This window comes from Sinohyriopsis cumingii, chromosome 12 (assembly GCF_028554795.1).
Source record: "Sinohyriopsis cumingii isolate HCF-2022 chromosome 12, ASM2855479v2, whole genome shotgun sequence".
In the NCBI taxonomy this organism is placed as follows: domain Eukaryota; kingdom Metazoa; phylum Mollusca; class Bivalvia; order Unionida; family Unionidae; genus Sinohyriopsis; species Sinohyriopsis cumingii.
The window spans coordinates 126988809-127132987 of NC_142972.1; the positions used below are offsets into that span (position 1 = coordinate 126988809).

Here is a 144179-nt window from a genome sequence, read left to right on the forward strand (position 1 = left end):
TCAGTATAAGGTGGTATACTCTATAACTCTCATGTACAGTATTATTGGAAAAGTGCTGTATGTATCATGTGTTTAATTACAAAGTGGTCTCACTATAATGTAGCATCCATGGACAGCATTATAATGAGGGATTACTGTAAAATCTACTTCATTATGATGCAATGTCAATATAAGATGGTATATTTTATCACTCTAATTGACAGAATTATAATAAGTACTGTAATCCACATATAGTGGAAAAGACTATTTTATATTCATAAGACTGTGATCAAACAAGTTAGGGTACAAAAAAAACTGTATGTATAACATAACAATATACAATAGTAATTGTGAGAAATTTAACAAAATAAGTTTTCCTATATAACAGAGACACTGTACAAGTACTTTCTAACAACCAAAATGAAATTTTTCACTATGATACAAGTTTATATTTCCCATGCCTTGCTTTAATGCTTGCAAATGTGTTGAGTACATACTTATTCAGTTTATTTATCCTCATCATTTAAAGATGTACACTGGTCCCTCACTATAAAGTCTATGTGTATACCACTACCCCCATTATAACTAAACATAATGGAAGTATGGTCCTAGATCCCATTAAATGGGTCCAATTAAGTTTTATCATTGGTATCAAGTTTACTTTAATTTAACAATTAGTTCATTAGAACCAATTATGATGTAATTTTACATCATATAATATTCTATTTTTGTGTTTAATGCACTATCAGGACAAATCACTGTTGGAAAACCCCTTTGTAAAAGTTCCATTACTTTTCACACTAATAACTCATACCATATAGAGGGTGCACTGTAATGGTGCATGAAAGTGGAGCTGATGCAAGCTATAAATGTGTTCTTTTAATCTGGATGCTTTGGCAAATATGGTGCAATGGAAGCAAGCTTATTTTAATTTGCAATAGCAAAGTCCTACATCAAACTGCAGACCATAAATGGGTCACGTTATGACAAACAATGAAACAAAATAAAAACTTGAAACTAGTCTTCTTCAGTTTAAGATTCAAACAAAATATTATTTCAACCCATCTCCTTTAAATGTCATTGAGTAGACCCAAAACTACTAATAAAGTCAAACTTAAAAGATAATCTGGGGTCATGACTCACTTCAAAATTTGATAGAAAAAGCAAAATGTTTATTTGAGCAAGGTATTTTTAGTAGTAAACCTCATAAAAGCTCTGACTTTAGCCAGAGAAGCACTTAAAAAAGTTTATGAGTGAAAATAAAACTCACAACATATGCAAATGGTAAATCGTACAGGGGCCATAACTCATGTAATAAATTTAAAGAAAAAGGTCTAATACAACCTGAACAGGTTCTTAGTATTGACTCACCTCAAGTCCCAAGTTATTTAGGACAGCAAAGTTTTAATTTACAGATGTGACAGGATGTAGATGTGAGGACTGATAGATATAGGTTACCAATCAGCCAACAAATGTGGCATGGGGATGGAGGTACAAAAAAACTTGCATTGCATTGATTGAAGTTTATAATCAAACAAACTTCCAATAATTCCAAATGTGACATAGGATGAAAGAGCACTTATTTAAGACATATGTCTTATTCTACTTTAATTTACAATAACCCTCAAAGTTATCAATTATCAAACATCTACTCATAGCTAATTAACAGTGAAAATAGAAAACCATAGAATTTACTAATAAACAGTATAAAAATCTGATAATTTTAAAATACTGATGCACTGTAACAAGTATACTTATAGTAAGAATCAATTATCAAAGGTATTTTTTGCCTGGTTTAAATGTTCTATGCCTTAAACACCTCTCTACCAAATATGAATATTAAATTTTATTTGTCTTGAGTGACTGCACTGGTAAGCAACAACACTTAAAGACAAGTTTATTAATCAAGTAAATGCACCACAACTTACTTAGAAAAGATGTAGATAAACATTACCTCCATTAATAAGTTTTATCAGATTAATTGAACTAAAGACACCTCAATAAATAACATGAAATGGGTGAATGGATTTTTTTAAATTTTTGATGACTGTTTACCTCATTTACATGTTCAAGGAATATCTGCCTCATATACTGTATTTTATAACCCATTCAAGTTACCTGACATGTGCATTCCATCTACAGTACAATCCTTATCATCCAGTAAGAATCAATGCCAAAATTTCAGTGAAATCCAAACTGACAATGACTCAGTGTAAAATTAACCAAGTGTTACACTTAGTGTGATCCAGAATGTCCATCAATCAACAACAATGCAGTATGTGTACAATTAAGAAGTGAAGCAATTAGTTTCAATGCTATGTATATTTACAGTAAAATCCAGATTAGCCATCCAACAGGATTCAGAATATTGCATATGTACAGTAAAATCCAGATTATCCATCCAACTGAATTCAGTATACTGCATATGTACAGTAAAATCCAGATTATCCATCCAACAGAATTCAGTATACTGTATATGTACAGTAAAATCCAGATTAGCCATCCAACTGAATTCAGTATGCTGTATATGTACAGTAAAATCCAGATTAGCCATCCAACAGAATTCAGTATACTGTATATGTACAGTAAAATCCAGATTAGCCATCCAACAGAATTCAGTATACTGTATATGTACAGAAAAATCCAGATTAGCCATCCAAGAGAATTCAGTATACTGCATATGTACAGTAAAATCCAGATTATCCATCCAACAGGATTCAGTATACTGCATAAGTACAGTAAAATCCAGATTAGCCATCCAAAAGAATTCAGTATACTGTATATGTACAGTAAAATCCAGATTAGCCATCCAACAGAATTCAGTATACTGTATATGTACAGTAAAATCCAGATTAGCCATCCAACAGAATTCAGTATACTGTATATGTACATGAAAATCTAGTTTATTAATTTTTCAAGTATCAATCCAGTGTATATGTACAGTGAAATAACAGATTATGTATTTTACAAAATGAATGGAGTGTATATTTACAGAAAAATAGAAATTGTTTATCTGTCCATTAAAATATAGGCAAAATTAAAAGCTAGATCCAGTTTATCAATCAACAAGAATCAATGCAGCATACATTTACAGTAGGATCCAGTTTATCAATTCACAAGAATCAATGCAGCACACATTTACAGTAGGATCCAGTTTATCAATTAACAAGAATCAATGCAGCATACCTTTACAGTAGGATCCAGTTTATCAATTAACAAGAATCAATGCAGCATATATGTACAGTAGGATCCAGTTTATCCATCGGTGTCAGTACAGTAATTTTAGTAAAATCAATCAGTATCAGCCCTGTGTATATACAGTAAGATTTTTAGATGATCCATCCATCAGTATTAATGCACTGTACAATTTTACAGTAAAATTCAATTTTTCCATTATGATAATTCCACAGTATGTTTTTTGTTGTTTTGTAATTTCATGGTGTTTGTTTTTGTAATCTTTTTGTTATATATTTTTATGTGTTATATATTACTGCAAAGCAGCTTCTAAAGATTAGGTATTGTACACATTATTATTATTACTATATGTACAGTGAGATCCATCAACCAATAGCAATACCATGCATATTGAAAATAAAATACCAGTTATGAACATACTGTACTTGCAAACATAATTCAATATTTACATAATGATTGTCCATACAAATTCTATATCTCATCACAGAAAATTATTGTGGTTGCAATATATAGCTATCAATGGTAATAATAACTGCAGTTATTTACAAATAAGACTACACAACTAGAAATATATGTACAAGGTAATCCAGTCAATATAGCAAATGAATGTCAGGTGTATATTTACATGAAATGTCACTGTTACAGTTCATATGAAACAGATGATGAAAATAAGTATGTAGGCATTCAATTACAATGAAATCTAAACTTAAGAGTGGTGACAATAACAGTTTTTTCAAAAAGATTTTTTTAATTAAGAAAAACAAAAGGACAATAAACAATATTGGTAAAGAAGTCTATATTTGGCTTTAAAATACTCAACTACTGATGAAATTGCAGTATGATAGAGGACTGCTTTATAACGTATCAACTCAATAGTTGGTTCTCACATGATCTATACAACCATGCTAGTAAATGTCTTTGTTTCTCTCCTCTTAAATATTTGTAGTCAGCTGACAGTTTTCCCACAAAAGTTATGGTGAACGTGATCCTGCTTTAATTACATCTAAGAATAAAAAGTGAATAATATTGATAAATATAAATGCAACATACAAAAGAAATAATGACATCTACATACACTTACTATACAGGACAAGAAACTTAAACCTCTATGTCACTCTCCAACATGAGGTGTTACAAAGCTGCAGCCTCACTCATTTTGTAACCCTGCCAAAAGATAGGCCCACATGTGCCTCTTGTAGCGATCAGAACTAAGTGTACAGTTTTGCAGCTTTTCTTCTATTGGACTGCATTTCTTTGGATTTATTGCGGCTTGGGAACGACTGAAGTAGTGAAATTGTATGTTGCTCATTCCGTCTATGCTCCTGAAAACGAGAGGACAGACATAGTGTAATTTTACATGAGAGGTTATTTCAACTGAAATTCATCAAACCAGTCAAACAATATCTATATTTTTTAATCTTTGGAGCAAACAATTGGAATTGTTCAGTAAATTTCATAAGTATGATTTGGAAAGAAAGAGCAAGATTATATTTAGTTTCCAGGATGCAATGAATAATATAAAGATTTTAACAATACATGAAAGAATATTTCTTAGAAAGGCCAAATTGATGTATAAAGTATCCAGAAAAGACATTCCTGTCTATCTAAGCAATATCTTTCACCAAAGAGATGCTGATGGTACTCCAAATTTAAGGTCCATAACAAGAAAAAATGACATTATACCAAGGCCAAAGAAGGAATTGTTTAAAAAAAGTTTTCAATATACTGGTCCACTGGTATGGAACAACATTCCCAGTGACATAAGGCAGGCTCCTCGCATTTCTTCTTTTCATAATCAATGTCTCAAAAGGATGAAATCTTTAGACAATTGAACAGTTCTAGTAAGATAAACATCACCAGCTTTTCCGTACCTTTTGCATCATTTTCACAGTTGAATTTTTACATGCAGGATAATATTTTATATTTTATATATGTTTATGTGTTCACAGATGCCTGTGCATATGTTCCAGGCTTGGTACTTTGATTTTTTAAATCACTTAATTATTTAGTGTCTAGCAAGATTCTTCACATCATGTTGTATATAACTGTATATATTGTACATAACAGATAGAAGGCCTCAAGGTAGATTAGTTCTGTAACTAATTAAGTTACCTCTCTAAATAAAGTCTTTATTATTTTTATTATTATCACACGATGAAGAAAAATTTTAACTGATTCAAAATAACCATAAATAGAATGGAATAAAATGACTTTGAACTGCATCTGGATGCCTAGGATATCATACATTTGCATAATGTCACTGTATTATCTGCAACATTCAAGATTTAATTGAAAAAAAATATGACTTAATTACCATGGACAACACAGTAGTAATGTGAGTACCATGAAAATCAAGCTGCATACCAGTTTGGATAAAATCCAATAATAATCAAAGAAGTTACTTTGTGGAAATGAAAGTGTGTGCATTGGACAGTCAGGGGCAATGACTCTACTAAACGATGATGAAATGCAATCATTAATAAGGGAGTATGGATATGAAAGTGTGTGGATTGGACAGTCAGGGGCAATGACTCTACTAAACAATGATGACGAATGCTGGTAAGGAACTCAACCAAGATTTCATCAGTATCAAGCTGCATTCTAGACTTGGTTGAAATCTGAAAATAATTAAGTGATTCAATTATGGGTCCAAAATTGAGGGGCTATAACTCTGACAAATAATGATGCAGAATGCTGACAGTTGTTGTTGTTGTTGTTGTTGGGTTTAACGCCATTTTTCAGCACACGACAGGCTATATATGGCGGCCAGTATTAATGGCGGAGGAAGAACCCAGGAAAACCCCGGAAAGAACCACCGACCCATGAGAAGCTAATGGCAAGCTTTCTCACATACCCACATTGGCTGAATCTGAGACTCGAACCGGCGCAGACAGAGGTGAGATGGCAGTGATCCGTAACAGAGAGCACTTTAGACCACTCGACCACTCAGGGCCCCGAATGCTGACAGTGATAGTGTGGAAATGAATGTGGAATGAATGGAAGGTTGGCTGGAAGGATGGGAAGAAAGACCAATTTAATCTCCACTTGCATTTTTTTAAAACAAAAAGCTCAGATACAAATTATAAAAGCCTTTAGGATGATAAAGGTTTATTTAAATTTCAGAATGACTGAATGCACAGTGATATGCACCCATGTGGTGTCATAAGCTTTCTCTAAGTAAAAAAGGATGGCTATTATTTGTTCTTTCCAAATAAAAGCTTCTCTAATAAATTTTTGAATTTTTACCAGATGATCAAATGAAAGTTTTAAAATTTAAAGGAAGCTTTTTTTCTTCAGTTTTTGATACATTGGAATTATTAGTAACATTTCTCTGGTGAAGAATGTTTGAAGAAATTTTTCAGCCAATATATTTCAAATTTCTCGTAGGGTAGTGACCAATTTAACAGATTTCACTAGGTGACTGAAACAGGTGTTTTTATTTTTGACATTTTTTTTAGGACTGTGGTCCATACAAATTCAACAGAAGAACAAGAGTTCAACCTGGAGAAATAAGAGCTCAATATTTTCTTCTTGTTCTAATTAGTATGGTGAGTTTTAGCCTGATGGCATAAAAAACTCCAGGTACTTTTTCTCATTCCCTTATGGCATATTTGAAAGCAAAATCAAACTATTGATTGTTGACACATTTAGAAACTCCAAGATGTTGTTAGTGTATTCCCTGTAATTACCTTGGTAAATAAGAGTATCAGGAATACATATTTTCAAAATGATCAAATTTGTTTCACAGAGGGACCGAAGCATTTCCCTGCATGCCTTATTCAGTTTCCATTTCTGGTCTAGACCTTGAGATTTGGGAGTATTATTTTACAAATATACTGGAAAGTAATCACTGCCACACATGGTGCCATAAGAGAATTTTTAGTAAAAGAGATCAACTGTAGATGGTCAGCTCAGAGGGCTATTCTGTGGCAGGATGGAATGAGGTATACAGTTATCAGTACAAAGGCAATACTGTATTCTAAAACAAGACTTCTACTTTCATTCCTCACTCATTCATACTTTGCAGAACAAAGTGTATGGAGACTACTAAAGTCACCGCTGAAATATAATGATAAATATCAGATTAACTGACAGAAGTGCTTGGGGGTAAGATTTCATTAGGAAAGTATGCAAGCTTTATGTAGACACAAATGGTTATAGCCTGTCATATTGAAATTCAGCTGTGAGGAGTTTTATTTTATGACATTCCTCTAGTCACATATGCTATATCAGTATGTCTTGAAAAGTTATTGCAGCTTATATTATACATTTTTATATTAACTCTTATTTCTGTTAAAGAATCTTCTGATGGCAGAATTAAGCTATTGGGTCATGTTCTGTGTCAGACATAGAAGTGTTACAAGTACAGGAGGTTTCCCTGGTGCGGTATCAGGGGGTTCTCCAGTTTCCATGCTTTCTATACTTTTAAAATTTAGTGAAAACCTTGATAAAATCAGATGCTTTTGGAAGTGTGGCAGATTCCATTGTTTCCTCTTTTTTTTTCATGGTTCTGGCATGTATCATCAATGGATCAGCAGTTTTTTGCTAGTAGTGTAAAGTTCTTTTATTTGTTATGCTCTTACACTATGTAGTTTGAAGCTCTTTCTGTAATAGGATATAATGTCTTGGCATTTTATCTGTCTCATTTAGATTGATTTACTGTATTTTCTGCTTCAATCTTGGGTTGGGTGGTAGCTCACATGGTGCTGGGAGATGCCAAGAGTGTACAATTGGAATCATCCTTTGGTCAACAAATGTCTTTCTAGGAACAGAATTTATGGAAGGTTTCTTCTCTACTCTAGCTGCATTTGCATGGACTTGCCAACAACATTTAGTGGAGTACAGCATGGTATAATGAAACATGGAAGTGATATCTAAACTTGATTCATTCAAGTCGGGGAGGGTAATTATGAGTCAAAGATACAAGGATCTTCCATATGTGATAAGTTGTGTTTTTTTTTAAAGAGCTTTGATGTATGGAGTGCTGTGTCCAATCAAAGTTCTATGGCAATCATACTGCAGATTGTTCTGATTTTCTTTGAACTTGTGACAGTGATTATGCAGGTCTGATGTCTTCTTATTTCTAAACCTTAAGATTAAATATGTCCAAAAGATGAATCTAACAGGCCTATATGCTTTATTCAATGCCATCATATGGGAAAATACAATCTACCTCTAAAATGAAGAGGTCCCAACATACAAAAAGGGAGCTAATTCTAGTACATCATACATAAGGCTTTGACAAGAAAGTACCACTGCTGATGGTCTGCAGCCATGTGTGATAGTATTCCATATCAGTCCACATTCCTTCATCTCTTTCTCTATAGTCCTTCTCCAAGTCTCTTTGGGCTGAATCCTCTTTATCTTCCATCCGGGGTCAAGTTGAGGGCTGTCCTGAGTGGTGTATCCAGTGACTTTCAGTATACATGCACCAGCCACCTCCATTTTCTTTTCTTCACAACCAAGGCAAGAAATATTGATTCTGTCCTTTGCTGCAGATCTTCACTTCTTATATTGTTTGGCCAGAAGATGTAAAAAAATCTTCCTCAGACACTTAATTTGGAAAATTTTAAGCTTTGTGTTCATAGAACAAGTAAAATACCGTGTTTGTTTTTTTATTGAAGGTTTGAATTTTTTAAAATAAAATTCTTTTAATTTTCCAAAGCAGTGGATTTCAACTATGAAAATGGTAGGTAGGTGTGGTCGATGACTATTTAAGAAAGTGCCAAATCACCAATGAAATTTGTCTTTGGCCCCACAACCCCCTTTTCCCCCTGGACTGAATCTAGAATCTGAACCATTTCATCTACTCATCCTTGTAAAGATAATATCAAGTATGATTACCTTCTTCCAAGTAGTGTAGATGAATTTAGGTTGTAAGTACGAGTCTGTGTCAAGTTAGTGTAACATCCATCTATTCCAGCTCAAATTCAGAGTATTTAAAAATGCTATTCAAACTTATGAACTGATATCACATATATATACAGACTTTCAAACTTTATTATGTCAATATTTATTGGATATATTTTGATTGGTCATGTCCCTCCATCCACCAGTACATACATCTGTCCATCAATATATTATCCTTGTTATCTGAACTCTATCTATAGTGACTTAGGGAGGGAGATAACTTTTTATATAATACTTTGCAAGAATGAGTAGATGGAAACAAGGCTTTTCGATCCTGGATGCAACCTTGTTCATGACTATGGATAGCATTTCAATGATGATTGATATGTGTAATGTATATTGATTGCTATGGGTAATGTATATTGACTGCTATGTGTAATGTATATTGATTGCTATGGGTAATGTATATTGATTGCTATGTGTAATGTATATTGATTGCTATGGGTAATGTATATTGATTGATATGGGTAATGTATATTGATTGATATGGGTAATGTATATTGATTCTGAACAAAAAGACTTAGTTAACTTACTTCAACCTTCTCCTTACAAAGTTTATAGACTTGGTATACGTTCTGGACCTTCATACTGTCTGGAAAAAGTCTGCATAGTTCTACCTCAGAGCCATCCTTCCTCAGTACACCATCCTTCACCATTCCTGTAGGCCAAAATGAAGCATCGCCCAAGTAACTGATCATCAGCTGCGTCTCATCAGCATCATCGGAAGACAGACATCTGTGAACAAATAGCTTGACTGCCTTCAACATAACCTCTGCATTGTCTTTATTCTTTGACAAAATGTCACTAACTTTCTTTTCTGTATGTGGATTCAAGCTTACACGCAGTCGGCTGTCCAGAGAATCTATTACACTCTCTGCATTTAGCTCCTCTAAAAGTTCATGCAAAGCTACAATATGGCAAAGTTTGATGCTGTTTTCAGGACTTGGCAACAGGTCTTTGGGAAGAGGATGGTTCAGTATGTTCTTCCAGGAATCCACATAGTCAATAAGGGTGGTTTGAGGGTCTCCTGATGTTTTCTTCAGTAGTGACATAAGTATTCCTGTGTGTGTAAGTAACATAGGAACCTGTCTATTATCTTTCTCCCTCTTAGTTTTGACTGCCTCAACCAATGCTGATGGTAAGGGCTGTTGGTCTATTATTTTTTTAACTTGCTGAGCCATGTGCACATAGTTTCGGAAACGTTCATCTGTGTACACAATAGTTGGCAAATCATCTTCCATCAGCAGATATTTTTTATTTGTTAAGATGGCATTTACAAGAGCTGTCTCTATCTTTTCAAAGTCATGCAAAATCCTTTGTCCATAGCCATATCGCAAATCACAATGTGAAAACACAAGAAAACTATCTTTCCACTCAAAAGAGATAATGTCCCTGCTTGCTGCATCTGATAAGGGAACACACTGGATCTCAGCTTTGCAATCCCTTCTCAAGAAGTTTAGAGACAATGGTTTGGCATTTATGGCTATCTTCAGAGTCTCGTCAATGAATCTGTTCTGCAGGTCAACAAGAGTTGAGAGGACCCTGTATATAAGAGAGTGCTGATCATCCAAAAGGCATAATTTAAGTTGCATGTCATCATGCGCATGTTCTAATTCTGGAAAATCTGGGTCAAATTCTAGAAGAACACTCCTTTTTTCTATTATGTTGGCTATGGCAAGCTTATATTTCTCAAATCTATCTTTTATCAGTTCTCTTTTTGTATCATCTGATTCTCTGCAAATGAAATCTGAGACTCTCATCACAAATGAATCCTTTTTCTTCAAGTGATAGCTTGCTTGGATGACAGATATGAGGTGCCAATTTAAAATGGGCATGATATTTTTCATAAGCTCAACTGAGGGCAGATTCTTCAAAACAAGATAGAGAAATTGGAAATCATTCTCTTTTCTTTCAAGTTCAATTTCAGACAAAAGACTTTTTAGGGAAGGAACCTTGGTGATTCTCCACTCTGAAGGTGAACCTTGAATTCTGTCAGCTTCATTTACCTCTTCTGTGTCAATCACTTCCTGAATCAGATTTTCTAAGGCATCATTAGATAAACCATGCAAAATATTTTGTTTCCTTCTCACTTGCTGGAGAACTAAAAACCTTTGTTTCACCATATTGTCCAATCTGAAAGCAAATTTGTCTTCCCATTCCAATCTCTCTTTCACAGTTATCATCTTTCTTGTGTCTGTACACAACATATCTTTTGTCTCGTGGAGAACAGCATGCAGGAAAACAACAGCATTGTGCTGTTCCAATCCAAGATGGGAACTAACAGTCATCAAATGTTCCTTCAAGGTCTCTACTATTAATTCTTTTGTGTTTTTTGATTCATCACTTGATCTGAGTAATAATTTACTTACATCCTCAACTGAAGAGAACCCAATGGCAATTGATCCAGCAAGACATCCATACAGCAGGCACTGAAGTACATGGTAAGTGAGTCTTGAAAGCTGTCTTAAATCAGACTGCATGCATTTGTCTTGTTGACATCCTTTTCTTGGTATGCATTTAACAACTGTAGAAGTTCTCTGAAGATGTGCAGAAAAGGAAATATTTTTACTTTGAAAGTCTTCTTCCCTACAATATCTGTAATATATTCCTGAATCTCCACGAATATGGTGACAGTCTGGATGATCATGTGCCAGTTGTGTCAAGTACTCCTTAGTATCAGGTACTCCAGGAACATAAAGTTCAGTCAAAATTTGGGGGTTCATCAAACATGTTGAGTAGAAAGACGTAGGATTTCCATTTGCAGACCCAAAACCTGTAAGAATTACAAGCAGGTGACCTACGAATGCTGCTAAATCCTTCTGTTGACATGTGGACTCTTCATGAAGCTGCAAGATCTCTAATTTTGTTTCTTTTGTTCCACACAAAGCCTCAAGCACACAGAGCTGATTTGTGTCCATTTTCTCTTGTTTTGCATTATTGATTACCAAAACAGCATGTGTGTTGTCTGTGTCATTCAGTGCAGAAAGTGTTTTCTTCAGAAAAATGTCACATAAGACTGCACCTCCAAGACAAACCATATTTTCTGAGGATGACATTGCTTTCTTCACCAACTGGTTCATTAGTTCATTGCTGCTTGCTGACCAAAATGAAGTGAAGAATTTGGAAATGCTTGTTGGTACTTGCAGTGAGACAGGACTTGCTTCAACACAGGTATAATTAAATTCTGTTGTCCATTCTAACTCACTAATGCAAGGAAGCAGTTCAGAAAGTTTTTGACAGATTCTTTGTAATTCATATATCCATGTTTTTTTCCCCAAACATTTCAAGAAAAATACTTGCATTGGATGTGATTTAGTCATTGCAGCATTTACAGTTTGTGCAACCACTTGATAGTCTGCAGTTCCATAGCTCTTCTCTTTTAAATATAGACAAAAGTTTGCAAGAAAGCTTTTAATATAAGCTACTGCTGTAACATATCTCAGAGATAATAGATCATGTTGTATTATTTTGTTAGCCTGAAGAAAATAATGTAGGTCTTGTATATGGGCCTCTATTTCACTGTCCTCGAACAAGGCATTAAAAATGTCCTGTTCCAGGATATCAACAAGCATTGCAGAAAATGGTGAATCTGCTTGATTTTTGGCATGTATTGTTTTCAAACATGTATCAATAGACTGGAGAAAAGGTGAAATTTCAATGATTTTATCAAATTCTTCTTCACTGCCCAATACTTGCAGAGAAATGTTTTGATCAGAGCTGAGGTCTGTCATGATAGCATGATGAATAGGGTATTTTAAATGTACCAGTTCATGAGATTGCAGTAGGTCCTCTGCAACAAAATCCATCAACCAGTCCACTATGTCTGTATCTGGATTTGCTCCAATACAACGACTACAGTATGTTGCAATTAACTTCAGTCTAATCTCTTGGTGTCCAGAAAGTTCCAGTAGTTGTCTAATTATAACTCTGACTTCCAGAGCATCAAGAGCATAACCAGCTTGTAAAATCAATCCTAGGTTAACAAGTACGTCTGTCATTTGTTTCAGTGGAATGACGATATGAACAGCAACATCACAGCAAAGCCTAACAGCATACAATGTACCTGGATTTATGGAAACTTGATTAGCAAGACTTACCAAAATGTTAGCTCTTTGGTGCCAACTGCTGATATCTGAAAATATTTTTAATGTCTTCTCAGTTGGAAGCATCATGATGCAAAGTTTCTCAACCAGCCTCTCATAATGTCTTATTTCTATCTCATCCTGTGAACTATCAATCTCAGTTGCTGAAAAATAATTAATTATATCATATTTCTTGTGCACACCATGTAAATTAGCCATTTGGAACTCTTCCAAAGGAGAACCTTTATCTTCTGACAATGTGTCTGACTGACATTCAAGTTCCCAGAGATGTATACTATTGTTAGAGTCATAGGTTCCTTCATTCAATCCAAGGATTGATTTAGCATATGGATCATGAGCATGTGCACTTGTTGCTTCCTCTACATTATTTTCGATATCTTCAGTATTTACTTCAGTTTCTTTTTCATTAGTATTCTCTTTCATGTCATTCAACACTATGTTTTCTGGCAGTTCTGCATCTTGGAAAACTTCTGTATTTTTATCCATATTTTCAAGCTTGCCTTGGGTTTCCAGAATTTTGTTTGTCTCCTCCTCCTCCAGACTCCAGTTTGTTTTCTTACTGACAACAGAATGCTCCTCAGAAGTATTTTCATGCTCATGTAAATCCAGTTTTGTTTCTTTGGATTCCATTTTGGTACTGCCAAAAATGGTCTGCAAAAATGTTGTAATGTCAGTATACTCCTCCTTTATAATGTCTACACACAATTCAATAAGCTGCAGCTCTGCATGGAGGATACTTTCATGAATCCAAACTGTGGCATGCATATTAGCAACAAAATAAGTTGGGGAAAAGTTGGAGTCTGATCCCTTTTTTCCCATCAAGCACCATTTCAGTGCATTGATTCTTTCTTCATTTGGCACAGTCTTTACCATCTCATATGATGTTACATTGCTGAAATCATGTAAATAGTCCTCCTTCCATGTTCTGTAGTCCATCATTGCAATTTCTGGAACTGATTGAGCTATGACTTTCTCATGCTGCCGTACCAAGTCTTGCAACACAACTTCTGGCACATCTCTAGTATCTTCTATTCCTGCAGCTGATTTGACTGATTGAAGAGATTTCAGAAACTCTTGTTTGGTATGCTCAACTTTCATATAAACTGTTCTATAAAAAGGAACTCTAAGATTCAGCACAGGACAGGAACAAACATAGCACTCTGCCCCAGCTGGTGTTGGGGTGTTTGTGATGGAGAAAACTTCTGGGTTTGTAAAAAGCTTTTCCCAAACTTCAAGTACTTCTGTGCAAGCATCTTTAAGGAAAAATGTAGATAGAGTATCAATTTTCTCAAGCTCAATCAAAATTCTAGCCAGAGGACCCCTAATTACCTCTGTAATATAGTTATCCAGGGTACCATAAAATGTTGAGGATGACAAGAGTGCATGACTATCACATGCAACCTCTATTTGCCAGTTTTTATCATCTACTTCTGACAGTGCCTCAATCCAGCTAAATATAAACTTGTCTAAGATTATCAAAAATCCCTCGGCAGAACAAATTTGCTGCATGATTGACTGAATTCCCATAACATCTCTTCCTCTGGAGGTATACTGGATCCTTGTGAAAGCCCAGACTAATTGCTCTTTGATGTCATTTTTTAGAGGTCGTCTGTCCCTAATAATGTTAATCAAAGTGTAAGAAAGAACATTGGGCAGTGGCATTTTTGGTCTCTGTAAACTATCTACCATAACAAGCTTCCAGTTGGTGAGAAAGTTGATTTGAGGCAGTGATTTAATCCCAGAATCAGCTCTGTCCATATGCAGAATTATACATACATGCTTTGCTGATGCATTCACATCCTTTTGGTAGTCCTTTTGCAGCCTCTCAATTGTATTTCTTGCCAACAGTATTTGGGTTTCATCATCAAAGGGTCTGCACTGAAGTACAAACAGCAATTTCTTTGGGTCTGACCAAAACTGTTTAATTCGCAGAGTCATCTGTTTCTCTGATTTAAAAGCCCCCAATTTCTCAACCTGGCTTGGAATTTCTGTCAAAAGGGAAGCAATACTTGTGTGAATGTTACTGTTTGTAAATAACATAATCATCTTGCACTTTTCGTTATTCTGACAAGAGATCTCTGTCTGAAGAAAGCTTTGAAGTCCACTGTGAATTGGAAGTTTGAGATAATCATTCAAAATACGCTTCACCTCCCTTTCATTATCTATTCCATATTCCGACAAAGGCAATCTGATTGCAGCTTCTGGTTTCATTATCCAAATTAATTTTTCTAAACACTTAGTGTTCGTCTCCTCAAAAATGTCATATGACTCACTTACATTCATCTCAATGTAGCATTTATGTACTAGAGAAGGAATCATGTCTGGACCAAAAACTGGGAAAACATCATCTGGCTTGAAATGCTTTGCTGGTATGCAAATAATTTTGTCCACAAAATCAATCAAATCTTTAATCAAATCAACTTCATCCTGTGCCAGAACATCTGAAAATTTTAAGCTCTGCTTTTCAAAACGATTAAGAAATGGTGGATCTGCAAAGTTCAGATTGCTTTCTTCAACAAAAACTATGCATCTAAATTCATCATGGACTTGACACAAGGAATTACTGTGGGGCCCCAATGCTACCCTACAGTTTTTTGTTTGTCCAACCATTGTGTAGTTCTGATTAAGCATGTCATATAAGCTTCCATAAATATTTTCCAAATCTTTCAGAATGAGAACAAGACCTTGTTCCATGCAAATTATAATTTTGTTAAGTATTCTATAATAATATTCATCAGTTTGATCTTCTTCAAACTTGCTTCCATAGATTGTAAATTTCTCTCGACCAAGTCTGTCAAGTTCCTGTTCCACAATATCCAATGCAGCATCACCACTGGTAATCAGCATCAAGTGCCGGGCCATCTCATCCTTGATATTTTCAGTTATCAGATCAAGGACTGGTACGTCAGCATTTTGGAGAGTATGTAGATTTGCTTGGAATAATTCATGTAGGGTCGAGCGTTCGGAGGGTAAACCACCAAAATTTCTTTGCAGACCCTTCATTATAACAGTCATTTTTGTTTCTTCATTCTGATTACTACATGACACTTTGGACAATGTTCTTGCTATATACTTAACAAGAGAGTAATAGTCACGTAATCCATGAAAATTGGGGAATGTTTGTCTTTTAACATACTGTAGATAGGATTTTGCCACACAATGCAACTCTTTATCAAGTTCTACGGAGGTGAAGGTCTCTGATTTTGAAGGAATCACTTCACTGAAGGCATCATTTCTTCTCTTTTCAAGGGACTTGCTAATTGACTTCCCTGTTTCCATCAATTCTTTCTCATCCATTTCAGGTCTTGAAAGATATATTGCTCGATTCATTTTAGCAGCATCCAGTGCCCAATTTGAAATGCCAACTACAGCTACATCTGGAAACTGTCTTCCAACTGGTTCTAATAAGCTGTGAAGTACTTTTAGAGGATTGAACCTGGATCGTTCTGCGAGTCCTATTTCATCCAGAATGACAACCGATAGTACTTCATTCTTATTATCAGTTTGGTGCCTCTGTGCCTTCTCAAAGACTTTGATTATACCATCGGAAGTGGAGGATTCTGAACCTTGAAAGGACACACAGTAGAGCTGTGGTAAAGATCGGAAGAGATCATTCCTTGAATCTTTACCTCTGAGATTGCTTCTAATTACTTGCATTGAAAGAGATTTACTGCACCCAGGTTTGCCTACAACAAATATTGGAATCCTATTCAAGATGCAGACTAGTATGACAAAGACATTTTCCTGTAAAGCTGTGTTTTCAGCAGTTCCTGTTGGCTTTTCCATTTCACTTAGGATGCTTCTCTGCGTTTTGATGATAATATCTCCTATCATGTCCTCTTTATATTCAAACATATTTAGTGTAAAAATATCTGCTATGTGTTCTCTGTATCTTTTTCTGTCCGATGCATTAGAGAATCGACTGTGGTAGCAATGGGCTAGGGACAAAATCATACATTCAATCAGAAATTCTATCTTTGTATATAAAGCTTTTCCTTTCAGCTTGATCAGAAAGTCTGGAAACCATTTTGCCAACAATTTGCATCTATTCACATCTCGCAGACTGACACAAGATTCTGATTGTTCAATATCTCTAGTTACTTTCTGAGACATAATTATAAGGTCTGCAAATAAACTGTCCATTTCTGGACAACCATCAAAGACATCTTGAATCATGCGATGAATATACATTTCTTCATCTGCTTCATTAATACTTCCAAAGTCCCATACAAAATCCACCATTGCTTCAGGTAATGGAAAGACTCTGTAGACCAAGTGTGATAGTTCATCCATCTTCACCATTCCCTTAAGGCCTGATGTTAAAATTGTATCATGTCGCCTGCATTTATAGGGATTGCATGCAGCCATTACCACAAGGTTTGGAGCAAGGGAATGCCCAAAACATCTGTGATGACAAACAATATCACAAATAATTCCAAGGTGATTGCATGTGTTGATTTCATCCAGGAAAAGCCAAACAGGATTAGAGAGGCTAATCAATGCCTCCTTGTTTATATATGTTACTTTCTGCACAAGACAGTCTTCTTCAATCCCAGCATGTATTGAAATGATTTTTAAAGAAACCCCACAAATTCTAGACAGGTACTGAAGAAGTGATGTTTTCCCACAACCAGTCTCCCCCATAATAATCACAGGTATGTGAGCCTGTACTCTCAGCATTATGAGAACCATCTTCAGCAAGTTGTCTGGTGTTAGAGCATAATCCTTTGCCATGTCTTCCAGTTTTGTCTTTGAGAGTGGTGTTGGGTTAGTTCGTGCTACTCGCTGAAGAATATCTTGTAAATCAGATCCTGACATTGATTTAAAGTCCGGAAGTGTCTTTCTGACCTGCCTTTCAAACAGGTCTTTTATGTTTGGAGGTACTTTTGATTTGTCTCTATACATTGCAGACAGTGTCTGAATATCCTGACTGTGGAAGAGAAATATAAGGTGGTTGGTATCCTCCCATCTTACCATTCCTTGTACTCTTAACTCTGAAGATAGACTGATCTCTTTTTGATATTCTCCTCTAGGACTAAATGCAATCTCTGATGCTATATTTAAGGATGAAACTTGAAGCAATCTGCAAGAATTAATAGATCGCGTGGCAAATTCTCTGGATGATCCAAGAAGAGCAAGGACAAGCTTACTTTTGACTTCCATCCTATCTGAACCTACTGCTGCTTTGAGAGTATTGCTTCTAAAATAGACACTACATGATAACCTCTTCAACTGGTCTGCTAGAACATTTATAAAAGTCTTTGCTATGGTAAAAGACATATCTTCTGGTCCAGGGAAATACTGCTGTAGTAATGTTTTGCAAACATTCCTTTCTAGTGGTCTCACGGCCCTTATGCCTGTGAAATGCAAGTCTATTCTGTCAAGTGTTTCATCCCTTAAAGCTTTCAGATAGTGACATACTACCTGGACTGGACTATTTAAGTGAACACTTACAATGAAGTTATTATAATTCTGCCATGCCAAATTCTCTCTACAGAAGGAAACTGCTGTCTGCAGGCTATCTTTCAGCTGATTACTAACAGTGTTGGCAATCTCTATAAAAATATGTCTTGTTGGCAAATGTACAAATGAACTACCAGCTGAAGAAAATCCTAAGATGACAATTTCAAACAAAAAGGCGTCCAGCTCCATTGGGTTGTCAACAATCCCAATATCAATATGAAGGGCATCTTTGGACTTAATCCTTAGTTTAGAAAGACGCTTCACAAGGTCTGCTTTGTGTACAGGTCCACTTGTGTGAAGTGTTAGCACATTCTTCCCCAAACAATGTGCCCTTTGTCTGATTGTTTCAGTTTTTCCAAGTCCTGGAACATCCGATGTAATACAGAGAACATTAGGCCAAGTCTGTTGTAAGATATCTTCAAATGCTCTATCTGACAAAGGATGCACTCTGCTAACAAAATCACTGAACTCATTTACAAAGGGGTGATTGTCTGTGCCTCTGCAAATAATGGCAAGTAAGTACGGACAGTCCATAGGAAAGTGTCTAAGAGTCTCAACAAGAAGAAACTGTAAATCATTTGGAAGTAGCTCTACATTTGCAATACAGAATAGAGCTTCATTTATTCCAACTTCATGTGTTTGGGTACACCGCTGCAGTAGCAGTTCTAATTCTATCCATGTCGTGTTTTGGTTGCAAAATACAACCTGATACGATTCTGGTAACTTCTTGGTTGTGTTATTATACAGAGCCATTACAGTCCTTACCACCAAACTACTATTTATTTCTAATGCAACAAGCTTAAGCTGTCCTGGCATGACACAGTCTTCAATTCTTATGGATTGCTCAACATTCTTTGGTATCATTCTGCAAACAGGCTGCAAGTTTTGAACAGCATATTCCAGAGTCAGGCCCATGTTTTGAAGGATAGTAGAATCAGCCCCATCAGTGTCTAGAGAACAATAGTACTTCCTGATATCCTGTAATTCAATTTCTGGATGGATAAATCTGAGCATAGTAAGGACTTTATCGTGTCCCTTTTCATTCTTCAAGAAAGTGTAGAAAGCATGAATTTGACTTCCATAAAAAAAGTTCATGTAGTAATAAATTTTGCGACACTGTTGAAGATCTTCACACCAAGTAAAATATTTCTGTTCTAAATCTTCCTTCAAAGCTGCCAGATCTTTTATATTTTTCTTTTCCATAAATTTCTCAAACCTGAGGTGACCTGAATGATGCAAATTTGTCAAAAGCTGACTTATTTCTGAAGCAACATTGACATTTCTTACAAATATTTCAAAACTCTGTTTTCTCTTTTTCTTTTCTTCATCTGACATCCTCTTGTTTTCTGTGTTCATAAGCATCAATGCTCGACTTCTTAGGTCTAACATGTTATCCTGTGTAAGATTTATTTTCTTCTTATTCTGTGCATATTGAACAGTGAGAAAGCAAACTTCCTGTTCAATTTTAAACATGAATATTCCTTTTTTATTGACACTGTAAATTTTTTTTCTCGCAATTTCACCCCTGTTAGCTATATTTCTATACAGTGATTTCAAATTGTGCAGATTGTCCTGGCATTCTGTTACTTTTGAAACAAAAGCATTTGTGTTGACAGCTGCTGACTGTTCCGAGACTTTCCTGAAAAATAATTCTATGTTTGATCCAAAGTCTTCATTCAGAAATGGCTTGAGAAATCTCTTTACATCGATGAGACCTGATACAGTGGCTTCATTGACAGACTGTTCTGATAGCTCCTCTACGGATTCAATTAGGTCTATTAGATCAACATCTGCCACTGTTTTAAGAAATCTGATAAGAGGTGGTGCTTTTGCTAGTGCTTGAAGTATCCTCACACATTCTTCATTGACCAGTGAAGCAATCTTCATGAGAGTTTGTAACATGTTGTCAACTTCAGTCCATGTAACAGCACCAAAATCATGTTCTCTCAGGCCTTCAAATCGGTCAATTGCTTCTGAAAGTTCACTGTTTTGGATAATCAGCTCAAATGCTGGTAAAACATTATTCATTGCTTTGACTTGTTGCAGATATTTACTTCTGTTTTGAAATCTTTCCAAAGATTCCCCTGTACGAATCTGAATATCAAGGATGGTTTCTGCAAGCTTCGTTTCTTCAGTTATATCAGAATTCTTGAACATATTTACAATATGCTCTAATGGCGTATCAGTATCATTGCAGGTACGCATCCAGTTTTCTTTGTACTTGTAGCTACCTTCTTCATACAGAGTCCTCAAATACATCGAACAAACTCTGGGATACTGCATGTCACTATCATCTTGTTCTCCAAAAAGAGATCCAACAGTATCGTCAACTTCACTTCTTTTCAAAGAATTTTGAAGTTTCTTATGTGTAGTTTCTTTTATCTTTTCAATCACATCTAAGCAGGAGTTCCAGAATACATTTGAACCAATATATTTATCCAAATCAAGACTGCACTTTGGCAAGTCTTCACAATTGTACCAAATCTTCAGTTGTTCCCTTATATAGCTATTGCTACAACTACCCTCTTTAAGCCTCATTTCCACACATCTGAGATGTTCGTCAAGTTTAATAAACTCTTTTGGGAAGAACTCTACCGGAATTCTGGTTCTTGTTTTATCCAGTACTGTTCTAGCAAGTCTTACATTTTCCCTCTCTTTTTTAACCATGGATGTGGCTTCCTTCCACAGTTTGTCAATTTCTTTACTACTCTTCATGCTTGTACAAATTAAAAGATCTTTTATGTCTTGTTCTGTAGCAGGCCTCAAACTTTTTAGTCTTTCAAAGTATTGCCATGGCATTTGTTCATACTCAAGTTCCTTCAAAGTATTTGAAATACACTGTACAGCTTTCTTGTAAATACCATAGCTTCTAATCAAGTCTATCTTTTTACCTTTAGCATCAATTAAAATTTTCCAAAATCTATGCATATTAACTATCTTCAGAAAGTTCTCTGAATCATTGTCTCCAAATATGTTCCCATATATGTTCATTATACTTTGTAGAATCATGGCTGTTGGCCTGAAAATAGAAAAGAGACATACAAATAGACATCTATACTATTACAATTAATGCTGCATGCAAAATATAGGGAAGGGGGTGTAAAAAAAAAACTAATTTTAATGATATAATACTTATCTTTGATTTCCATCTTTTGCTTTCCAGATTGAAATACCCTGACAATATGATGAGAATTCATCCTCTCATAGGGTGAATGAAGGTTTTAGAAGTATAGAACACCCCTAGTTCACCCTGTAGCTACCTTGCCCATGTGCACATTCCTTCATTATTTTGCAGTATGAACCCGAAACTTGCAGGATATCAGTGCGGGGCAGGAGGAGAGAATCTGTCAACAACAAATAAGTTGAACCTTTAAAGGGGAGGAAAAGATGCTTCCTACCCTTTCTTTGCCTTTAGAAGCTGCCAAATAAAAGTGTAAAAGTAAATAGGGAGTGAAACAACTGATGGAATCTGGTCTGTTGATTTTAAAAACAAACTTCACTGGTAAAGGTAAAAAAAATGACTCATAATTTCCACTGAATCTTATCTATTGATACTGCTTGTTCATTCATCTTGTGGACACAAAATATAGCAAGAAATCTGAGGGTCTGGTTCTCGAAGGAAGCTCCATCTAAAGGTTCATAGAGGGTGCACGTCAAAGACCACATCCAGGCATTATCGAGCAAAATACTTTATCAGGTCTGTTAAGTGATGTCCAAACAAATAGCTGGATCTTTCAAACTCTTGAGTGTATTGGATATGGCTGCTCTATAGCCCTTGATAGTAAAAAACGATCACTGTTGCTCTTCAAAAAAGAAGATTAAAAACAAGTGACTGCTTGATTATAAAGCTGTACCAATTAATCGGCCATACTCATAATTGGGCCAATTATTAGAACAATCGGTATAATCGGTATCGGCAGAAATAATCGGTGCCAATGTAAACAAATTTCCAAAATATAAATTCAATCATAACATTCATCTTGACATGGCTTGAATTTTAAATCAGAATTAAATAGTGGAAATTAAGAAATAAACATTTGATTTGGGGGTTAATTGAAAGACAATATATTCTTAAAAGTAAATACTTTTTTAACACACTTGCTGTAAACTACCGCTGATTGTCTGCACACAATAAATTATCAATACTATTCATGCACTCATCAAAATCACAGCAGCCAACCAGCCAATGAGGCCTCATGTGGCTGTTGAACTTCAGCATACACATTAGCAGATAGCTAGCGAAATTGCCAACTACTATGAAAGTATGACTCACTATCGTTAATCTGTTCTTTAGCCAGTCATACAATGCTGCTAATCAATGAACAGTGGTCACACACTAAAGGAGCTGAACGCTGACATACAAGTATTATACAGCAGTGATATTGGCATGCCAGCACCAGCAATGTTACCCTAGCTGCTGAGCTACTTCAGCAGGCAACTCGCTGCGGGGTTCGTGCATCCAGCCAGCCAGGTGGACAACTTAGCAGTAACTTACTTGATTTAAAACATTATATCAAGAGCACTAAATCAATTGAATTATTAATATTGACTAGCGATTGTACACTATTAAATAAATTACCAAGCCTATGCATAATGTCGAACTCGAAATACTCAAGTTTAGTCTGGAATTACTTCAAAGTAAATGCAGTCGATGAATCCAAAGTAAATTGCACACTTTGCAAAGCATGAATTTCCAGAGGTGGAAAGGATTCTAAAAACTATACGACATCAAATCTTGTCCAGCACTTGCGCTGCAAGCACATCATCGAACATGGCCTGTTTCGGGCAGATAAAAAAGAAAAGGATGCTGCGCAGTTAACCTCAGCAGCTGCAGCAACTCCTTGTACTCTGACTATTAATGCTATGCTGGACTGGAAGCAGCCACTTGCATTTGACGACCCAAAAGCTATTATTAGGCACAAAGCTACTGCAGATTTCTTGCAACAGATGTGCAACCATTTTCTGTTGTTGAAGACATTGGATTTCAATATCTGATGGCCAAGGCAGGACCAGGCTATAAAATTCCAAGTTGGAAGTACTTTTCCACATCTTTGATACCTGACAAGCATAACGCGATACAAAGCAAGGTGCATGATTTAGTTTCTGCCCAATCTGAACTTAGTTTGACCTCTGATACATGGTCAAAGCCGTCCTTCAGTGTAGCCTTGGTGAGTCTCACTGCACACTGGCTGACGGAAGACTTTCAGTGGAAACACGTAATTTTAGCAGCAAAGCCTCTCGATGAATTACACACAGGAGAATATTTGGCGAGCAAACTGGATAAACGTACAAACATGGTTAAAGCAATGCATCTGGCTGAACTCGACAGCATCAGTTGTTTTGCACACACGCTGCAGCTTGTTGTCAGTGATGTCATTCTGTCATAATGAGCGGTCAAAGATGTCATGATGATCTCACGATCCACAGTCAGCAAGTTCCGGCACTCCATCTTGGCATAACAACAGCTTGAAGAGCAGCGTTGCCCATAAGAAACTTGTCCAGGATGTCCAGACACGCTGGAATTCTACATACAATGTTATATGAACAAAACCAAGTCTTGGGGGCTTGCGCTAATCCCTATGACCTACCTAGTCTAACAGCCCAACAGTGGGTCTTGATTAACAATACTGTGGACCTAAGGCCTATTTGTGGACATTACCAAGGAAGTAAGTGATAGCCAAACATCAGTATCGTCATTCTTCCTATGCTTAAGTGCTCTGAACGTTGCTGGCTCGAGAGCATGATGTGAGTCAAGGTATTCAGACAATGCGCTGTGATATGTTGAAGTCAATGAACAAACGCTTTGCTGACATTGCTGGCAACATGAGGCTTGTCTTGGCCACCATCTTGGGTCAATGATTCAAACATCGCCTATTCAGCGGAGAAGTACTTGTGACCAGATCCAAAGAATGGCTTAGAGCAGAATGCATCATAGTTGTGTCAGCTGACAAGCAGGAGGAACTCCCAGCAAATAAAAAAGAAAAACTGAAACTGAAACAAATGCCACTAGACCATCAATGTCACATCTCTGGGATTTGTTTTCTGTGGCCTGTGATGAACCTGTCCATACAATCAACGAAACAACCCACATGGATGACGCAGTTGATACGATGCTTGAATTGTATCTGGCCAGCCCTCTTTTGCCATGAGAAGAAGACATATACGGCTGGTTGAACGCTCACAGGTTTCAGTTCCCCTGCTTGGCCAAATTAGCTAGATGCTATTTGTCTGCACCAGCTTCAAGCATTCCGAGCAAGCAGCTGTTTAGTGGAGCAGGCCAGATTTTTTTGGATCATCGTGGATCATTACATGGCGAGAAGGGAGAAATGTTATTGTTGCCTAAATACAACCTACTTCAACTAGGCTTTCAGTATTAGCTGCAGCCAGTGTACAGTGACGTCTAACTTTTAGTCTTTAGCCTTTTAGTCTTAAAGGAGACCAGAAACCAATGGAAATATTGAATAATAATAAAGGTACTGTAGCAGTAAACCTTATTCTGAAGTATCATCTGCGACCGAAATGCCAATATTAAAATGTTGGCCTATCTTCTAGGAGCTGAATTTCCGTGACCTCGTATGCAAAATTTCCGCGCCTATTCGGTTACTTTCGGGATGTGACGTCATAGTAGCGACTCCAGCAGCCCAAGTGAGAGTTGCCAGAGTAAAAGACAATACCGTTTTGCGTTGCTTACGGGTGTAATAAAACATTAAGAAAAGCCAGTGGACAACATTTTTTTTTTCTTTTCCGAAAGATAAAGGCATAATGAAAGAATGGATACATTATTACAAACGTGTCGATTTCAAAGCAACACCATACAGCCCTATGTGCTCGTTACATTCTCAAAGAACTGTTACGAGAGGGATTCTGAAAAAATGGCAGCTCAAGGATACGCAAATGCTAGGCCTAGACAAAAAGTGGGGGTTTCCAGACATAACGTTGAATATTTTAAATCCTGGGAAAAGTGTTGAACGTGCGAGTTACGAAAATAGGCAGAAGGCCGAGTAAGTGACCACGAAATGCAACAATCAATTCACAGATCTTTTATCTACACCAGCAGTGCTAAAATTAAATCGGATAGCCCGACACCCTGGGCCCCTCTGGTTTTAGTTCCGGCCCATCCTGTATTCAAAATGAGGTGCCCGTCAGGCTTGTCGAAACAAAAATTGTTTGCCTGAGGAAACTTTGATCGGGCTGGTGAAATTAGTAAATGTATTTTCAAGATGTTGACATACATGCCTTAACACGGCACAATCTAAATCAAATCACTACTGTTCAAGGTGAAATTTAGATTTGATTTTAATCAAATGGAGGCTTTGCCAAAAATAATATTTAAAACCTGTCGTGTTTCGAGAAAACACAATTTTCAGTAATCTTATAAAAATTACAAATTTAAAAAAAATCATTGTATACATGTAGCATGTATAAACGGTAATTTGTAATGGTTGGAACTAATATAATACTATTCCTTGGGCAGTTTAAATAACAGCGATTAAAAGAAAAGAGGTCAAAGTTTCACATTAAATGGCTGACAATAGAAACTGGCTGGGGGTGACTATTGACCCAACCCCTTGCCCCAATGTGCGAGCGCCCATGGGACGTACCTTTTCTCCATGTGATACGCCTTATTATTCCCCCAGGACAAGCCTATTTTGCATATTCTGGTCAGCTCTGGCTAAATTGCAAAATAGCTAAAGTTTTGATTTATGTACGCAAACAATAAAGCCGATGTGACTAATGAACATACTCCATCCTTGCATTGATCTTGTGAAAAGGACTGCCCTTCGGACATACTTCAAAGAAACCCTGTTCGACAGTGTGTGTGTGTGTGTGTGTAAGCACCAGCAATTGATTGCCAAAATAAACGATGCCTATTTTGTTGTTACTTACGATGCCATGGACTTCATGTTTAAGTCTTAATGCATGTAACACTGTTTGCTGAACAAAATATTTATTCAGAATCAGTTCTTTAGGGCCACATATACTGCATGGTATATTTTGTTTTATTCCTTTTAATTTAAATATGGTAATTAAACTTTACATATACGGTCGAGGAATGTTAGGTGTTAACTGGCCAAGTTTATTTGGCGGAAATGGAGATGCGATTTTGTTTGAAGAGAAAATTTCACAGTGATCATTCATTTAAGCTAATTGGTGACAATTGTATTCTTTTAATTTTGTTGTACTAAAGTACTGTTGTAGTTGTTTAAAAACATCTGAAATTTACTTGAATAATGTTTAATTTTCACGTTCTATTTACTGAAGAAGAAAAAAAAGAAAAAAAAACTGTTTTGTGATATTAATTATTTCCTCCAGTGCCGGATTTAGATGTGTGTGTGTGTGATTTGAATTTTTAACGTAGCTTTAACAATTTTTCAGTCATATCACTACGATGTCTGCAGTGTGGCAGCTTAGACTGTGGATTGCATAGGTTATATCTATTTATAAACGGTTTGGGGTTGTTTTTTCTTCTTCTGACAAATGAAAATTGACAGACATAATGTAATTATCGGGACTTCACTGTGAAAAATTTAGAGATATTACGAGATCGGGATGTAGATGAGGAAATACCCCCAAAATCAGGAGTTTTTCTCCCGGCTTGAGAGTTGACAGGTATGAACTGTCCGGGCTTGTGGAATTTCAGTCAGGGCTTGAGTTTATTTAAGTCACCAGCCCGGGGCCTGTACCTAAAAGAATTCTTTTAACACTGACCAGTACAGTACATAAGCTATTATATCAGACTGCAGATTCAAGTTTTGAATGTGCAACCCATATGTGGTCTCATTCCGTCAGTCTCGCTCGCCATGGTTTATGTTTGTATTCGAGGACTGGCTAGTATTGCGTCACGGTACCACGTGATCTGTCGTCTCATTAAAACTCGGAAAAACTCGGCAATTTACGGAATTGTGGTATCTTCCATGCAATAAAATCACTACCCGCTTACGATATTTAATTTATAAACATGTCAGTCGAATTAAAATCTGTAGAGAATTACATACGTAGAAGGAAAATTTTGATTTCTGGTCTCCTTTAAAGCATGTGTATTATTAATTTAAATTATTACTGGGCTATTGTTATTAACATTTATTAGTCAGTTATTGAAATCTAGTAATGGCGACCCCCATCAATGAACGTAAATTAAAAGACTAGCTTAATACATTTTCATTCATTTATATATTGAATTGGCAAACCATAAGTTTTATTGGTTTTAGTTTTGAAGTTTTTGCAAGTTTTATGTGCGTGTGATCGTTGTTTTCTATAAATAGCAATGTACTTCTATTCTGGTTTCTGTTTGATTTTGTAAGAAGTTCAAATTCACTTGCCTCATAAGCAACCTTGTTATAACTCACACTATAAAATACCTGCTTGCATTACACTAATAGGTTTATGTTTCTGAACCAGTCATTGTTATAAAACAAATGATAATTAAATAATCAGTCTCATAATCAGTATCTGCAAATTTAATAATCGGCTATATATGCTGTATTGGCATAATCGGCAAAAAGTGACATCGGTACAGCTTTACTTGATGAGGGACAGCTAGAACTGACATATTTCCCACTGCATCAAACACAAAAGATTCTCCAATTAGTATCATAGACCTTACATGTACATAGATCACCTCCTGGACTGAACAATGCACATGGCAACTTTGCTTGAAAACCTCTCCTGGTGGAAAGACTTCTTGAGATGAACCAAGTGCAATGGTGAAGAATCTGCTGGGGAACTTGCTGTTTGGACAAGTTCACCAGTGGTGTCACCCAATTCCAGAATAGGGAATGTGCTATCGATTGGTATTGAGACCATTCAGTGAGGAATATCTTCCCCTTCCTTGACAGGCTGCCCACCAAAACATCAGAGGGTAATCCTTATTAAAAGTGCATAGTGAAGGAGGTGCCAAACCTCCATGCAGAGAGAAGATGCATGTGTGACTCCATGCCTGATGAGGTAAGCTACCACCAGCATGCTGTTTGAGGAGACAACTGTGCAGTGACCTCTTATTTTGTCTATACACTTCTAAAGGACTAAGAACATTTCTCTCATTTCCTCATCTCCAAATTGTTGGTATGGAGGACAGATTCATCCTGGCCCATGAACCCTGAAGAAACAGCCCTTCTGGCTCCAGATGAGCACTGTACCTTGAAATCTGATATGTCTGCAAATGGATAGGAGTGGGGTTCAGGGAATGCATTTGTCCAACAGGGGCCCCGAGTGGCCGAGTGGTCTTAAGCGCTCTCCGTTACGGATCACTGCCATCTCACCTCTGTCTGCGTGGGTTCGAGTCTCGGATTCGGCTAATGTGGGTATGTGAGAAAGCTTGCCAGTAGCTTCTTGTGGGTCGGTGGTTCTTTCCGGAGTTTTCCCGGGGTTCTTCCTCCACCATTAATAATGGTCGCCATGTATAGCCTATCGCGTGCTGAAAAATGGCGTTAAACCCTACAACAACAACAACAACAACAATTTGTCCAACAAATTTGATTATATGGAAATCCTGACATGGAACAATCTGAGTATTCAAAGGGTCACTGTATGGTTTCCAGGTCACCAGAAGGAGAAACTGGAGAGAACATATCCAGTCTGCTAAGGGGAACCATGCTCAATGCAAAGTTCAAGATCACCAGCTGTGAAAGGAAAAGATGAGTTGACAATGTGGTCTTGGCTCTAAGAATCTCCACCATGGACAAAATGACATTTACTGTCCTAAGGGATAGTAGACTAATACTCTGAAAAGAAGTTTGGCCTGGCACCTAAGGAAACTAAACAAAGAGGTGCACTCTCCAGGAGAGGGAGGAAAAGCAACTAGCAACAGTAAGTCTGCAAGATAAAGGAGGTTGCAAAAAAGAGGTCAGCATATGAGGCTATAGTAATTGGTCACATAGTCTTTTGTTCTAGAGTTTCCTGTGTTTTTACAGGAAGGCAAGCACAGATCACCAAATCACCCATTTGAGCTGCTTCATCATCCAATGTAAGATGATTAAAGGGCCAGGAAGTGGCATTGATTCTATAACTAACTGAGGGAGCAAAGGTCTCAATGTAGAGGGGAAGACAGACTGCCCTTTATACTGTCTAGCAATGTTCTGACCTTTCTAAACCTTTGGAAAAGCTCCTTAATCATAGTCGAGTGAAGAGACTGAGAGTCCCAGAGAGCTTCTGCATGCTAAAAAGATTCCTAGTGCCAATGAAGCCAAACAGCTTGGGACAATGGAAAAGCAAAAGATGGTAAACCTCATCAATTACTTTGTTGAAAGACCAGATCTCTTCCTCTTCTACAGCCATGACCAATGGATGGGAGAAGGCAGGGAAGAAAAAGGGAGGGGGCGCATTGTTGGCCTGTTCTGTATCAATCTTGTGTAAATTGATGAGTACAGATAGGACATCTTTGTCCTGTTCTCTCTCCTTGAAATCAGGACTATATGACCCAAAGTCTCCCTGATGCAGGGGAGACTTGGGGGTAAGAGCAACATTGACCCATAACTCCTCATATGGAACTAACAGACTGCGCCAAGTAGCAGATTCAGCAGATGGGTGAAAGTGAATCTTGGGCATTTGGGGGAAGAAGGTACTCTCCTCCATTTTTGACCCATCTCATGGTTCCCACGCTTTTCTACAGATAAATTTCCAGGTCACTTCCAGGATGAAATTACTTTTTCAAGGTTCACATAGGACCATTACTGAATGGAATTAATGAACATTTTAGATTATAAAACATGCATTTTCTAAATCTAAAGATGTTTCTCTTTCAAGACTCTCCAAAAGCATCAAAGTCAGAAAAGATGATCATGTACAAAACCACAAAATGTATCACACGAAACAAGTTTGATTATATATATATAATATATATATATATATATATATATATATATATATATATATGCATCTTGTAACATTTCCTATTACAACATTAAAAAAAAACAATAAACACAAATCATTCGAATCTTATCTTGTAACTTAAAGAGTTTAACCATGAATTTATCTGTGCCAGTACAATCCCAAATAAGACTTTCCAAACAACCTAATCTCCTTAATATGATTCAGTTAAAAATCCATCATTTAAAATATTTTCAAAAGGGTCGATTTAAATTTTTGACAAAAGACCTTCAAAATTATATACTGTTGTATAAACAAGGACTGAATTTTCTGTAAAATCAACTTAACTTCTTATAATTCATTAAACCAAACATGTATTGATACAGGGGCTCATATCATATTTTAATATATAATACAAGGAATGACAATTTTTCATTTCAGCTCTGAGATTCAACAATTTGGAATACAACTTTGGCTTAAAACGAATAGAAGTCCATTTTCTAATCCGGGTTTCCTCTGAATATTCCCTCCCCATTTTTCATATTTGGACATTTAGGTTGGGGTGTGGGTCATTGCAACTGCATATAAAAAATTTGGAATTTGCCGCCACTGTGCGGTAGCGACATATAGCAGTCGCTTACCAGCAGGCCAAGAAAATTTTAACTTATGTTATATCGACTCGTACCTGCATGAAATCAATAGGAAAATGATTTATTTTCTCAGAAATGGCAAGCATTATAATCGTTATGTCACTGACCCGCTGACAGACAAGACACAACTATGGCGTAGATGAGATACAGTACTCGTCATTTGCATTACTAGTCGCATGACTTCACAAATCTCAGATGACAACATCGGAAGTCCAACATTCACGTGATATCAACAACAAACTCCTTTATAATGTTGTTGTACTGAAATTCAATTATATTAAATGAAAGTCAGAAACTTTTTGTAGATGCCAGCAATCTGGCCAGTCTGATTTATCAAGCAGAGAGCAAATGTCAATGTAGTAGTCATGTGATACAACAAAACTCTAGAAGTTGTTCTCGGCATACATAAATATGGAGAATTTTGTGTTCTTTTGTTTTTTGTATTTTTGTTACACCAGTATATGACTTTCATTACATAATTAAAAAAAAAATCTCTACGATGTTTGAAAATGTGGGTTGTTAGATTTGTGTACTCATGCGACTAGCAATGCAAGTCGTGAGTACTAGGTCACTCGATCTAACAACGCTTAGAAGTTTGCTAGGCCATCCAGTAAGTGGCTATGCTTTGTCACCACCATGTTGGCCTCTTGCGATGCTAGACTGGTTTTCATACCTTCCATATAAGGAAAGATATGGATATCGAGCTGACTTTGAACATAAAGTCTGCTAGATGAATCTAATCGACTGGGCGTTGGGATCGACTAGCAGATATGTTTATTGGAAGCAACCAAATGGTCCATACTGCACCCTCCAAATATTCTGGTTAGAACTTGATAAATTTAACTCACCATCAGTTTAGTTATGACTCAATTACGTGATTGTTTTGGGCGTCAAGTGGTGGCAGAAAATTCCTGGGTTTTTTCCAACTTTTATTAATATCTGCGAAATTCAAATACTTTTCATGGTCAGGAAAAAAATGATCATTTCTCCCTACTTTTTCCCCGACAGCGTGGGAACCCTTTCATCTTCAAAAAAGGAATATGTAGATCCATGGACTGCAACACTGACCCCTCTAAGTGGTCAAAGACCTGAAGACCATGACCATTCCCCAGTCTGCTGTCTGTACACTGATTCCTACTCCCCATTGGGATAGAAACAGTATTCTGGAGAGGGGGAGGTTTTGATACAATCCCTTTCCCAATACAGTAGGGGATCTACTGACCGGTAACCACTACTCACAAACAATGAGGTTGCGAATCAGACCTTTAGGAAGATCCTTCCACAGATCTGACAGACTTATAGTGAACCTCCCCCTTTACCATGTGGCTTGATCCCATCACTGACAAAAGGCCCCTTAGACAGAAATAGTGCTGCTCCACCCACAAGGGTTGGTAGTTATGGTTCACTTACTGCCAGCACAGAGTTGTGGGTGAGTATAGGATGATGCTCTTTCCTCATGTTCCTCCCTCATTGTCCTATTTCTCCTCTATCGCTGGAGGGTACAACTCATGGAATGGGGAGGGTGCTGCTCCTCCCTAAATGGAGGGTATGACTCACTCTCCATGCTTGTATTACCCTGCTCAGAGGGGGCCAACAAACCCCAAGAGTCTCCAGTAGGTATTTGTTATTCTTCTCACTGATAACCAAGGGAATCTGAGAAGAAAACCTGAAAATTCTGAGGAAAACGAGGAACCTTTTTCTTTTTTCCCTTTCTTTTTTTATGTATGTCTGTGTTGTGTATATTTATATTTTTTTTTCAAACTCCTGATACATGATAAATCGCTTTGGTGGCTTAGTGGTTAGCGCATCTGCCTCACATGCAGAAGGTCATGGGTTCGATTCCCAGTCGAGTCATACCAAAGACTTACAAAAATGGTACTAACAGCTGCCTTGCTTGGCACTCAGCATTAAGAGGTTTATGTTAGGAATGGTCAGCCCGGTGTCTGCAGCATGATGCCCCAGTGCTAGATATCACTATAAACTTCCACACTGCAGACATCGTAGCGATCTAACTGAAAAATTGTTAAAAGCTATGTTAAAAATCCAAATCAAACATCACACACACTCACATGATATCTTTAGTTAGATTGTGACTAGGGTCTGTTTTAAGATATTAACAAATGCAAAACTGAATAGAATATATAAATAGATGCTTACATCCATCTTGACAGTTACTAATGATAGAATTATTAGTAAACATGTTTAAGAGAGTCTGCCTTTTTCCTACTGGAAATATTGGTAAGATGGTATCTTAAAAGAATCAGGTTAATTTTTACTGGATGAGTTAGGTCACATTAATAGGTATTTCAAAAAATTAAAATGATTAGTATGATCTGTCACATAGCAGTTGTAAAATATAGCCATAACAGAATTTACATTTAAGGAGAGAACTGAGCAATCAGATTTCATTACTATCTTGAAGTCATTCTTAATTTTTGAGTTTCCTGTTGTAACATCAAGTCTGCAGATATGTTTTATGTTGTACCGAGGTATTATTTGAGAGAAAAACATTTGTTTGGACTCTTCATTGGAAATAGAAACTGCTCATTTTGTTTCGACTATAATATTATTTTGGAACTATTGTGAATTATTCAAAGGAATTCTGGACAATGTCATTTTGACATATCACAATTCTTGGTGGACCAGTACATTTCTGTTTCTGAAGTTTACACTTTATTTTTTCATTCTTTTGGACTTTAATACAACTCATTCAGGATTATTTTCGACTCATTTCATAGTACTGCACGATCGTCTCCCATTTTCATTTCTAACTTTCATAATTAAATCATTTTTTAAGTTTTACAAAACTTGATGATTTTGCTTCTTTTTGTTACTTAGTTTATGACAGCAATGCAATAGCAACAGATTAAGTATAACTGATATTAAAATTGTTTTATGAGGTGTTCAAAGGTCTTTCTATTTTAGTAACTTAAGAGGCATACTTGATTGCAAATCTGGATCACCTGTGCACATTTTAAAGGTCTTTATACCAGGATGCCTTATATCAAATTTGGTCGAATGATGTCTATCACTTTTTAAAAAGTGTTTTAAAGTGTTTTCTAGTTTTAGTTTTTGAGGGGTATAAAACTGAAAGCCCTTCCTGTTAGAATGCTTTTTGCAAATTTGGTCTAATTCTGCTCCATGTATTTTTTGTTTAGAAAAGGTTAACTTTTATATAATTTTAGTCATGGCTATCATACATGATGGCAGATCAGCACCATATGTATCAGACAGAAAGACCTTTATCCCTGCCAAGTTTTTGAAAAGAGGCTACAAATAACATTTGTCTGCTGATAGCTGAAGCATGATGGATGATGCACATGGGACACAAGACCATAACATGAAATCACTCTTATCTCCAGGTGTGTCTCCAAGGAGGAGTTTTGGCACTTAAACTTATCATGGGAAAAATACTGTATTCTCAGATTCCATCTTTTCAACCCTTTAAATTCACTTGAAACATATATATATATATATATATATATATAGTTAAAAAATACTGGTATTACTATGCTCTAAAGCTAGGGCAAAACATACCGCGAGTTCACTATCAAAGCATTTGAGGTCCCACTGACAGAGAGAAGAATTTCTTCTGGTTCATTAGTGCTGTACTTGTCTGACAACAGTAATGAGGTATGCTGCTGGTACAACTCCATGACAGAGACTTTCTTTTCTTCAAGTTTCTCAATGTCCTCAAGCTTTCTCAAGACAACTTTGACATCAAGTTTTGACAACCACTCAAAAATCATGTTGTTCAATTGTTTTTGACACTCATCATCCTCCGGTAATTTCAGCAAGTCTAATGCATCATGTAGGTGTTCATAGCAAAAACAAAGTCCCTCCTCTTTTTTATCTGGATATTTTTGCTTAAGATGATAGTTCAATGCTGTTTTCAACCATTTCTGCACAAGTTCAAGTGATCCCCTGAGACAACTATTGAACTTCTTGTCCTTTGAAAGACTAATGAATAGTTCATGTAATTGCTTCACTTTAGTATTTGCTAAAGCTTGTAACAAATTATGTTGGTCATCCATCTCCTGAAAGAGACAATAATCCATGCACAGCCTCCAATAAATCTCTCCATCACCATTAGCTGGTTGAAATGCATCTGATGCTGCAATTTTTATAATTTCTGTCTGAAGGTATTTCCTTGTTCTCAATGCTATATCTTCTGCTTTCACAACAGAAACCCAAATATTATGAATATCAAGAAGGCATTTTCTGCTTCCAGCGTCTTGTATACCAGTCACTACTTTGTTTTGCATAGCTGAAGCTATCTTTTCATAAATATCTTTATGGTGATCATTTTTAAGCTTAAGCAGAACAGAGTCCATGTATTCAAAACCTTTCAGAGCTAGAGGAGTTGATAGGTGCTTGAACAATAGCTCAAGTAGCTGTAATTGATCATTAGCAGCTGAACCATCATTGGAAATGATTTGAGCTAATAATTGTTTGAAAATATTTATGTCCATATTTGATCCACATAAAGCTACTCTTTGGGATACAAGACCATTTATTTCTGATATCAAGATCTTTTCACCAAGAAATGGATATGTCTCGTGCATATAATGAATAGGACAGTAGTTCTCCATGTGAATTATCTTGCACAATATTTTGAGCAATTCGGTTAAGCGTTGTTTACTGGAAATGTTCAACTGTGTGATGCGTTTTTTTCTGCAACTGTGAAGTATAGCTTGTGCCTTTTCCTTGGAAACTGACTTGTTTTCAATTACTTTTTCTAATTTGCAAACCACTTTCAAGATCATTATAGCAAATAATATGCCTTTTTCACTTGGATATGATGGAACTTTTTCTGCAAGTTTTTCTATGACAAAATGACACTCTTGGAGTTCAAAATCTGGCTGTAGCCTTTCTATTTGTGAAATACAATCATTTATTGCAGATGTTCTATTTGTCAAATCTAAAATATGGCAACAATGTGAAATAAATCCTTTGACTGTACAAACGTTCTTAAATTCATCACGTAGAACAATATGTCTCGTTCTATTCTCACCCACATTACTTTGTCCAATACTGTTTACTATTTTAACATCACTTAAATGTTCCTGAGGAGACCAAAAAAAGGACACCATTTTGGACATGGTAGGATATTTCATCATCACAAAAGTCGTTGTTTTATATTGGTATCTAAGGCCACGATTTAAGCACTCCTCAGGAATAGTAGCAAAAGCTGTATACAAGCTGGTATGCAATTGGACAGACATTAAATGACAACCATCTATGAATTTATATCCATCACATATCAACTTTACACTGGGAACATTCTGGGGCAAAAATAGGTAGAACTCAACAAGGCATGCCTGAAATTGAGAAGAACAAAATTTAAAAATCAAATTAGCAGGAAGTCAAAAGTACTGAAAATACTCCTGACTTGGAGAATTCTGGTGATACTATATTATAGAAGATCACAGAACTCAATATTGCCTGATAGGTATCAACAGCCTTGTCCCTATTTTTAAAACTGTAAGCAAATAATCCTGTAATCTAAAACTGTTTTGAAGTAAGAAATTTCCTTTCTCTCATCTAGTTTTGATGCTGAAGTTATTCAAACAAGACTACACTCAGACCATATTAGAGTTCAAAGCTGAGCAAAACAAAATAACATGGTAATTAATTACGGTAAAACAAAATGTATAATTTTGGAAACAATAAAAAAAATACATAAGTTTCGGAATGCAAAATAATTTCTTTTAATAAATGATCATCAGTTAAAAAATGTCAAACATGAAAAGCTTGTAGGTATGTCAGTAAATAGTAATTTACAATGGGATGACCACACTGACAGACTTGGTAAAGCATGGTCATTCAAAATTATCCTACTCAGCAGAATCAAGAAATAGCTACAGAAACTCAAATTCTATAATACAACTCATATATTCTTTCAGAATAGGGAAACTGCCAAATGTCACCTTAGATAACCTGGCAGTACATATTAATTTAGATGCATCTATTGGTTATTGATCAAACATAACTAAAATGGTTTACAATATATGAAGAAACTGGTTTTCACAAGGCAGTTCTTGCATATAAGTGGCTTCATAGAGCTGCAAAATATTACAGTATTTAATATTATGATTATGTATGCAGTTATAAAACATTATAATAGAAATTAGTAGTTTTAATAGTAAAGACATTTTTATCTATTGTATGATACAAATTGTTATACTTTTTTCTTAATAGGGCTTCAAGGGAGAATAGTCCTTGACTAATGAGTCACCCTCTAAAAAGAAAGTATTATTATTGTTATTATTGTTATTATTATCTGGCCAGTTCTGGAAAGGTCACTTGCATGAAAAATTCTTGTGATTTCATTCAAATGCAAACTATGCTGATGTTTTTGTTTTCTACATTGTGTTCAAGTTAGTGTTTATTATGAGAAAGATACAGTATACCATACACAGCTCAAGTAATTGTTCATATCTCCATGGATCATGGTGTGTGAGGAAACAATGCGAAGAGGGTTCAAGGAAAAACCCAATCACTGTGCCACCATGCAGACTCAGAGTTATACCATCAAGTCATGGTGGAGACAGCACATCCAACAGTTGCAAGTCTTTATGCATGCTCTAGACAAAGGGCAACTGTCAATAATGCTAAGCATAAAAAATACTTCATTTACATATTACTGTTTACAAGGAAACTCAGATTTAACAATGATTGAGGCAAACAAATTGCCAAAGTTAAAATGAAGAAAAATATTGCACAGCTGGAGTGATATTACACAAAAAATACTAACTATACTGACTGCATATTTGACACCAAGGTTTATACAGAACAGAGAAGTCAGCTAATTACAAATTGGGAGATTTGCAAAACTTGATGGAGTTTTTACTTCAAAAAAAGAGGATTAGCAAACTTTTTATCAAAGCACATGTCATCAACTTTCATAAACTTAATGAAGACCCAAAGATTGGGTCACTAATTAGCTATACAAGTAGTTTCTGTTTCTGTGAGAACATTTGTGCAATTTCTGAGTTGGGTGAACATTATTTTGTCTATGTTTGAAAAATTATCTGCTACCAACAACTGGAGATTATGTCTGACTATATCTTTATCCACATTTAATGCAGATTCCACAAATATGGATGTCAGTCATATTTGTTGTTATGATTAAAATTCTTTAATATGCTGTGCGACATTTAATGTCATTCTTGCCACCATAGCAGATTATAAAATCATTTTTATGGGAAGGGCATAGCACATATTCATGTTCCATGAACATGAATTCCCATTTCCATCCATCACTGATTTTGTGTAATATATCATTTACTTAGATTTTGGTATTTTAGCGATGGGAGATGATGCATGCTTAGTCATCTCAACAAACTTTAAAAACTGAAACCAAACTGACCATGTTTTATGCTGATTGAGCTCTTTAGTAATCAAGCCATAAACAACAAATCTCTTCTTTCAGAATTGCATCTGAGATTCACACAGAGCATGAACAATGTTCACAAATGTAAAATACTGAAGCCAACCAACCCTTCTAACAGAATCAAAGGGATTTTAATTATTTATGATGCTTGAAATTAGCAACTAATTCATCTTGGCCTTGTTTAAACCAGATCACAGTCACGTGATCACAGGTAGTATTACCATATATATGCTACACTGGACACAAAATGTGAATTTGTTTCAACTACTTTTGCATAAACAGGAGATTTCAGTTGAGTGACAGGAGGAACAGGAGACACCCCTCTTCTCAGAAGGAACACCCTCCTGCCCAGGACATTCATATGTTTTCTTGGATTAATACTGCAGAACCTTTGGAACCTTTATTATCTACTCATTTTCTTATTTGACCTAAGGCTTAATTATAAACAAATTACAAGAGACAAAGTATTTGAATTTATGCCGTATTCCAAAATAAATACACAACAGTAGATTCATCAATACACAATAACAATATTAATGCTCACATACCACTGCCCAGTGACCTTTGAACTTCCTTGCACACATGACATTAGTTTAAAAAAGAATTATTGTTTTGGTCTACTTAAAATTAAAATTTAGTCATATTGTCACATGATAATTGATAGATACCACTTAATTAAGCCTACAGATATGCATGAAGGTGGCTTCTGTTTGTTATCAGCATTGCATAGTTGCAACAACTCTTTGCTTGAAGATCAGTGTTGATGATTTGCAATGAATTATTATGTAAATAAATTAATTTATCAATCCGTGTGAGGAACCTATTTTAACAATGGTATTGTTTGGTGCATGGTGCACATGCCAGTTGACTGAGCAGGCATTGTTGGTCTTTGGGTTGTTTTCACAGATGTCACTATTGTAAATGCAAGTACTCACAATGCAACACACTCGTGCACCTTGCATCGCCCTTTTGATTCCCTAACAAACCTTTGTCAACATCAGTCATCCAGTATATAAAAGATAAAAATCTGATTTAATAATATCTATAAGGATATTTACTGATACATAGATTATACTTGAAAATAAGTGCCCCTGTAGCACAAAAGACAAAATAAAGCCGAAAGTTCCCAGACTTATAATGAAAGCTGGAAAGTGAAGTTGAACCACAATCATTCATATTGCCATCATATAGAAATCCAGTTATTTTTTATAAACAGACAATATTGTGATTTTAAAACAAAAATTTGTATGTTGTCCACAAGATTGTCTTCTTGAAAGAGTATTTCTGGACAATGATATTCGGTTACAGAATTAAAATTTCATAGCGTGTGTATTATGTCAAAACCTTTATGAACAAATACTTTTTGCCAAAACAAGTGCTTATGCTAAAGACAGCTGACAAATCAATTTTAAAAATTACAGTCAAATATTGTATTTGTGGTGGAGATGATGGATGGAAGATGCACAAATGAAAGCAAAAACTGTTTAAGATATTTTATCTTCAGTGTATTAAAATGAAGCATGTGCCTAACTGAACATAACTTTGTGTTGAATGTAAAAACTGAGGCTTACTGAATTGTTTTTAGAAATAAGAAATTACATATTAACAATTGGCTTTTTAACTTGAATGATAACCAAATGATTGATTTCATTACATGTTTCTACTTCTTTGTGTATCCATTTGCTTATGTGTGTCTTTATTGATGGATCTATTTGTTTATGAACAAATAACAAAGATGGTTGAAATTTCAATGTTTATTTGAAGAAAACAGCCACAAATTCGGTCTCGTGCACTTAATGTTGAGATGAACAACAAAATGTGATGTGTTAGGATATCCTTAAGCACAAAATGCCTTTATAATTATTTGGGAGAACAATGTTGTAAGGTGCTGGTTTGCATGGCTAGGGAATCAAACAGGTGAATATGGAAGTACACACATTTTGAGATGACATGTGAAAACGACAGATTGTTGGCATTGTATTTTACAACAATTTATACAATGCATTGAAGGCAGAATATAGTTATAAGCATTATTGTTGCTGCTTCAATACTAATTAATCTAACAGTTACCAGCTTTATTTAAGACCAGACAAAGAGAAACAAAGGAGAGTGTAATCAATGATTACAAAGTTTGACTCTACAAAGCTTTCATTTGTGTTCCCTATAGAAACATTTGGAAACATCACTTTTCCTACAGAAATTAGTTCAGACCAAAGTGATCTTAACAAAATCCTTCCCAAACTAAAATGCATCCTTGCTGAAAGCTTGTGGCAAGCTTGTGGTAAGCTTACGATAAGCTAGTTTGATGTTTATAAGCTAACGTGGATGCTTGCACAAGCTTATATAAGTGCAGGCTTTGGTAAGATAGCTGAATATAACCGCAAGCTTGCACAAGCTTTCTTGTTTGCTTCAGAAATTAAAACTAGCTTGCGCAAACTTTCTTGTTTGCTTCAGAAAGTAAAACTAGCTTGTGCAAGCTTTCTTGTTTGCTACAGAAAGTCAAATTAGCTTGTGCAAGCTTACTTGTTTTCTTCAGAAAGTAAAACTAGCTTGCGCAAGCTTTCTTGTATGTTTCAGAAAGTAAATTCAAACTAGCTTGCAACAAGAGACCATGTATCCAACTAGCATGCACCATCACCATCATGCCCCTACGAAAACAAATTCATGTCTTCATGAACAATCATGAACTGTTCATGAAAGTTCCTCAACTAAGATCATGAACACTTCAAGAATTTTGATGAATCATGTACATGAAGTTCATGAACATACTGATGAACTTTTATGAACTATTATAATATCTTTGAAGTTCCTGAAATGTCATGAACTTGGTTCATGAACAACTCGAGTACTTTGATGCACCACCAAGATATTTCTTAAAAAATGTATATTAAATATCTATATCATTATATTCATAAAATGTTCATGAAAATTCATCATACAAACTTCTCACAATATTAGTGAAATTTAAATAAAGGTGAATATTTTTTTCTTTTTTTAAATGATATGATACTGTATAAATGTTCATACAGATCTTTAATTCAATACTTGTGTACTTAACCCGAGTAATTCTGGATTAATATGGGAAAATATTTTCTGGCCAGCATGAACAAAATGTATTTGCTTTAAAAAGCTTTCAATGACTTTGTCCTAACGTTTTTTTTTTCTTCTTCCATTACTGTTATAAACTGCATATTCTATTGACTTAGTCACTGGTTGCCAATTTGCTGTAAAAACCGAACTATATTAACAACGATTATCCTGATTGGATGACTGTGAAAGAAGACGTGACATGATTGGTTAATATACGTGTGAGATTTCAACAGTTAAACATCGTCAGAAACGAAAGATCATGCACATGGTTAGGCAAAAATCTAGAACAAAAACCGTGGACTCTGTGGAATGGACAGATGAGAATATTTTCAATATCATTTTTTTAAAGTAAGTAGAAGTGCAGAGAAGCAATTTTGAAGAATATGAAGGAAATGATTTGGTGAGAGCAAAATTAGGCGGAAAAGCGTACCAAGCCTGGATGACCAAAATTACGGTGAGTATCTTTTTCTTGGTCATTCATGATTATTTCAGTAGAAGTTATATGGATATTTTATTGGTTTATATATGTCATCATATTATTTATAACCAAGCTAATGATACACGATTCTGTTAAGACTTAATTTAAACTTGCTCATCGAAGTTTTGCAAATCACTAAACATCATCACCCCCACCCCCCAGTTCTCGATACCAGACGTGGTACGACATCGATAGGAATTTAGATGTTCGAGATCGTTTTCTTTTACATGACATCACTAATTCTATAATCTGATGTAATTTGATAATTTAAAAAAACAAACAAACACAACAAAATAGTTAACGTGCGAAACTGTACACAATACAGGTGCAAATAACAACGTGATGAAACCGGAAGCAGTTATATGCAACATGCGGAGTCGGAGTGGATGCATTAGTGACATACTAAGGGCCTATACCACACAAGTCTGACGTTTTATCAATAAAGAATGGCAAAAATATTTGAAAGCACGAAATAACCGTTATCTGTAATATATATATATATATATATATATATATATATGTTGTCAAAAAAAAAATTGTCATATTTTACTGATTAAAACATCTGACTCCTGTGACTATGCCTATGGCCAGACAGCTTCAATTAATATAAAACTAGTGACAAAATTCTGCAATAATATAAATGCTCAGTATTATGTGTAAGGGATTAAATCATTTTTGAGTTGGATCATATTATTCCAGCAAGTAGAGTGGGGTACAATGATAATGTGCTGAAAGCTAAAAACAATGTTAATCAGAGATTATCTGTAATTTTACCTTTTTTTTTCAGACCAGACAGCAGAAAAGTAAAATTATTAGACGATGAAGTTTGTAGGTTAAGAAGGAAAATTTGAAAACTGGAGGATCCTATGGCCAAGATGGAAGAGACATTAAATTGTGACTGCTGCAGCAATGTTAAAGATCCAAACAGTAATTGGATGGAACAGCTTAAGTTGCAGATGGAGACATTCAGTAGTGATAATGGACAGGATTTGATTAAATTATAGGCCCTGAACATCTTCACAAAAGAGTTATCAGACAGGTCAGTCTCTGGAAGAAGATTGGTCAGGAGAAACCCCAGTTGAAAGACAGCCCCATGACGATGAAATATGCTTCAACAGTTGATTGCAGACAACTGCCCCAATATCTCTTGAAAAATTTTAAAAGAAAAATTACAAAACATACAAAAAGTGTTGCTACAGGTAACAAAAAAGAATATCGCTTGTCAGTTAAAATTTATCTGAAATTAAATAGTTTTTAAGATAATATGTTGCATTTTATACTTATTAAAAAAAAACACATCTAAGGTTATTTTATGATTCAGGATGAAATAGATATTTGTGGCTTGTCAGGTAATCAAATTTGTTTTTTAATAGGCACTGTTCATAAGTCATGAATCATTGAGAAACTTTGTTCATCATAGTTCATGAATATGTTCATTCACTTGTTCATGAATGATGATGATCCAATTTGTTGACTTTTATGAACTGTTCATGAATTCAGTTCATGAACAGTTCATGAATTCATTATTTTGTGAACTGACCATTTTCAGTTCATGCACATTCATGAACCTTTTGATGAACTTTCATGAATGGTTCTTGAACCAAGTTCATGAACCGTTCAAGAACAGTTCATGAATTATTCATGATCATTCCATAGGGGCATGACACTTGCAGCTTGGGGAACACATAAAACTTCTGCAACCTTGTGAGTTTTCAGTGAATGAATAAACTTGAACAATGGAATTAAACTTAATGTTTTGGCAGAACAGATTTGTTTTCCACTGCATTGCAACTATAAGATTACATTATTTAATCATTAAATATGCAGATTATTTTGTTGGAATGAAGTAAAATGTTGCAATATATTATGATAATATGGTCCACCAGGAGCAGTTGAGTCTAAAATGCATTTTTGGACAGTGGTCTTCGGACTCCCAGACCCCCTTCACATTTTCAGGGTTTTTTTGGAAGCGGGGGAACCACAATCATGTCTGATTTTTGAAAGCCCAGATGCTTGTAGCAAGAAATCCGTCAAAGCTTGCCACAAGCTTGTGTAAGCAAGTAACAAGCTTGTGCATACTTATGACACTATCTTGTTAAATAAGCTTGCACAAGCTTGCAAAAATAAGCATGTGCAAGCTTGCTGCAATGTTCCAAATACAAGCTTGCTGCAAGCTTTATAAATTAGCTTGTGGCAAGCTTGCTGCAAGCTTTAAAACAAGCTTGCAATTTTGGTTTGGGTTGTCCCCTTTTGTAATTTAAATCTTCTTTGCAATTTGTTCATGTTACATTTTAACTTGTCTTTTAAAATTGAAAATTTTAACTACTTTCAGAGGGAGAAGTAGTGCAATGCAGTAACACAGTTAAATCCAGGAAAATCGGTGTGTTTAATTCATCATCCATGAAATACCTTTGACCAAAAGGTTACATCATGTTTCTTTTCATGAATCCTTTACATTATTTTTCTCTTTCAGTGCTGTGCAAGAATTATTTTGTGATGTGAAAATTTGCTCAGCCAGCAGCAAGATTCAACATGGCAGATTGTAATTCCTTTGTTCTATATGCATATTCAAGAGAACAGGTTTACTCATTACTGGTGGTCTATTCATTCCAAATCTCAAGGAGTAAAGGAGTCATAATATATTCTATGTCTCTAATATTCAAATTCAATGATTATTAGTTTTTTTTTTTATTCAGCAACTTATCATCAGCAACTTATCATCTATGACTTTAGTTACAACTGGAAGCTAACCACTCAACATTCAAGGGATTTGGTGTAATAACTGAATAAGCTAAAACCTATCACCATAATTTATACCGTGGATTTATGATAATATTAAGTTAGTGTAAGTGAAATTTAATGTGTACAATATCAGTTATTCAAGAGAATTTTGGAAACCTGTTCAAAACAAAAGGATTTTAGGTAATCCAAGATGGCTACCCATCAAGTGTATTAAGCAGAACTACAACTGCTTTATCATTTACTGCACTGGTACTGAATAGAAGAAATCCATCAATGTTGAACATCTGGATTCAAAATGGTGGATCTCTGTTCTTGTGTTTGAATGTCCATTCAGCCCACTTGGGCTCTGCCAATGTGGGTATGTGAGAAAACTTGCCAGTAGCTTCTCATTGGGTCGGTGATTCTTTCCGGGGTTTTCCTGGGTTCTTCCTCCACCATTTATACTGGCTGTCATGTATAGCCTATATTGTGCTGAAAAATACATTAAACCCAACAACAACAACATTCAGCCCAATTCTGTATGAAATATGATAAGAGATCCTAAAGAAAAAACACTTTGTTTTAAATTTTTACCATGGAAGACTATCAATCTATTGTTTTTTGTTCAAGATATCTCGCTAGATTAAGCTGCAGCATCTCTGGATTCTCTAAAAGTGATATTTACACTACTCCCACAAAACAATTCATCAGATGTTGATGATGACAATTACAGTCTAAATACTACAACACAAAAATCTATAACTGTTTATAAAGTTTATATCAAAATGGCAGAACAAGCTGACCTCGAGATATGGTCAAGGAACTGATAACATGCATAATGGATTGATCTTCAAAATTCTGAATTCACCAGAAAATCTGCAGTCCTACAAAGTTACAGTGACTCTTTATAGTTTCACAGTGACTTTACATATGCAGGGTCCTAAATAAAAAGAATGGACAGAAACTGATTTTTATTTCCTTGCTGCAGAAATTTATTCTGAAACAAGTTATCATGGAAACAATCAGAATCTTTTGCATGCCATTAGAACCCCAAATCAATCTTTGTTATAACTTTGGGTCTACTGTTCATTTAACAGAGGGTCATATACAACTCTCTCCCCCATTGGGAATTCAGACATAGAAATAAGTGCTGTTACACAAATTAACTGTTCTTCCCTTCAGGAACCAGAAACTGAAAACCACAGTGGTGAGGAAATTTCAGCTGAGCTAACTAGTATTGCAATAATAATGAATTGATACCCAAGGCCATCACATGGGCTGATCCTGAGTCAGAAAAAGTTTCAGAACTGAAGGGTGAAAAAGACAGACAGCCCTAATGAGGGAAAAAATTGCTACAACAAGAACTTACACAAATTAGAGCAAATTTTAAACCAATGAACTATCAAAGGAATGCGAGCCTTTAAAAACCAAACAGGAGTCAGCATTTAGGAATCAACATGAAAAACTTGAACAACTATCAGATTTCAAGACTAAATTTATGAGCCCTGAAAAAATAAAAAAAAAAACATAAGACATCTGAAGCTTATTCTGGAAGAGGACACAGAAAAATGAAAGAGAAAGTAAAATAATTAAACAGAGACAAAGATTTGCTCTTGTCATAAATTATGCAACTTAAATATGGCTATGCTACTTCAAACAGCATGCATCATGACATTTTAGCAGCAGTTCAGGAAGAAATCATGAAAACAGAAATTTTCAATACACTCAAAGAAGAATCAAAAAAGCACATCAGTGAAATAAGCAGCCTTACGAAAATAAAAGAAAATGACCGGAAAGAAAATAATTCTGAACCTACCAAGGATATAGGGAAATACCCTACAGTCCTTAAAAGGTACAATGGAAAACTCTACCACACAATGTTACAAATAGCAATCAAGTGTCTTCCTATTTTACACGTGAGAGCTTTAGATTTTGTAACTAATACACTGGATTCTACCACAGACAGATAAGAAAACATCAAAGAGCATGATAAGTGCAGAAAAAGCACTCTCATAATTGGAGACTCCATTATTATTTAAATATGTGAATGAAATGAAAGGCGCACAACTGACTGGATGGCCACGTCTGCATTACAAAGAAGTCTGCAAGAAGGACATGAAGATGGCCAACATCAGTGTCAATGACTGGAAAAGCAGTGCTGACAACCACTCCACCAGGTGCCTAGCTGCCAGACAGGGCATTCAGAAAGCTAAAAAGCGAGAAACACAAACCTCGCTGCAAAGAGAGCCAGGAGGAAGGCGATACAAAAACAGCCTCAACAAGCATCAATGTTCACCTGCAGCAAGTGCAACAGAGACTGTCACTCTAGGGTAGGACTCTTCAGCCACTCATGAAGGTGCAGATAGGTCACCCAACCAGAAGCTACACCAACATCTCCCGCTGACAGGCAGTTGCCGAGAGAGAGAGAGAGAGAGAGAGAGAGAGAGCAATGAAAGAGGTCTGCAACCTTAAAAGTTCAAGTTAAGCAATTACCAGGGGCAGAAACTGATAATATTTTTGACTCCATGAAAAAAATTGACCTATTTCAATATGACACCATTATAATCAGTGTTGGTGGCAATGATGTAAGCATTGACCAGATTTAAACCAATTTTTATAACATCCTAACAACATATACATGTACCTGGAAAATCCTAACTGCTCAGTCTTTCTATGCAGTGCATATGCCCAAGAATTGACACCTACGTTCAAGACTTGAATGCTCTAATTGAACATCTATGTCAGGAGTTGAATCACAAAATGATAGACACTGAACATGGATTCATGACTAAGTCTGGATTAGTTCTGGAACACTTATAGGCAAAAGACAAAATTCATCTAAATAAAAAGGGGTTTATCCCACTTCCTCAATGCAGTAAATAAGATTTTTCTTATAATAAAAAACAGCTATGACGCCTCTAAAAAGGCATAGAAACGTAGATCACAAACATAACCATCATCAGAAATCAAGATGTTTCTACTATTTTTAATGTCGGCATAATGTGCAACCATTGAGACACACAAGTAGAATACAGTGTCATGACTGGTTAGAATATAGACATAAGGCAAAACACCGTGAAATGCTCCACTTATATATGCAGTATTAGGAAAATGGCAATGAAGATGGGGACATAAGATTAACAACCAAACACATTTTTCCAGAAACATCAAAACATCTGTAAGATCTACTAAGTGTAATTCTCTCTGTGATGATAGAATGCAAATTACAGATACCCCACTGAGTGATGATGTCCATGGAATTACCTCTGGTGCAATCCCATTAAGTACCTGCATATACCCCACTGTGTGATGATGACCAAGGAATTACCTCTAGTGCAATCCCATTCAGTGCCTACATATACCCCACTGTGTGATGATGACCAAGGAATTACCTCTAGTACAATCCCATTCAGTGCCTTCATCAATGAAAGTGACCATAATGTGTTAACTGCTACTGACATAACTGTTGAATGTGTTAATGTTTCAAGAGTCATTAAAAAAATCTTCTGAAAACAGTTGATAGTCACAATTTAGGACAATGTATAAAAGAAAATTTAGAGGAATATCATGGTTCATAAGCTGATAGTGAAAATATTAATTCAGATATTACAATATATCATTCATCTCAAAACTAAATAAACTTAGAATTCTCTCAAAATCAGTGGCTTAAGAAAAAAGGTCTCAACATCTGCCATCTCAACATCAATTACCTTTTCGCAAGTTATCAGGGCACAAGTTATCGAGGGAGTGGTGTAAGACATTACAAGGAGTTGAAGGCAATATCTTGGATGTGCAGTAGTTCTGCCAACAAAACCATCAGAACAGTAAAATGCATGCATTTTAGCCATAACTTCAAGCACACCTCATATTGCATTGTATTAGGGAAAGTCATTTAAGCATACTCAGTCAAGTAGCTGAGAAGTTGCCAGCATGAGAGACCATGGCAACCAACAACCAAATTTTCTGTTCAACAGCTTTGTATTTTTTAATGGATGGCCAACCCAGGCTCCAGTAGAAACACCCTTTTGAGATGCTCCGGCTTCTAGTTAGGTAAACAATCAGGAGGTATGATGATGTTTTCAAACTGATAAAAAATGGAAAAAATGGAAAGAGAGATTCAGTTTAATGAATGCTGGTTACTGTCTGGGACCCATAGTTGCAATACAACTATGGTTCCCAGGGTAAAAAATGCCTGTGCTCTGTTGTGCACATGTGCAATGGTAGAAGGAGAAAGTAGTATGCAGCCAAAATGCAACTTTTATTACATTGTCCAATGAACAATGATTAAAATAGGCCCATGAGGGAGCAATGGCTTGAACCTAATGGGTTTGTGTTTAATAAAAGAAAGATCTCCGTTAGTAAGAGGCAGATAAACTCTTTTGATGGTAATGACAATGCACTGTGAGACGGTGGAAGCCAAAATATTAATGGAGCTGCTAAGAGGTAAGAAAAGACACTTCCTACCATTCCTTATCCCTTAGATGCCTGAATGTCAAAACAGATTTTATCCCCTTGCTGATGCATGTTCTGAATGTGGAAACTCAGCTACTTGTACAGATTCAAATATAATTGATAGTTCAGATTTTATATATAATTTATGAAAGTAGAAAATGCAGTTGTAGAAAAACTACTTTTTTATACAGTACTGATAGTTGTAATGATGATCACTGTGAACATAGTTTTAATACTTTTAATGTCTCCTTGAGTGCCTCTAATAGCATTTATATTAATCTCATGAATTTAGGAGTTTCTAGCAAAGGTTTACATGTAGGTCATTTAAATATTCAGGGTTTTCATGGAAAGATTGATCAAGTAAAGTTAACCTCTCCGTTTATTTTGACTCTCAGAAACAATGTTAACAGAAAATCAGGGTGAAAATTTCTTGTATATAAATGGCTACGACAAACCTTATCAAAAGGATAGGAAAAAAGGTGGCAGTGGGCTCCTTGTGTATTTTAGAACCGGTACTATTTGTAAAAGACGGGAAGACCTAGAAATACAGGAAATAGAATCCATTTGGCTACAGATCACTCCAGAAAAAGCTAAGCCCTTTTTAGTAGGTCTTGTGTACTGGTGGGAATTGTTGCTAGATATCCATGTCTATCATCACATACTGATTGGTGTGAATATTTTGAACTTCAAGTAGATACAATTTCAAATGAAGAGAAAGAATTTTACATTCTAGGCGATATAAAAAGAGACCTTCTCAATGATCAAATAAAAGTGAATTGGATGAATTTTATTGCTTCATTAGGTATGGAGCAACTAGTAAATGAACACACCAGAGTAACATCAACCTCTAAAACACTTATAGATCATATTAAGACCAAAGAAAATGTTTTGGAGGTAATGGTTCCAAAGATTAGTATAAGTGACCACGTTGCAATTTTTCTAACACGTAAAGTCAATGTCAAATCAACAAAAAATAATATCCATAAATCCATTACTTACAGATCCTTTCAAAAACTTTGATACTATTAAATTCCAAGAAGATCTGAAACAGATTCCGTGGAATACACTCCAAATCTTTGAAGATATTGATGATGTTTTAGATACATGGACAGATCTGTTCATCAGTATAGTGAACAAGCATGCCCCTTAAAAAACATGCAGGATAAAGAAAAACCACCAGCCAGGCTGGATCTCCCCAGAAATTTTAGAAGCGGCAAAGCAAAGAGACCAACTAAAATCAGTAGGAAATCAAACTGAATATAGAGTTTGGAGGAATAAAGTTGATACATCAAGCCAAACAAACACACTATAAAAAAAAGTGCTTGATGAAAACCAAAATAATCCCAAACCTATCTGGAAAGTATTTACAGGGTTTGGTGCAGGCAAATGTAAGAGTAAAGCTGAAATTTTATCCCTCATGAGGGCATTTACACTGATAATCCAACTGACATCTCAAATATTTTAACAACTTTTTTGTTCAAATTACTGAACAACTTAAAAGATGAAAGAGACTAAATGGAAAATCAATGGATTTGATGCTCCAAATAGTCTTATGTGGGTTGGTGCAGTACTCAGCAATGGATCATTTGAGCTTATTTGTGCTAACATCGACTTAAGACACATTTTACACAAGTTTACTGTTTGTTACTGGTTATTCGGATAACACACCAGTTTATTTACAAGACCCTTGTACATATTTCAGATCAAGATAAATGAAGATCTTGCTTTTTTGCCCAACTAGATAACTTTTAACATATATAAGAAGTTCAATGGCATTGGAACATAATAACTACAAAGGTGTTATGTCGTGGAAAGTGTTAATTATGTGGCAGAACATGCCATTATAAACATTATAAATCACATTTGCTCACATACTGAGTTGGTACTGGTGCTTGACCATGTCTTAAATGCAGCATCAAATCCTATAATCAGCTTTGCCACCCATGTGAATCTGTTTGCAAGTATTATCATGCTCAAAGACATGATCTGCTGAACATGTGATTGCAAAAACACCTGAAGCTGCTGAAACAAACACAGAAGTAGGATTGAAGCGATCTTGGATATTAAAACAAGTTACTGATGGACTTTCAATTATGACTGTTCTTATATATAAGCATGCCAAATGTGCATCAATGGCAAGGAGGGATTTAAAACCACAACAACATGAATTTAATGTGTACAATTCTAAACTGCAAAGACATCAAGGTTATCAAGGAGGAAATTGATAAAAAGATTCTTGAGATGTTGGAAAAATACAATAATGCATAAACGCTTTGAGGTCTTTTCCACGTTACATACCGCAAGTGATAATAAAGATCAACCTAGAAAATACTGGCAGTACTTGGGTGATTCATGGTCCAGTGCAAGTTACTTAAGGCCACACTCAAAAGTTTGAAACACTAAACCCAGGTATTGCTGTTAATGTGTTTACTTGAAATAATGGCTCTTATCCGCATGCACTGTCCCCACATGGACAAAGTGCACAAACCCAGATTAATCTGTTGTTGCTGAATGGTTCTGAGTCTTTAGCTGATTATGACATATGGATAAAGAATTATGCTGGTTGCTTAACTGACACAGTAGGCACATGGGTAAAAAGTTTCCTTGCAAACTTTGTATCCATGTATTAAAAACAAAAATTTTGATGGCCACAAATTTTCTTGTGATGTAATCAGTAAATAAAACCTAGTAAGAACAGTTGGAAGTTGACTTCAGGGCAACAAAAAATGAAAGTACCCTATGGACTTTGATGGGAGACATGTTTGCATCCAAAGACCATACAACAAATACAACACAAGTTTGCTGAACAAGTCCCAAATGGGTTTTGTTACTGTTGTCAGATATGATGGGCAAACTGAGACACCAATATTGTATCATGGTAATTACTCATTTGATGTGTTTCTTAAATTGCTTGAGGTTACAGCAAAATGGATTCTATAACAACTCTAATCACCCACCAATATGATTATAAGCAGTGATGATATTCACAAGTTTTATATGGCCACTCATTGCTGGATCTGTTATGGTGATTTTAGTGATATGCTGACCTCTTACAAGGATTTCAAAGTTAATTGGTGCATATAAAGGAGCTGCACAAAACACATGTAATTTACCCGTACGAAATAATTAGGTGGATTCCACCTGGAACTTAAGCAGACTCCAGGTGGAATCTGCCTAAAATGTTAAAAATCTGGTTAATACAAAGGCAGACATGGAAAATTTGAGAAATCAAAGATAAATCCATCTAGAGTCCGTCTAACTCTAAGATGGACTTTTGTCAAATTCCTGCTATAAATACATCTTTAGGCATAATTTTGGACTTGGTTGATTTTCCACCCACCATCTAGGTGGAATTAGGAACTTAGTCACTGGCATCTATTATATGAAAGGAGGAATCTGGACTTAGTTTAATTTCTAACCAACATCTAGGTGGAATGAAGAACTTAATCATTCACATCAGTTAAATAAGGCATAATTAGGACTTGGCTTTTGTGTGTCTGTAAAGTTAAATGACTGAAAATATAGTGATATTTTGTGATTGTAATATCACTGACAGTTCAATAAAAATATCAATAAGATATAATAACATTTATAGTTTCTTGTACAATTTGAATGATTTTCAGCAGCATTTATATTTCCTGTTTCTGATAGCTGTAATTTTATTGTTTATTTTTTGCACAATTTAAAACTTCTTTCCACAGCTTTCCTTGTTAAATTTCTTTTTCAAATTTGTTGTTGTTGTTGTATTTTGTTTAATTTCAATTGGATTTAACTGCCCTCAAACAAGTTTTCATCTTGTTTTCCATTTTAAAACATAATTTCGCATTTCTCCAGATCTGAATTTCCTCGATATGGACCCATTTTTTTAAAATCGTCTCTGAAACTTTTTTAAAATAATGCTCTATCCAGTCCCATTCCACAACGAGCTTTCAAATAAGTACTTGTTCCATTTATTGTTTAACAGAGGATCGTTGTATAAAGCTTTCTGATTGGTCAAAATTTTGTAATTGCCCAACGAATTGTCGTGTAACAGAAACTGATGGAAAAGAGCATGTTTGCAAAACATGGCGATTCGAATTTTCGAGCAGGACAAGAGACTGAATAACCATTTGAAAAATGTGTGGCAATGAGAATACCCTGAACGCAAATTTGATGGGAACATAACTGGTCAATCTGTATGAAAACTGAACGCCAGGACAAGCATTTTGCTTTTTGTGCCATAAAGAGCTTTACAGTAATGGCTAACATGCTAAATAGGACAAGGAACTGAATCAGGAATCAGGATGATTTCAAAGTTATACAACTCCAGACTGGTTAACTTCAGAATTTAAGGAGGGACAACATGTAGATCACTGGTGGGAATTGTTGCCAGATATCCATGTCTATCAAAGATAGTCATATCTTTGCGGAATATTCTTGGCGGAAAAGTAGAATCTACTTTCAATCTCATGAGGCATTATTGTGTATATTATCAAAATATTCTTAGTGTGTTGGAATTCAGTGTAAAATAAGAGTAATTATATCATGATAAATGTTTGTCACGGCTGCTTATGGAACAAGGACTAATTCGAGAGACCAGAACAGCATCATAGTTTGTGCAATCAAAAATACAGTCTACAGTGCAAGTGACATAAGGCAGGCTCCTAGCATTTCTTCTTCTCATAATCAAATTGTCTCAAATGGATAATTTTCTGCAATTTTGCATTATTTTCACGGCTGAATTCTTCAATGCAGATTAATATTTTATATATGTTTATGTGTTCACAGATGCATGTGCATATGCTCCAGGCTTGATACTTTGATTTTAAAACCACATAATTTTTTAATGTCAGATACTTCATATCATGTTGTATATACTGTATATGTTGTACATCACAGATAGAAGGCCTCAAGGTAGATTAGTTCTGTAACTAATTGAATTACCTTCTCTAAATAAAGTCATTATTATTATTATTATTATTATTATTAACTCCCATTTCTCTTGCCTTGGATGTCATATAATTACATCAGTATAACTGTTTTCATGCACACTTAAATATCACCTTGGTTAATAAAGTCCTGTTTAATTCATATCCATTATTTCTTTGAAACCTGCTGAAATGTTTGAAACACTAAAAAAAACTTCAGTAATATACTATATAATGATCAAAATTGTAGTGATAATCTTACAAAAGTTTTAGTAATTTTTTTGTGAAACTTAACAAATATTTCAAAGAAATTTGAGTGAGACCTCAACATAATTTCAATGAAAGTTTGGTCAAAATATGTGTGAAATCTCACCAAACTTTAAAGTGAAATGAAAAATACTTAAGTGATGCCATGTTGGATTAGATTTTGTATGCAAGAAAGAAAATGGCATTGCCCCTTAGGACAAGAAAAACCTAAATCTTATTTAATAGAAATCTGAAGTATATTTTTTATGGTTTAGGCAGAAATTGCTTTAAAAAAACCCGTCTGAAATCTGCCTTTACATTTTCATTATTGGATAGGGCTTCTGCAGGTATTTCCATCTAATTAGGCAGAAGTAAAGATTCTGCCTAGTAACAGTAATTTGCGTATTTCGAGCTATATTCCACCCTGAATCTGCCTGAAAGTGATAATAAGGGGAATCTAGGCTAAATAAGCGGAATAAACAGATTCCGCCTACTAGAAGGAATAAACAAATTCCGCCTAGAAGGCGGACTAAACTAATTCCGCCTAGTAATAGACAGACTAATTTGCATATTTCGGGCTGTATTCCACCCTGAATCTGCCTAAAAGTGATAATAAGGGGAATCTAGGCTAAATAAGCGGAATAAACAGACTCCGCCTAGTAAACGGACTAAACAATTCCACCTATTAGGCGGAATAAACAAATTCCACCTGGTAGGCGGAATAAACAAATTCCACCTAGTAATAGACAGACTAACTTGCATATTTCGGGCTGTATTCCGCTCTGAACCCACCTAAAATTTATAATAAGTGGAATCCAGGCTTTAAGGGAAATCCACTTTAAAATTCCACCTGGAATCTGGTTAAAGTCAGGGCGGAAGTTTTCGTACAGGAATTATGAATTAAGCCAATTCAAATAACATTTCTGTAGTGCTTCAAAACCTGTGTGGGTATGATGGTCATTTAATTATACAATCAATCGCATCAGTATCAAAGGCACAAATAAGTGTTATTCCAAACAATATGGAAAAACAGATGATGTTTAACCTCAAACAAATACAAGTTATCGATTCGTAACAGCTTCTGAAATCATCCCTGGACAAGTATGCGAGGATTCTAGATAAAGAAAACTTTAAAATCACTAGTCGATATTGTACCTGCACTAACACTGACTTGTTAACCTGAAAAGTTGCTTACCTATACAAGTACATAAGTAATTGGGACAAATTTTGCTGAACTCAGTTGACACCAATTTAAGCATTTTTATTCATCACTGTCATGTGAATATATTTCAGAAAAAGATTATGAACATGCAAACAAGGTCTGGTCAGCATTTGATTGTAAAACCATGGGTGACTAATATGATTTGTATTTATGCACTGATGTGTTATTACTCGTTGATGTCTCTGAAACATTTAGTGACACATCCATGCATTAAGTTAGACTCTGTACATTACTTTTCATCACTAAGAATGGCAAACCCGTACAAAATAATTAGGCAGATTCCAACTGGAACTTAAGCAGACTCCAGGCGGAATCTGCCTAAAATGTTAAAAATCTGGTTAATACAAAGGCAGACATGGAAAATTTGAAAAGTCAAAGATGAATCCATCTAAGAGTCCGTCTAACTCTAAGATGGACTTTTGTCAAATTCCTGCTATAAATACATCTTTAGGCATAATTTTGGACTTGGTTGATTTTCCACCCACCATCTAGGTGGAATTAGGAACTTAGTCACTGACATCTATTATATGAAAGGAGGAATCTGGACTTAGTTTATTTTCTAACCAACATCTAAGCAGAATGAAGAACTTAATCATTTACATCAGTTAAATAAAGGCATAATTAGGACTTGGCTTTTGTGTGTCTGTAAAGTTAAATGACCGAAAATATAGTGACATTTTGTGATTGTAATATCACTGACAGTTCAATAAAAAATATCAATAAGATATAATAAAATTTATTGTTTCTGGTACAATTTGAATGATTTTCAGCAGCATTTATATTTCCTGTTTCTGATAGCTGTAAATTTTTATTGTTTATTTTGGGCACAATTTATAACTTCTTTCCACAGCTTTCCTTGTTAAATTTCTTTTTCAAATTTGTTGTTGTTGTTGTATTTTGTTTAATTTCAATTGGATTTAACTGCCCTCAAACAAGTTTTCATCTTGTTTTCCATTTTAAAACATAATTTCACTTTTCTGCTGACCTGAATTTCCTCGATTTGGACCCATTTTTTAATATCGTCTCTGAAACTTTTTTTAAAAATAATGCTCTATCCGGTCCCATTCCACAACGAGCTTTCAAATAAGTATTTGTTCCGTTTATTGTTTAACAGAGGATCGTTGTATAAATCTTTCTGATTGGTGAACATTTTGTAACTGCCTAATGAATCGTCGCGTAACAGAAACTGATGGGAAAGAGCATGTTTGCTAAACATGGCGATTCGAATTTTCGAGTGGGACGAGAGATTGAATAACCATTTAAAAAATGTGCGACAATGAGAATACCCTGAATGCAAATTTGATGGGAACATAACTGGTCAATCTGTATGAAAACTGAACGGCAAGACAAGCATTTTGCTTTTTGTGCCATAAAGAGCTTTACAGTAGCGGCTAACGTGCTAAATAGGACAAGGAATTGAATCAGGATGATTTTGAAGTAATATACAACTCCAAACTGATTAACTTCAGAATTTAAGGAGGGACAATGTGTAGATCACTGGTGGGAATTGTTGCCAGATATCCATGTCTATCAAAGATAGTCATATCTTTGCAGAATATTCTTGGCCGAAAAGTAGAATCTACTTTCAATCTCGTGAGGCATTGTTGTGTATATTATCAAAATATTCTTGGTGTGTTGGAAATCAGTGTAAAATAAGAGTTATTATATCATGATAAACGTTTGTCACGGCTGCTTTTGGAACAAGGACTAATTCGAGAGACCACAACAGCATCATAGTTTGTGCAATCAAAAATCCAGTCTACAGTACAAGTGACATAAGGCAGGTTCCTTGCTTTTCTTTTCATAATCAAATTGTCTCAAATGGATGCTTTTCTGTAATTTTGCATGCAGATTAATATTTTATATTTTATATATGTTAAATGTGTTCACAGATGCCTGTGCATATGTTCCAGGCTTGATACTTTGATTTTTAAAACCACTTAATTATTTAGTGTCAGATACTTCATATCATGTTGTATATACTGTATATGTTGTACATCACAGATAGAAGGCCTCAAGGTAGATTAGTTCTGTAACTAATTGAATTACCTTCTCTAAATAAAGTCATTATTATTATTATTATTTTTATTATTATTAACTCCCATTTCTCTTGCCTTGGATATCATATAATTACAACATCAGTATAACTGTTTTCATGCACACTTAAATATCACCTTGGTTAATAAAGTCCTGTTTAATTCATATCCATTATTTCTTTGAAACCTGCTGAAATGTCTGAAACACTAAAAAAAACTTCAGTAAAATACAAATAATTATCAAGTTTTAGTGAAATCTTACAAAAGTTTTAGTCAATTTTTGTGTGAAACCTCACAAATATTTCAAAGAAATTTGAGTGCGACCTCAACATAATTTCAAGGAAAGTTTTGGTCAAAATATGTGTGAAATCTCACCAAACTTTAAAGTGAAATGAAAAATACTTAAGTGATGCCATGTTGGATTAAATTTTGTACGCAAGAAAGAAAATAGCATTGCCCCTTAGGACAAGAAAAACCTTAATCTGATTTGATAATGTCTGTCAAAATAAAATTTATCATCCCTTTTAAATATTACTGTGAATACAGTGAAACCTGTCTTGAGAGACCACTGCTATGAGAGATCACCTGTTTTGAGAGACCAGATTTTCCATGCACAGATTCATTGATTATTTAGTGTTATGACCTGTTATGAGAGACCATCTGTCTTGAGAGACCAGTATTTGTTGGCAGAAGGGGTGGTCTTTCAAGATAGGTTCTACTGTATTATCATTGATTCCCTATAATGTCTTAAAATCATTAGGCAGTTTAACAGAAATCTGAAGTATATTTTTTATGGTTTAGGCAGCAGTAAAGATTCCGCCTAGTAACAGTAATTTGCATATTTCGAGCTATATTCCACCCTGAATCTGCCTAAAAGTGATAATAAGGGGAATCTAGGCTAAATAAGCGGAATAAACAGACTCCGCCTAGTAAACGGACTAAACAATTCCACCTATTAGGCGGAATAAACAAATTCCACCTGGTAGGCGGAATAAACAAATTCCACCTAGTAATAGACAGACTAATTTGCATATTTCGGGCTGTATTCCACCCTGAATCCACTCTGAACCCACCTAAAATTTATAATAAGTGGAATCTAGGCTTTAAGGGAAATCCACTTTAAAATTCCACCTGGAATCTGCTTAAAGTCAGGGCAGAAGTTTGTGTACAGGAATATACGACATCAATGTCATTGATAGCTAAAGCTGAAATTCAGTTTGAAGCATTTCATATCTATTCATACAATTTCTTAATCACCTTGTGTTTCTGTTTAAAATAATACATTTATCATTACATTATAAGTAATGGATTCTGACCATGATGATGAGGTACAGAATTTGCCCATTGAGGTGTTACACCAGTATTGACACTTGATGCTAACAATTTGATGATTTTGTTCCATTTGTTGAGAAATATTTGCATTGGAGTAGTGTTAAGAAACCCTCATGTACACACAAATATAACCTTGTTAAGCACCAACAGAAACTGATAGCTGAGACAACCCTAATGTGACAATACCAACTAGAGATCAGCTTGGTGTTGTAGCATCAGCACATTAAAATGCTTTGACTGCACTATCAGCTGTGAAAAACACTCAGGGTTTGCTTCTACAACAAGGAACTGAAATTCATTGCTGTATCCACCCTGGTTACCTTTTCCAATGAATATGTAAAACCAATATTAACTCAACTGAGAAAAGAAAAATATGACTGTTATTCAACAAGGATGCACATGTCCATGTAAGTTATCAACCAAACACAAGAACAATCATTCAAAACATCAGGTATGGGTGCAACTGGTATATTTCTAAATCACTGTAATGCTAGGCCCCCAGAAAGTAGAATTTTTGAAAACTTTAATATTCTTTAGGCAAAGATCTTTCATATGACAGCTGTGCCAGTAACAAAAGGTAACTGGTAAGAAGTGTGTGAGTGCACATGCATGCATCTGTGTGTGCTGTACCTGGACATGACAAGTCCAGACAGGATCTGCAATGTGCAATTATACTATACAACCACATTACCAGTATTTAAGTAGAATAACTAAGATGGACCCTTGATGTTTATCATCATGAAAATCAATCAAAGTGGAACAAAATGAAATCACCAAAAGAACTGCACTTCTTGTAAAATATAAACATTCTTAGTCTGGGTGTGGCAAGAATCACAAACACAGCAACTATTATATAAACACCAATCAGAATTGGTGACCAGTGTTGTGGGTGGTGCTGGTAAAATAATTTTGACATGGTTGTATTCAAGAATATGTGTTTTTCAGAACAGCACAAAGTAGTCTCAATACATTTAGAAAACCATATTTGGTGGATATTGATGATAAAATAATTAGCATGGCTGAAATGGAAAATCATCAACAACTCTGAGTACTTATATGAAACTGTGTGGTAGTGGATTTACAGACATTAAAAGTCAAGTAAAAAAACCCATCTAACATAGTAGTGTGATAATATATATCTTGTCAGTTACTAGACCACTTCCTTCTATCCCCATGACTCTTGTTTGACTACTTTCATGGTTCAGTGATTATAATCACATATGCCACCGACATTTTATCAATATAGCAAAAATCATTGGGTATAGAGTCAGTGACATGTATAATAAAAAAGTCCAGAGAGTACAATTACCTACTACTGTAGTAGAGTGACCTTGAACTTAAACCTTCTGATCCCATAATAAACAGGCAGGCTTCTTTCTTATCCCAGGTGCAATCCAGCCACAATGTTTGGTCAAGGTATGTAATATAGAACTAAATTTATTGAACACAAAAAATTTTGCTTCCTTTATCTTTCATCTCAAAATTTTTATCCCACAAGCAAGCTTTCTACATAAGGTCTATCAATCTGGAACTAAAATCATTATGTTTATGCACAAACCAAAATAGACAACTAGACAGATGGAAAAACAGACAGGTGGAAAACATAGCATTATTGCAAACTTAAAAAAAATGGTACAGTTAATCCAAAAAGTACTTATCTGACAAAGTCCATTTTTGAACATGACACACAAGTCCTCTTACAACAGTCATACAAGTCTTGTGAACATACATCCAATGGTTCAAGAGAATGTAAAAGTGTGAAAAATGAATGGACCAGCAGACTCCCGAGTTAACCCCAGTGTAATAATTATGTCCAGACATCATCAAATAATCCTCTGAGGGCTTACATAGCATTAAAGGTTTGACTTAGCAATACCCTCTGCATCATGAATTTTCATGCCACAAAAATTTGGATGTTTGAGTTGTCAGAAATCAGTGCAAACAGAGATTGTTATAAATTCTTTATACACATCATATCATTGAAGGGATATTTCCGATTTCTAATAAAATGTAAATAACTCATTTTACGCTTCCATCCCAAGACATATATAGACTTAAACAATTTTTCATTTCTCTTCAAAAAATCCAAGGAAATCTATTTGCATATAACATTTTTATTCTGATAATTGGTTACATATCTATAGGAAGTTTTTTTTCTGGGATTGGCTGTTTAATTTTGCCATTTACTGAGTACTAAAATTTTACTTGCTTATTTTGTCAATAATATCATCCTTCTGGACCTAGTTTAAAACAAACTATCTAACTTATTTTAAGAAACTCAGGTGGCCTAGTGGTTAGAGCATCCACCTCGGAAGCAGGAGGTTGTGTCATACCAAAGACTTACAAAAATGGTACTAACATCTGCCTTACTAGGTGCTCAGCATTAAAAGGCTAGTGTTAGGACTGGTTGGCCTTAGTGTCAGGATAATGTGACTGGGTGTGACATCGTGCTACATGTCTGCGGCAATTGATGCCCCAGTGCTAGACATCACTATAAACTGTCACACTGCAGACAGAGCAATATGAATGAAAAATTGTTAAAGCTATGTAAAAAATCCTAATCACACACACACAAACTAACAATTTTAATGTGTTGAGAAAAAAAATTAGTCTACATCAACTACTTCAGGAAGATTCACTTACATGTGTACATAAATGTGAAATTTTCTGTTGCTGATGGGACTGAACAGCACTTGCTGACTGCTGCGATCCAGGTGGCTGCAGTAATGGTTGAGTTTCCTGACCAGGTGGTTTTTGGTCGTGTGAGATGGGTTGTGACTCAGATTGTGAATTGGATCTTGTCCTTCTACCTGGCAATGGTTCAAGTGATGATGATTGTGAATGAGGCTGTCTCTGCTGCATACAATCTGGAGACACTGATCTTTGGAGCAGGCGAGATTGACGGTACTGCTGTAATATAGAACAGACTAAGAGATGTGTATAAATGTAGCTTGGCAGGGTGTAAAACTAATCTTAATGATATAATACTTACTTGTTCCTACATTGTAGCTTAGACAGAAAATACCATTATAATGAGAATTAACCCACCCATGCACATCTCCATAATTTCCAGGATGTATCCTTAAAACTAGTGGGACATCAGTTTAGGATGTGAGGATGGAATTTGCAAAGAGCAGTAGCTATCTATTACATCATTAAAATTAGTTACCCCTCCTCTACAATTTAATATTGGTAATACCTAAGCTATTTGCTACTGTGCTGCTGAATTTGCCAGTTCAGTGGGAGGCTGTTGATCTCACAAACTGGAAAAAGGAATGAATACTCATTTTGCTGTAGAAGTGAGGTCTACTGCTGGAAGACATAATCATGGTCACTTTTTGAGCTACTTCTAATATGCTTCTCTTTGGTGAGGCAATGAGCTATGGTATGAGAAGATTGTGTGAGATTAAATAACATCGATCATCACATCCTTCAAAGATGAATGAGCAAGATAGCCCCATGTGGTAGCAATGACTCGAACCTCATGAGGCATGAAAGCCCTTTTGATAGTTATCCTCCTCGAAATGGTAGAAGCTGAAATATCAGATGAGCTCTTAAGGGGGATGAAAAAAAAACTTCCTACCCTTTCTTCTTCCCTCAGAATCTGCAAAAAAACAAATGTAATGCCCTGACTGGGCAAAAAGAATTATATTGATCATCCCCACCATGGAAATGATGGAGGGACTGAGGATCTCAATCATCAGTTGAGGAATTGATGAAAGCTGTTTATTTGCTATGAAACCTTGTTTGGCAATGTACAGAATAAACTCATAATTTCCATACTCAGACAGCCTTGTTCTTTGGAATGATCATAAATCTCACTTCTTCGTCTTGCAGATACTAAGGAGAACAAGAAAACAGCAGTCCTGAGGGTAAAGTTCCTGAAAGAAGTTTCATCCAAAGGTTTATAGGGTGTTTTAGCTAGAGACCTCGAGACACATAAGCAATTCCATTTAGTTGTAAGCAAGTATGAGACACCAGTCTTTACCACCTGAAATACTTTATCAGGTCTGCTATGTGAGAATCTGTACCAATGGCAGGTCATTTCCAATTTTAGTGTTATTGATAAGGCTGCCCTATAGTCTTGATTGCAGAAACTGATTATTTCCAAAATTCAAAAAGGAAATGAAGAAAATCAGCCACTGTGCTCATTGAGGGACAACTAGGATTAACAGGTTTCCAATTGATCACAAAAGATTAACATACTCATCGTGGACCTTCAACTCATGGACTAAATGATGCACCTGGTAACTTGTCCTAGCAGAGAGATCATTTGTGATAAGCCAAGCACGAAGGTAGTCAATAGATGATCCTACTTAAGGCTGAAAACATCCACTGCTCAGGATAGTGACCCCCAGTGACCTTAAGTGGATGGCAACTACCGTATTTACCACATATGTTGGGATGCAATAAATTAATTTTAAAAGTAATTTTTTTGTGCACTGTATATTCTGGGACACATCAGTGTTTTTTGAGTCGTAAGTTGTGGGACACCTTTGAAAATCATTTGAAAATTACATGTCGGAAATTGCAATCCAACTGAAATTTTATTTTTTAAATATAAAACTGTACTTGAGATAAAACTCTTTAATCCACTGCAGCAGCATCTCATCAACACAACCCTTCTCCTGCACACGTACGGTCTATTATTTTGTACATGAATACTTTTTTAACTTTCTCATGCCGTGAAAAATTGTTGGAGGCAATACACCACCTGAAGTGGAAACTGCAAGAACAAAAGGAAGATTTTTTGCAAATCTGCACTAGTCTTGCTAATTCTCACACTTTTGATGCCCATCTTATCGTCAGTCCATCCAGGAATGCGATCAAAGTACACTAGAGTTTCATCCATGTTAATGATCATATTGTCGGCGAAATGATCTGTTTCTCTTCTGGCCATCACGAAATCATCACGTGATTTTATTTTCTCCACATCTTCTGGATGATGCTGGGTCATCGATGTTCACGCACGAAGCCCTATTTGTGCAACTTCAAAAACTGTTCCATTGTTTTACTTTACTGTCAAACTTTTTGTGAATACTGTTGAAAAGGAACCAAAGTTAGCTTCCATATCTCGGCCGTCTTTGTATATTCAACGCTAAAAAAATAAATCGGCACATTTAAAAGAATCCAGTAGTCAGCATCTGAGGTCAGCTTGCTTTGCAATAAAATAACCTTTGTATTGATAGCCTTTTAAAAAAATCGGCTTCCGAGTCCAAAGTCGGCTTCCAACGTCTGCTTGCTTTGTAATAAAAATAACCTTTGTCTTTGATGTCCTGTCGGCAAGTTCAAAGAAGTTTACAGCTGGCTGCCAGTTGTGTTTATTTACCACCAGGGCTTATATGTGCTTGGCATCTTTAGTAATAATTAATACAAAGGTGCACTGATGTCTGCGGGTAAATATTAATGATACTTATGTAACCCGCGCTGGCGAAAAGATTGTCACTTGCACTCAAGTGAATGGGTTTTAAAATAATGATTTTTATTTGTGAGATACTGGCATACAGTACAGTTCTCTTCTGGCCATAAACGAATACAACACATGATTTTATTTTCTCCAAATATTCTGGGCGACGTTGGGTCATCGACATCTGTGCACAAAGCACTATATTGTGTCACTTTAAAATTTGTTCCATTGTTTCAATTTATTTTCAAAATTCCCATGAATACAGAAAGCTATGGAAGATGAATACTCTGAAGTAGAGGAAGCAAGTCCAAGGGCTATCCAACATTGTTCTTTGGAAATGGGCAAGGAACTGCAAACTTCCTCTCTGATCAACTGTGGTGTCCTAAATCCATGATGTTGTTGGTGAGAAACTGATAAAAAAATTAATGCAGTCTCATTCATAACATGTGATGCATTGTTGCTGGTGAACAGCCCTGCGCAATGTAAATTTTTTACTTGACACTTCATAAAGATCCAAAGAATCTGATTCAGCCATCATATAAAGATCATTATTAAAGCCATCATTAAAGATGAATAAATATGTTGCCTAAGATGTGTACTTATAAAGGTACTTGAGAATATGAAAATGATTGGTGATCATTGAATACCAAATAAACAATTTAACACAAAAGATAATTAGAATAAGGGTAACTGCAAAATTTCTGAGCTATAAAAAATAATAATTTTGTTGTGATAGATTTTTCTTTTACGTGTTTAACCATATATATGCTAAATATTTCAGGATGAAATGACAGCAACAAACAATATCCTATCTTCTGCTTTTGCATACAGTATGAAAGATATGAGCCAGATTTTGCCCTGAAAAACTGCACTCTCAGCTTAAAATGGACTAAAGAGAAGAGCTTAAATTAAAACAATTACTGCAAACAATGCCTCTTTTCAGTTAATGAAGGTCAATGCATTTTAATTACTCTCTGAATTCTTCTCTAATGATCTCAAGAGTACTCACTTTAACATGCTGAGTTTTGTTTGTCGTATTGGCTACACCGCTATTTTGCAAGTCATCTCCACTGGAAAAAATGTTTTAATGTGATTAAACATGAAACTAAAACAATATTTAGAACTTTATCTACTGTGTTAAAATAATTACAGCCTGTATATATTTCAATAAAATACTCAAATAATCACCAACTGACCTAAAATTCTTCATCAATATATTTAACTTTAGCAATGATGGTAGTAAGAAAATCATGGTATTAAAGCTTTCCTGTTACTTATTATCAAAACATCTAAGATATAAGTTGTGGAAATATAAAGAATAAACGACAGAATTCAGCAAATGCATTGTTATGCTTTACATTTTGATGTATTCACAAAACAATATTGCAGTGTACATAACATTGGGAAATAAATGACATTTCTATTTATAGCAGCAGGGTGACTTCCAAACTTAGGCTATGCAGTGTCAACAAACTCTGTCTGATACCTGAACTCAATCAGTTTGATGTAAAAATTAAAATTTTCAGAATAAAACTTGTCCTAGTCTGACAACAAAACACTTCAGTGACTATGCTCACATGGCTGACATCATCTTCCTTACTGCCAGATGCAAGAACAGTTCGCCAAGAAATGTTGGTAAGTAGGATGTTTTCTGTCTAAATTTCTTCCAATGATTGCATATGCTTTTAAAACAATTATTTCAAAGTTTTTTTCAACCATATTTGACAGTACATTAGCATCATCCAATGCCAAAAGGCATTTGTTTCAGAATACACTGTACAAGTTGTAAATTTTTGCCAAGTGTTTTTTTTCTTCTAAATTAAATCTTTTAAACGTAGGCGTGAAATGGTTAATCGATATATGGATGAATCTATCAATTTTCCATACCAATACCTATGCAGATACACCCCTGAAGAATCAAAACAAACCAATACTTACCCTATACAAGTTACTTTAATCTCCAGCAGTCATGAATTATTATATGTTATTTGCCATTTCATTCTTTAAATTGAAAACTGATCCAAGACAACAGTAGCATGAGCATGGACTCATTTCTGTCAGTAAGAAAGAAAAACTATTCACAACACCTACTTGTCTTCTATAAATCAACAATTACAAGGTGGCTAACTTGCTTGGTTTTAAATATGTCACCACATTCCAAACCTGCCAATTCCATGCTGCTGATTTCATCTCATCAGTAGGTTCAGCCATTTCTAACATATATCAGCATAAAGAGACATTACAGATTTTTTCCCCATATATGATTTACATACTTCTCTGATCACATACTAACTACATTACACAAAGTTTCTCTGTTGCTTTGCATCTTGCCTACCTGCATCAAATTTGAGTTATGCTTCTGGTATGTCATGCAGAGAAATATGTCAGATCTAATTCAGATAGGTTCTTGTTTGTTCAAGTCTAGAGCACAATCACCAATCAGAACTAACCGTGGCATATTTACTCATGGCACACAGGAATTACTGCCATCCAAACTAGGTCAATTTAGATAAAAAGCAAAAGAGAAACTTCATGCAAAAGTAGATATATTAAATGATCTGTAAAGTATTTAAATTGTATGTGAGGAACATGTTTTCAATGTCTTCTTTTACACTGATCCATATATTCAGCTACTAAACATGCAGACAGCATTTTAAAAAATTTTTAGCATAGAATCAGCAAGGCAATAAATTCCAAATTACACAAGTCCTAGTCACCTTGTAAAACTGTAGAAGGATAAAAGGTGTTGTCAACAATTTCATTTTCCACTTACAGAAACAAGTGTCTGTGACCAAGGCAGTTGTTTTTCATCTGCAAGAAGTACAATGTGAAGGATTTGATTGTTAATCATCTCCACTCCCACACTTGGACTTCTTTGAGATACAATTTCCTTTGCACAAAGAAATTGCAATATATCTTCTTTTTTTAAGACAGCACCAAATTCACTTCCAAGTTTAAGTGAAGACATGAAACTGTTAATAAGATTTTTAAAAACATTCATGCAGTGCAAAAATAAAGGGCATGGTGGCAAACATGAGTCTTGCACCTGATCAAATGGAGCACCCTGATATGGCCTAAAAGGTTCAATAAAAATCACTGACAGTCTGTTTTTTTATCTTGTCAAGGATGAGAATAGCATATGAATAAATGTCAGGTCCTGTCTGTCAGTAATCTGCTTACTAGAAATACAAGCAATATGTCAACACATAAAATGGCACCATCCCACCAATGACACTGACCTTCTAAAAATAGACGCATCAAATTTTATATATATATATATCAATATATGATATGTGTATCAATAAACTATCATATCATAGGCTGACTGCATTGTAAATCATCTCTATATGCAGCATGGGTAATTATCATTGCACCACATTTTTATACTCTTTAGTAATGTAACCACATTTAATGGCTGATGGACATCATTGATACAAATTTGAAGTTCTCATTGCCAGAGTGCTTTCTGTTAAAGGATTAGGTTTGTGTTGCTCTCTAAATGGCCCTAAAATCTGTACAAAATCATATTGTCATGAACTTGTCTTAATAAGAGTCAAAACATCACAAGAAAGATTGGTAGTGAAATATAACTTTTGGGATGACAAGTTAACATAATCTGTATGCATCACCCACCATGATATTTTGTCAATAGTTAGTAAAGGCTAATCATGATATAATTTGCAAGAACTAAGATTGTTCTGTAAATGCACCCTATATTAAAAAATAAAGAAATTTGTTCTTATTTGTTTTCTGAAGATCATCCAAGGATAAAAAAAACAACAGAAAGTTATAAATGTTCAATAGCAATCTTGATGAAAAACTATAATGTATTTAAGCATAATGTCCTCTGGCTAAGAACATCAATAAGTAAAGTCTATGTGTTTTGCACAATTTCATTCATACACTATGTCAGTGGAGACTTGTGAAATTTAAATCAAAACTATTGAGAAGAATTTCTGATTAATTATTTAAAAAAGATCAATTTTGTTAAATAAATAAATACATATTCAGGTTTAAACATTGTTGTTCCCTGCTGAAAATGCTGATTTTACCACTGAAATCAAATCAGATAAATCACTTTATTATGCTCCTATAGTCATTCCATGCTTGCCATCTGCTTGTGATATACATGTCAAGCATCAATCCTTGTAAGCTACTTTCTTAAAATCAAAATGATGTGGATTTGTCCAGTTGTCAACTTGTTGGAAATAAATAGCAAAATTCCTGTATTTTAAGGATTTTACACTTTCTTGCTTTCATCTACATGGTCAAATTTTGTCCCCTAAGCCCTAAGCAGATGTAATGAAACCCAATCTAAAATGTTGCTTAGGACCCCATCATAATGAAATGTTGAGATGCAGTGAAGCTGTACACATGTGTATACACTGTGTAGATGCCAACTTCATGGATACAATAGATCTCCTCAACTTTGTACAGATAAGCATACAAATCTGGTATTCACTTTTTGGAAAGGTTTTATTTTATCAATTTTTGTGGCCTTTGTGGTGGAAGTCTGCAGATTTTTAATCTAATTTTTTTTGTTGGTGAACTATGATGAATATGCTTACCTTCCATTTTTACACAGCAAATGCTTGAGCCTATAGTATTCTGCCTTATCCATGTCCATGAACAAAATAAGACTATCATTCGTCTTTAGATTTGCCTTGATGCCTATACCACATGAGTCTGCATAGGAACAGAGAATGTTTGATATGGTCTTTTCATTGCATGCCTGAAAGAATTGGTCCAATTCTTCTTCTGTTTCCACTTCAAAAGTGAAAATTATCTGCCCCTCAATGTAACAGACACTCCTTATAGCAATGTAAGGAATTTTTTCAGTATAATGGAATCGCTTATTTAAAAGAGGTATGTCCTCAGCAAATGCCTCATGAACAATTTTCAAGTGTTCTGGCATCAATTTGCCACATGAATCTGAAGACACCCTCAGGGGCAGCTGAAAAGCTGTGAATAGAAAAGTTGTTAAAAATAGAACTTATTATACAGACGGATAGAAATAAAAATATCTGGAAAACAAAATTCTAGACAAAAGAAATCACTCATCAATGATGCAATCGACGTACTACACTGTGGCCAGTAATGAAAAATAAATAGTTTTACACACTTCACCTCTCAAGTTAAATTTGCAAAATTTGATAATGTAATCATCTTCTTGAAAGTGTCTTTTATCATGAACTTTGGACTCTACCCACTTCTCAGTCAAACTTTAACATTTGGGTTAATTCAAGTTGGCTGCTGACCAGTATCACTGCAAGCAATTTAGTGTCTCCTCGTTATAGGGATTACGCTAAAGTTTGTCACAGCATACATGTCGGAACATCCATTTATCACTATTTAGTAGTAACAGTATTACCATCCACAACAGTCATATTTTCAACATTTCCCCCAAAAAATTCCTAGCTTCTAGCAAATACACTGAATTCATTACAGGTTATAATCAAAAGAAATGCACTAATCAGAGTTGTACTAATGACATAGCTTGAAAGTAAGATGTACTGTTGATCATTTGTGGATAACCAAATGAAGGTCAATCCAGATAAATTTCAGGGCTTATCAGAAGCCAATTGTTGCTTTCAGTGATGTGGTTACATGTGAAGAATTTGCAGAATTTCTCAGTCTAAATTGACCTTTTAAAATGTATCACTATTCTGCAAAAATGCCTCAAAACAAATAAATGTACAGAAATAAATTGGACGTTATCTAATGCTACATGCAAAGTCGTACTTTATGCATTAATTAGCTTGCTGAAATCTTCTATCAACATAAGTTTATCAATGAATCTTTGTTAACTTGTGCAAGCTTGCACATGCATAGCACAATTTCTGAAAATTCTCTGATTAGCATTTTGCAAGTTGCACTTTTTGTAAGAAACGTTTGAAGCTGGATCTTCTTGCATTCAGGACTTGTTACTTATTGTTCCCTTCATATTCTCATATCCCCATCTTGTAATAAGGCATGTAGAATTGTAAAACAAAAATAATATAAAATTTTTTATTTAAAAAGCAGAAATCAGAAACCAAGAAATTAATGCATAAACATGAGTAGGCTAACCTGAGCACATATGAAACCTAGTCTGGTAATTATCTATCATATGGTTAACACAGATATACCTTTTTACTCATATTCTAAATACCTGAAATGAAACATGAACATTATCTCTTAATATCCAGTAAGTCCATTTTTTACACTTAATCCTGTATGGTTCCAGATTTATTATACATTTCTGAATGTGGCAAATATTAAAACATTTAATAATAATAATAATAAACAACTCCATAATCCATAGATTCAAAAGAAGTGGACATGATTTTATTTCTTGTATTATATATTTCCACATAAAATCAATGCTTAAGGAATGAGTAAAGGGAAGAAAACAAATTCCCTCATTCTTTATAAAATTCCATTCTTTTGAAGAATTTTTTTTGCTTCATATTATCAACCATTTTGTACCTGTCCCTGTTGTTGTTGTGAACTTATTAAACAGATTCATCATTATTATTACTACTATTACATGTATTATCATCATCTATTCCCAGAATAAGCAAAACATTGGGTGCTTTATTTATTGTGAATAAAAACTTTAATATACATATCCTGAAATAATTCTTCTCTTTGAGAGACAGAAAGACTCATCCCAATCTGTCAGCATTCTAACAATAATAATAATCATCATCAATTCATGGAGAACATGAACTAAAAAACAGTATTAGGGTCATCTCCAAAAGTGGATGTTAATTTAGAATAAAAGATAGATTAAGCCACTTGACCCACCTGTGACTATTGTTACAGAGTTTTTAACTTAATTAGTAGATAGAGGTTTAGGTTATAGTTTTGTTAATACAGCTGGAACTGCAATTTCGTCATTAAGAGATTTATGGGAGGTGGGATGTGCAGCTAGTGTTCAACTACTTTCTCTCTTTACAACACATGTGTCAAACTCAAGGCCCGCGGGCCACATCAAGCCCGGCGTACAATTATATCCGGCCCGAGAGAGAATTTTATGCAAAAATATTTTTGAATGGCCCTGCGATATAAAGTGCAAATCAAATTCCCTAATTAGCAGCCTTGCCAAACATTCAGCTCTGACAAATTGGCATAAGAGCGAAAATGGGTTTGCCAATGATATTTATTATTAAAACTTTTTTCTGTTTTAATTTATATTAATGTTTAAAAAAGGTTTAATTTTCCGCTTATTGAATGTTTATCCTGTTCGGCCCGCAACCTTACGTGTGATTTGAGTTTTGGCCCGCTAAGCGATTGAGTTTGACACCCCTGCTTTACAAGGTAATGACCAATTGTCATTGCAGGAACTTACTATGAAGTTAGCCATGCTGTTTGCTTTGTTAACAGGGCAGAGGTGTCTGACACTTCACCTTATGCAGACAAATAGTATTAAAGTTGGTGTTGACAGTGTACAAATACACATTCCTTCATTGCAGAAACAATCTAAACCCGGGAACTATGTGGAATCCTTTGTTTTTTTTAACTCTTATCCATATCTTGTGGCTTGTTCACAGTGTTATTTGCAAGCTTGCAAAATTCTGAAACAGTTATTCATCAGCACACAATTGCCCCATAAAAAAGTTGCAAAAGATACAATATCAACTGGATAAAGACTGTTATGAGGGATTCTGGTATTGATATATCAGTTTTCAGGCTCATTGTACAAGGGCTCATCTGTTTCTGCGGCCTGTGCTAAAGGCATACAATTAGGTACAATCTTGAAGGCAGCTGCTTAAGGGCTATTTTCAGAAAATTCTATGACAAGCCTGTTACAGAGGAGACTGAATTTAGTAAAAAGGTCTTGTCAGCATCCAGAATTTCATGATGGTCATGTAATGTACATTGTAACTTCTGTATATCTCGTTTACTTTAAAAAATAAACATTTAAAGTGTCCTTCTTACTGTAGTGGTTGTTAATCTTTTCCATAAATGGAAGCCTCTCTCTGAAATCTCATTGGATCATGAAGCACTTATGGGGGAAGTGAAATTGCTAAATTAAACTAGACTTACCAAGTCAAAGTTTGATTGTAATTTCATGAACACCATAAGTGCCTTAGTGATTACATGCCCACCCTTCATATTCCCGCTCAATAAAACACTGAAGCTTCCATTTCTTTTTGCTCTCAAGACTGATTAGCCACGTGACCAATATCATCTCATGTGATCACTAAGGCACTTATGGGGTTCATGAAACTTAACTGGTCACCATGATGAACTGACCAGTGACTCGACAGGTCAATGACCAGTTAGGCAACAGAGCTCAATGCATGTGGTTCATTATTCATGATGGTAAAGTGCTGCTCTTCCCAGTAGGAGGGTGTGACATGCTACAAAAAAAGTGTTGCACATGGTACAGCTCCTCTCTTGTGAGGAGGAGTGTGCAACATGCTACCCAGGATGTGAGGCATTTGATGTCTCATCCTTTATGGGAGGGAGACATGCTACACTGAACATGAGGTGCATCTGACTTTTGAGGGGAGGTAATCAAAACATTCAGTCCCTCCTTTTAACTGGGCTTCACATGTCTATAAAAAAAGACTGGTCCCATAATCACACAGGACCCGAAAGTGCTCTTCCAACATGAAGAGCTAACCATCTTGTAGTGAATCAGACCTTTGGAGCTCTGCAAGAAAAAAACCTGATAAGGCCACAAAAAATATATATGTGGGTTTCCAATCAGCTGACCATCCCAGTTTTTTTTTGTTGATCCTAGCACTTTTTTCCTTACAGGATTAAAAAAATATTGCCCGATTTGTGCATCAAACTGAGCTGGCTTAGTCCAGTACCTGAAGTGCCTAGCACATTATATATACTAATTATTATAATATATATAATGGTAAAAAAATGTAGCATTTTGGGTGGCAAAACTGATTTTAATTATGCAATACTAACCCATGGCTATTGTTTGGATTTCTTTTTCATGCCCTAAAAAACCTGCACATCTATTTGATGTGCATACACACACTCCCTTAGAGTGAAGAATTGTCAGTACGAGGCAATTCCTCAAGCAAGCTATTACTCGCCTTGTCCTTGGAATGTTATGTGCAAAACAAACACAGATCAGTCATCTTTTATATAGACAACTACTACATCAGGACATCAGAATGGAGTGGAAGGAAGGCATTTGACAAAAGCCATGGGTAAGTATTGCATAATTAAAATTAGTTTTACCAACTAAAAAACTACATTTTAATAGTAGCAATATCTTACCCTATTGTTTACCTGAATTGGTCAGTAAGGAGGGTTGGCTGATAGCATCCCTGAAATCAGCAATAGAAATTGTAGAGGGGCAGCGGGAATCAATACATTTCCTACTGCAACAATCACAGAAGATTCTCCGCATGGCATCATAGATCTTGGATGCAGAAGCTCTCCTGGCCTGGATGATGCAACTAGAAACTTGACCCAGAGAGTTTTTCTGGCCGAGAGATCGCCTGAAGTTGGAAAATTTGTGGGCTGTTGTGGATGAGGGATCCCTGATGTTGTGACAGAAGATCCCTCCTGACAGTCAAGGTTCCCAGAAGGGAAAGGTACTATCAAGCAGACAAAGAAGTTACTGCTCACAGCATCTCTAACAAGGCCAGGATTCGATCTATCTGATCAAGGGGAACTCTAGTTCTGGTCTTTGAGGAAATTCATCCCCATGTAAATGAAGTCTTGCGATGGTGCGAGTTCTGATTTCTTGACGTTGGGCAAAATGCCCAATTGAGTTACCACAGACCAACAGTGGTACAGACCCTGATGAAGGGACTGGATTTGAACAATGTGGATCAGCCAGTCGTTGAAATACTGGAAAATCAGGATTCCCATTAACTGGCAGTATCCCTCCACTATTCCAATAACTCAGGTGCGGAAGAAATTCTGACTGATAGAACCCAGAATTAAATAACTTCCTGGTTGAAGCAAAACCAAAGATATCTGCAGTGAGGAGAAAATAAGGGGATGTGTAGATAGGCATCCTGAAGGTCAACAGAAAGTGCCCAATTGGACAGTGAAAGTGCATTCTGGTTTGAGGAGTTTGTCTTCATTTTGAAAGCTTTTTCCAGAAGAAACCAGTTTAAAGGAGAGGGGGCAATTATAATGCAAAACATTCCACTTTTCTTGGTGACCAAGAAGATATGAGAATGGAAGGCGGGTGACTGATCATTCAGGACCCTCTTGACTGCCCCTTTCTGTACAAGAACCAAGTCAGCTGCTGCACATTCATGTCAGATGTAGATGGCATAAGCAACAAATATTCTATAACAGTCAAGCTATGAGAGACAGTATATGCAAGATCCTGTCTGGATGAACATAAAACTGTGCATTGATGGGTGACAAAATTCATCCACATTTACGAGATTCTGAGTTGGGATTAGACCCTTAGATCAAACTGGTGAAGGCTCTGGGAGCAGAAGTTAGGCCAATGAAATAGCCTGAAATTAAAAAATCTCCTTATTCAAACAGAACCGCAAATATTTCCTATGAGCCAGTAGGATGGAAATTTGAAGTAGGTACCCTAAATGTCTATGGAGACTGCCCATATCTAAACCTCGTAACATTCTAATCTGGGCATCACTATCTTGTTATGTATATCTATATTATTTTCAAAATAATGATTTTAATTTAGTCAATGACATTATTTCTTAAAATCATAATGTCCTATGAATGGGTTGTACTGTAAAGATGAAATATGTATAATACATCATATTATTTCATTATTAAATTTCAATGTCGATGACTGTGTTCCGAGGAGGAAATTTTTGTACTGCTAAGATGTCAGACTGACCTAGTTTCTGATTGTCAAGATCTGGAATAGCAGTTATTGACCTGTTGACCATAAATGAGTTTTTTCATGCTTTTAGATGATTCAGTGAAAGCCTGGAATCAGTAATGTGCATTAACTATTGCATTGTTAGCTTAATATATCTTTCTAAAGAAGCGATTCAGAACATGGAATCACTCATTCATAAAGTTGATATTTGTCTTGAGTGAGTGTGAGAGGCTTGATTTATTTATTTAATTTGATATTATTCATTGGAACTGCAGTGCTGTAATATTTACTCAAGGAAGGGGGAGGGCATCATAATGATCTCCATATGAATTGACTGGAAACAAAGAAAGGAGAGGTACTAACAAGACCCCCTTTATTATATGGGTGATCTAAACCTCGTACCCGGTGACCAGTGTGGAAACCTAGCACCCAGCATCCTGAACCTGACACCTGTTGCCCAGTGACCAGTGTGGAAACCTAGCACCCAGCATCCTGAACCCGACACCTGTTGCCCAGTGACAGAGACCTGATGTTTGATGCCCAGTGCTGGCAACTGTCTTACTTAGAACTTTACCTGATGATCACTGCCCTGTAACCAATGCTTGTAGCCTACTGACAAGTCACCAGCAAACAAATGGTCAGGCACTGGAGATCTGATTGAGAAGGCTTTATTCTGGAAACTTGATAATTTGAATGCATGTCTATCCAACTAAGAAAAGAAAAGGGTGCTAGTGACATTCACAATGCAGTGTCACAGATCCCTCTTATTCCATCATATCATCAGAAAGTTTAAGTGCTCTGGAAGGTGCCACAGATCCCTCCCTTAAGCAAGTGACTTCACTAATATGGAAAGTGCCAATGATCCCCTCATGGGAATAAAGGGGGTTATCCTGTGAAGAAGAAAAGGGATCAGGCCCCTTCTTTCCCATCTTATAGAAGTTGTGACTTTCAGCTCAGACACATATCTCATATAACTGTAAGCCACAGAAAGGACAACCATCCATGCATGAACACTTTTTGCATGCCAAGCAGATGGGATGAGTGTCTCAAGCAGCATTTTTGTGACCCCATTTGCCAATGCCTTATGGCATGCAAAAATACCAAACGACAAAAATTAAAACAAAACAAAAAAACCAAAGCAATTTGGGGAGAATAATGCTTACCCTAACAATGGTTACTAGTTACATGATAAATTATAAAGATGCACTACATAACTAGCGAGTGTACTAAAACCCGTAACATTATAAAAGATGGCACAGACACAGGAATTTTTTTTCAAAGACTGGGGAAAAAAAGCACCAAATACCATACAAACTCATATATGATTGATGGCAACTATGTCACTGTGTACTCTGAAACTTAATGTATCAACACATGAAGTCCAAGGAAAAGAAGGACAATATCACAAATGACAGAAGTAACTAATACATTAGAATGGAATCATGCTTATATTCTAAGACATCCAATAATTATTTTAAGGAGGAATTCACACTGTTCTGGGGAATAGAGCCAGGAAAAAAGACAGCAAAGTAATTATTTCAGGTGATATATTATTGTTATTATAACACAAATATGTAACCAAACCAGCAAAGCATGAAAGAGTGGTCACAGTGACTTACTTTTGAGATGAGTGTGTATCTCCACACCAAGTTTCATTATTCTGGTACAACAGTATTTTATCCACAGGACCTGAGCTAAATAAATGCACAACTAATGTACATGTAGTGTGTACAAATTCAGCCCTCCCCAACCCAACCTGGCACATTATCTACACCCATATGACGTAACTGACCCAAGTTTCATGTATCTAGCTTTAATGGTGTTATAGAGTGACCATAGGTATCTAAAACTTTTATCACTTACTCAGTACTTGTGCCAAAGTGCCCAAAACTCCATCCATCCATAACTGTACTTCAATGAAAGTACAGGGATGATAAATAGAATAAAATAAATTAGCAACAATGTTATCTTACCCAATTTTTTACGCTTATGTATGGATGCTGCCATCCTCTCACCTATACCTAGACGTAAAAAGAAAGACAGTTTTAATTAATTCTAACTCAGAAGTGTTTCACTTGTAAATTTACAGATTAATTATCATAATACATTTATTGTTCATTTTTCTTTCCCCATGTCAACCATATCAGGTTCTAATTTCTGATATGCTGACATTAATTCCTCAGGTGTTGCTCTGTGGATTTCAAACAAAGGCCATATCTGTAATTCCTTTTTATTTCTGAAGCCAATAACTTATGAAGTCTCATTATATAATTGTATTTGCAAGAAAGTAGACTCTTATCACTGGTTCCTAAAGAACTCAAGGCATTCACTCCATTCCAGTAAGGAATTACTATTTTACAAGCAACATTCAGCCCCATCTTAAAAACAGTAATGTATATTTAGTGGGATACCTCTGCTACAAATACAAGAAAAACCGATGGATTCCAAGAATGGATGTGTAAAATAATTCTTGATCAGCAGACAAATAATGTTCAAAATGCTTATAATCAATATGAAATGGTGACAATTTTGTAGAGATAATCTCACAGTACATTCTGTCATGGTCAGTGTGACACATAAGCATTAAGTCTGACATATGGGTTAGACTCAATAAATTGCTGATTGTGCGGGATGGGATCTGCTCTATTTGGGGCATGAACTGAATATAAATTAGAGTCCATTTGATAATGGTCTGACAGACATGTCAATGTATGGTTAAAAGTAAGGAATGACAAGTTTAAGACAAGCCAGAGCAAAAATTTTAGGAAACCTTAGACCATTTAAAACAGATGCCAAAAATTATATTTTCAGAATAGTTATTAATAAAGGCAGACTAGACAGGATTACTCTGACTTCAATGGGAGTGTCAAAACTTTGTCAGTTAGAGGAAGTAGTCCTGATTGACTAAGCTAAATGAGGACATGTGTTTCACAGATGAAGTTCAAGGTTTTAAAGTAACCTCCCTCACTATATTAGTTATTCTGCTGAGAGTGAAAGATGGTTCCAAGGATTAATATCCAATTTTAAGGGACAGGAAGTCTGGAAATTTGAGAGATTCAAATCCAGAGAAGAGACAGGGAATTCTCTGATGATAAGTGATGATAAGTGAGCGAGGGCTCGGGGAAAGCAAGAATGAATTGTCTCAATTGCATACAATATCTTCACTGATGTAAGTCTAATTATTTACTGAATTTATTCAGTTTAAACTTGTACTTCAAGTGTTCCACGAGTTCAGAAAATAATCATACATTAGGGGTCTCGAATGTTATATGATTCATGTATTGTAGGAATGTCATATAATATTTTGTTGGTATGAATGATTCAGATTTAGTGGTTTTGTATGCAATAGAAATCATGTATCATAGGAATTTCATGCATTTCGTCTTACATAAATTGTGAGAAGTAAATTATTTGTCTTAAATGTTTTGTTTCATATATACTGAGCATTGATTTTCCTATGTCTGCAAATGTTAATGGATCATTAATTAGCAAAGCAATGTAGTTAGGACAAGGAGTGAAGTCCATTAATTCATTTGTGTAATTAAGTTGTGAATTCTTTTCAAATGAGAATTAATGGTGTTAGCATTAGGAATGTGTGTCAATTGACATAGCTGGTACTTTACAGCCCCCAGTGGGGTCTGATGATTTATCCACGAGGCTAATTATGTCATACTGCCAGTGAAGAAGGCGAATAGCCACTAAAAAGATATTAATTTATGCTGGTAGGGTGTGTGCATCAGTACATGGAAAATGGTGGCACTGGAAGGACCTAAAGTTTCTGCCATTATCTTGCAGTGTTTTGCACATGTTCCATTAAAAAAAGAATGAACTTCAACAATAGCAACAACAGAATTCTCATCACTTGTATCTGCTTTCACAATCACAAAGTTTCTAAAAAGTCCAAAGCATACAAGATCCCTGTTTTGATACAAAAAAGGAGAGTTGTTAGACTTTGATGTACTAGTATTATTACTCTTGACCACAAATTATTATTAATAATAATAATAACAATAATAATAATAACAATAATCTTTTTTAAAGAGGGTGCCACAAACAGTGCATGAACTAATCCTCCCATTATATGCATACTTACATCAAAGTACATGTACATATTTACACACCAGCACACACAAAAAACATTGATAATAAGCTATATTTGTATATGGACAAAATAAAGAGAAAATTTAAATGAACATGCTCCAACTAGGTACATTAGTTATATACAGTACAAAATTAGTGAGACAACAATGTGGAAGGTTAGTGTATGTGAATTTATACTTTAAGTTATAATGTATTGTCAGATCTAAGAGGTCCCATGTTTCATCCCTTGAATTTGCAGACATTGTACCAATGACTGAAAAATTGTTAAAGCTACGTTAAAAATCCAAATCACACTCACACAATCATTCCTTTAATTATAGTTAAATGCATTTATATTTGTACTTTCTCTAATTTCCTTCAGGATTATGTTCCGAGTTTGTGATCCTGAATATTGAAAACATTTCTTCAAGAGTTCTTTTTTTGGTTTTGGGATGGAAAGTCAGTTAGCTAAAATTGATATTAAATTGGGAGTGTTGCCTTATTTTCAAGTATGAAATAATTCATTGAGGGCCACACTGTTCGCAGAAGGGAGCTACAGCATATGATGGACCACTTTACTAAAGCAAGCAATGAGTTTGGGCGGACCATCAGCCTAAAGAAAACAAACATGATGGCTCAGGATGCACCCACCCCAAGCATTAGTGATGGGAATCGGTCAGAAATTCATAATCGATAATCAGTTCCACTTAAGCAAATGATAATCGATTATAATCGGTTACTAAGAGCAAATTTTAATTTTTGTTTGTTATTCAGTCATCTCTTTGATCAAATAGTTCAAGATGTTTGTAAATGTGCAGGAGTAATCTCTTTTAATGACATGTATACTTTAACCTGATAATAATATTACATTTTTGTCTATTGTGTTGTGTGTTATTTTTGTTCGACATCTTTGTTAAATGAACGCAACTTTTTATGGCTGATAAGTCATATGCAACTGAAATACTGTTACAATCCCCCAAAATCCTTTCATTCATATGTGATGTGTCTATAATTTTAAGTGTAGAAGGACATGGTTTTCTTGTTTGTCATTGTTTACAAATACTACAAATAATGTTGCATTTAAAACTGACACAAATCATCAAAATGTGTTTAAATTTATTAACTCAACTATTTAACAACTTGATCATGTAATAATGGCTATATGTTCCTAATTATGAAATTTTGCACCTATGAAATATCATATGGTTTTATATTTGTAGTTGTGAAGGGAATTAATAAATTTCAGGTCAACTTTAGTGGCTGGGTGTTTTACTAACCTTTGTGCTTTGCATACAACTAAAAAGTAGTCTCCCCTTGCATACAACTAAAAAGTAATCTCCCTTTACACATAATCGATTATGGAGTTTCACAATTATCTTATTGGTTCGCTCAACCAACTGATGATCGATTATAATCGATAATCGGAACAACACTACCAAGCATTATCATCAACAACTACGAAATTGAGGTAGTGAGTCAGTACATGTACCTCGGCTCTACCATCACCAACAACCTCTCACTTGATGCTGCACTCAACAAGCGGATTGGAAAGGCATAAACAACTCTCTCCAGGTTGTTGCAGAGAGTGTAGAACAAAAGCATGCTGACATAGAACATTAAGATCTCCGTGTGCCTCAAATGCTTACTCGGAATCACCTGAGTGATCAAGTAGCAAACAACGAGGTGCTTAAACATGTCAAGATTCCCAGCATGGTCATACTCCGCCACCAATGTCGCATCAGATGGCTGGGCCATGTACGTTGGATGGATGACAAATGGATCCCCAAAGACATTCTTTATTTGGAACTTGCCTCTGGCAAAAGGTTGATCGGATGGCCACATCTCCGCTTCGAGGATGTCTGCAAGCAGGACATGAAAGCCCTTGACATCAACATCAATACCTGGGAAGAACTTCCTGAAGACAGGTCCAGATGGTGACATGCTCTGATCACTGGTCTGAAAGCCGGTAAGGACAAGCTAGCTGATAAAAAGCGATCACAGACGGAGAAGCAGCTCCAACCCACACCAGACTCAACCTTCAAGTGCAGCAAGGACTGCCACTCCCATGTTGGGCTACATAGCCGCAGCAGATGGTGCACAACCAACAACCGGCACATCTTGCATGGACACACTTCCATCGTCTCTCAACACTAACGGATGCCAAACAACCATTGTTTGAAACTTTGCAGAAGTCTAGCCTTTCTTAAATATTCATTCACTTACTGTTAACATTTTCAAATCATACTGTATTTGGGATGTTTTTAGCATTACACGTATCTAAGATGCGTTTGCAAGCTCTTTTTTGTAAGCAGATTAATTTGTAAATATTCTTGTCAGAAGTGTTTCCCCAGATAACATTACAATAGTCTAGCAGTACAGTAAATTGCATTCGATTTTTTTTCATGATGTACATACAAGTAGTAGTTGAAATTGTCAGATATATTCAGCAAAGATAGGTCTTACAAACTGGATCCTGTCATAATAAATAATACAAGACATACTGCAAATAAATTTAATTTAGTCACAAGATGAATGAGGTACAGCATGTAAATGGTAACACAGTCACAGCTGGGCGGTTTAAGCAGTCTGAAACTAAAGATAATATTTACTAAGCGTTTTGAACAGAATCTTGTGACATATTTTCAGCTTCATTTGCATGATTAAACTTGTTGGAATATATATATATATATATATATATATATATATATATATATATATATATATATATATATATATATATAAAATTATGCAGTATGATTGGAGGGGGGTATGTAATCCTGTTGGACATATGCTGCGGGTGCCCATGGTTGTTCAGTAAGCCTAATTCCAAAATAGTGGGAAGGTGAGTTTTTGATCATTTTTAGTTAACAGCATTGTATCTGTTATTGTATATGGTTTTCAAACTTATAAATTTAGTAACATTGTAACCTTAGTTGCAGCCTTAAACAAGCATTAACCTCTGAAAAGCATTTATTTTCTTACAAGATTTAAGTTTCCCTTCTAGCATGTTGATTTGAGCTGCATTTGTGTGAGTGTGTGTGACTTGGATTCTTAATGCAGCTTTAATAATTTTTCAGTCATATCGCTATGATATCTGTAGTGTGGCAGTTTATAGTGATGTCTAGCACTGGGGCATCATGTCACAAACATGTAGCATGATGTCTCACCCAGACACATTATCCTGACATGATGAATGACCAATCCTAACACTAACCTCTGAATTCTGAGCACCAATCGAGGCAATTAGTACCATTTTTGTAAGTCTTTGGTATGACTTGGCCAGGGATCGAACCCACGACCTCCCACATCCAAGGCGGATGCTCTAACCACTAGGCCACCAGAGTGGTAGCTGCATTTGTAACAACACTTATGCTGAAATATGTAAAATTCAAAGTCATGAAAGTGACCAGCATAAAACAAAACCTCGGCCTGGTATATTTCTCTTAGCATGGGTTTGTTCATCCTTTACTTGTTATCTGTGGTCTAGTGTGTGAAAATTCAGCCTGCACTCCACCTCTCCCTGCTTCACCTTGACTGGTGAGTGACCTTGACTTGTGAGTGAACATGGCCATCAGCCATACTCTGTGTTATAAAATTCTTGTTTGCTTCTCTCCTGTTACACTGCATGTTTGTTTTGACTACCCTCCTCACCCAAACATTGACATAAACTTCTATATAGTGCTAATTCTCATTTTCTCCGGCTTAACACCAATATCCCATGACATTCACACTCTTACAAAGCAAACCTCACATAAATGACTAAAAAGCAGAAATCGTACATACCTGAATCAAATTTCAAGATGGCACATAATGTAAAAGCAAATTCTTCTGAAAGAACAACTCGAAACTGGTACTCATTAGTCACCTGGCATGTGAGAGAAAAGAATTAGGAAAATGCATACTGTCGTTTAGAGTTTGCGTGATTAAAGCAGCAATTAAATGTAAGCTCTAATTAGCTTTTGAATGCATTACATAAAAATCATAACATTAAATAAACATGATTTACAAGACATTCAAACATAATATAATGCATAATTCCTGCAAAAGACAAATCATATAGCAATGAACTTAAAATGTAAGCCAATAATGAAAAGGTTTTCACTCTTAACTGAAAACTTGGTCAAGGAATGTTACATAATGGTCATAGAAGAGGTTTTCATTAGTAATAATAATAATAACAATAATAAAAGACTTTAGTTAGAAAAGGTAACTTAATTAGTTATAGAACTAATCTACCTTGAGGACTTCTATCTGTTATGTACAATATACACTATATACAACATGATGTGAAAAATCTGGTTTGATACTAAATAATTAAATGATTTAAAAAATCTAAGTACCAAGCCTGGAACTCATGCACAGGCATCTGTGAACACATAAAAATATATAAAATATCATCCTACAGAAAAGCAGGAGGAATTTTTTGTACTAGAACTGTTCAACTGTCATCCATTTAAGACATTGATTATGAAAAGAACAAATGCAAGGAGCCTGCTTTATGTCACCAGGAATGTTCTTTCATACCAGTGGACCAGTATTTTTAAAAAAATTTTTTTTAAACAATTCCTTCTTTGGCCTTTGTACATGTATAATGTAATTTTTTACATCTAACAGACCTTAAAGTTTGGAGCATCATCATCATCTCTTTGGTGAAAGATATTGCTTAGATAGACAGAAATGGCTTTTCTGGATACTTTATACATGTACATCAATTTGGCCTAAGAAATATTCTTTCATGTATTATTAAAATCTTTATATTATTCATTGCATCCTGGAAATTGTCTATGCATTGATCTAGCATTACGAGGTAAATGATAAGCCCTCTATTGAAGTCTCAGAAGTAAAATTTTTTGAATTAGCAGCATTACTCCAAATTACATTAGAATAGTCCAGATATGGCTGAATATAACTTTTATATAAGATGACCCTATACTGAAGGGGAATGTTATGTTTCGATTTTCCTCTGTAGCCAGAGATAAGAATTAACCTTGTTTGAAACATGTTTAATGTGAATAGACCAAGTAAGATTGTTATCTACAAATACACCAAGAATTCTGTCTTGAGAGGTCGTATTAAGGCTCACATTGTCAAATAGAACCTGGAGTTTGTCGCTATGTAGCCTTGCTCATTTCTGTTTGTGTTGTAACTCATCAGGCTTTTGTTTTTTCTGTATTGATGATCACTGTTTTCCTTGCACCATACTTTAAGTCTGTTTAGAGTGTCCTGTAAATTAATTTCAAATACAATTATTGTTTTACCCATCTCAGACAGTGTAGTAAGATCGACATAGAGGTCAGTGGAAGAAATTGAAGTTCCAGCTGTCTAAGAAAATGAGAGGTAAGTCTTTGATAAATATAATGAATAACAGAAGTCTGGGGATAGAGCCCTGTGGTATTCCACAATTAACATTTTTACTTTTGGAAAGTTGACCATTTAAAGATACTTTTTGCATTATATCGGTTAAGTAAGAAAACCAGTTTAGGGAGGTTTCACTGCATTGATATATTTTAGTTTTTGAAGCAAAATTTCATGGCCTTTATGAAACTCAACCATAATAGACCATTTCTCCTTTATCGAATGCTTTCAGCCATATATCAATCAATGATACAATTGCAATTTCACAGGAGTGATTCAGTTGAAAGCCAGACTGATTATCATGAATAAGATCATAAGTGTTTAAATAGTTGAGAAAAGAATCATGTACATGTTTTTCTAGTAATTTGGAAAGACAAGGAAGGATAGAGATGGGTCTGTAGTTATTTACATCATCTTTTGTTCCTGCTTAATGCAATGATGTTACTTTGGCAGTTTTCCATGTTTGTGGAAATTTATTTGACCTAATACATGTATTACAAATGAAAGCTATTACTCTCTACAATTGCAGGTGCAGCTTCCTTTAGTAGCCTTGGTCCAATCATATCAAGTCCTGTAGCTTTACAATCATCCATCTTTTAAAATATATTTCAACACAAATTCAGGACTCATTTCAGGAATTTCAAATTTTATGTTTGGGAGTTTTTTTAACAAAAGTTTTTGAGTTCCAGATGATTAGATGATGTACTGGGTTCTTTAAGTTTTTTAGCAATTTGAACGAAAAAGTCATTATAAATATTGGAGATGTCAGTTGGATTTTCGGTATAAATGCCCTCATGATTTAGGGATAAAATTTCAGTTTTACTCTTACATTTGCCTGCACCAAACTCTGTAAACACTCTCCAGATAGCTTTCAGGTTATTTCTGTTTTCATCCAGTACTTTTTTGTTGTGCGCTTGTTTGGCTTGATGTATTATTTTATTAACTTTATTCCTCCAAACTCTATATTCATTTTGATTTCCAACAGATTTTAGTTGGTCTCTTTGCTTTATTGCTTCTAAAATTTCTGGGAAGATCCAGCCTGGCTGGTGGTCTTTCTTTATCCTGCATGTTTTTTTAAGGGGCTCATGTCTGTTTACTGTTTTTATGAAAAGATCCATTCAAGTATCTAAAACATCATCAATCTCTTCAAAGATCTGGACTGTATCCCATGGAATCTATTTAAGATCTTCCAGGAATTTAACAGTATAAAAGTTTTTAAAAGATCTATAAATAATGGAATTTTGGATATTATTTTTTCGATTTGCCATTGGCTTTATGTGTTAGAAATTTTTTAAATTGGTCATTTATATCACTCTTTGAAACCATTACTTCCAAAACATTTTTTTTGTATTGGTATAAATATGATCTATAATTGTTTTAGTGGCAGATGTTACTCTGGTGGGTTCATTTACTAGTTGTTCCATACCTAACAAAGCAATAAAATCCATCCAATTAACTTAACTGGATCACTGAGGTCGCTGTTTATATCGCCTAGAAGGAAACATTCTTTCTCTTCATTTGAAATATGACCTATCTGAAGTTCAAAGTATTCACCAATCATCAGTACCTGGTGTAGGGGTCTGTACTCAAAACCAACTAAGTAGGCTTAGCTTTATCTTGAGTGATATGTAGCCAAATGGATTGAATTTCCTGTATATGCAGGTCTTCCCTTCTTACAGCACCAGTACCAGTTCTAACATATGCAAGGAGTCCACCTCCTCTAGTCCTACATTGCAAGACATAGCACGTTTCTGTTTTAGTGCTATACCCCCAGAACAAAAATATCGGGTTATGTGTCTTACGTTGTAGGACTACACCTCCTCCTGCTTTCCTATCCCTACAATAAGGTTTATGGAAGCCTTTTATTTACTATGAATTCGCAAGGCTGATGAGTGATGGACGGAGAAGACTTCAGCCGATTTATCACTGTGCATCATGGGTACGACGTTTTGACTCCCTAACGGATGGGGGCAACACGTTGCTAGAAGCACAGTATGTATTGCGGTGCTCAACCTCCCTCATGGGAGGAAGCAACCCACTAAAGTGGTGTTCAATCTCCCTAAAGGGAGTGCGCAACCCATAGTTTCTGTGCTCAACGTCCCTCAAAGGAGGACGCAACCTGCTGTAGTGGTGCATTACCTCCCTGAAAATAGGAGGGCTCAACCTGCTATCACTGTCCTCTACCTTCCTAACAGGATTGCGCAACCCGCAATCGCAGTGCTCTACCTCCCAAACAGGAAGGAAGAATCCAATACCTAAGCGTGTACGCTGAAAGGGATGAGAACCATCCACCCGTTGATTAATAATCTTTCACGTATAGAGAGACTCGTAGTTCTGATTCGAGTAGCACTGAAAAACTGTACATGCTTTTGGAATCGTAATATATAGTCATAATACTCACCCCGTTCCTTTCTGTTTTAAAAAATTTGAACCAGACAGCTACATCTTTTGGGGCTTGTTTTTGTAAGCAGTTGAAACCAAAGCGTTTTAGCGAAATGAGGTCGGCATACTCCTCGGAAATGGTCGTACTCAATTTTACATGAGGGATAGAAGTATAACAATATCGAAGGCACTTTTAAAGGTTCGTCCTGTTTATAGCATTTTTACCTAAAAAGAAAAAGCTCTAAACATAAATCCATTTATGCGTTCTTCAAGTATCTATTTAAGACCAAGAACTGGAATAAACATTGCTGAATTCAGTCAATTTCCGTCCCCCACTCTTGTATGGTTATGTTCCAAAGAAAGCCCGCCTAACAAAGCTGATAAATGTTAAACTAGAGTAAACTGGTTATAATTTTCAAGAAAAGAACTTTCATTTTCGATTTAAAGATCACGTGATTATATATAAAAAGACAAATCGATTACTAGGTGTTTACAGGGGAAGAATGATAACAATACGCAAGAACCAGAAACGAGGGCAAGACATTTCGACCCTAAGAAAATTCCCAAGCCATCTCAACCGCCAATTCATTTCAACCACAGGTGCTCGACGCGAGCTTGATGTTAAAAAAAAAAAAAAAGCAATAATCTAAAGGGAAAAAAATCATGCAGAGTGACAAAAATACCTTAGATTACCCCGATAGTAGTAAAGTGGGTCACCCTAGGGACAATGGGACTTAGCATTAAAAACACCCCTGGGTCACTCTAGGGACAATGGAAATTTAACATGGAGAAAAACGCTGGGTCACTCTAGGGACAATGGGAATTTAACATAGAGTTTGGGCTTGTTTAGGGACAAGGGAAATTAACATGAGGAATAGAGTTTGGGCTTGTCTAGGGACAAGGGCAATTGAACATGGGATTTTTTTTTTTTTTAAAAAATTAAAAAAAGGGGTAGGCAATTGAAAAGTCATTCTCTTTTCGAGAAATATGACTGGCCCTGAAAAAGGCCTTTGGGTTTTCTTCTTCTTCTTCTTCTTCTTCTTCTGCTTCTAATTTCTTCTTTTTCTCAACCAACTTCTTATTTTATCTCCTACACTCTTTCTCTTCTTTTCTTTCTTTCTTTTCTCCTCCTCTTCTTTCTTCTTCTTCTCTTCCTCCTCTTCTTTCTTCCTCTTCTCATTTTCTTCTTCTTTTTCAATTTTTTCGTTCCATTTGCGTATTCTTATCCTTTCCTCTTCATCCTCCTTCTCCTCCTTTATCTCTTTCATGACACCACTTATCATGTCCTTTACCTTTCTTAAGTTATTAATTTCCATCTTTACACGATGGGGACTATAGGAATAGTGGTCTTCAACGAGTCTTATTAACATCTGCTCCATCATTCCTAAATTGTCCAAAACGTCTTGCAATGTTTGCATTTTGTCAATTTGGTTAGAAGCCATCTTCTTTGTAGAATGGTTTGAACGACGAATACTGTGGGTTCTTATAGTGAAAGCGCGTACGTGAAGGAAAACATCCCCCTAAAACATAAAATTGATCTTACCTAGATCATGACCCAACAACGCGCGGACGTGAAGGAAAACATCCCCTACTTTCTCATTTCATATAATAAAACCAAAACTATACTCTCCACATACGCTAAGAAACAATAAATAAACCCATAATCTACTATTCACACAAACATACCTGAGCTCTTACAAACACAAACACACAAACACATACCCTCACACAATGAAAAAAGAGTTAGTGTTTATATTCACACTACTCTACCTACACACATTGGCAAATTAATAGTTATTTCTTTTCTAGAGTATTGGGTAGCCCTGAAAAGGGCTGTTGTTTTTTTTTTTTTGAACTCCAGATGCACCTATCTAATGGTTGCACCTTCCTGGCCTGGCGCCACACACGCATCTTCTTCCCCAGTCTCCTTTCACCTTTCTTCTTGGGAGTGCAGAGGCAGGATATGTGGCTTCAGAATCCCAATTTCGGTTTCTGGGATTCTGAAATTTCTTCTTCTCTCCTTTTCCTCCTCCTCTTCTTTGTTTCTTCTCTCCTCTTCTTTTCTTCTTTCCTCCTCCTCCTCCTCCTCCTCTTTCATTCTTGCTTCTTCGACAATGGCCTCCGCGGCCAGTTCATTTAGTATGCGCCTGGCATATTCCAGGTGCGTCTGGAGTTCTAGCAGTTTCACAATTCTGGTATTCATTGTTTTGTCAACGAATGAACAGGATAGCTAGACTGTCCAGCGAGTTTCAATTTATAGTGAAAGCGTGGACGTGAAGGAAAACATCCCCCCTAAAAACATTAAATTGATCTTACCTAGATCATGACCAAACAACGCGCGGACCTAAAAGAAACACTCACTCACTTTTTTATGCTACCCATTACTATTCTAAAAAATTTTCATTAATCACTTCAATATAATATCCACATACGCAAAGCAATACCTCAAACAGCCAAAAAAACATAATCTTAATCTACTATCCACACCAACGTCCGTGAGCACTTACAAACACACAATCTTATATACAAACACATACCCTCACACTATAAAAAAGAGTTAGTGTTTATATTCACACTACTCTACCTACACATTGGCAAATCGATGGTTATTTCTTTTCTAGAGTATTGGGGTAGCCCTGCAAAGGGCTGTTTTTTTTTTTTTTTTTTTTTTTGCTATGGCAAACTTTTAGTTTCTAAGAATGCGATGTCCTCTGAGTATAGACTTTCTGGCGATAGGTCTGCTTCTTCGGAAAGAGAAGAAGAACTCTTTGGTGTCGATACGACAATCGACAAAGCCTCTGTCAGTTTCAGGTTGCTGCTGCTGTTGTTGAACAACAAGTTGTTGTTGCTGCTGTCTCTGAAGTCTGTACTTCTCTGTCCATTCTTCTTTTTCCCTGTTCATTTCTTCTCTGAAGAGCTCTTCTATCAGGTCTTCAGTGACTTTTAACATTCTCACATTCTCTATTTCTTCTGGCTTCGGTATCAGACTGTGTCTGACCCTATGCAAATTCACGTAGGCTTCGTTGAGCTTAGCTAGTTTGGAACACATCTTCTTAGGAGGATGAGACAACAATGGATGGTTAGACTGGAAACAACCCCGGTTCTTAAAGTCAAAGCGCGGACGTGAAGGAAAACATCCCCACACGGTTTTCGAGCCGCAACGTTCAGTGAGTGTCATGAGAGGGATAGTAGGAAATGAAAGAGCATCAATCCAACATTCTTATAGCTAAACAAAAGACAAAGGCATTTTTTTTTAAAACACAACATTTTTTATTCAAAAATCACTTAACACTAAACAACAACTCTAACATTTTTAACAATAATCCAACAATATAACATCAAACAATTTTTTTCTCAATTGACAATCTACTTTAAACAGGGCTGACAACGTTGTGAATGAAATTGTGATTTCCACTGTTGGAAATCATTAGGCCATTGATGGACACTACGTTTCCTAGCTTGAGACAAAAGATAAGCATAATGGTCACAAAACCATCGATCTACTTTCACATCGTTTCTAGCAGAAGAACGAGGATCAAAATGAGTCACTAAATGTTCTAAGGAATAGCCCAGGCTGCGATGATGCAGAAAATACACACAGTACTGTCCACACACCAAGGAATCTGTGCCTTGTAATTTCACGTTATTGAATCGGGTAGTCTGAGCATTTCTTCTCATAAAGTCAATGATATCGTCTTCCAAAGGGGGCAATCCGTACGAATCGAAATATTCCACACATCCTTCTTGAGGAAAGTAGACGGCTACCCAGTGGGTTCCTGGGAGATGACTGTCGTCCGTGTTGATTACGTAAGCTTGATGGTCTTTAGGTTTGCGATGAGGGAGTTCATCTTTAGCACAGACGACAGGATTCCAAGAAGCCGTATACGAACTGTGGTTCAAAAGGTAATAAAGTTCCCAGGTATCCATGTTTTGTGTGTGCTTTTTTTCTTCTTCACAGGTAATAATAAGTCGTCAATTCGATCCTGACTTTTTGCTTGAAAATGTCTGACGAATAAACGGTTATTCGTTCTGTTTCCTCACTCTGATTCAGGAGAGCTTTGATACGATGGATCTCTTGAGTGGTTAATGGTGGACAAGAATGTTCACGCAAGTCTTTATACCACTGATGCAACACGTCTTTGTTCGAGATGAGACTCCAAGCTTCGTCCAGATACTCGTCCAATTTTTCTTCTTGACTCAACATCAGGCATTTATCGTGTTGAATTTGACTGGGATGATCGTTTTGACATCCATAGCAATTTTTCTTGATCAATTCCGTCATTTTTTCGACCAAGTGTTTGGCAAAACAGGAGACTAAATGGGCTTCTTGTTCTGGCCATCTCGACTTCATCATGATCACTTCTTCTTCCACAGTCTCCTCACATTTCATGTCCAAAGTTTCTCCACTAGGTAAAGAGGGACAACAGTCTTCCATGGTTTCTAGTAATCTTGGATGACTTCTCTCAAACTGTTGATTTCTATCGTATTATCGAATTCTGCATACAGTATGACGTTCACCGTTTCATCAGGGTCTCGGTCTTTAAACTGAATTTCCACACGAATCTGGCCGGATTTTATAGGGTGGAAATGTCCCTCGTCGCTGCCTTGGTCTGGAGTGAAATCAAAAGCCACAAAGCATAGCCTCCTGCATAATCCTCGTACGTAATACCGTGACTGGTATTGGTTCCTAACTGTCCGGTGGCTTCGTACAGGGACAAGTACGATCTCAAGTAATTCTTCTTGGTAAAGTCAGGTTCAAACGGTCGGGTACACAAGGTCTTGCCATCGCGACTGACTTCGATTTTGGACACGCCAAAGTGTTGAAAGTAGAAAGGATTTTTTTCGGCAGCTCCGTTGAAGGCTGTATTCTCGACGATACCAACGATCAAACGTTTGGGTAACTGTCCTTGGAACAGATGATCTTCGATCATGGATCGCTGTCCCTTGGGAATGGTGAAGGTTTTCACTTCCACGCGTCGTATGGGATGCTTGGCGGTCGTTCTGCTCAACGTCTGACTGATGTCGTTTCCCACTTTAGGTAACACTTCCACACGCCGTACGTAGAGTCTGGCTTCTTGGATTTTGGTTTTGTAACCGTCACTATCAGCCAATAAATGGAAAGCGGTACTGCTACGATTCAGTCTCAGGCGGACATCCACCCCGTTCAGCAAATACTTTTCTTGCAACCACATGTCCAAATGCAAACGATCCATCAGTTCTAAACTTGTGTCGGCTCCCGTGATTCTCTTTCTTCGTTCTACAAATCGTCAGCTTCCCATACCACACAGGCATTGAGATGAGTGTTCTTGGCATCTATTCCGTACGTCAAGAGATTTTCCAGGTAGGCACGATAAGGGTAAGTATCCATGCTGCTACTGACCAGTTTGTTATTCAAGTACAAGTCCACTCCACTGAACAAGGAATGCATGAAATTGTTGACGGGAGCTACTGCTTCATCGTCTATAGCACCTCCAGTCTTATCTAGAATTTTGACTTTCAGGTACAAGTAACTGCTATTCAGATCGATGTAATCTTCGGGCTGTCCTTTGATTTCAAACTCGATGGGAGCGGAATCCGTCAAAGAGGAGACGGGGTGAAATTCCACCCACTGGGATTCTTCCATGGTCATCATGGTGGGGGGCATGGCAAACAGATCCAGTTCCGACTTGGAACAAGCGCAAGACTCTCGGTGCATCATTTTTTTTTGTTCTTTCTCAATAATCGAAAACGTCTAAGTCTCGAACGGTTCTTCTTTTCTTGGCCTTTCTCGCTTGAAGTCTGGTGAAAGGGTGTTTTCTTCGTCGTCTCTTTCTGCCTTGTCCTTGCTGAATGCCTGACTCGGTAGCGTGCAGGGCATTTATAGGTGTGTCTCGTCGGCCTAAAATGTCTTTGCCCGTTTGCAGCAAGACATTTTTGCCTGCCCTCATGAAGGCTTGTTTAGGGTTTTGTTTGTCGATGATGACATTTTGGAGAAATTCTTTGCCTTGCGTCAGTGCCGCATCTTTTAAGGCGTGCAATTCGCGTGTCACCATCGGTTTCAACACCGGGGCCACCGAACGAAAGGCCGATTTCAGCATATCTCCTAAACCGTGTCCTCGCTGTCGAGCAACCCCTCGGTACACTGGATACATGACTTACTTACGAATCGTGAGAGAACCGTTTTCGAAAATGGAGTTTCACCGTGACTTTTCCTTTGGTGAATGAAATATTTTGTCCCAGATCTCCTTTTATAGCAATGTTGACCGTGTCCAAATACGACTTACTGACCGGCAAATAGTGAGGATGGACAAATTCGCGGTGAACGTGATAAGTGTTTCCACCTTCCTCGTCAGTGTTCGTGGCAGAATCCACTTTGAAAGGAATGACACGCAGTAACGGCACGGAGGTGTGTCCCACCACGTTGTACTCCACCACATCGGAGAACACGAACATCAAATTCAGTCCTTGATTCAGTTCTACCGGGGTACGAAATAACTTGCTAAAAGACTCGTTGTCGTAAACGATGGGTAATTCGTTTTTCTTCATCATGGCCATTCTCATGTTCATGTCTCCGCCCAACATGTCAAACAATTCAGGACAAAATAAAATGGACATGATTTTACTCCGTTCAAATTTCATCGAGAAGCGACGAGCTGCTTTGTGGTACTCCATGGTGACACTTTTGTTGATATGCTCCAAAGCTTTCAGAAACACGACATTAAACCTGGAGGTTATGGTGCTGACCAAATGTTGACCACTAAAATAATAGCCTGGGGGAATAAACAAGTGATAGGTGGTGTACTTTTGTGTACGGGTTTTCTTGTCATATTTGACATTGCTATCCATCCACTGTTGCATTTGCTCGTCATGAACTTCCACATCAAAAAAATTTTGATTGGGAAGGATATTGAGGACTTGGGTCGGGTGAATGATTTCTACTAAAGCCACTTCCCAATGGGCTTCGTGATCTAAGGGGATGGCCTGAGGTAATTTGGCCGTGTAACAGCACAACGTGTTGTGGGGAAACACCTCCATGGAACTGTCACTGGGTAAGGTTAAGTAAAATTGGTTTTGGTGACTCATAATTCCAGAGTTCTGTGGCTGTCCGAGGGGTTAGTGGATGTCAGAGGCGTGTCTCCGCCCAAAATGGGGTTCTGGTTGTGATTGTTGTTGGAGTGGTGACTGGCAATGGCACTGGACACAAGGTTCCCGTTGGAAGAGAATTTCAGGGAGGGATTGGGAAGCAGGTAACCGATGCAACTGCTCAATAAAATGGTCCACAATTGTTTGTCTCCTTGTTGCAAACTCGAATTGGCAATGGCTGCCCCGATGACACAATACACCACGAAGATTTGGCAGAAAAAGACGATTTGCGTTTTAGGCACACGTTCTCCACACCACACCCACAAGGGTTGTTTTTGTAAATCTTGCACAGAAGAACTAGGTGAAGGAGGAGTGGTCGACGTAGCTGCGTCTGATGTGTGAAAAGGCATGATGGTCACTTCTTTTTATAGTCGATGACTTGCGAAGCGTCGATCCAAGAATCAAAACTGGGTGGACATCCTTTCCAACGTACTTTGACTTCTTTGACACGTCGTTTGCCCACTTTACGGGTTCTGCGTTCGAGAATGCTTTCGATGTCGTACACGTCGTCTTCTTTTTTGGTGACACGTTGTAACTCGGGCAAATAAAACGTTCCTTTGAGCACTTCTCCGTTCATGTCTTCCAATTTATAGACGGTAGGATGACGGCCATGCACTGGTCCAGTGACGCGAAACAATTCGGTCGTCCAGTTAGGTAAGTAACCTTTGTCGAAAGTGCGTTTGGTTTTGCCAATGCGCACCCAATCCCCTACAGCCAACTCTCCACTTTTCTTGGGAACAGCCCTCGTCGGGGACGTACCGAACAGACGCTCAAACACCAACACTTCGTTGTCGGGAGTCACGTCTTGCGGGGCACGTCCGATGCTTCGATGGTAAGATTGGTTGTACGCTTGCACCAGGTGCGGTAAGATGTCGATGTACTTCAGAGTGTGGTGATGCGTAAAATATTTCCACATGCGTTCTTTCAAAGTGCGTTGAAAACGTTCCACGATGCTGGCTTTGGTTTCGGGATTCTCGGTGGTAAAAAAATGAATGTCACGTTTCTTTAATTCTTTTTGGAAAGCTTGGTTCAGAAATTCGGTGCCTTTGTCCGTTTGCCATCGAAGAGGGTGACGACCGCTTTGTTTCAACACCCGTTGCAGGGCTCGCACTAACTCGCTGCTCGATTTGGAAGTCAAGGGCACGACCCAGGCAAATTTGGAAAAGACGTCGATGACACAAAACAAATATTTGTAGCCACAATTGTAGCTGGCCAAATGAGAGACATCGGCTAAATCGGCTTGCCATTGATGATCGATGCCTTCCACTCGGGTGCGACTTCTGGCAAACTTGCGTCGAATGGGTTTGTGTAAAGTGTAGGTAGCTTGTTCTTGTAACCATCGTTGCACTTGAGGCAAACGGAGACTTTTCAGTCGAGTTTTGGCAGCACGATACAATTTTTGAACTCCTGCGTAACCTGCAGGATGCGAGGGATCGTAGCAAATGCTGGCTAAGACTTTTTCCATTTTTTTTTGTGTTGGTTGGTGTGTTAATAAGGCACCCACTCTTGGAGAATGCTACTCTTTTTCTCTTGGGGTATTTTCTTGGATTGCAATGCTTTGCGTGTGCGACCGGCAATAGGTGTTGAAGAGGAGGATGTCTGAGCGGGGGATATCGGTTCTTGTTTCACTTCTGTCTTCACTTCTGTCTTCACTTTCTTTTTCTCTTGTGATGAAGAAGGGGTGGCCATCATCTTTTTAATCCATCCAATTCTGGAGGTAGGTGGTGTTGTTAACTTGCGTACTTTTTCTGGTGGAGTTTGAAACCCTTCTTCTTCTTCTTCTTCTCCTTTTTCTGTCTTGGTCACTGGTACTGGTGGTACTGGTACTAGTGATGGTGCTGAACTTTTCATCAAGGTCTTAAAATCTTTCAGAGTGGGTAGAGCTGTTTCGTCTAAAGCTTTCTGGTGAAAGAGTTGCAGTCGTTGCAAGAGTTGACCGTACTTTTGCGATTTTTCTGTTTCGGACAAATCTTGGCGATCCATCAAGGACTGCAATTCGTGTTGTAACTGGGACATCTCGCTCAAATTGGGATTGGGAGGTAAATGCGTGGTGCGTTGTTCTTGCCACCGATGGTATTCCATCCATCGTTTGTAAGGCACTAAAGCTAGTTTTCGTCCTTCCATGGGGTTGTCAGGGGTCGATTCTGAGATCTTGGGACTTCCGAGGGCCTTTTTATCTTGCTCCCACCAGTCCTCCCAACATGGTTCCCAAGACTCCTTTCAGTATGGGACCTAACAAGAGGGGTAAAATGCCTCCACGTTGGACCAACATCTTCTTTTCTTGACGAATGGGAATTTTCTTTTGAACCATTTGGCGAAGAACGTGACGATGTTTGCCTAAGCATTGTTTCTGGTGTTTGGACAAAGGGATCGTGCCTTTCAAGACGTTCAAACAACATTCGCACACGGTATCGATGACCTCTTTGGAGGCCGATTGAATGAGTTTTTCTCGTAGAGGTGGAGAAGCTTTGGACAGGACAGATAACATGTCGCCATATTTGACTAAACGTGGTGGTAGTCCTTTCCTTTTCTTTCCTTGGGGTTTTCTGGAGGGTGACATCTTTGAGTATTCAGGAGCACCAAAAAAAAGACACTGATACCCTACTTGGTCACAGGCCCTTTTTATACTGGAACGCCTCGCCACTGATTGTCTTTACGTCGTATCAGTTTGAGGACAGGCATGACACGTCGTGCAGGGGTACGTAACGGACTAAATCGAGCCAGTTCTTGCTTGGACAAATCCAGTAAACTTTGTAACATGCCCGATCTTTCTTGGACTTTGATTTTGGGAGAAGGTACTTTGTGAGCAGCAGCCACTGCCACTAAATTGGAGGGTCCTGCCACTGGGGAAGTTCTTTTGGGGGTCATCAACGGAGAAGTTCTTGGTGTGATCAACGTCTCCAAGTACTCTTCAGTTCTGGGTGTCATTAACGGAGAAGTGGATAAACGTGAGGCTGCCGGAGACGCAGTCACCGCTGTGGCAGGTCGTGGTTTGCGAGTGTAAGGTTGCGTCCTGGCCGAAGTGCCTCTCTTGCGACTAGTTTTCTTCTATGGACTTTTCTTTTTCTGGGGACTTTTTTTCTGTTTCTTTTTCTGGGGGCTTCTTTTCTTTTTCCGGGGTGGTGTCTGGTCAGAGGAGGGTCCTGCCACTGGAGAAGTTCTCCTTGGGGACGTGGTCTTTTTCTTTTTCTTCTTGGGGCTTCGTTGGACTTTTTCCTTGGGTATAACTTTGGGGGCATTAGGATCCCATCTTAAGAGAGAGCGAATGATGACCCCTCCTAGAGTACCGCTCCCTCCAGGTTTCAAAATGATTTGTTTTTTAGTTTGAGTGTCGATGCGGGGATCGGCCAGTTGGACCAAAGCGACTTTGTTTCGATCTAAAAAGCGTTTGGTTTGATGAGGAATCTGAATGATTCCTTGGAGTATTTGACGTGCCGTCACCGTGAACCATCGTAAGACTTCTTTGAGACTAGCTTCTAAGACACGAGCTCGTGTTTGTGGATTTTTTTCTCGACTGATGCCATACAAGGCACGAATCAATTTGACGGGAAGATGCGACTGAAGGGACGTCATGTTCACACTGTGTGAGACAGACCAAAAAGGGTCTGAGGTTTTTATAGATTTTTTTATGGGGAGTGAAATGAAGTCGAGGATGGAGACGTGTACAGGACAGGTCCTCCGTCTTGGCACCAGTGGTGAAACAAGTGGGTACGAAATTGCAAATCCTCGGGAGTCGTAGGTTTCAAATCGACGAGTAAATAGGCGTGTGGTGTTTGAGTGGCATCGTCGTACGCCTGAGTCAGCCAAGGCGTTCCTAACTGTTTGGCTAAGACTTGCACTTGCGATTTATCTCGAGGGCTTTTAAACAAGACCACGTAATGCGCATTGAGACTGATGGTGCGATGGGCTTTACTTTGTTGAAACAAATTTTGGGTGATGTAAACAACACTGGCATTACGGTGATGCCCTTTGCGCGTGAACCACAATTGAATTTCTTCTTCGTCTTCTCCTAACATGTCGTCGAAAATGACCAAATGGGTTAGACGGGAGTCAGAGACGATCCCGTCGTCTTCTTTTGGAATGCCTTCCACAAACACGATGGAATCGCCTTGACTTTCTCGCAAGCGGTTGTACGCCGATTGCCACTCTTTGTAACACCACACGATCCGTTGAGGTGGCCGATCGATCAAATGATGTTTATGTTCGATCAAACGTTTGACGAATTCGGTTTTGCCTGAACCGCTAGGTCCAGCAATGAGCATGTTAAAGGGATGGCGAAGATACAAAGCCTCCCAACTGGCACGATCTAAGTGTTCGTCGATGACTTTGACAGTAGAGGAAGAGGGAGCAGAGACAGGAGAGGTAGCCATTGTGTGAGAAATGTCACTTGTGACACGAAAACAAACAAGACAAGAGTTTATAAACTTTTTTCAGAACACGTTTATTGAATGTTTTTTTTTCAAACATGAATACGAAAAACAAAAATACATAAAAGCCAAAGGCTTAAGTACAAGGATAAAAGGCACATGATAACCATTAACGTGGAATAAAAACAAGTGTCTGTACAACAACAACATGTTTTGGGTAATGTTCTAACCAGTTCTATAGTAGGGGGTAAGGTCACACAAGTGTCCTCCCGAAAGGGTCTTTCAGGCCTGTCCACGACAGTCCTGTCCTGGGTGACGGGTTCTTCTGGCACCGTCACTAACACTGGTTGAAAAGTAACTTTTTTCCTTGAACAACTCTCGTGCATACTGGGCCACTTCTTGGGTCCAAGCCTCAAAACCCCATTCTTTCCAGGCACGGACATCTGTCCAATGGGGATGTAAGTCACAAGCTACACACACATCGTCATACACGTCTTGGGTAGGTAAAAGTTGACGAATCTTTTTTTCCTGTTGAGGTCGAGAAGTATCCAGATGAAAACTCAAGGCTTTAAGCGAAAGGAGTTTTTCGTGACCATTTAAGGCCATTGAGGTGGTAAGTACTGATCGTAAAGAGTCCACAAAGAATCGGCTGGTAAACGAAATCCCAGAAAACAAGTCACTAAGACACACACCACTTGTCGTCCCAAATTGAATGGATACAGTTCTTGTAATAATCGATGGTAATGATCCACGGTTTGAATATGGTCATTGAGTTCCTTCCACGGAATCTGTTGAATGATATGTGACATAATCCGTGGCATGGCAACTTGATTTTATAGTGTCTTTGTTTCGGAAGGAATAAAGGTAATTTCTAACCAAAAATGTTCGTTCTCCAGTAGGGAATTTAAATGTTACATACTGTAACTGAAACGTCAGAGTTTGTCTAGATGTTTCGTCTTTTTCTAAGCAGATTCCATGTAACAAATGTTGGTAATCCTTTAACTCGTCTTCCTCAATACGTTGCAGTAAGTGAATCTCGAAGTAACCAAAATTACGAACGTCTAGTCCATCATCATCCCCAAACTGAAAGTGTTCAACAAGGTCTGACCACTGAAAAAATTTCTGACGAATCAGTCCTCTTATACCATTCAGGTACCAGTGGTTAAAGATCTGGTGACGTAACGGATGCAATTGTTCTTTACGTTTCACTTGTATTTTCACTAGCTCTCGGTAAATCCTTTCTCTCAACTCCTCAGGCAAGCCCAAAATGTTCTCTTGTAAAGTATCCATGAATAAGTCAGTCCGTACAATTCACAATCTTCTCATAGAGAGCAAAAGTAATCCACATAGTGAGTAATTTCTGACCACTGCCATTCAGGGTAACGTCCAAGAATGTCACTGAACTCTTTTGATGTAAACGGTCTAAAGCGATATAATAGGATGAATGCACCCTTGACCCAAAAGAAATCTAACACACTGGTTGACTTTTTTCACTTTCCTCTTATGAATTTCTGGACACAAAAGTTCTACAGTGACCCATTGAGATTTCACTCTGGCAAACCCCTGCCAAACTTCTTTGTAAATCTTCTCTTGCAGTTCTTTAGGTAATGATTCAATATCGTTTTTGAAATGAAGTTTAAATACTGGTCTCGGTGATGTCCAACATTTGACTCCTAACCAATCTGGTTTCTTCTTCGTCAACGACATGGTAAGTTACTTCAATGTCTCGGTCCCACTAAGGGTAAGTAATGACAATTCGGTGACCATCGAGCATGTTCTACGTAGGCCGAATCTTGCGGTTCCCAGTGGTGAAGTGACACACCGCAACTGAAGCACTTGACTTTATCTCCTTCGCCCAAGTAGAAAAATCCGGCTCTGGCTAATTCTTCGGGGGTAGGGCCTCCCAGATACTTAGGCCATTTTCCTTTGAACGATTGAAGACGATTTTCAAAGTCGCAGTATTCGGACAAACGCACAGGGAACGAATATTCGTCTTTCACAGGTTCGTTTCGATGAGGGTTGAGTGACATGGGTAGGAGTTTGCTCAGGGCTGGATGACATCCGTAGGGGGGTAGACGTGAAGGTGAACATTCCCCTTTAAAACGAAACCCAGTAAAATGTCCAAGAGGACGAGCGGCATCACTTTCGCATCCCTCAGGTTTGACACGCACAACATCCCTTTCCATGATAGGGGTAGTGACACTAAAGTTCCCATGATGCTTTACAGCATCGCTCAGGTCACAGCGTACAGCATCGTACCCATCACAAGGCTCACAATCGCATTCCACTTCTGAAGCCTCACACTTGAATTGTGCCTTTCTAAACAACTTGTTCTGTGTTTCTCTGAAAGTATTCATCTTGTTCGCTTGGTCTTGGTAGTCACAATGAACTATCGATCTTGCCTAGGGTTCCTTTTTATATACAGACCAATATCAACGTGACCGTACGGCAACGTAAAGTGATTGGGAAGTCTCACTCGCTTCTGGTACACGATTTGATAGACTTTTTCCAAGGGTCGACTGACGATGTGGTGAGTGGGTAAACGTACAATCTTGTTCGGTTGGTGAGTGGTCACTTTAAAGTTTCCATCCTCTCCCTATTGTAAGGCTTCTTTCAATACCCCAAAGTTGACCACTCGACTGGTGCGATGATTCAGAGTCAGTCCTTTCACTTTGCACGTCGTGTGCACTTCTCCTTGTTTGTCCCGGTATTCGTAGCCGTAATTTTTGGGGCCGCCACTGACGAAACTTAGAATCTTGTCGTCGGGATGCTCGTCTGTCCAGGCTCCTAAACGGTCTCCTTCGATGTCAGGGTAATGTTGAGTCGGGTGATGGATGTAAATGCAACTGTCCGTGTCAAAGTACAGGACGCGTTCTTCTAACAGTTCTGAAGCTTCGTACCATTTTAAGCGAGCATGGGCTGTCACGTAAGCCGCAATGATGACATTTCCAAAAGGGTCGTCATGTACAAAGTCCAGATCTTCTTCGTAATTGACCAAGATCAAATCCTCTCGTACGACGTCCACGTGTTTCATGTATTTGGTTTTGTCGTGAATCATCTGGAAGTAGCGGGAAGGTTCTGTCAAATATTCCGTCTTGGGTAAACACGGTCGTTGTGCCGTTTTACCCCACAAGCAATTTAACATCACTTTGGCAAACGATCGCCTGCCTTCGTTTTTCTCGATGTGGTCTAAAGTGATGCCTTCTTGTTCATAGTATTTCTCTTTGAATTTTATTTGGTCTTCGGGAGTGTGACACCAGGAAGGATAGCCGCTGGTTTCTTGCTTCAGTTTCAAAAAGGCATCCACGTAGTCTGCGAAAATGCCTTTCTGAGTAGGGTCACCCTTGTGGTATTGTTGTGTCTTGGGAAAGTGGCAAATTTCGTACACTTCTAACAGTTGGTATCCCATGTCCATAGCTTTGAACAATTCTACGCTGACCCAGGTTCCCGTCAAGGCACGTTCTTCCTGGGTGTGCTGACAAGGCTGATCTTTGTTGCACGTTTCGGCACAAGTACGGCACAAGGGAAACATCAGTTTGCCTTGACAATGGTGAGGTAAGACGGGATGGTATAGGTTCGTGGGAGGCAAAACTTTGCACTTGATCAAGCCTTCGTATTGTCGAATGTTTTTCAGGTCGATGTGTTCTGTCAGCAATTGCGGGTGCCCTACAGGAAAGCGACAATATTTGCACACGTAGGGATACAGCGAACACACGTCCAAGTATTTGATTTCTTCTCCTTTCTCTTCGTCGGCTTGGTACAGCAAACAGGTGGCATTGGTCCTTCCTCCGTACAAACTATCCCTCGGGTTCAGCGGGTCCATGAACTGGTAACTTTCCACGAGGTGTTTAAACTCGGGATCGGTTTTCATACGGTGATCGTACTCGTGTTCCCACATTTCCACCACTTGGTATCCTTGCTGTTCTAACTTTAGGCGCCGCTGACAAGTGTCCTGGTACAAGTCTTCCATGGTCCGTTGTAAAATCTGATTTTTAGTGTCACGGTCAGGGTAACAGACGGGACATCCGTGAAATAAGCAACCGTTAAACTCGTACACGATCTTGGGGTTTTCTAAGTCCCAGCCATCGACCGAATACGTTCCGATGGTCTTTTCACCCCCTCCGTTGCGGGCATGCTGAATCCACTTGTCTTCCTTGTCGCACAAATAATGTAACCAACGTAGGGCTTTGACCGAGTATTGACGCTTGACAAAGTGGGTCGTTTGAGGACTGATGACAGCCACGGTGTTTTCAGGCATGAATCGTTGTCGGTACACTAAGGAACACGCTTTGGCAATGGTGCAAGCTTCTTTCAAAGGATCGACCCCTCCGTGTTCCATGAACAGTTCTCGAAATTTTCCACAGCAACGTCGTAAAATGTCCACGTCGGAACGACAATACTTTAGCATTTCTTCCTGAAAGTCGAAGGGGTCCGAGGCGTGAGCCTAGTACCAAGCGTAGAAATCTTCTCGTTGTTCGGTACGCATGTTGTCGGGTTCGTAATAGTGAGCCTCAGGTAAATGGGGTAGTACGGCGTGTTGATTGGCTTCCGTATTGAAAAAGTGTGGAAAGTACCCTTTAGCCATTTCTGTCATTCCAAACGTTTTAGGCATTCGACTCAAAGGCATGTCCAAATAGCTCATCGAATCTTTAAACTGCACTTGTCCCACTTGCATGAAAATGATTTTGGCTCCGTTCAAAGTGACTTTAGGACGTTCGGTGCCTTGTTCCGTATAGTACCTCAAAAGAAACTGTCCATCGTATCCGGAGAAATTGTGAGCCATCACCGTGGCATGACGATGACAATCTCGGTAACGTTCGATGTCCCCTTGGCTCCACGTCTTGTCGATGGGGTCTAAAACCCATTGGGCAAAATCGGCTAACATGTTCGGTCCCCGAAAGATTTTTTCACGCCCTCCAGGAATTTTGCTGCAGTGAGGGCAATAACTGAAGATAGGTTCTTGAATGCACTTCTCGCACGCTCGATGGGCCACGCAGAAATTAGGAATGTGAATGCCGGTCTCTTGCATGCATTCGAAATCGAAAAAGATGAAATTGCCTTTCTTCTTGTGACCGTCCTCTTTCTCTGGTGGGGGTTGGTATTTTTGCACGTAACATTGGTGTTCGAAGTCCACGATGTGGTGACAAATGTGACATTTTTTCTTTCCTGAACATACGTGTGCCTTGGCATTATTGGTAAGTATGCCTTGTCCACACGTAGGGCACAATCTCAGGAGTTGGCAAGCGCATTTCTTCTGTGAACCTTGTGTTTTCAAATGTTGTTGGTAACAGGTAGGGCTGACAAACGTGCGCAGACAAGTTGAACAAGGCACTGGTTCTTCGCTCAGACAGGGTTGAGAGGCCAAACATCCTGGGCATTTCCATCCACAATGCTTGTGTTGCTCTCGATTATTGTAACCATAGTCACATTTCTCACAATAATAAACATATCCCAGGAATCCAGTGATACTGGTAATGGTATCGAAATGTTCATCGTGATGATAAAGGTGAATGTATTTTCCGTCCTTAAAATGTTGGCCTCGAAACAACAGAGGCCCGCGCATTTCTTGAGGGTGCACTTTCAAGGTGTAGCGTGGAGCTAGGGCATCTTGCAATTTTTGCATCTCAGGAATGCCACAGGGTGTGTCTTTGGACAGGCCAGCTTGTTGCAACAGGAGTTCTGCTTCGTTTCGTTGTTTGGTTCGGTTCGATTTTCGAATGTTCTCCCAGGTTCTTTTCCATTCTACCGTGTCGTTCTTGTTGGCATAGGTTCGTCCCACCACGATGGCACACATCTGGTATTGAGGGTTGTTAATTTGGACGAGACTTGTTTTGGTGTTGCGAAGGTCGTCCACCAATAACATCTTTTTGCGTCCAGTCCCTTGAGGAGGAGAGACGTGGGCCATTTTCAGTGTGGCTTTACCATCGATGATGTCAAACTGGTCATTAGATTGTTGTACGTGTTGAATCTTGTCCATGACTTTGGAAGGGGTTAGTTCTGCGGGTCTGCTAAACTCGATCCAAACAGGGGATTTCAAACCGTCGTGATCTATGGATAGTGTCAAGCGATCGTCTTCTTTGGGTTGACATTGTCGCTTGAGTGCGGTGAGCAAAGAATCCCACATCTCGGTGATGAACCCTTCTGCTTTCTCCAACGGTACGTCGGCCTTGAAATCTTTAAACTTCACCGTGTAGGTGTAAGCCGTGGTCCTAAATTTTCTAGAGGAGCGCTTTTCCGTCTCTCGAATGGAATAGTATTTTTCAGGGTTGACTAAGGGTGGTGAACTTCGTTTAGAGGTTTCAAATTCTGGTTCACTCATGTCCTCTTCAAAATCACTGGCATGAATTTGTGCCAAAATTTCAGCTCTGGTACGAGGCGATAGATCACGTTTCTGCCTCTTAGTTTCTTCTTCTTCTTTCTTCTCGAATGAATAGGATCGTTTCATCTTGAGTGCAAAACGTCAAATGACTCAAGTTTAAACACCATAAACTAATTTATAGTCATGGCAGACCAGCGTATATAAAAGGGTGCGTGTCTTGTCCTTTCACTATTCATTTCACTCTCAAGCCGAGCACAACGATGGAAGAGACTAACCAAATCGAACGTTTCGTCAGAGCTATGCGAGGGGTCATTAGAAAATTCTCTTCAGACCAGCCCACGAACTACTCTCCTTCCTTTCGAGATAAAAGTCAAGATACTTGCTATATCTGTCAAAAGAAAGGGCATTGGTCTTCAGAATGTCCAGACCGTCAAAAAAGAAAAAAAAAACAGGGGCTAAAAAAGACAAAAGTAAAGATACCTGTTATTATTGTAAAGAAAAAGGACATTGGTCTCCAGATTGCCCAAAAAAGAAACAAGAGGAATCAGAAGAAAAGAGGAATTCTTCAGAAGAAGAGAGGGATTCTTCGGAAGAAGAGAGGGATTCTTCAGAGGAAGAGAGGGATTCTTCTGAGGAAGAAAGAAGACAGGTGAAGAAAAAGAAACAGGAGAAGAAAAGAAGAAGGGAAGAAAGTGAGGAGGAAGAAGAAGAGGAAAAGAGTGTGACGGTGAAGAAATTCAAAAAACAGAGAGACTAAACAAGGAGAAAGAAGAAGTCAATGAACTTTTAATTAAAGTGTTCTGTTGTGAATTGTGAATTGGATTGTAACTATTGAGAAAAGAATAAATTAATGATACAAGGTAAGTGTCTTTGAGTTTTGATTTTAAAATAAGAAGCTACACTCACGCACTCATACAAAGACACGTACTATAAGGGTAAAATGGGTGGGGGTTTTTTTGAGTTATTGGCAAATTGAAATTGTATTTCTTTTCGAGAAATGTGGGTGACCCTGAAAAGGGCCTTTTTATTTTGGTGTAGGGGTAAGTTTAACTAATCAACTTTAACTGTCTTAAGCCTTTGCCACGGCCAAGGCCTACTTCTGGACTGCGTAATGTTGATGATGATGATTGGGTTGAAATCACTAAGGGTGGTACGGTAGGCTTAGTCACAGGGTTGACGTGTTTAGCTCGGGAAGGTCGTATTCTCTTCGGTCGTAATAAAGAAGTCTGATACATTTGTTTCAGACTTCTTAACTCCGCTAAAATGTCCAACAGTACCGTGACCGTTTGATTTTCACCCTCTTGTTTCTTTGCTGCTACTTCTTCTTGCTGTTGCTGCTGTTGTTTTTTCTTACCTCTTCTTCTTGCTGCTGCTGTAGGAGAAAAGCTTGTTCCGCTTCCTTTTGTCGTTGTATAAATTTCTCCAATTCTTCTTTCTGTCTCTGTCTAAAATTCTCCACTTGCGGTAATGAAGAAGGTAACGAAGGTTCCGTAACAAATTCTTGCGAGGAGAGAAAATCCACAAAATCCCAATTCATCTCTTCTGAAAGTAAGTCCGGGTTCCCTTGGGCGGTCTCCCCTGCTGGTGCACCCCAATGGATCGTTTTCCGAGTTTCCGTCATGTTGAATCACTGTCGCATAGATTGACTGCACACAAGCGCTAGCGAATCTATATAGACCACGTGACGTCACAGATTGCTCTCTTCGGATTGGATGCGGGCTGACTGAATTTTGTAACGCGTGTTCGGATTGGTGAATGAACTCAATCCGTTTCAATCCTTCCTCTACCTATAAATAAGCGCAGTTCACTGCATTGATTCACCTGTTCTCGTCGCTTCAAGATGTGGACTGATGTGCAATCTTCTACGCTTGTGTCTTCCATGATGTTCCAGACAGACATACCCATGTATGTCCGATCCAAGTGGACCGTTGTCCACAGGACGGACACCAGCCTGTGGATACGTAGGATTTACGTGGAGAGGCAAGGATGCCTCAAAAGAGTCCTGATTTACAAGCCAACAGTGAGACGCAGCCTAAGGACAAGAAGAAGACCAATGCGGTGCCCTTTATGTTAATGGATACATTAACATAAACCCAAAGGCCCTTTTCAGGGCCAGTCATATTTCTCGAAAAGAGAATGACTTTTCAATTGCCTACCCCTTTTTTTAATTTTTTTTTTTTAAAAAAAAAATCCCATGTTCAGTTCCCCTTGTCCCTAGACAAGCCCAAACTCTATTCCTCATGTTAATTTCCCTTGTCCCTAGACAAGCCCAAACTCTATGTTAAATTCCCATTGTCCCTAGAGTGACCCAGCGTTTTTCTCCATGTTAAATTTCCATTGTCCCTAGAGTGACCCAGGGGTGTTTTTAATGCTAAGTCCCATTGTCCCTAGGGTGACCCACTTTACTACTCCCGATGACCCGTTCTGACACAGGACCCTCTCTAATATATGATAGAGAGGGTGCTATGTCAGAACGGGTCATCGTGGTAATCTAAGGTATTTTTGTCACTCTGTATGATTTTTTTCCTTTAGATGATTGTTTTTTTTTTTTTTTTCTTAACATCAAGCTCGCGTCGAGCACCTATGATTTCAACCCCAGCCATGGGACAATCGACCCCAATCACGCATTTTTAAAACAATAATTAGCACATTGCTGATGGTCATTCCCACTAATCACACGGTTGCGCATTGATGTTTGCAATTAAAGAAAACACATACACACCGCTAAGTCGCCGAAAAAAGATATCAACATTTAATTATAATTAAACTTACTTTTATTAAGATAATGAATGCACGCTAGAAAAGAAAAAGGTATGAAAATAAAATATACCACACACTGTTAATTTGTATAAAAGAGCCGAAAATTACATTCCATACCAATATTTATCCTAAGCTTTAATAAAGGAGTTTGGTATACGTGTGTAAAATTGTATTACTTTTTATTTTAATTTAAACAAAGTTTATATTGTAACATTTAGATCGGATATATTCTGGTATACTATTAAATGAATTGTGTCAATTGTGACAATGGCGTTTTGTCCTCGCGTAAAATGCCATTGACATGTCAGACCAGGCCAACATGCTTTGTCTTTTGAGAGATGCGGAATCTCATATGCTATACAGGTAAGTGTAATGAGTCAGTACAAATTTATTTTGTCTGTTAATCTTCCTTCTTTTCTTATGTATTTATTTATTTATTTATTTTGAGTTGAACTTTATTGATTAGTATATATGTGGCTGGTTGTATTTATTCCGTGAATGTTGGACCGCTATACTAATACTAATCCGATCAGAAAAATGCCAGTTTATATATCAGTAGGTGTTAACATAACTGAACAAAATCCGGTCGAAAAAGAATAAAAAAGCTAATACTTGTAAAAGGAGATTTGAAAAAATAATATGAATAATACAAATTATTTTTGTCTGTTGCAGTTATTGTTACTTTTTATTCGGTTTTTCTAACAATTTTTTTATCTTTAACTATTATTTTTCTATATCCATATATTTTCATAATTAATATACTTATTATATTATATTTCTTTCTTTTCTTTTCTTTCCTTTCTTTCGTTCTTTTCTCAATTGAACTTGCTGAGTAGTATACATGTGGCTTGTATCCAGAGCCGACAAGGGGGGGGGGGGGAGCAACCGGGGATATCTCCCCGTCACAAGGGCCCGTAAGGGGGCCCGGGCCGAACAACTTTTAAATTTATAAAAGAAAATTTTTGTTTGAACAAGAACCGGGGGGGGGGGGGGCAGAGTGTTTCTTACCCCAGGGCCCGTGATCGCTCTCTACAGCCCTGAACACATGGGATATTGAAAAAATCCTGCCAGTCATTTATATGCAAATATGCAAATGACTTTGGTAGAAACTATTTTTCATTGGACATTGAGGTTTTATAATAACATTGACATTGAGACTTGTGCTACTAAAATTTTAGTATTATGTTATCTGACCTGGTAGTGTATATACTTTAACCGTTACTTCTACGTTTCATTCCACCGCTGGTAATTCATTTTATTTTGTTTACCTTTTCAATATTTAAGGTGGCGCTCTACAGTTTTGTATTTTGCATAAGTTAGGATTTTAAAGAAAAATAATTTCCCCGGCTTTCCTCACTGGTTATACTGTCTATTTAAAAAAGACCATGTATATCTTAGGTATAATTCAAAGAACCTTTGATTCCCTTTAGTTAGGTATATGAATGATGGGTGTTATTTGGGATATAGAGTATACAGCTTGGCCTTACTCCAGCTGTGCACCTTTCAAAAAAAAATGCTGGTCAGTTTCACTTCCTGAAATTCAGAGGTAAATTGTATTAAAAAAAGAGCCGATAACTTTTTTTTTTACATTTTATATATTTGGTAATTCATGCATTGCCCTTTCAGAAGCTGGTATTGTCTAGTCTGTCAAAATTCATTTTCCCTATTTTAGTAGCAGCTATGGATAGTGCACTTTAGACAAATTCAGGCTGATTTTTTTTTTTTAGGAGAAGGGAGCATTCATGTTAGTTAGCAGTGTGTTTAAATCATGTACAATTTCCAAAAGTACAATATCCAAAGAAATATCATCTACATTACAGTAATGCAGCATAGAGGTATGCCAACATTCTCTCCATTGTGCATGTTTTGAATGCAAACAGCTTCACCTTGCATACGTCACTCTCTCAAAAGTACATAATAACGGGTGAGCGCCTCCTAAAGTACGAGTTGAAATAAGACCGCCATTGATGGCGTTATCAATTTTCGTGGATTGGTTGAATTGCAAAGTTATTTCGCTAATAGTTTTAGTTCTATTATGATTATTTGAACTGTAGCTATAAAGTCTTTGTACGTTTATATTTTATTAATATATACGTTTTGAAATTAGAATTGAATTTAAACCATACAGTGTACACGCATATGTTACCGTTATCAGTTTTCGTGGTTTAGTAATAAGATCGCATTATTTTACCTGCATGGCAGTATTCGTAGTAGTATGTATACTGAAACTGTTACTAAGAAATAAGTTACATTTTTTTCCCTGGGTGCTGGCAATTACATTTCTTTCTGATTAATCCACTTTAAGTTTAGTACCGTTATTAGTTTTCGAGGACTGGTACAAAAATCATTGAGAAACCAATATGGTAGGGCCTAGCTTCCGACGATATTGGTTCTATGGTATCTCGATAATTGAACTATTTTTGTATTTTTTTCTCTATAGCGCCACTTGTCGCGTACTTATATACGCCACGTGACCATAAGTTACTAGTTCTGCATCACCAGTTTATTTTGGGAAAATGTGGTGATTGCTGACACTATTTAAAAAATAAACCCATGAATATTACTGTTTTAAAATTATATCCTTACCCCATGTTCTCAGATAGAATCAATATCTTCTTAAAATTGCTATCACTGTAACAAATTGTTTTGCCAGTTTGTTGTCTGATAATGTCCAATGATGGTATACAAGAGTTGGATCACATGATTACCTTGTTGGTCAAGGACTAGGATATTGAATATAAGGTAGCAAATAAGAGTCAAAATTTGAAGCATGTTAATGTTGTTTATTGGTGGCTTTCGCATTTAACAGGTGTTGACTTGAAAGCTGTGTTGTACACGATTTATCACCTTTCATTGGAACATCGGTTGTTGTTTAAACAGTAGAGGTTGAGATGTACAGCTTTCATGCTCTTGTCGATCGTCCATTCTCAGCAACAATCCCAGCGTAACTCCCCTCATCATGGGTGGTTACAGATGCATTTCTTTAACTCTCTCATACAAGTTTCTGTTGCTGTGATAAGTGAATCGCACAGAAAAATCTCACCAGTTCACATGAGCTGCTCAAAAGCTGCACATGAGAACCTTGTTAGAAATGTATGCAAATTGGGTAGATTTTGCAAGCTCATGTGTGCAGTTTGTTAGATCTTGTGAGCCAAGGAAGAACTAACCTGATTTTCACATGTGCAGATTTTGCTCACGTGAGAATCTAAATTTTCACATGAGAAAGTAGAACTTAGAAAACATTATTTTCCATTACGTATAACATTGTTTGAAAATAACGTTAGAAACTTGGACTTTGATTCTGATTAAACACTTATTTCAAATTTATTCAAAGTTGGATTATCTCATGTGAGTAATCATTTAAGCAATTTGGACTTAAATATTTTGTGCAATTAAATGTTGAATGTCGAGCATCCCGAATATACATCATTTCTATTTTGCACTTGCTGTCACTTTGTTGTTCTTCCTCCGCCATTAATACTGGCCGCCATGTATAGCATATCGTGTGCTGAAAAATGGCGTTAAAACCCGACAACAACAACAACAACACAACAGTCTCCTTGTATTTGAACATATTAATGTTCATTTCACTGTTCATAAAACGAAAAACTCAGCATTACAGTCTCGTATAACCAGACTACCCATTAAACTTTAACAGCTGTCAAAGAATAGAGTTAATACCTTGCATAACTGTTCGTTGTTGATGTTTAATTCAGTAATCCGTACGAATTTTCTCTCCCAAAAATATGCAGTTTACAAATAGGAAAAGGAAATAAACTTTTTGCCCCAAAATGAATGCTATATAAAATAAACATGATGCAACCCCTTGATTCAGAATTTATCAAACTTCTTAAACTCCACTATAAAATTGTAAAACAAATACAGAGCCACATATCTGGAAAAAATAAACACTGATGTGCAGTCCTTTTGGCCTAATAAATTCTCAATTCCTTTTCCAGAGGATTTGGAGAACTACATATACTACGTCGTTTTCTTCCATGCATAACGTTCACACAAAAGTCGATAACATCTTATATTGACTAAATTGTGTAATTCGTCTTATTACAGGCAACGACGTGCTCCGTTGGTCTTTTCTTAGTGACTTTATTGTATGGAAATGCAAATCCAGCTTCTCTGTTAGCTGTCAGTGGATTCACTATTGCTAAAACTAAATTATCATTGCCACTGAACAATATGTACTGTACAAAACATTTAATAAATCCGTAAGAAACTGCATAATCCTGTCGTGTTCGATTGTATAGCTGTTTCGCACTCTTTTGCATGTGTATTTTTTGGCAGTGGAAACTTGTTTATTTGCATACTTTTAAATGTTCTGATCGTGTCTGTTAAACGTTTATAAAAGAAGTTTGCTACTGAAATAATCACGAGACAAATCACTGACGTTTCTGTTAACTTGTCTGTGACCCAGGTTATTAGAGTACACGGTGAAAGATTGGGCTTATTAGAGCCATTAGTGTCCTATGGGGCATGGCTCAGCACAAGCTACTGTAAAAACATCAAAATTAACAACGTCTGTATTAATTAACTAATCATTAATATGAATTCACTTATAGCTCAGTTTTTTTTTACGAAACATCTGATAATGAAAATACCATTTATTTGGTATATAAAATATAACATTACGAAATAAATGAGCAAATATGTACAAAGGAGTGTAAAACCACAGGGGCTCGTATCGTTGCTTACAGTTTAGCTGTCAGTCATACAGTAGTATAAAATAATAAAAGTTCATTGATATTACCGATAAGGTGATTTCATGTTGTCAGATATTTCGCCGTACTATATTGATAAAACGTCAGACTCCCAGTCGTTACGTTTACTTGTTTCTTTTTACAGTTTTCGCATATGGAATGATCATAGTGGATAGCCTGAATCATCAACATTATTAGTGTAAGCATACATTCGGTAGTTTTAAAATAAGCCAACCTTTTGCTTCAGATTTTACTTAAAGATATAATTCAACCTCATGTAGCTAAAAATTATATCTATACCACACAATCATCAAATACTTATTTATGCCTTCCACAAATCAACTGTGCAACCATGTCTGCCCCCCCCCCCCCCCACAATAATTCTGCGGGCGCCTTAGTCAGGAGCACTTGCATTACCAATTAAAACAGTAAATCATCCACTCAGAATTTTAAATCCTGTTTGAATTTGGTGAAAAGTAAATGTTCTTCGAATTTTTTTTATTGCTGATTGGGTGGAGCAAGTTCAGCATTCGCGATTGAGAACCAAATGCAGTAGCTTAATTCATGATTTTATTCCTAAAAGACATGTGCCCTCTCTGTCAAGTCTTTTGATTGGTAGATTTAAAATAGAGATTTAATTGGATAAGGATTACAGCTTTTCTTAATGAGTATAGACACTAGGACTCTTTTGCCAACCGAATATTTTCCCCATTTCAGTGCATTCTATATGTTTTGAATAGATAAAAAAAGATAAATTATACTAAACTCAGATCTTTTTACAGATTAAACTTCTTGAAGGTCACACAATTTTAATCAACACAACAAAGTTAGCAATAATTTGAAAGAAGTGCAAAACATCGACAGCAACAGGAAGAAATCAGACAAAACCCCATTGCCATGCCAGATGAAATTCCAACTCCAGTAAAGAGTATGTATAAGATGCTTCAAATTTTTTGATGTAATGTGCATGATACATGTGCATTTCAGACTCTAAAATTTGCCCCCCCCCCCGCCGTTCTTTTAAAAAAAATAATACAAAAATTGGAAACCAGATTTTGAATTGCTTTATATATTGCAAATGTACACGTATTTTCCGTCTTTGAAATCTTTGCCTCGAAAAAATAGAGGCCCACGCACTTTTTGAGGGTGTACTTTTAAGGTGTAGGTTGGAGCTAGGACATCTTGCAATTTTTGCATTTCAGGAATGCCACAGGGTGTGTCTTTGGAAAAGCCGGCTTGTTGTATCAGGAGTTGTGCTTCACTTCGCTGTTTGGCTCGGTCAGATCGTTGAATAGTTTTCCAGGCTCTTTTCCATTCTGCCGTGTCGTTCTTGTCGGCATACGTTCGTCCCACCACGATGGCACGGGCTAAACACATCTGGTCTTGAGGGTTGTTAATTCGGACGAGGCTGGTTTGGGTGCAGCGAAGGTCATCCACCAATAACACCTTTTTGCGTCCCGTCTCTTGGGGAAGACACACGTGGGTCATAAACAATGTGGCTTTTCCATCGGTGATGTCAAATTGGTCATTGGACTGTTGCACGTGTTGTATCTTGTCCATGACTTTGGAAGGTGTCAATTCTGCTGGGCTACTAAACTCGATCCAAACAGGGGATTCCATGCCGTCGTGTTGTATGGAAAGTCTAAAGCGATCGTCTTCTTTGGCTTGACATTGACGTTTCAGAGTGGTTAACAAAGAATCCCACACCTCGGTGATGAAAACCTCTGCTTTCTTCAGTGGTACGTTAGACTTGAAATCTTTAAACTTCAGCGAGTAGGTGTAAGCCGTGGTTTTAAATTTTCTAGAGGAGTACTTTTCAGTCTCTCGAATGTGGAAGTAATATTCATGGTTTACTAATGGTTGTGAACTTTGGCTCGGTGTAGACTCTCTGGGTCTTGATTCTGGCTCATTCATGTCATCTTCAAAATCACTGGCATGAATTTGTGCCAAGACTTAAGCTATTGTACGAGGCGATAAATCACGTTTCTGCCTCTTACTTTCTTCTCCTTTCTTCACGAATTGATGCGATCGTTTCATCTTGACTGCGAAAAGTCAAATGACTATATTTTAAACTCCATGTGTTACTTTATATCTATGACAGACCAGCGTATATCTTAAGGGTGTGTGACTTACCTTCCACTATTCATTTCACTTTCAAACCGAGCAGAATGATGGAAGAGCCTACACAGATCGAACTTTTGATCAGAGTTTTGCGAGGTGTGAAAGAAAATTTTCTTTAGACAAGCCGACGGACTAATCACCGTCTTTTCGAGATAAAAGTCAAGATATTTGCTATATCTGTAAGAAGAAAGGGCATTGGTCTTCAGAGTGTCCAGGCCGTCAAAAAATCAAACCAGGTGCTAGAAGAGACAAAAGTCAAGATACCTGTTATCATTGTCAAAAAAAGGACACTGGTCTTCAGATTGCCCTAAGAAACAACAGGAGCAAGAAGAAGAGAGGGGTTCAGAACAGGAAGAAGACGAAGAGGTACCCACCCCAAAGGAAGGACCCAGACACGTTCAGAAAGAGAAACCTGAGAAGAAAAGAAGACGAGGAGAAAGTGAGGAAGAAGTGGAGGAAAAACCTGTGAAAGAGAAGAAATTTAAAAAACAGAGAGTGAACTCAGACACAGAAGAAGCCTATGAACTTTGTAAAGTGTTATGTTGTGCTGTGAATTGGATTGTAAAATTTGTACCAGAATAGACCAAGTATAAAACATAAGTGTCTCTTGGTTTTGATTTTTAGAATAAGAATCTACACTCACACACTCACACACGTACATGATGGGTAAAAAAGGGATTTTTGAGTTTTAATTGATGTTGGCAATTGAAATAATATCTCTTTTCGAGAGAAGTGAGTGGCGGTGAAAAGGGCCTTTGGGTATTTGTTTGTTTTAAAGAAACTTAGGAATGGGAAGCAATCAGTTTTAACTGCCTTAAGCCTTTGCCACGGCCAAGACCTACTTCTGGACTGCCTCATGTCGATGATGATTTGGTAGAAATCACTAAGGATGGTATCGCAGGCGTAGTAACAGGGTTGGGTTGTTTAGCTCGGGAAGGTCTTTTTCTCTTCGGTCGTAATAAAGAAGTCTGATACATTTGTTTCAGACTCCTTAACTCTGCTAAAATGTCTAAGAGTACCGTGACCGTTTGACTTTCACTGTCCTCTTTCTCTCTTAGACCTTGTTTCTTTTCTGCTTCTTCTTCCTGTCGTTTCCTTCTTGCCTCTTCTTCTCGCTGTTGTTGAAGAAGAAAATCTTGTTCTGCTTCCTTTTGCTGCTGTAAAAATTTCTCCAATTCTTTTTTTCTGTCTCTGTTTAAAATTCTCCACGTGTGGTAAAGAAGGAGATGTTAGTAGTGAAAGGGGATACTTTACGGACAATGGGAATTAGCATTACAGGGACCCCTGGGTCAGATTACGGACAATGGAAATTTAACATGGCGAAAAATCGTGGGTCAGATTACGGACAAGGGGAATTAACATGGGAATAAATCGTGGGTCACTTTACGGACAAGGGGAATTTAACATGGCAATAAATCGTGGGACAATCTACGGACAAGGGGAATTTAACATGGGGTTTTTTTTAAATTTTAAAAAAAAAATTTTTTAAAAAAGGGGTAGGCAATTCAAAGACTATCTCTTTTCGAGAAATATGGGGGCCCTGAAAAGGGCCTTTGGGTTTTCTTCTTCTTCTTCTAATTTCTTCTTTTTCTCCACCAAGTTCTTATTTTATCTCCTACACTCTTCTTCCCTTTCTTTTTTTTCTTCTCCTCCTCTTCTTTCTTCCTCTTCTCATTTTCTTCTTCTTTTTCAATTTTTTCGTTCCATTTTGTGACGATCGTGGATAAATACCTATGTATCTATAATCAGCTGAAATTCCTATGAAATCCCACTATCTATTTATAGCTCCAACTTGTGGGTTTTTCCTTTGGAAAATCCCACTATCTTTTTATAGCCTCAGCTTGAGTGACGTTCCTGTTTATGAATTCTAGTATATATGTATAGCTACAAAATGTGGAAATCCCCAAGTCGATATTTATAGTCTCGAAATTTCCAGCGTCAGTGACGTCACTGTACTGAACACTAGGGATAAATATCAACAGTGTTGCAAGTGGCTGACCTGAATACGCGCTACTGTAGGTAGGTAGGTAGAGTGTATCTGATAGGGATAAAGTGAGTTTTATACGGACAAACAGAGACCAATAGACACACACAACGTACGCGCGCAGACACACACACACACACACACACAAACACACAAACACACACACAACGTACGCGCGCCGACATACTCACACACACACACACATACTCACACACACACACACACACACACAGAGAAACACACAACGTACGCGCGCAGACATACTCACACACACACATAAACACACACACTATAAAATAGATAAAATTAGTAACTACTTACAATATCAACTTCTGTGACGATCGTGGATAAATACCTATGTATCTATAATCAGCTGAAATTCCTATGAAATCCCACTATCTATTTATAGCTCCAACTTGTGGGTTTTTCCTTTGGAAATTCCCACTATCTTTTAATAGCCTCAGCTTGAGTGACGTTCCTGTTTATGAATTCTAGTATATATGTATAGCTACAAAATGTGGAAATCCCCAAGTCGATATTTATAGTCTCGAAATTTCCAGCGTCAGTGACGTCACTGTACTGAACACTAGGGATAAATATCAACAGTGTTGCAAGTGGCTGACCTGAATGCACGCTACTGCAGGTAGGTAGGTAAAGTGTATCTGATAGGGATAAAGTGAGTTTTATATGGACAAACAGAGACCAATGCACACACCCACACAACGTACGCGCGCAGACATACGCACACACACACACACACACACACGCACACACACACACACACACACACGCACACACACACACACACACACATACACATACAGAGGGAAGAGGAAAAAACAAACCCCAAATATACTATCAACACAGAAGGGAGATGATACAAACCCCAAATAAACTATCCACACAAACGTACGCGAACGCATACAAACTCCAAATATACTATCAACACAGAGTGAAGAAGTAAAAGTTTTTTGAAAGCACCTAAGCCCTCACCTGCAATGACCAACTCTGCCAAACACCTACACCCCACCCACCCCACTCCCAACACTACAAAACCCATTTAACCCGTTATTTTATGGCATCAGTGTGTGATTTAGGAAACATCAAGACACAAAATAATGGAGGAATAGACTGACTATTGTTTACCGACTTGCATGCCTAAAGAGCGTGCGTGAAGGAAAACATCCTTCCATTTCAATTCTAACTAAAACATGATCCAGAGGGATAGAGATAGGTGAAAGGGCACAATTTCATAAAGTGTGAGTAGAAAACAAAACACGCCATCCTTATTATACAATGTCAAGACCAAGAGACACTTACGTGTTCTTTCTGGTCTATTCTCTTTTAGAAGGTAGTGTGAAATTTCACATCAGGACCAACGCATCGGCTCACATTGTCAATTTTTCCATTTCCATGTCTTTACTGGCACAAGTTCTTCATCATCTTCAATTTCTTCTTCTTCTGAATCCCTCTTCTCTGTTTCGTCTTGTTTTTGTTTATTCTCTTTTCTCGTAGGGCACTCTGAATTCCAGTGTCCTTTCTCCTGACAACGATATTAGGTATCTTGACTTTTGTCTCTCTTTCTTAGACGAAGCAGGTATTCTGGAGACAAATACCCATTTACCTTTGCAGATATAGCAAACTTCATTAGCACTTACACACTTTCGTATGACTCTTATCAAATCAACGACCAAAAGAGTAAGTTTTGTTGCCACTTTCGCATGTGAATTATGCTTTCGTATGACTTTTAGCAAATATTTGACCAGCAGGTCGATCTGTGCTGACTCTTCCATCTTTGATCGTTTGAGAGCGAAATGAATACTCTGACGCTAAGACACTCTCCTTATATACAGAGACCTGCTGCGTATGAAACCTAGTCAAATGTAATTTTGCAATAAGATGAAACGATTTCATTGAGGAAGTAAAAGGCAATGATGTACCGTATCGCCTCACACAAAACCTGAAGTGTTAGTTCAAATCCGTGTCAGCGATTTCGAAGACGACATAACTGGGCTTTAATCAATGCTCTCCATTTCTGCCACAAAACCACGAGTCCTGATTCACGCCAAAAGAAATTTCGTTCGGTCCATAAAAAATAGTATCACATCCGAGAAACGCAAAAACGAACTTCCAGAAAACTGAGAACGACGGCTTACACCTACAACGTGAAATGTATGAGTTCAAGTAGTGCGTAAAACTTAGTCAAATTAAATTTTTATAATCAAGACGAAACGATCTCTTTTCGAAGAAGAAAGCAGACACCAAGCGACAATGGCGATCCGTGTCACACAACACTTTTCAAAATGTATATGATCAGAGGTTTGTTCTAGCGATCTGCACGGTTAAATTAAATGTTGATGTATTTTGCAATAAGACGGACAATGGTCGCCCATGGAACCATTGTTCGTGCATTAGTTTAATTTTTTAAAATATTTTTTTATATAAATCGCCTATAGGATAGACCCAGTAAAGCATGGCCATTCTCGTCACTGTGTGAATAGCTGCTCAAGTCAATTCGAAGTGAACGCGGTAAGAAAATAAGTATAGCCAATGAAATGGCTTACAACGGGTGATGCATTGTTTTGTTCTAGGACTGTGTGGCATAATAATCCCTATGTTCTTGCGTTGTTACCATTACAGTGCAGACAGACTGAAATGTGAACTTACAAGCCCTCTTTGTGTGTGTGTGTTGTACCATTTCTTCTTACCACATCAAAAGACTGAGCGTCACAGTATTGGTTCGCGTTTTCAAGCTGACCATTTTTTTTAAATCTCACTTAAACATTTTAACATAAACACTCACACTCACATCGGTAGAGTCAGAACAGACGTGTTACAGTACTGAGGGGCATGTTATCTTTTTTTTTCAAACTAATAAATTTGGGGTTTGTATGAAGTAAAGAACCGAAAGTACAGTGAAACTCAAGGATGATGACCCAATCTGTCTGTCTATTGATGCGTGTATTTACTTAAGAAGAAATATGACCTCTAAAACACAAAGAGATACGGCAAGCATGATTAGAATGAACATAACGATGTTTTCCTTCACGTCCGTGTAATTTAGAGTTTCAATCCTCTTTGAAAACAAACTTGGTCTCCTTTTGTAGGGCTTGAAATAATAAAAAACCTGAAAAAATCTTAAGCACTTTGCTATAGATAATTTCATCAACAGACTAAACAACATAAATGCCGTTACAACACTAGAAAGCCTTAAATCTTCTAACAAAAAGAAATGTATCAAAAAATTAAAGATTAACGATAACTAACCAATGAAACCGAATTTAACAAAGGCAGTGACATGTGAAGAAATGTCTCTCACTTTGGAAAGGTAGGCGAATGTACTCTGTCATGCACCATCAACTTGAAAAAAAATTATAAACAGAGAGAAACCTGAATTCAAAATTCAGTTGTTTTTTTTTCTTCAAAATTGTTTCGTTTCTTTTTTCTTTTTTTGGAACAAATCTAAGCACTAATATAGAGTGGAAAAGGGAAAATGCACATACAAGCTTTGATATTTCTGAAAAAATGAGGGGATATTCCTAACGTTCATAACCACCTATGGACTTGGACTTGTCTGTGACTTATCCACAAAACAAGATGTACATATTTCTGGTCAAGCTGCAAGTGTGTGCGTGTTTTTGAAAATGGTAAAAATGGGATATACAATTTTCTCGTGATACTTATAAAGTGAAGAGTCTGTGCAAGTGTCAAAAGCCAAAGTCATATAAGTTTTGTATTTTGTACGGCTTGTAAAGATTTCCACTTTAGAAAATGTGAAGTATCACAAGTTATTATCACAAACAGAAGTGGAACATAGGGACTTGCAAGAAAGAAAATAACCCAGACAGTTGGTGTCATCAAGAGTGCTAGAGACGGTACCCGAACTTGCTTGCTTGCTTACTTGAATTAAAGTGATTTTCGCCCTAATGGAGCATATATCACTGGTTTAATAACGCACCGCGTGATTTTTAATTACTCCTAGGGAAGGAAAGAGAGCCTCATCTCCCAGGCTTTTATGTACTCACAGACTACTTTTAAATTTAGCCACTCAGGTGTAGGACTAACTAGTCCTTAACAACCTGACTGAAAGGCTTTAAACATGAGTGGGAATAGTCTCACCACACACTCATATTTCTGTCCGAGCGTGGTAAAGGAGGAAAAAGGTGCTCAAAAAGACAGCCATGGGTGTTAAGTACTCAACAAAACGCTAGCCCGTACTTATTTCAAATCAAGTCCCGTTTTTGCTAATGGACAGTAAAAAGTACCAATAATGTGTTAACCACTTGTGCAATTAGTTCAAATCTAACGAGTCTGTTAAATTTCCTACTTCCTAACATATCTATCTAATATTAGTACTTAGTGTACATAAAAATAGCCATACTGATCTTATTTAAATTATTATGTCTAAGAGACATATACCAGTTTGGTCACTGTTAGGTTTAAAAAGTTAAATTTGTTGCGGTGTTCCAATGGGTCAAGTTTGTTTCGAGAATAGTTTAGTCAAGGAGGGATACCAAGCCAAATATGGTTCCCTATTTAATAAAAAGCAATCTTTTGGAGCCCTAAAAAAGTTTGTTTTTTCTATTAGAAGGTAACACGTCTCTCTTTTGCTTTCACGTTCTTTCCTGCACTCCTAGTCTCATGATTCTTGATATCAGGAAATGCGTAGCCATGATGGGCGGCAATGTAAGCAGCGGCTTCTACCAGTTGACTGAGGGGGTATCCAGTGTAGGTTTGTCTGTAGAATTGGGGAAGAACTCTGACCCTAGTTCCCATTGAGAAGGTCTTGGTTTAAAGGTGTCTAGAGATTTGTAGGCAACGTATTGTATGGCTCTAATAAACTGCCCTGATTTGTTAACGTCATACAATGCTTGATCTAGTCCCATTTCGGTGTACTTCTCAACGAGGGTCAGCGTCCCCCTCTTCCTCCTCAACCGCCTCAATTTCCTCTTCTGGTTCTGATACTAATTCTTTAGTTGAGGTAGATAGTTTTAAATCCGCTGCTATGGCGTCTGTCGCTGTTATTGTTGTTGTGGTTGTTCTTTCAGCTGAGATTGCCTGTAGTATCGGAGTGAGAAAAGAACGTTGTTGTTGTTGTAGGGTTTAACGCCATTTTTCAGCACGCGATAGGCTATACATGGCGGCCAGCATTAATGGTGGAGGAAGAACCCGGGAAAAACCCGGAAAGAACCACCGACCCACGAGAAGCTACTGGCAAGTTTTCTCACATACCCACATTAGCCGAATCCGAGACTCGAACCCACGCAGACAAAGGTGAGATGACAGTGATCCGTAACGGAGAGCGCTTTAGACCACTCGGCCACTCTGGGCCCCAGAAAAGAACGTAGTGCCTCCGATAATTACATTTGAGTTTGCCATACCGTTTGTCTAACATAATTGGCCCTTTGTTTTGCCACCACTCTTTCCGGGTCAGGTTGTTTGTTAGGTATAGTCGGCAGTTAACTAGATGTTATTTGTGTTCTCGAGGTGGGTGGAGTGCTAACTGGCTAGGTCTGCATTTCTTGCTCCCGCTACTGTTGCGTATATTTCTTCCCTCCACACCGAGTTCTGGGCCTAATTCTTTTAATTTCGTTGTACCCGAACTTACATTATCCATATTATCGCCAACAAAAAAAAACAAAAACGCACAAACCTAAAAGAAACACTCACTCACTTTTTTACAGAACATTACTATTTTTAAAATTTTGATAAGCGACGGAAACGAAGGACTTAGAGTCGCACTTTCTAACCAAGATAAAGAAATCATGTGCTGATAGACTCACTTCTGTATTTTTTCTTCTAACTGACTAACATATCATAGGCAATGGAATGTTATTTCTTTTCGAGAGTATGGGGTAGCCCTGAAATTTTTTTTTTTGGAACTTGAAGCTATGGCGATCGCTTAGGTTATAAGATGGCGGCCTCCTCTGCTGAGAGGCTTTCTCATAGGATAAGGTCTGCTTCTTCGGAAAAGAGAAGATGAACTCTTTGATGTCGATACAACTGTTGACAAAGCCTCTGTTAGGTTCATGCTGCTGCTGTTGCTGCTCTCTCTGGTGGCGCTCACCAGATAATATGTACTTTTGAGAGAGTGACGTATGTAAGGTGAAGTAGTTCGCATTTAAAACATGCACAGTGGAGAGAATGTTTGCATACCTCTATGCTACATTAATGTAATGTGGATGATATTTCTTTTGGATATTGTACTTTTAGAAATTTTACATGATTTAAGCACACTGCTAACTAAAATGACTGCTCCCTTGTGTTAAAAAATCAGTCTGAATTAGTCTAAAGTACACTATACATAGCAGCTATTAAAATAGGGAAAATGAATTTTGCCAGACTAGACAATACCAGCTTCTGAAAGTGCAATGAATGAATTACCAAATATATAAAATGTAAAAAAAGTTATCGGCTCTTTTTTATACAATTGACCTCTGAAGTTCAGGAAGTGAAAATGACCAAGTAGAGCTAGCACTTTTTTGAAAGGTGCACATTTGAAGTAAGGCCAAGCTGTATACTCTATAACCCATAGTACACCCATCAATCATACACCAAAATAAAGGGAATTAAAGGTTCTTTGCATTATACCTAAGATATACAAGGTCTTTTTTAAATAGCCAGTATAACCAGTGAGGAAAGCCGGGGACATTCTTTTTCTTTAAAATCCTAACCCTATGCAAAATGCGAAACTGTATAGCGCCACCTTAAAGAAAATAAAAAAATGTTTGCAATTATTTTTTTTTATTTTCATATAATTATGTATGATGTTCTGAATAAAATGGTACATTCATATTGCATTTAAGCATGAAAATAAGCTAATTATGATCATTTTTCTCTTGCTTACATAATTTGCCATGAGGTATGTTTGTGTGAGTAGTGACCTTAATTATGGGGAAATTAGAAGACTTAGAATATAGGAATAGAGTCAACTTAAATTTAAAACTGTTGCAATAAGTGACAGAAATATATGGTGAAAATGTTTCTTTTCATTTATTTGCAATGAAATAAAAAAATAAATGAAGAGAAAGTGAATTCGCTTCTTCCATATTAAACAATAGGCAAATATTTTACACTTTGACCTTTGACCTTTATGAAGCTGATGAGTTACCTCCCTTTTCTAATTGTAAAATTCATTGTTGATATCTCAGAAATAATTCTGGCTAGTTTCATGTTCCTGTCATTCAGCATAACACTGGTTGCTATGTTTACAAAATGTAATGTGCATTCTTAAAATAGCTCACTTTTATCATGGGGGGGGGTGTAGGTTGGACTTGTTAGAGACTCTGACACTCATAAATACTGTTCTGTTGGAAAAAGGCAGGAGAATTATTCATAAGGATTGTTTTGATGCTTGCGACTTAAATGTTTCAGCCATATAAACATAATTAAATCATAAAAAAATAATGCCTACATCTTCTTTATGGTGGCGCTCACCAGATAATATGTACTTTTGAGAGAGTGACGTATGTAAGGTGAAGTAGTTCGCATTTAAAACATGCACAGTGGAGAGAATGTTTGCATACCTCTATGCTACATTAATGTAATGTGGATGATATTTCTTTTGGATATTGTACTTTTGGAAATTTTACATGATTTAAGCACACTGCTAACTAAAATGACTGCTCCCTTGTGTTAAAAAATCAGTCTGAATTAGTCTAAAGTACACTATACATAGCAGCTATTAAAATAGGGAAAATGAATTTTGCCAGACTAGACAATACCAGCTTCTGAAAGTGCAATGAATGAATTACCAAATATATAAAATGTAAAAAAAGTTATCGGCTCTTTTTTATACAATTGACCTCTGAAGTTCAGGAAGTGAAAATGACCAAGTAGAGCTAGCACTTTTTTGAAAGGTGCACATTTGAAGTAAGGCCAAGCTGTATACTCTATAACCCATAGTACACCCATCAATCATACACCAAAATAAAGGGAATTAAAGGTTCTTTGCATTATACCTAAGATATACAAGGTCTTTTTTAAATAGCCAGTATAACCAGTGAGGAAAGCTGGGGACATTCTTTTTCTTTAAAATCCTAACCCTATGCAAAATGCGAAACTGTATAGCGCCACCTCTGCTGTTTATGAAGTCTGTACTTCTCCATCCATTCTTCTTTCTCCTTCTTGAATTCCTCCTTGAAGAGCTCTTCTTTCAGGTCTTCAGTGACTTTTAGCATTCTCACATTTTCTATCTCTTCTGGCTTCGGTATCAGACTGTGTCTGACCCTATGTAAATTCACGTAGGATTCGTTTAGCTTAGCTAGTTTGGAGCACATCTTCGTAGAAGGATGAGTTAACAATGGATGGGCAGACTGGAAACTTCCCCGGTTCTTAAAGTCAAAGCGCGGACGTGAAGGAAAACATTACTACACGGTTTTCTAGCCGGAACGTTCAAATAGTGTTATGGGAGGGATAGAGAGAAGTCAAAGAGCATGAATCAAGATTCCTATAGCCAAATAAACCACAAAGGCATTTTTTTCTTCAAAACACAACATTTTTTATTCATACTAACAAACAACTCTAACATTTTTTTAACAATAATCCAACACTATAACATCAAACATTTTTTTCAAATACCAAACATTTTTTTTCAATTCACACTCTACTTTAAACAGGGCTGACAACGTTGTGAATGAAATTGTGATTTCCACTGTCGGAAGTCATTAGGCCATTGATGGACACTACGTTTTCTAGTTAGAGACAAAAGATAAGCATACTGGTCACAAAACCATCGATGTACTTTCACATCGTTTCTAGAAGAATGACGAGCATCAAAATGAGTCACTAAATGTTCTAAAGAATAGCCCAGGCTGCAATCATGCAGAAAAAACACACACAGTACTGTCCACACACCAAGGAATATGTGCCTTGTTATTTCACATTATTGAATCGTGTGGTCTATGCATTTCTTCTCATAAAGTCAATGATATCGTCTTCCAAAGAGGGCAGTCCATAGGAATCAAAGTATTCCACACATCCTTCTTGAGGAAAGTAGACGGCTACCCAGTGGGTTCCTGGGAGATGACTGTCGTCCGTGTTGATCACATAAGCTTGATGGTTTTGAGGTGTGCAATGAGGGAGTTCATCTTTAGCACAGACGACAGGATTCCAAGAAGCAGTGTACAAACTGTGGTTCAAAAGGTAATAAAGTTCTCAGGTATCCATTTTTTGTTTTTTTTTCTTCTTCACAGGTAATGATAAGTGGTCAATTCGATCCAGACTTTTTGCTTGAAAATGTCTGACGAATAAACGGTTATTCGTTCTGTTTCCTCACTCTGATTCAGGAGAGCTTCGATACGATGGATCTCTTGAGTGGTTAATGGTGGACAAGAATGTTCACGCAAGTCTTTATACCACTGATGCAACACGTCTTTGTTCGAGATGAGACTCCAAGCTTCGTCCAGATACTCGTCCAATTTTTCTTCTTGACTCAACATCAGGCATTTATCGTGTTGAATTTGACTGGGATGATCGTTTTGACATCCATAACAATTTTTCTTGATCAATTCCTTAATTTTTTTCTGTCAAGACTATAGCATAACAGGAAACTAAATGTGGTTCTTGTTCTGGCCATCTAGACTTCATCATGATGACTTCTTCGTCTTTGTCTTGGGATTCTCCTTCCTCAGGGATCTTCACATTCCATGTCCAAAGAATCCCTACTATACAAACATTGATAAAAATCCTCCATGACTTCTAATAGTCTAGAATGACTTCTCTCAAACTGTTGGTTTATATCGTATTGTCCAATTCAGCATACAGGATGACGTTCACCGTATTATCTGCGCGTAGATTTTCTGCAAACTGAGATTCCACACGCATCTGGCCGGATTTTATAGGGTGGAAATGTCCCTCCTCGCTGTCTTGACTTACAATTCGTTAGAGAACCGTTTTCGAAAATGGAGTTTCACTGTAACTTTCCCTTTGGAGAATGGAATATTTTGTCCCAGATCTCCTTTTATAGCAATGTTGACAGTGTCTAAATACGACTTACTGACGGGCAAATAGTGAGGATGTACAAATTCACGGTGTACGTGATAGGTGTTTGCACCTTCCTGGTCATTGTTTGTGGTACTATCCACTTTGAAAGGAATGACACGCAGTAACGGAACAGAGGTGTGTCCCACCACGTTGTACTCCACCACATCGGAATACACAAAGATCAAATTAAGTCCTTGGTTCAGTTCTACCGGGTTTCCAAAAGCTCTGTAAAAATCCATATTACTTTTGATCTTGGGGCTCATATTGTTTGCGACCATTTCTGCATGTCCGCCCAAAATTTCAAACAAACTACCATTGAACCTGAGGGACAATGTGTCCGTATCTTGAAATTTGATCACGAGACGATGAGCCACTTTATTGTACTCAATCTTCACACTTTTTTTGGCTCTGTTCAGTGCTTTGCCAAAGGCTAAGTTGAACCTGTCCGCAATAGTGTCCACCAAATGTTCACCACTAAAATAATAACCTGAAGGAATTTTCAAGGTGTAGATAATGAAGGCTGGATTGCTGGCTGGTCTTGTGTCCCCTAAAAACCCTATTTTGTTGATTTCTTCCTCCAATTGGGCATTCAGGATTTCCACCTCGAAAGTGTCTTGCTTTTCGGTGATGTTTTTGATTTGTGTTGGGTGAATGATTTCCACTAAAGCCACTTCCCAATGGGCTTCGTGATCTAACTGGATGGTCTGAGGTAATTTGACCGTGTAACAGCATAACGTGTTCTTGGGAAACACCTCCATGGAACTGTCACTGGGTAAGGTTAAGTAAAATTGGTTCTTATTGCTCCTAATTCCAGAGTTTTGTGGCTCTCCGAGGCGATACTGGAAGTTAGAGGAGTGTCTCCGCCCAAAATGGGGTTGTTGTTGGAGTGGTGACTGGCACTGACACTGGACACAAGGTTCCCGTGGTTCCCGTTCGAGGAGAATTTCAGGGAGGGATTAGGAAGCAGGTAACCGATGTAACTGCTCAATACAATGGTCCACAAGTGTTTGTCTCCTTGTTGCAAACTCAAATTGGCAATGGCTGCACCGATGACACAATACACCACGAAGGTTTGGCAGAAAAAGACGATTTGCGTTTTAGGCACACGTTTTCCATACCACACCCACAAGGGTTGTGTTTGTAAATCTTGCAGAGAAGAATTGGGTGAAGGAGTGATCGCAGTAGCTGAATCTGTGTGAAAGGGCATGATGGTCACTTCTTTTTATAGTGCGAAGCGTCGATGCAAGAATGAAAACTGGGTGGATATCCTTTCCAACGTACTTTGACTTCTTTGACACGTCGTTTGCCCACTTTACGGTTTCTGCGTTTGACAATGCCTTTGATGTCGTACACGTCGTCTTTTTTGGTGACACGACTTGATTTGAAATAAGTACGGGCTAGCGTTTTGTTGAGTACTTAACACCCATGGCTGTCTTTTTGAGCACCTTTTTCCTCCTTTACCACGCTCGGACAGAAATATGAGTGTGTGGTGAGACTATTCCCACTCATGTTTAAAGCCTTTCAGTCAGGTTGTTAAGGACTAGTTAGTCCTACACCTGAGTGGCTAAATTTAAAAGTAGTCTGTGAGTACATAAAAGCCTGGGAGATGAGGCTCTCTTTCCTTCCCTAGGAGTAATTAAAAATCACGCGGTGCGTTATTAAACCAGTGATATATGCTCCATTAGGGCGAAAATCACTTTAATTCAAGTAAGCAAGCAAGCAAGTTCGGGTACCGTCTCTAGCACTCTTGATGACACCAACTGTCTGGGTTATTTTCTTTCTTGCAAGTCCCTATGTTCCACTTCTGTTTGTGATAATAACTTGTGATACTTCACATTTTCTAAAGTGGAAATCTTTACAAGCCGTACAAAATACAAAACTTATATGACTTTGGCTTTTGACACTTGCACAGACTCTTCACTTTATAAGTATCACGAGAAAATTGTATATCCCATTTTTACCATTTTCAAAAACACGCACACACTTGCAGCTTGACCAGAAATATGTACATCTTGTTTTGTGGATAAGTCACAGACAAGTCCAAGTCCATAGGTGGTTATGAACGTTAGGAATATCCCCTCATTTTTTCAGAAATATCAAAGCTTGTATGTGCATTTTCCCTTTTCCACTCTATATTAGTGCTTAGATTTGTTCCAAAAAAAAGAAAAAAGAAACGAAACAATTTTGAAGAAAAAAAAACAACTGAATTTTGAATTCAGGTTTCTCTCTGTTTATAATTTTTTTTCAAGTTGATGGTGCATGACAGAGTACATTCGCCTACCTTTCCAAAGTGAGAGACATTTCTTCACATGTCACTGCCTTTGTTAAATTCGGTTTCATTGGTTAGTTATCGTTAATCTTTAATTTTTTGATACATTTCTTTTTGTTAGAAGATTTAAGGCTTTCTAGTGTTGTAACGGCATTTATGTTGTTTAGTCTGTTGATGAAATTATCTATAGCAAAGTGCTTAAGATTTTTTCAGGTTTTTTATTATTTCAAGCCCTACAAAAGGAGACCAAGTTTGTTTTCAAAGAGGATTGAAACTCTAAATTACACGGACGTGAAGGAAAACATCGTTATGTTCATTCTAATCATGCTTGCCGTATCTCTTTGTGTTTTAGAGGTCATATTTCTTCTTAAGTAAATACACGCATCAATAGACAGACAGATTGGGTCATCATCCTTGAGTTTCACTGTACTTTCGGTTCTTTACTTCATACAAACCCCAAATTTATTAGTTTGAAAAAAAAAGATAACATGCCCCTCAGTACTGTAACACGTCTGTTCTGACTCTACCGATGTGAGTGTGAGTGTTTATGTTAAAATGTTTAAGTGAGATTTAAAAAAAATGGTCAGCTTGAAAACGCGAACCAATACTGTGACGCTCAGTCTTTTGATGTGGTAAGAAGAAATGGTACAACACACACACACAAAGAGGGCTTGTAAGTTCACATTTCAGTCTGTCTGCACTGTAATGGTAACAACGCAAGAACATAGGGATTATTATGCCACACAGTCCTAGAACAAAACAATGCATCACCCGTTGTAAGCCATTTCATTGGCTATACTTATTTTCTTACCGCGTTCACTTCGAATTGACTTGAGCAGCTATTCACACAGTGACGAGAATGGCCATGCTTTACTGGGTCTATCCTATAGGCGATTTATATAAAAAAATATTTTAAAAAATTAAACTAATGCACGAACAATGGTTCCATGGGCGACCATTGTCCGTCTTATTGCAAAATACATCAACATTTAATTTAACCGTGCAGATCGCTAGAACAAACCTCTGATCATATACATTTTGAAAAGTGTTGTGTGACACGGATCGCCATTGTCGCTTGGTGTCTGCTTTCTTCTTCGAAAAGAGATCGTTTCGTCTTGATTATAAAAATTTAATTTGACTAAGTTTTACGCACTACTTGAACTCATACATTTCACGTTGTAGGTGTAAGCCGTCGTTCTCAGTTTTCTGGAAGTTCGTTTTTGCGTTTCTCGGATGTGATACTATTTTTTATGGACCGAACGAAATTTCTTTTGGCGTGAATCAGGACTCGTGGTTTTGTGGCAGAAATGGAGAGCATTGATTAAAGCCCAGTTATGTCGTCTTCGAAATCGCTGACACGGATTTGAACTAACACTTCAGGTTTTGTGTGAGGCGATACGGTACATCATTGCCTTTTACTTCCTCAATGAAATCGTTTCATCTTATTGCAAAATTACATTTGACTAGGTTTCATACGCAGCAGGTCTCTGTATATAAGGAGAGTGTCTTAGCGTCAGAGTATTCATTTCGCTCTCAAACGATCAAAGATGGAAGAGTCAGCACAGATCGACCTGCTGGTCAAATATTTGCTAAAAGTCATACGAAAGCATAATTCACATGCGAAAGTGGCAACAAAACTTACTCTTTTGGTCGTTGATTTGATAAGAGTCATACGAAAGTGTGTAAGTGCTAATGAAGTTTGCTATATCTGCAAAGGTAAATGGGTATTTGTCTCCAGAATACCTGCTTCGTCTAAGAAAGAGAGACAAAAGTCAAGATACCTAATATCGTTGTCAGGAGAAAGGACACTGGAATTCAGAGTGCCCTACGAGAAAAGAGAATAAACAAAAACAAGACGAAACAGAGAAGAGGGATTCAGAAGAAGAAGAAATTGAAGATGATGAAGAACTTGTGCCAGTAAAGACATGGAAATGGAAAAATTGACAATGTGAGCCGATGCGTTGGTCCTGATGTGAAATTTCATACTACCTTCTAAAAGAGAATAGACCAGAAAGAACACGTAAGTGTCTCTTGGTCTTGACATTGTATAATAAGGATGGCGTGTTTTGTTTTCTACTCACACTTTATGAAATTGTGCCCTTTCACCTATCTCTATCCCTCTGGATCATGTTTTAGTTAGAATTGAAATGGAAGGATGTTTTCCTTCACGCACGCTCTTTAGGCATGCAAGTCGGTAAACAATAGTCAGTCTATTCCTCCATTATTTTGTGTCTTGATGTTTCCTAAATCACACACTGATGCCATAAAATAACGGGTTAAATGGGTTTTGTAGTGTTGGGAGTGGGGTGGGTGGGGTGTAGGTGTTTGGCAGAGTTGGTCATTGCAGGTGAGGGCTTAGGTGCTTTCAAAAAACTTTTACTTCTTCACTCTGTGTTGATAGTATATTTGGAGTTTGTATGCGTTCGCGTACGTTTGTGTGGATAGTTTATTTGGGGTTTGTATCATCTCCCTTCTGTGTTGATAGTATATTTGGGGTTTGTTTTTTCCTCTTCCCTCTGTATGTGTATGTGTGTATGTGTGTGTGTGTGTGTGTGCGTGTGTGTGTGTGTGTGTGTGTGTGTGCGTATGTCTGCGCGCGTACGTTGTGTGGGTGTGTGCATTGGTCTCTGTTTGTCCGTATAAAACTCACTTTATCCCTATCAGATACACTTTACCTACCTACCTGCAGTAGCGTGCATTCAGGTCAGCCACTTGCAACACTGTTGATATTTATCCCTAGTGTTCAGTACAGTGACGTCACTGACGCTGGAAATTTCGAGACTATAAATATCGACTTGGGGATTTCCACATTTTGTAGCTATACATATATACTAGAATTCATAAACAGGAACGTCACTCAAGCTGAGGCTATAAAAAGATAGTGGGAATTTCCAAAGGAAAAACCCACAAGTTGGAGCTATAAATAGATAGTGGGATTTCATAGGAATTTCAGCTGATTATAGATACATAGGTATTTATCCACGATCGTCACAGAAGTTGATATTGTAAGTAGTTACTAATTTTATCTATTTTATAGTGTGTGTGTTTATGTGTGTGTGTGTGTGTGTGTGTGAGTATGTCTGCGCGCGTACGTTGTGTGTTTCTCTGTGTGTGTGTGTGTGTGTGTGTGTGTGAGTATGTGTGTGTGTGTGTGTGAGTATGTCGGCGCGCGTACGTTGTGTGTGTGTTTGTGTGTTTGTGTGTGTGTGTGTGTGTGTCTGCGCGCGTACGTTGTGTGTGTCTATTGGTCTCTGTTTGTCCGCATAAAACTCACTTTATCCCTATCAGATACACTCTACCTACCTACCTACAGTAGCGCGTATTCAGGTCAGCCACTTGCAACACTGTTGATATTTATCCCTAGTGTTCAGTACAGTGACGTCACTGACGCTGGAAATTTCGAGACTATAAATATCGACTTGGGGATTTCCACATTTTGTAGCTATACATATATACTAGAATTCATAAACAGGAACGTCACTCAAGCTGAGGCTATAAAAAGATAGTGGGATTTTCCAAAGGAAAAACCCACAAGTTGGAGCTATAAATAGATAGTGGGATTTCATAGGAATTTCAGCTGATTATAAATACATAGGTATTTATCCACGATCGTCACAGAAGTTGATATTGTAAGTAGTTACTAATTTTATCTATTTTATAGTGTGTGTGTTTATGTGTGTGTGTGTGTGTGTGTGTGAGTATGTCTGCGCGCGTACGTTGTGTGTTTCTCTGTGTGTGTGTGTGTGTGAGTATGTGTGTGTGTGTGTGTGTTAGTATGTCGGCGCGCGTACGTTGTGTGTGTGTTTGTGTGTTTGTGTGTGTGTGTGTGTGTGTCTGCGCGCGTACGTTGTGTGTGTCTATTGGTCTCTGTTTGTCCGTATAAAACTCACTTTATCCCTATCAGATACACTCTACCTACCTACCTACAGTAGCGCGTATTCAGGTCAGCCACTTGCAACACTATTGATATTTATCCCTAGTGTTCAGTACAGTGACGTCACTGACGCTGGAAATTTCGAGACTATAAATATCGACTTGGGGATTTCCACATTTTGTAGCTATACATATATACTAGAATTCATAAACAGGAACGTCACTCAAGCTGAGGCTATAAAAAGATAGTGGGATTTTCCAAAGGAAAAACCCACAAGTTGGAGCTATAAATAGATAGTGGGATTTCATAGGAATTTCAGCTGATTATAAATACATAGGTATTTATCCACGATCGTCACAGAAGTTGATATTGTAAGTAGTTACTAATTTTATCTATTTTATAGTGTGTGTGTTTATGTGTGTGTGTGTGTGTGTGAGTATGTCTGCGCGCGTACGTTGTGTGTTTCTGTGTGTGTGTGTGTGTGTGAGTATGTGTGTGTGTGTGTGTGTGTATGTCGGCGCGCGTACGTTGTGTGTGTGTTTGTGTGTGTGTGTGTGTGTGTGTCTGCGCGCGTACGTTGTGTGTGTCTATTGGTCTCTGTTTGTCCGTATAAAACTCACTTTATCCCTATCAGATACACTCTACCTACCTACCTACAGTAGCGCGTATTCAGGTCAGCCACTTGCAACACTGTTGATATTTATCCCTAGTGTTCAGTACAGTGACGTCACTGACGCTGGAAATTTCGAGACTATAAATATCGACTTGGGGATTTCCACATTTTGTAGCTATACATATATACTAGAATTCATAAACAGGAACGTCACTCAAGCTGAGGCTATAAAAAGATAGTGGGATTTTCCAAAGGAAAAACCCACAAGTTGGAGCTATAAATAGATAGTGGGATTTCATAGGAATTTCAGCTGATTATAGATACATAGGTATTTATCCACGATCGTCACAAAATGGAACGAAAAAATTGAAAAAGAAGAAGAAAATGAGAAGAGGAAGAAAGAAGAGGAGGAGAAGAAAAAAAAGAAAGGGAAGAAGAGTGTAGGAGATAAAATAAGAACTTGGTGGAGAAAAAGAAGAAATTAGAAGAAGAAGAAGAAAACCCAAAGGCCCTTTTCAGGGCCCCCATATTTCTCGAAAAGAGATAGTCTTTGAATTGCCTACCCCTTTTTTAAAAAAAATTTTTTTTAAAATTTAAAAAAAAACCCATGTTAAATTCCCCTTGTCCGTAGATTGTCCCACGATTTATTGCCATGTTAAATTCCCCTTGTCCGTAAAGTGACCCACGATTTATTCCCATGTTAATTCCCCTTGTCCGTAATCTGACCCACGATTTTTCGCCATGTTAAATTTCCATTGTCCGTAATCTGACCCAGGGGTCCCTGTAATGCTAATTCCCATTGTCTGTAAAGTATCCCCTTTCACTACTGATGTTGGCGAAGGTACTGGTACCGGAACAAATTCTTGCGAAGAAGAAAGAAAATCGACAAAATCCCAATTAAAATCGACCTCTTCTGGAAGTAGGCTTGTGTTAACTTGAGCTACCGCTGCTATACCATCACTTGTCTTCTCCACAGCCGGTGCACCCCAATACATCGTCTTATTAGGTTCCTTCATGATTGAAAAACTGTGTCGCATGGATTGACTGCGCACAAACGCTAGCGCCTCTATATAGGGAATGTGACGTCACAGACTTCTTCGTATAAATCTTCATACAAAGTCTGATAAAAACTAGATACAAATAACAAAATGCGACTCATACACTCATGGTACAAAGATACTATGCATATAGACACTTTATTATTTTAACACACATATTTTTGGATATGATTCAAAATTATACACAGGCATATTAGATAAGAAAACAAACCATAGAAGATCTGACCTAGATAGAGCCGTCCATACACGAAAAAGGGGAAATAAAACAACAGAACACACATAAGCACACATCACATTGCACTAAAATGACTCTGGCAGAGTCACTACTCAATATTAAAACAAGGGAAAGGGAAGGAAAACTACCCTGGGACTTAAATAGTCCCCAGGGTGGATAGTACTTCCCTAGGTTCAATGTAAGGAAGGATAGAAACCAGGCCCAATGCCAGCCCAGGTATAGGGAAGGGAGTACAACCGACCAAACTTTATTGGGATAATTTAAACTCTGTCATATGATGAACAAAACATAGACTAACCCTGACTAAATTTTTATCTTTATTCTTCTTGCAGACAAACAAACTTATAACACCTTATGGGTGGACAGGGATACACAAAGCATAAAACATCATTAGAAAACCAGGGTGTCACTTCTAAGTCTTAACCAGTTAAATGTGTTGGGATGAGACTAAGAGGTGTCAACATAGTATAATCCTCTACTATCGTATCGTCAATGCTGTTCCATACAGACATGTATGTGAAATCATCATGGACCATTGTCAGGATCGCAGATACAAGCGTTTGGAAAAGAAGAATGTATGTGGAGAAAAAAGGCTGTTTGAAGAGGGTTGTGATTTACGGACCAGAAGTCAGACAAATTTTGAGGAAAAGAAGAGGACTTATGCGATACCCTCTATCTTATCGGAATAATGTTAACATAAACCCAAAGGCCCTTTTTCATGGCCACTTATATGCCTCGAAATGAATTGCTTTCTTGCCTCAATTTAAAAAAAAATGTTCTATGAGTGTTTGTCTATTGCCTGTGTTATATCAATTTAAGTTCCACACCTTTTCTCAGTACTGTGACGTCACGTCCCATGGTTGCAACATTGTTACCAATCTTCCCTACCGTGACGTCAGACTCTATACAGACCCCACTTTCCCTTGTCGCTAGACAGTCCCATTCTTTCTTGTTGCTCTACAGTCCCATCCATGTTAAATTCCCCTTGTCGCCAGGGTACAACCACCTAGTTTAACAGTAAAGTCCCATTGTCGCCAGGGCATCCCACTTCACTACTTACCAGTCTTAGCGCTTCTTAAAAGATTTCCATCTTTATGTTGAATTATTTGGGGCCTGACTCCAAAACCCACGGATATTGGAGGTAATATTTATAGGTTACTGCATTTGCATGCGAAACTATGGACAGGCTTTTTCTGAGTAATACTTCACGACCTTGGGAGTAAAGTATTATCACGAAAAAAGAGTTCATATTTCGCATACAAATGCAGTAATCTTTTTATTATATACTCATTTCGTTTTCCAACATAAGGCTTAATAATAGAGGTAGTTGATTTTACGCAATATTTAAATATTAATACAATGCCGTAGATTCATCAATACACAGTAACAATATATTGCGTACATAGCACCGCCCCGTGACCTTTGAACTTCATTGTGTGCTCGAGATTAGTTTAAAAAAGATTATTTTTGGACTACTTACAATTGAAATTTAGAGTCATATTTTGAATGAATGCGCATTGAGAAAAGCTTTTCCAGTCGGTCTGGAATGGATGGATTTTGTTTTTCTGTTGATCCTGCTGAATTCTGTTTTTTTGCTTATGGTGGACCGGATTTATTGGGTCAGTTCATTGCAGTTAGGATAATGTGATTTCAGTTGAAATTGTAGTCGAAATTACAGTACAGTCTCGGTGGGTAACAGTTTTCCATGACATGAGTCATGTCATTTGGATTCACAGAACTAAGAAAGTACTTTTTGAGGAAGTTCAGGATACATAAATGTTTGTATATTTATTACCATTCTTATCACCAGCTAAATAAGACATAAGTTTATGCCCTGTAACTTGCATGCTCGCTTTTTGAGGGACCCCAGCTATGACCTGCATCATGCATTGTATGTTCTCCATCGCTTTCCTAATACTGTATCAAAATAGCTAAACGGGGAAAATTACAAAGCAGCTGTTGTGTGCCAGTCAATTTAAGCAGCGGAAATAATACTTTTTCTTCGCCTTGGTTATTGGCTCTGAGACTATTAGTTTGCTACCAAAAACACTGAGTTCCATTTTTTTTCTCGATTTTATTGTTTTGACTGACTTATAAAATGGGACTTTCTTTCATTATGGTTATCTTAGCTATTTGTATAAATTCTAGAGAGCACTTGTCACAGTCTGAACCAGTATATTTGCGAAAAGTTACGAATACTTCTCCTAAATAAATGTTCAAAATATCAGAAAGGCAATCTCAGTTACGTCGTCTCTCATGATTGTTTTTGATATCGCGAATATCGTGTTCATTTGTTTGCTTCTTTGAAAGTTTCATTTGTGACTCATTGAACTCCTCCATATCACCCCTACTTTCAAATGGGAGAAACAGCTTGTTTAGTTCATCCACAAGCAAATATAATACATCAAAAGCTAACGCGTGTACTAAATTAATTGCATGTTTAACCACGCTATCTCTTTCAATATTCTGGTACCCCTATAATTTATTTAGATCCCAGGAGCACTAATATTATAATTTAACTCAGTCATTTTCTTCGTAACCTTGTAAGTCCCGTAAAATCTAATATGAAGAAAAATTTGAATAATGAACAATCCTGGTTGCCCTTATTTGTTCAGCATTGTGATCAACCTTTATCAATTTGGCTTTATATATGTAATTTAACAAGTTCGCTTCCAATAAAAAGCAAGTCACATGAATATATGACGTGTGTATATGTGATTTAGATTTTTAACGTAGTTTTTAAAAAAATTAAGTATTATCGCTACGATGTCTGCAGTGTGGCAGTTTATATTGATGTCTAGCAGTGGGGCATCATGCTACATGTCTACGGCATGGGGCATCATGCCGTAGACGTGTAGCATGATGCCCCACCCAGCCACATTGTTCTGACACCAGGCCGACCAGTCCTAACAATAACCTTTTAATGTTGAGCGCCAAGCGATGCAGCTGTTAGTACCATTTTTATAAGTCTTTGATATCCTCGGCCGGGGTTCAAACCTGCAACCTTCTGCATCCAATGTCGACGCTCTAACCACTTAGGCTACCGGAGCAGTCATATACGATGTATGAAGCAAGCTCCTGATAAGTCGGAGACGTGGTCTGGTCACCTTCCCTGACAAGACATCAGCTTAAAAGGAAGATATAACTGACTCATTTTGCAGTTCGTGATCTGGAGTAATCTCTCTTGAATTGTAACTAGATGGCATGCATATAGTTTACTTTTGGATGGTTGGCCGTTCGGAAGTAGGATATTTGTCATTATTACTTCGTGTGTAACTATATAGATTATTCTAGATAAATCACAGACTAGACGTATAATACTGTCTAGGTTACATTATTGAGAGAGCTAATGAAAAGAAATTCTATTTGTAGCTGCTACGGCTCTTAAACTAAGTAACAAAACGAAGCGAAACCAACAAGTTTAGTTAAATTAACAAATATATGTATTACTCTAAGTTGCAAAGTGAAAATGTAAGAGGAACTTACAGTATTATTAATTAAATCCCAAATATACCTAAATGTTCTATCACAAGTCCAAATGTATATAGAGAGTTCTGAATAATTTCTAATATTGAATGTGATGATGTACCCAATATTCTTGAATAGGTTGATGTACCAACAGTCTTGATGTATCACAATGATATAATCCAAAATGCTTTCAATGAATTCACATAATCTCACAGTAGTGCGTTTGTCCAAAAATCAATGAGCACTTAGTAATTCCAATGAGTAAGTTAAAGAAACGATTTCCCTCAAATTACATCTGATCACAACAATAAATGATTCCAGACACTGATATAAACACGGAAACGAATACTATTGTTTTTCACAGTCTTATACAAAAAATAACACACAACAAAACGACCAGTATGTGGGTCACGAATTCGGTTCCAGAACATAATAAGTTTGTAAAACAAAAAGGTTAGACCTTGAATTCAGATATCAGTAAACAACTTATTTATAACTTAAAAATATGACAAAAATCAGGTATACGCGAAAATTATAGCCCCAGTCATGAACAAAGGTCTAGCACACATTATAAATTAAAGATACCTAACGGTAGCACAGATGACTTTGACAATAAATTGCTTTATACATTTTAATGTCTTTTTATGTTGACGTTAGAAATTCTTACATTCTAAACAGTACATTAGAAATTTAAATGCTGTGAAATGAAATGCAAAGATCTCATTAACTCTCGACATTGCGATACACTTACAAACTATCTACATTTTGCGCAAAATATATACTACATTTCCGCAAAACACGAGGTCAGCTATATCATGGCAATAAGATAGTACGAGACCAGTATAGTAAATTTCTAGTAAAATTATTAACATCCTAAAATGAAGATTTTTAAATATGATATAAAGAATAAACAATTAGGTTTCACATTGTAATATTTATAACGGATTGCATTTAAAAGTGTCATGTTCTTGAAGTTAGCATTCTAAAAGAGACACGGAAAATAAGGCCATACAAATCAGCATCCTGTATTTGAGCTAATAGACCAACCATTAGATTTTAATTTTTGAGTTCCATTCTTTGTAATTTTTGGCATATAATTTAGTTTTTACGAGCCACAGCCCACGATTCTTTACTTTATTAGAGCACTGTAATTTGAACTATTTCTTCATGCTAAAACTTTTTGGTGAACTAAAATGATATGCCAAATGAATATCTCTTACTCATTAAACGTTCTAACCCGGAAGTACTAATAACAGAAAAATCTGATTTGCCAAACCGTGTTTTCAAATAGTGGTTTACAAAACAAAAGGGTTATGCCTATCTTCGTCGGAAAAAAATGAAAGAAAATAAAGATGAGTGATACTTGCACAGACCATTTCTTCATCTTAAGCTAAATGAGATATACGAAATTTTAATTCACTTTTCACCCCATTATCTTGCTTTAAATGACTTTGCAACAGAATTCTCCATCGACATGGTCCAAAAATAGAGCTATTTAAATGCTGCCATTTCGTTGTAATTTGTCTATTGTATTAAAAATACATGTCTGTTTATAAAGTTTAATCAAAACTGGATCAAAAAATAGTCTCTAGAGTGTCAACAAGTTTAACCAGTTGCATACACAATCACAGTGGATCTCGCCCATTAATGAACTCGCGCTAGATCTTCTTCGTATAAACCTTCATACAAAGTCTGATCAAACTTAAATTAGAAAAATAGCTTTCATAGTGCCAACAAACTCTTCTATTCATATGTAAGCTCACATTATAATTCCAGGATTGCTGTCATTGCCGACGAACTCATAATGCTATATTGATAATACAAGCCCATATTCCAAGACTAATAAAAAGAGGATCTAAAATATAGGTCACGAAAAATAACAATATCAACCAATAGTTGCAAGTTGCCTAATTAATATCCCAAAATCTCCTTCATTATCTAAGATCATAATGATAGATCACATATTACAAACTTCATTAAAAAAAAACTGGATGGGAAGTATGGCCTCCAGAGTGGTAACAAGTTCAATCAAACAGATGCAAAAAAAACCCCCACCCATAATATCGGTGGATCTCGCTAATTATCATTCTCAGATCTTGGTATAAACCCATATTCCACTAAACCCATATTCCACATTTTATAAAAATGGGATCAGAACCATTGCCTCCAGAGTGGTTGAAGAAAGCAGTTATTGACGAATGATGTGTGTTCGAGACCATACCACAAGCTTTCTTAGCCTTATGGTCAGGAGAGCTAAAAAAAACTGCTCAACTTGTAAGTGAAATATTGATATTATTCATAAATAGACTATACACAAAATATATGCCATATCTTTCTTTTCTATTAAAACCATAGAAATATTTTTGAATGAAAAATCTTTAATGACACACACAAATTATGTCCTGCAAATTACAAATAATAGAGTTTACTATAATCCCTGAAAAAATGGAGTGATGTCTTTCAATATTTAAGTTGCATTTGTAGTAAATACTCACAACTATTGGTTTCGATCTCTCAAAATATTTCAATTTCTTCTTCGGAAAGTTTCCGGATGTAGCAAGCAGGATTGCTAAATTAAACACAGATCAAAACAGAACCACGCTTTCATCTGCAAAGGTCTTAGTAGTCAACAGCAGCCATTTTAAACATTGATTATCACGCTAAAAGTATTTTCAAATGTAAGTCACCTTAAACCAACTTGACCATTGACGTGTCACCGCCTGTGAAAGAGTCATACAACTAGAGCGTTAGTGGGCATGATACTGCTTTTGTGGCATAAGTTAGTACCTTTAAGAGTGTTCAGTAACGTGTAGAAAGTATATCACAACAACCCAGTTTTGATGTGACACTTAACGATCCCAGATGCAACTACAAAGGACATTTCGCAGAAAGTTCAATCTGCTAAATTAAAAGCACAGACATCTTGAAGTATTTTTCAAAATCCTTGGTGCTTTCATTTTAAGATACACTCTCAGTGATGTTTGTTATAAATAGACGAAAAAGGTATAATTATCAGAAGCAAGGTTTAACCTTGACCAACTTTTATTAATCCTCAAATGTAGGTCACAGATATCAAGTTTTGGTGCATTGTGCATTCCTATCACAAGATCAACACAAGATGTAAATGTTATATCAGCTGAAAACTAGTAGCATGGAAGTTGCAGCCCAGTCAGGGAGGATGGATATAACTTTTAAGCAACTTCAAATAAATCCTAAAAGTAGGCCGCAGCAACCAAATTTTGGAAATCAATATTTTTCCGTTCTAAGATGCATTAAAGTGTAAGTTTGGTGGCAATAGGTGAAAAGGTATCAGAAACAGAGCATGGGCACACTTTTCAAGCAATTTTTAATAAATACATCAAGAAAGGTCATCACAAGTGTCCATTTTTGTGCGTAACATATGACAATCCCAAGATGCACACGGAACATATGTTTGCTGTTAATATGTGTTATACAGTAATATGGGAAAAACGGACTGGACAGGAAGATTAGAGAAAACTTTCATGCAATTTGGAATAAATCCTAGAAAGTATGTTACAACAAGCGAGTTTTGGTACATGACAGTGTAAGATTGGTGGCAATTGGTTAAAAGGTATTAGAATTAGAAACTGGAAATTTAAATAATATTTTGTATCCTGAAAAGTAGGTCACATTCACATAGAGTTGGTGCGTGACATGTTTACCAAAGATTCACCAAAGTGCAAATTTATTGACCATAGGTGACAAATGGACAGACTACGTGAATAATATATATTATTCACTTCTTCAACTGAAAGTAAATCTTACCTACTGCCTGGTTCTTGAATTTGTCATGCAAGTTCAAATGACACAGATTTACTGTAAATCCCAAGTTCTAGTAATGTTTTTCAATTTTCTATACATGCAACTAAGAATAACATAATGTTTTAAAAAGTTGCAAGATGCAGCAAGCTAGAGATCACTAAATTAAACAACAGCAATGAAATTTGATCAGTCGCTCTCTGTAATGATTGACACTATGATGCACGCTGCATTAACTGAGAGTTATCTTTGCTATTAAACAATGTAATCAAGGAATAGACACCTTGATTCTGAAAAACCTTTAGTAGTCATCAGCAACCATTCTAAACATACTCCGTACGAAAGTGACCTTGATGATTGATGTATTGATGATGGAAATCATAAACTAGAGTTGCTTGTATGTATAACCTTGCTTCTGTGGCACGAGCCTGCATAGTGCTCAAAATAGTGTCCACAGGTCACAGAACCACATGCTTTGGTGTGTGGCACAGGACAATCCCTGGATATACAACAAATCATGTTTGGCAGTGAGTTCAGTGTGTTGAAATTATAATATATTGATCATCATTACGTATGATAAACATTTCTGGAAATGAAATTGTGATGACTAAGTTTTGATGTGTGGAATAATTTCACTCTAAGATGTATTCTCAGTTTTGTTTGATTGCAATAGCTGTAAAGGTATTGGAAGTAGAGCTACGTCATGTTTGTTACCAATTTTAATTAATCATGAAATGTAGGTTACAATGTCCAGTTTTGTTGCATTAAATATGATCAATCCATGATCCACAGAAGGTACGTGTTTGACATGTAAGGGAACTAGTATCACATAAGTAGTAGAAGATACATTGGGGTTCTGAATGACCTATCCCACTGCCTGGTCTAGGTGAGTGAGAACCCTCATATTAATCTACTAATGTGTTATGAGGGTTCTGGCTCACCTGTGCTCGAAGGGGGTTCTGGATTACTTTTCATCACCTGTGCTCGAGGGGGGTTCTGGATCACTTTTTTTCACTGCGCGCGATACTGTCCGTGGGTGAGTGTGTAAATACCATCTGTGGAGTATCGTTTATCGTTGAAGGAGCATATTCCTTTTTTATTCATGAGTAGGGTGGAGAGTTGATGTCGCTGTGATCGGAAAGTTCTCATGGAGTAGTATTGTAGATGTCCCTGTAATGACTGCCTATAATGATTGATAGTGGCAATGCAACTGGATATTTTTACTACTTTGGCATTTTTCTTGATAGCATGATCCTCACGCATGATGCAACACATTTTGAATCGAAATCATATGAGTTCTGTGATGGGTATGCCACAAGTTTCATCTTTGAACTTTCCACGTTTCTTTTTGTTGTCTTTACAGTGAAATGGATAATCGCTAAGGTCAAAGAGATGTTAATGTTGATAGAGGTCTACGTAGATGTCGTCGGTGTGAATGTCATAGACGAGCGAGTCGGTATCGGTCATGAGTAGTCGGGCTGTATCTCCGTAGCGTCGTTTGATGAAGTCGTAATGAAACTCTTGCATGAGCATTTGGAGAGATCGAGAACGGCTGGACCGACGTAGATGGGTTTATCGAGCATGAGATGTGTTTTTCTAGATTCGATACCTACGAGTTCTTCGTTAAAGATTTTCATGCTAACGAAGGCATCGTTGGCTACGAGCCTATCTCGTCGTCGTCGGTTATTGACGATTTCGATTTCTTTCTGCGTTTGATGTTTTCCATGGTTTTTCCGAAGACGCTGTTGTTCATGAGTTTAAGGAAATTTTTACCGATGTCAGTGGTTGCTTTGGTTCGTTATTTTGGGTATTGAAGTCGACGTAGGATTTAATCTATGGAGATTGTTTAAACTTGAGAGCTCGATGAACTTGTTTAAGAATGAGTCCTTGTTGAAGAGCTTGTCTGAGTAGTCGATAATGTATATTGTAGTGTGTATTCTGAAGGAGACTGGGTTCGAGATTTTTTATCTTAGCATCTCAAATTTCCAAACTGTATTTTTGTTGGAGTTGTTGTGGAGAAAGCATCGAGGGTGTGATGAGAATTGTTTCAGCGCAGAAGGGATAATCGTTATGAGCGTCCTGGAGGGACCAATCGAAAACGACATATATTTTTCGAAATTGTTGGGGAGAGCAGAAATACCCATGATTCTTATGCCGCGTGTACTGAGATCAGCAGTGGATATCGCACAAACTGTTCATCGCCCGCTTTCTTATCATCGAGTCCGAACACGTTGATGAAGAGTACCTCGTTGTGTGTTTCTAGTTTAGAAACGTCTTTGACCGCTACGGAAAAGGTGATGCCGTAGATTTAAGGGTATCAAAATACGGCTTATACTTGGAGGCTCGATCGGCATTGTCCACAGCGGGATGAAGCGCAGAGAGGACAGCCCACACAAGGTAGTAGTCATCGTTATTTTGTACACTGATGCAGGCTTTGGTAGCTAGGATTTGCTTGAGGAGTGATATGTACTTGCTTCCGAATAACGGTGTGAATTGGAAGTTTGAAACGAGATAGAATTGACTCCTGCAA

General features: G+C 37.1%; 1 protein-coding gene across 1 annotated transcript; it reads right to left on the minus strand.

Annotated features, from left to right (window-relative positions):
• Positions 1 to 4362: 4362 nt before the first annotated feature.
• LOC149787424 (uncharacterized) lies at positions 4363 to 87335 on the minus strand. The gene is made up of 9 exons (XM_089976101.1): positions 87003 to 87335; positions 83030 to 83111; positions 77140 to 77187; positions 68961 to 69354; positions 65402 to 65462; positions 61629 to 61895; positions 34643 to 36426; positions 9618 to 21669; positions 4363 to 4496 (listed from the first exon to the last, which is right to left on the minus strand). Exons 3-9 carry the CDS (start codon positions 77171 to 77173, stop codon positions 4383 to 4385), a joined length of 14706 nt encoding a protein of 4901 aa, XP_089832227.1. The 5' UTR covers positions 77174 to 77187; positions 83030 to 83111; positions 87003 to 87335; the 3' UTR covers positions 4363 to 4382.
• Positions 87336 to 144179: the final 56844 nt, after the last annotated feature.

Coding starts and splice junctions, on each gene's coding strand:
- LOC149787424 (XM_089976101.1), bottom strand. CDS start 77,173: ATGGCAGCATCCATACATAAGCGTAAAAAATTGG. Junction 61,896..65,401: donor ACAAAACTCAGCATGTTAAA/GTGAGTACTCTT, acceptor TCTATATTACAG/CAGTACCGTCAATCTCGCCT. Junction 4,497..9,617: donor TTTGTAAGGAGAAGGTTGAA/GTAAGTTAACTA, acceptor TCTCGTTTTCAG/GAGCATAGACGGAATGAGCA.